General features: G+C 29.8%; 6 protein-coding genes and 3 long non-coding RNA genes across 13 annotated transcripts in view; 3 read left to right on the forward strand and 6 right to left on the reverse strand.

The window, feature by feature from the left end:
- The window catches only part of LOC119662774, a 7,678-nt gene extending 3,667 nt beyond the window's left edge, over positions 1–4,011 (forward strand). For 2 of the 3 annotated variants that reach the window (XM_038072522.1, XM_038072524.1), the window contains 5 exons: positions 2,466–2,544; positions 2,605–2,929; positions 2,997–3,146; positions 3,209–3,358; positions 3,421–4,011. In XM_038072522.1, the coding sequence (XP_037928450.1) occupies positions 2,467–2,544; positions 2,605–2,929; positions 2,997–3,146; positions 3,209–3,358; positions 3,421–3,749 (1,032 nt within the window). In that variant the 5' untranslated portion in view covers position 2,466 and the 3' untranslated portion in view covers positions 3,750–4,011. Of the gene's footprint in view, positions 1–2,004; positions 2,191–2,465; positions 2,545–2,604; positions 2,930–2,996; positions 3,147–3,208; positions 3,359–3,420 lie in introns of those variants that run through there. The other variant, XM_038072523.1, reaches the window with a different exon arrangement.
- A 17,168-nt stretch (positions 4,012–21,179) lies between these two features.
- On the reverse strand, positions 21,180–21,835 carry LOC119662252. The gene is made up of 2 exons (XM_038071838.1): positions 21,634–21,835; positions 21,180–21,575 (listed from the first exon to the last, which is right to left on the reverse strand). Exons 1-2 carry the CDS (start codon positions 21,723–21,725, stop codon positions 21,299–21,301), a joined length of 369 nt encoding a protein of 122 aa, XP_037927766.1. The 5' UTR covers positions 21,726–21,835; the 3' UTR covers positions 21,180–21,298.
- Positions 21,836–27,716: 5,881 nt separating this feature from the next.
- Positions 27,717–32,715, reverse strand: LOC119662685. Its single transcript, XM_038072374.1, has 5 exons — positions 32,099–32,715; positions 31,807–32,033; positions 30,310–30,433; positions 30,162–30,237; positions 27,717–29,029 (listed from the first exon to the last, which is right to left on the reverse strand). The coding sequence occupies exons 1-5, from the start codon at positions 32,696–32,698 to the stop codon at positions 27,756–27,758; spliced, it is 2,301 nt and encodes a 766-aa protein (XP_037928302.1). The 5' UTR covers positions 32,699–32,715; the 3' UTR covers positions 27,717–27,755.
- A 5,415-nt stretch (positions 32,716–38,130) lies between these two features.
- Positions 38,131–58,329, reverse strand: LOC119687768 (nascent polypeptide-associated complex subunit alpha, muscle-specific form). Of its 3 annotated transcripts, none has more exons than XM_038102235.1 (3): positions 58,261–58,329; positions 39,519–40,702; positions 38,131–39,450 (listed from the first exon to the last, which is right to left on the reverse strand). In XM_038102235.1, the coding sequence occupies exons 2-3, from the start codon at positions 40,693–40,695 to the stop codon at positions 38,390–38,392; spliced, it is 2,238 nt and encodes a 745-aa protein (XP_037958163.1). In that variant the 5' UTR covers positions 40,696–40,702; positions 58,261–58,329; the 3' UTR covers positions 38,131–38,389. The 3 variants fall into 3 exon arrangements, with proteins under 3 accessions (XP_037958163.1, XP_037958161.1, XP_037958162.1); XM_038102233.1 differs by lacking the exon at positions 58,261–58,329 and adding an exon at positions 57,974–58,013; XM_038102234.1 differs by lacking the exon at positions 58,261–58,329 and adding an exon at positions 40,851–40,869.
- Positions 58,330–64,390: 6,061 nt separating this feature from the next.
- On the reverse strand, positions 64,391–67,158 carry LOC119688048. The gene is made up of 3 exons (XM_038102673.1): positions 66,504–67,158; positions 65,035–65,838; positions 64,391–64,476 (listed from the first exon to the last, which is right to left on the reverse strand). Exons 1-2 carry the CDS (start codon positions 66,976–66,978, stop codon positions 65,069–65,071), a joined length of 1,245 nt encoding a protein of 414 aa, XP_037958601.1. The 5' UTR covers positions 66,979–67,158; the 3' UTR covers positions 64,391–64,476; positions 65,035–65,068.
- A 14,867-nt stretch (positions 67,159–82,025) lies between these two features.
- Positions 82,026–84,152, reverse strand: LOC119688049. The gene is made up of 4 exons (XR_005253301.1): positions 83,083–84,152; positions 82,706–83,025; positions 82,432–82,567; positions 82,026–82,372 (listed from the first exon to the last, which is right to left on the reverse strand). It is a non-coding gene; the product is annotated as an uncharacterized LOC119688049 (long non-coding RNA).
- A 14,191-nt stretch (positions 84,153–98,343) lies between these two features.
- LOC119688050 lies at positions 98,344–99,477 on the forward strand. The gene is made up of 4 exons (XR_005253302.1): positions 98,344–98,757; positions 98,830–98,887; positions 98,954–99,098; positions 99,157–99,477. It is a non-coding gene; the product is annotated as an uncharacterized LOC119688050 (long non-coding RNA).
- A 10,214-nt stretch (positions 99,478–109,691) lies between these two features.
- Positions 109,692–110,837, forward strand: LOC119689760. The gene is made up of 4 exons (XR_005253477.1): positions 109,692–110,106; positions 110,179–110,236; positions 110,303–110,447; positions 110,510–110,837. It is a non-coding gene; the product is annotated as an uncharacterized LOC119689760 (long non-coding RNA).
- Positions 110,838–141,084: 30,247 nt separating this feature from the next.
- On the reverse strand, positions 141,085–141,728 carry LOC119689742. The gene is made up of 3 exons (XM_038104639.1): positions 141,600–141,728; positions 141,351–141,471; positions 141,085–141,290 (listed from the first exon to the last, which is right to left on the reverse strand). The coding sequence occupies exons 1-3, from the start codon at positions 141,676–141,678 to the stop codon at positions 141,134–141,136; spliced, it is 357 nt and encodes a 118-aa protein (XP_037960567.1). The 5' UTR covers positions 141,679–141,728; the 3' UTR covers positions 141,085–141,133.
- Between the last annotated feature and the right edge of the window lie 2,451 nt (positions 141,729–144,179).

A 144,179-nucleotide genomic window follows, 5' to 3' on the forward strand; every position in this document is an offset into this window, starting at 1 on the left:
CATTTGAATTACAACAAAAGTGTTGGACGATCCTGTAGATATAAGCACGAAAACAATGTCCATTTACATGATTCATTGCATGGCGTAAAGGAATACCATATAAAGCTTACTCTTTCATTCTTCATCATCTTTGTACACATACAATACAGAAAAATTTAGTGAAAAGGTACTACACTACTATTTTAAGTAGATATTAACAAACTTATTAAGACCTAAGGACGACAAAAGTTATATTGAAAAAATGAAACTGGAGTAGCGCACACAAAAGATGCTCGGAGGCGTATAAAGAAGGAAGTTGCGGCCCATACTGGACTATAATGCTTTGAGTCAAAAATTCACTTATATTTTGGCTATGAAGCTTCCATTATGTGCTTATGAAGTTTCTGTTTCTGAAAGAAGAAACTTTAATGAACATTAAATTTTTATGTTAATTTTTAGTTAGAAATTTTAAACAAATTTCATGTGCATTAAAATAGTCTGCCTTTTAGTTTGTACTCAGTCAAAAGTTACTCTATTGCACAAGGCGGACAGTACTTTAAGCTTTCAGATTGTCTTGAAACTTAACATATATGCATTCATACTCAATTGACTACATATACTATATATGAAGAAGCGTCAGCATCAGCATCATCATCAGCATCAGTATCAGTATCAGCATCCTCTTATACTTCATGCTAGCATAAAAGTACATAAAACATATGTGAAAAATATACGAGTATATTGAAGTATGTAATTCATAGCAACTTGTTTTAAAATATACACAATGCAGAGTATATGTTTACACGCACTTATAAAAACATTAAATGAATTTTTACTGACATCGCTAAATGCAATAAAATACTTAAATGACTTTTTAATGGCTAAAATGTAATTATTGACATGCACTTAATTATCCTTAATTGAAATTGTGGCAGCTTTTCGCTTGTTGAGTTTGACTGTTGATAATGATTTTTCGCAAACACAATGTCCTGTGCCTCCACATAACATTTTGTAATGTAATTTGCGACCGTAAAGTAATTAAAGACCAAAGTCTGTATTTATATGAATAGACACAATATATTGCAGGGAGTGACTTTCCTTAAAATATTAGTTATAATTAGTTTATGCTTCATTCAATTACAAGAGGATACAATTTTTTTAAATAATTTTGTAAGCATTTCTATCCAAAAATATACATATATACAAGTGTACACACATAGTGGGAAAAGACTAATGAAACCATGGAGAATTAGAGCATCCATAAAAAAATATGCATATTTACATCTCGATTTAAAAGAACCAACATCACCGTGTCCAGATTTTAACCGAAATTTCTCTCATTCTAAATCTTTTAAAAATAACAAGAAATTTACACTTGACGTGACCATAACTGTCTGCATAACATGGTCCTAATTTCAATAATTTATTATTATTATTATTATTAGATAAGATAAGAAAGAACAGGGTACTAGCTCCCATTTGCGCAGAGCACCGCGACCATGATTGATCTTTTGCGCTACAACAGACCCTAACTGAACAAAAGACATTTCGCCTTTCGGATGAAGGTCAAAATGTCGGTTGTTGAGGACCTCCTAATGTCCGGAAGGTGCTAGCAATTCCCGACCTAGTGATCTCCTCCTGGCCCAGATCAAAGCTGGGCAGTCACATAGAATGTGGCTGGTTGTCTCCTCTGCCTCCAAGCAGAGTCTACAATCCATCTCTTCCGATAGGCCCATTTTGTTGAGGTGGTAACATAGCCCATGGTGATCCGTTAGATATCCCACTAGCAATTATTATTAGATAGCACATCTAAATCTATTAGTTAATTGAATGAAGATAAGATATAGATAATAATTTTTATTCCTCCATAGAAAAGATTTCAATTTATACTCGCATGTTGTTTATGTATATGAAATCTATTTAAATCAAGTACTCCGATAAAATCAGACTGATAAAAATTTTTCAAAAATATTTTTATAAATCAATCTAGTAGAAAATTGTTTTTTTTTTTTGTGACAAAACGAGTATCGAATGTCATATAAAGGATTTATTTTTCGTTGAGAATGTAAAACAGATTGTTCTGTTTCAGCTAATTTAAAACTTTTTTATAACACATTTTTAGAACGGCTTCTAGATTTTAAAAATTCTCGTTGTAATCGCAGACTTTTTCTCTCTATAACTTTGAAGAAGTTCGGAACTTACAACTTAAATGTAAGTAAATACAAAAATTTGGACTATATTTAGACGACGATTGCACGTGATTTTTCCTGAGTAATATTAGAATTTCCAAAACTAATTAGTTTTCTTCTTTATATCAGATAGTTCCTACATAGTTCATCAATATATACTTGTGAGATTATTTCAAATAATGAGTCATTATTTTTTATACTTTAAATACATATACTTTATTATATTTTCATATATTTTAAATATATTGTATTTAACCGATTTCTGATTATATTTTACTCTACATTTACTGAATTTAGAATGGAAGAATTTAGAATTCTTAATATCTTAAGAAAACGCTTATACGACTATTTTTCCTATGGGGTAAACGGAAAGGAAGTAAGTTTGAAAAATAATTGAAAAAATATCGCATTGTGTCTTAATAAGATATTTATTTAGACCCAAGATTTCATCAACGGTACAATAAATAATATTATATTTCGTTTGAGAGGGTATGAAAAACTGAAACTAATTAAGTTCGCAGCATATTTGAAGACCATCACACGTTCAGTCAAACAACGACTCCGAAATAATAGGAGGTTCAAGAGTAGATTAAGTTCGGCAAGCAGAAATCACATGTCACGTGATCGCATTGATCTACTGACCGAGGAAACAATTATTTCGGAAGAAGAATTAATTACACAATTGAACGTGTTTTTTATTCAAGAACTGAATACAACAATCTCAAATCCACGTCATTGCAACTCCAAGCGTTTAAATGGTGGTGAGTAGAAAATTATTATAAAATAATTAATAACATATATTCTAGCAATATATTTCATAAAAAAAAGCTTCAGTTACACGCCTCTCCAAATCCTCACCTAATATTAACAGTAGCTGTGAAAACGAAGCGATACTAAAACGAAGTAGTAGCGCTCCTTCCATAATGGAAGAAGTGGGACTCAATACCGTTGATGAAAGTCTTGGTGTGAAAGTGGAAAGTAAGTGGAAAAATTATAATAGTTTTTAGGTTCCGCATAGTTATTTTCTTTAAAAAAAACAGTTGCTACCATCGAATCCAGAACTTTATTACCAAATGTAAATGATAGCATTCCTGAAGGCGAAAAGCGTATACAATGCAGTAGTGCACAAATAGCGTGCAATATAGTTGATGAAGGTGCTGATATAGTAGCTGTTACAGATGCTAAAGAAAGTAAGTGGATAAATGATAATAGTTTTTTGCCTTACAGATCCTTACAGTTATTTTTTAAAAAGAAACAATGGCTACCATCGAATCAACGACTTCATTACCAAATCTAAGTGATAGCATTTCTGAAGACGAACAACGCATACGATGCAGTAGCGCACCCGCTTTGCTTTCACAGGCAAGCTTCAGTTCACAGCATACCATTCCCATGAACCCATCGAGTTCGGAAGAGCGTATACCACCCGTTCCGGACAACGAAGAAGTAGTAACTCCCTCTCATAGTAATTTAATTCCATCACCTGCACACAATTCGTCATTTAATCAGGTTTTAAGTACTTTGAGAAGAAAAATTCTTCACATTTTTGATTTGATACAAAGATTGTTTTACCTGCAATAACAATCTTTGCCATGTTGAGATAAGGACATTTTTGATGAAAGCCGAAAGCGCATAATTTGGCATTTATGTATGAATAGATTTATCCATATGTAAATGTCCGTATAAACTGTCTCCAATATGAGAAAAATTTGAAATCTAATTTTTCTAAAAACTAATCAGTTTTCTGCTTTATGTCAGATACTTTCATCATATATCAATATATCCAAGTGCACATACATTATAACAACCTTTGCCATATTAAGATGCGGACATTAGTATTTACGACGAAAATTTGCTGTTATTTGTTTTGATATAAAATTATAAGTTTTTTTTTTGATTTTCGAAATATAAAATAAGAAAAAAATTAATAGTAAAATAACCCTATCTTGTTTTAATATTTAATTAATATTAAATTGTCATTTAACGTCAGCTATGACGGTAGTGACTATTTTACTTAGTAGTAACTATTGTATTTGCTAGAGATGTTTCTCGAAAGGCAATGAACTACAACACAAAAAAATTTTTTTTTATTATCAAATTAATTGAATCTTTTTAAGTTTCTTTTGATTAAATTTAATTAATATTAAGTAAATAATATCAATCTTAACCAAGTTGACTTGTCTGGTTGGTTAATTGGCTGTTATTTTCAACATTGTCTATATGCTATCCGTTTTGGTCTATTTTGATGACCTTGGTCTGGCGTATAAACAGCGTTTTTATCTGTATTATCATAACTAGCATTATTGGTCTTGAAGTGCTTTAGTTTGCAAGGCTGTCTATCCAAACTCCCACAACCTTTAAACGAAAATAAGTATAAAGCATTTGCTGTGCTATCGCATTATCCTTAGCTATATATAAAACAATTAACTTTTATGATTATTGTTGTCAGTCTAAGGCGCATTCTAGCGAAAAGAGGTTTTACTGCTTATATACTTGGAGTTTACTATATAGCTCATTTTTTGTGAGCCTATCAGAGGGTTTCACAGGTGCTGCCCATTTTTAATTAAATTTTAAAAGTAATATAATTCGTACCTAAAAACAAATAATTTATATTAAATCAAAACACAATATAGTGTGTTTTATATAAATCGTTGCTGATATAAGTTTCTCTAAAAAAAACTTTATGAGTTAATCCTTTTTTGTTCAAAAAATGCAATTTTTGCCATCATCTGGAATCCAAGCACAAAGCGTGTCATAAAAATTAAATATCTGTTTGCACTTAGTCGTAAACCGATAAGAAAATCGCTTAAAAGTTGCAAACATCCTAAATGACTACAAACTTCATCCTCTTTACAAGACACAGAAGTGAAGTGGACTAACAACAATGCCGCCTACTAAAAAAATATTATTTCCGAATTCATTTGTCATAGACCACAACAAATTAAGAAAAACTACAGTATGCGGATATATCGTCGCACAGATGCACAGATGCACAGATACGGCGGCAGTCCATATATCAAATCAGAGATCCAACTAACCGCCAGTTAGGTTGCGTACTCGAGAAATCTCAAAGATACATTTTACAAACAATAAATCGAAATTTATTACAAAAGTGCGGTATTTGTCTGGTTTGTTAATGTTGCAGTTGTTGTTCATGTTGTTCATGTTGTGGGTGCCTATTGTGCTGAGCCTGGTGCTGAAGCTGAAGCAGAAGCTGAAGAAGAGGCTGAATCTGAAACTGAAACTGAAGTTGCTTGCTTGAAAGGTAGTGTGGCTGAATTGTTCAAATATTGTATACGAATTTATAGATTGTTTAGTGTGCAGGAGTGGCAACATGCTATAGGAATATATACGTAAACGGAGCTTATGTCATGAAAAAAATTAAACTCACTTTCACATACTTTGCCTTCATTTTGCTCTACTAAGTAAAATATTCATTTCTGAGTAAAATATTTGCTTTTGGGGTTTCTGCTCCGCTTGCTCCGCAAAACAATGAATTGCTTAAGGTATTCAAATAAATTTCACTTCTCACAAAATAGCTGACAAATTTATGCACTCTGCCGACTGCTGACTGCTGACTGCTGAAAGTAGACCCATCGAAATGAGTTCTTCGAACCACGTTGATCCTGTGTTTGCATTCATGAATTTATGAGTGCATTTCGAAAATTGTACTAGTTTAATGATGCTTCAAATTGAGATATGTCTTTATTTGTGGGTTCAAAGTGGGTGAAAGTGGGGAGGAATGAGTTGTTGCCAAAGCAATTAAAGTTTGAATTTTGCACTTTAGTTTGCAGTTGTTTTGCATACTTGTACTTTCTATTAGAAAGTTAATTGTTTACATGAAGTAAACTAGGACTAAATATTTATACTTTTTTCTTTTACTTTAAACCATGCTGTATATTTTTCAAGGGCTAACAAAGCATTTAACTAATTATTTACAATCTATTTAATATTTAAATATAAAGCTTTAAGTGAATACTTCTTTTAAAAATAGTGAACTTCATGATACTGAAGGGTTTTCGAAATCCTGTTTTGGAGAGAAATTTTTGAAAACACTTATTCAAATTATTGTTAGTCAAAAAGTATTAAAAACATGGTCAGTAAATGTATTTATATTAATTTTCAGATACTGAAAACATTAAACGATTAAAAAATATATCCAATGTTATTACAAAGTAATATAGGTGATATATAAAAAAAATATAAAATACCTCACAACTTTCCTGAGAGAAATTACAGAATGCAGTACAGAAAAGTACAACAAAAAGGACAATTGGATAACCTGAAGGGCCGAGTTAAAGACAGCTTCAAGAACCGGATGGCTGCAAAAGGGTCAAAAGGATGGTTTTAAAAAATCAAGTTAATGATAACTTTACTAAACGGGTTCATAATAACTGCAAGATTCGATTTAGTGATAACTATGAAGGGGTCAATCGGACAGCTTCAAGAACTAAGTTGAAGAAGCTTCAAAAATCGAATCAGAGGTGTCTGCAGAAAAAGCAATCATATAGGCTTAAGAATCGTGTTAAGAATAGTTTCTATTGCAGTACTTTTATTGTTTCATAAACTGGGTCGTGGATAGCTTCTAAAATCAGATTAAAAATAGCTTCAAAAAACGGGTTGAAGGTAACTACATGAATACAAGATACTAGAAAAAACTGTAAATTAGTTAATCAAGCTTGAGAAACCGAGTTGAGATAGCGCAAAGAACCGAATTCAGCTCAACTCAAAAACCGGTTTGGCTTTAGTTTTAAAATCCGAGTTAAGGATTGCTTCTAGGACCAAGTTTGGAAAACCTTTAAGAACTGCTTAGAGGATAGTTGTAAGAACTGTGTTGAAATAAGCTTCAAAAACCGTGGTGAGCGAGAGGTTTGAATAGATTGGGAATAGTTTTAGGAACAGAGCTATGGTTTAGTTATAGAACAGTGTTAACGATAGCTTCAAGAACCGGGTTAGGGATAGATTCAAGAATCGTGTTTAGGATAATTGTAAAAAGAACTGAACTAAGAGAAGCTTCAATAACTGAGTTAATGATAGCTTCAAGAATCGTATAGAGGTAAGCTTTAAGAACCGTATTTAGTTAACCAGGTTGATGAAAGTTTTTACAAATGGTGTTGAGGTTAGGTTCAAAATATGAGTTGAATATAATGTAAACAAGTGGGTTGAGAATAACGTCAAGAACCACTGTTGGAGCTTTTATAATGGCTTATTTTTTTGAGACAACTCCAACTATTAATCAATACGTTAATTAATCTGTGAAAATAATTGTTACTACTCTATAATGTTGTGTGAATTAATGAAAAACATCTGCTTAATTTCTGCAAGGTGTTCAGGATAGTAAATAATTTCATATGATATTGAAGTAAGAGCTTATGGTTTTCTTAAATGCACATATTATGACCATATTTTATGTAATACCTATATGCAGGTATTCAGAGCAATGAAATCAATTTAAACAATATTGAAATGAAAATTAATTATTGAAATACATCAATACTTTACTTGTGATCCTTAAGTAATACTAAGTCGTATACATTGGCATTTAATATGCACTTTCCAAAATTAATCGCTTACATTGTTTTTCCATAAACTCTCATTAAAATAAAGTACAAAGTGCAACAAGTGCATTGGAAGAATTATTTATTTTAATTTTGTTGATAATTTTGTGCGCTCTGACACTTCAACTCGCTTTTCATACAGAAATAACCATATGGTTCCTGTTATTAAGTAAAGCCGTACTTCGCTGAAAAGGGACTTAAAATCGAATCGGAATTTTATCCGGTGGTAAAAGTTTTTCATGTCACTTAACTCAATTACTTTTACACCAATTTTACATTTTAATTTAACAGGAAATATTCAATAAACACTAACTCAACTCCAATACGTTCGCTCACTCGCATGCAGTACGATTAAGTCCCAAGCAGTGATGATATTTTTCAATACTCGAAAAAAGGAACTTGCAGTATTAAAGCCACAAATTTCAATAAAGTGAAATTGGTAACCAGAAACCATGATAGCATGATATCAACTCTAAAAGCTGTTCCCGCAGCTGACATTATTAACACTGTTTTCGCAACATCGGTCCTGGCTGCTGTGTCGGTTAATGCTGATGACGCCAGTGATAATGATTCTGATGGTTTGATTGTATATCAAGTAATTGAAACGACCGACTACCGACAATATAAACTCATTTGTGTACGCATTCACATAAAACACCAAAAGTATATATTGTGCTTTTATGTTCTTTGTAATATCCACTGCTCTACTGTGCTGTGACAGCACAAAAGATATATCCGTATATCTGTATATCTGTATATCGCACGCGCCACCACACAAATGCAGAGCTAAGAGTATTTACGGATATGCAAATGAGTGATACTGTCAAAGAAATGAGTTACATCGAAATATTGTATGTGCTCTTGTTCAGTTTGCACATAGTATTTTGTAAACTAAAACTAAAATTAATGAAATTTTTGTTCTCTTCTAGATACATTTTATATATTCGCGATTTTCACGTCATTCACGTCATGTCGAATTGTTATCACAGAATGCAGTTGGATATTGTTTGTTAGCTTATGTGTCACATCATTGTCACATTATTGTCACATCATTCTCACTACATTGTCACATCAATGTCGCGTTAATTGAGAAAACACTGAATTTCATTAAAGTTAAATGCAGTAAATGATTTCTAATCTGTCTATTATTAATAAATATTAATTGCCTAATAATTGTGAATATTCAATCAATGTAATTAATTATCGTATTTATCGCACCATAGAAAATCCAGAGAATGTTATACGATATTGCAATAGTAGTTAGGCTATACTCATCTTTTCACATAGAATTTAGAAGATTCAAACAATTCAATCAAACAAAGAAAAAACATCGTCGTACTGTATGTGGGAAGTACTCGTGTATAATATTTTCTTCCCCTTTTTAACTTTCGGTTGGTTAACTAACTAACTTTGTGGCTTAAGAGGTAACTGTTTCTTTTATCCGTTGCCAGAGCTATTACAATCAAAATCGTCTAGAGAAACTTTCAACCCAAGGCGGTTTAAGATTCATTTCAGAAATGCTGAAAGGGCACTATAGGTTGAACTTCATCTTATAAACGCTGGGAACTTACTTTAATGAAACTTGTCGTTTTTGTAGGGAAGATAATAAGAACTCAAATTACGTGGTAGGAGTTTGCATGAACGTAAATTGCACATCTTATATTGGGTGAAGAAATAATACTCTAAAATGTGGGTTGAATACTAGAATAGAGGAAGATAGAGGAAGTTTTCTAAGTTGGACTTGGAAAAATACTTCAAGTACATTGTAACATAAAATTTACACTAACTAAATTTTACTACACAAATAATACCAAACAACACAAATATAATAAAAACAAAATAAACAACAAGAAAACAGACAACAATAGAAAGAAACTTGTAAACAACGAACCGTTGAAATCACAAGAACAAAGATACTGCTTGCTTCGCACATCACAAGTATAAAAGGCGAAGCAAACGCAGTAGACTGGCATTCAGCAAGACAGCGAGCTAAGAACAGGTCGTTCTATATTACATGTGCTGAAACACCAAGAATCGAAATTTACATCTCGATTTCTATTTTGTTTTATTTTTTTTATTTTTAATAGAAATACACATTTCTATTAAAAATCATAATTAATAACGAAATTAACATTTCGTTAATAGTAATAGAAATATAAATTTCTATTACTCTATTGTTCATAACGAAATCAAATTTTCGTTAGTAAATTACTCGGTAAGGTGATAATACCACATGAGTATTAGCACCCATACCAAATCCATTGTATGAAGAAGAAATTCACATGTCTTCAAACCTTTTGTCAGGGGCGTCGAAATTAACATTTCTACGCCAAAATCCATTGTATAGAGAAGAAATTCACATTTCTTCAAACCTTTTGTCAGGGGCGCTGAGATTAACATTTCTACGCCAAATCCATTGTATAAAGAAGAAATTCACATTTCTTCAAACCATATCACCGTACCAACGTCACCATCCACCGTATTCCACTGTTCCTATCAAATAAATTTATTGTAGGACTGAACCTTGAATCCGGCGAGTAAAACCCCGGCCAGAAAGGTTCGTTACAACATGAAGGGCACACAATAGATCTCTGGGTCACAATTTAAATTTCCCAAACATTCCAATTTATTTTAAGAAGTAAATACAATGTATTGTTACAGAAATGTTTACAGATTGCTTAACTTTTCATTTATTCTCAGCACAGACAGACTTATCTTGTGCTTAAGTCCGATTACATATAATCGCCATAATAGATTGTATGAAATTTCATATTCTGTAAAAGCTTCCGTGTTTATTTTATCAAAATCGCATAATAAGCATTATTTGAATATTAAACTAGATTGTTGCAATATTCAGAACCATATATGCAAATATGCTTTTTGTACTTGCCACAAACATCAATTTCAATTCTTCATGGCTCAATCACAGCCGTGGCCTGTCAGCAATAATTGACACTTGGCATATAAATAAAGTGAATTCGATACCATTTTATATTAAAGAAATGTATGTAATGTGCTGGCTTATATAAATATATCTACAAGCATATGCCTGCGAATCCAACAGATTAATATTTATTCATACAACCGGCGCGCCGTTCACATGTGAACGATTTCAGGGCATTCGTTAGCAAATTGGAGTACTGTGTTCGATTGTAAGAAAATATTTATCCTGGAAGGAAAGTTAAAAAGTTGGGTGTATTGTTTAATACATTTTTATTAAATTTTTGATTTTATTGATTGATTGCCTGATTGGTTGATTGGATGATCGATCATATTTCATATGACGCTAAGGGCAGCAAAAAAGTATTCGCATTTCATGCAGTCATTCTACATTCTACATATGTTGTTGCAATGATTTATCTTGTAGACTGTTTAAATAAAATTTATGAATGAATTGTTTGAACGTAAATACTGCGAAATTACTTTGACCTTAAATTGCGAAATTTTAAGAAGTGAAAATGATTTTTATTACATTTTGTGTGAATGTGAAAGCTGTGATTCCTGCCTGCAACGTCCTCGAAGGTTCGCGTACTTCTGATGTGAATTCTGAAACAAATTGCATCGAGAAGCTGTTCAACATAATTACGTGTTCATGTCGAATTTGTTGTGCTTATGGATTGCATAAAGGAAACGTGAGTTCGTGTTTCCAGCACGGGTTGAGCACATCAAATCACGCGCTTGAAATCCGACGTAGTCATTGTGTTACACAATCGCAATTCGTAATCACTTTGAATGAATGCGATAAAATATCTATACATTTGTTAGATAATTTTGGCTGTATTATTGTGGAAAAATCCGTTCTCAGAATTGGAAGCAATTTAACAAGAAATTTAAAGGCTTAAAGGATGTGTTCGAGTTAATCTATTTAATAACTGAAATGTTGAAAATATTGGAAAAAAAATTGAATAAAAATATAGCTAACGTTGAGAAAAATTATAGAGAGAGGGTAAAATGAGAGAGATGAGCGCTTGCAGACAGACTAAACTTATGATGCGAAAACCGTTGGCCAGTGAAGCGATAGAAGTGAAGCAGTGATAGCAGTGAAGCTAACCGCGGAACAACTTTAGTTGGCTGACCTCATTGATTACTGGACATCACCTCAAAAAGATAACTCTTGCTGAAGAAGAGACTTGCAGACTCTGCCAATGTCTGGCACTGGCAAGCAGGAGGATGACTGTCTTGGAACACCATTGGATTGGTGATGACTTGGCAGCTAAGTTTAAGCTAAATGAGCTGCTTACAATAACAAGAGATATAGTTATGCGAACGAAAGCAACTTTAGCCTTAACTCAATAATGGCATGCAAGAATTGAAGAAGGAAACACGACCTAAGTCGTTTTGTGGTCTACTATGGCTAATCTTTCACTTCAGTAGGGTCCCTTGATGGACGGTGCACTGTCCTAATATTCCACAATCGACTTCTTTGTAATAACTTTAAAAATCCACACAATTTTAGAATGCAAGGACTCTTTACGTGAGCATTTTGAGTAATTCTAGAGTATCACCAATTATAGGGTCTCGCTTCGAATGTATTTTAATATGAAATGATTACGAAGAGTCACAATCCTTTAAACATATTTTAATCCAAAAGCTGAGCAATCATTTTTTTTTTTTGCTGGAAGTGTAAAACTAATTTTCTTATTCATTACATTTCGCCTCCTGTTAATGTTGCAGGCCATTAATTATTTTTATTAGCAGTGCACAGGAGCAGTTGACTTAAGCCAATATTTTCCCTTTGTGTACACACACTCTTACGATATGCATATGTATGCGAATATGTAATGAGTGCTGATATTTATCGTTTGCACTGTTAACTTACACGCAGCTGCCTTTATGCTTATTGATTGCTTAGTGGAAAATTATATGCTGTGCTGCTGTTGCTGTTGCTGTTGCTGTAAATACAATGCAACGAGCCAGCATAGAAAGTGCTGAGCATATTGCTTCAATGCTCAATTAGGACAGCAAAAGCGAAAGCACAAAAACAACATCACAATTTTACAGAAGCATAGCAGCAGCAGCAGCAGCACGGAAGCACGGAAGCAAAGACGTCAACACAAGAAGAGGCAATGGCCACAACCACCACAGCAGCCACCACCACCACATTTTAACTTGCCTTTCTGTAAATTGTTATGTTTTATTTGTTCTTTTTCTCATATATTTTTCTTTTTTTTTTGTTGCTTTTCATTATATCCGATTTCATTGCCATTGCAATTTTACATAACATAAGCATAAGCAGCACTTTTTGTTTTTGGTTCTGATCGCATCTCTTCCTTTTTTGTTTATCGCAGTTTTTTACTCCATTTACGAGTAGTTTAATCGCAAAGGAACGAGCGGCTGAGTTTGTGAGTTTGGGGTCAACTTCAGTTTCATTGTTTCTGCACTTCCAGCAACGGAGAATGCCGGGACACATGAAAAACAAAAGGCATTCAATCAATTCGATTGTTTTATTGAATATGCAATGCCAACAAGGAAGGTATATAAATAAATACATGTACATACTCGCTGTTTGTGTTTATGTTTGCTTCAGTACATGCGTGAATGTGTGTGAATGTGTGTGTGAGTGTGTGTACAGTCGTAAGTAATCGCGTGTAATTTGTAGGGCATGTTAGGACACATACGACGGCGGACGCATTTACTTCGGTGAAATACTCACACTGCGGAAGGCTGTGAGTTTGGTGACGTTAGTGCTTTCCTTTGATGGACATGAATGCTTTGTTTAGAATTTAATTAAAAGCGAATATTGTGCGTCCATCAAAAGAAACACGAAAAAAACAAAACAAAACAACAAATATTCTTCATTTTCATTTTCACTTGTGAGTTCATTCGGATCACATTTCAATGCGGGCGCAATTGTTCAAATTATTCATGACTAAGTTGGCCACATATTGGCCAATAAAAGTAAATAGTTTTGATCCAGAGGCTTCCATGTTGATATTGTGTTTGACTTCCATGCACGGCTGTTTTTAAATGAAAGTATTTTTTTATTTACATTAATTTAAGTTTAATTTAAATATGAAAATTAACAGTTTAAACTCAACGCTACATTAAGATATTTATTCCACTTACCGCAAACGAAAAATTCGTCAACTGTTTTTCGTTTGTAAAACTTGTTTCATCACCACTTAATGTTCAGTGATCGCAATTAAAGAAATGTGATCACATCGTCCCTTAATCAGTCTCTCCTGTGACTGATTTACATTTGTAAATCGTTAAGTCGTTTATGAGAAATGAATTAGGAGAATAAATTAGTTACATCCATCTATTCCAAGTTCGATTCCTGGTACTTGCAGTCTCAAAAAATTATTTACGAATAATTAAATACAAAAAAATTTTCCAAGACCACTGATGATGGGTATTTGGTAATATTCGAAACAGCTGCATGATCAGCCATACTCATACTCAATTAATTAAAATAATATAAAGAGAGTTTTTGTTAATTACTGTTCGAAAAACCTCTTCATTTAATTTTTTTAAATTTAATTTTTTTACACTCTGTCTAAAGATTTCACATATAACTTTTTGGAGAATTTACTATTAAAGTTCAGCTTTATTTTTTTTCAATATGTTAAGATAAAAAAGACTCGACTTACTCTTCGCATTTTTAAGGAAGATTACATATATCTATTACAGATTTACAAATATGTTACAGGTCATTTTTTTAATTAGTTTCATTAAACGATCTTTGAAATGGATCTGTGAACCACAATAGGTATAAAAATTCTTTTTTTCAACCACATCACATTGATTAGATACAAACTTTTAGAAATGATATCTTTTGTTCTTTATTGAGTGAAAGAGTTTAAAAGCCACCATTTTAATATTTAATCCATTAAAACCACTTTTATAGAATACTTTTAAGAAAGATTATGTTATATACCTAGACTGTCGAAGCTCACTATACAGTGAGTTTGCTTGCATTATGTATAAATGTGAACATTTTTTCAAGAATCTGAAAGATAAGAAGTTGTTATCATGATTTTTATCACTTACTCCATTAACAAAGTAATTCAATAAAAAGTTGGAAGATTTAACGATATGCAGGCGCCTATATATGGTACAAGTTGACCGCGTTCAATTAAGAACAAATCTTAAGTCTTGATTTAGGTTTATTGATAGATCACTGCCGTGTGCGGAACCTTGCTAGAGGATTCAAATCCATCAATCATTGCTGTCGTGAATGTGAAAAGGATGATAAAAGTTTTTAATTGGTATGTTACTGTCAAGGACATACATGGCGACTGTTGACATAGGGACTTACTTCTTTTGGAATTCCGACCAGTATCTTCGTACTCATGAGAATAATTATTTTCAATTATTTAAAATTTTATACTTTCTGATTGAAAGGCTTCAATTGGACATTCTTCTGTCACTCATATGGGAATTGTGTTAGCAGTAATTGTAAATTCGGAAAATTGTGAAGGGTGCAGAATACTGATTGGTCATGGATTACCTATGTTCTTCACGTTAGTTTTGTTTGCTTAATATAAGACACGAACTTGTTGTAAGTCGCTGACAATTTTTTATCATCATTAATTTTAAAATGTTTTTTATAGAGATCTGGAAATTTCATTAACAAATAGAATTGTAAATTGATCTAGATATTAATGGAATTGCAAATGTGATGGTAACATTAGTATTACAGTCGTTTCAAAATGCATTAATTTGAGTTAGAAAAATTTTTGGCAAATGTTTCGTATTTGCATTGAACTGTTAGTTATGGTTAACATATGGATTTGAATTTGGTTTTAAATTGTTATAAAACGAATACTAATCTCTGTACTTCATTAAATTTATAATGCCAGTTATTAAAAAAGTATATATTTCTTCTTACGGATACTGTATTAACACTGTGTATCCCCAGAAACATTAGGGTTTCTTTACTTTAATATTACTTATAAGTTTTTTTATAAAAATTTAAATATGTTCAGTTTATTCTATTAATTTTTTACTAAATTTGATTTGACCGTAAATATTTAATGGAGATATTTCGACTTTAATACAAGTCGATTACGGCTTTGGGTCAGTTAGTTAATGAACACTGACTCTGAGCTTCCTGAGAACTTATTACTCTGCCCAGGGTGGGTTACTTGCAGTCTCAAAAAATTATTTACTAAAAACTAAATATAAGATATAATTCTAAGACCACTGATAATGGGTATTTGGCAATACTCGAAACGGCTACTTGTTCAGTCAAAAATTTAATTAATTAAAATAATAAAAATTTTGTTGTTGTAGTTCACTACTGTTCGAAAATAATTTAATAATAATTTATTACAGTAGTGATTATAATTAATTATTGTTTATGAAATTTTTTATATACTTTTTTATCGTATGATACTCGAATATTTTACCATTGAAATGTTTGGAAATGTATTCAATAACAATATCATGTAAATATAGAACTTATTTTAGAAGTTAATACGACTTGAATCTCTCGAAAGAAAATTAAATAAAATTATTTCAATACGTCTTCATGTACGGACAAAGTAAATATGTTAATAAAATGCAATACTGAGAAATATTGTATTGCATTTGTCATTTTCCTATGACCAATTTTAATTTTTAATCATGTCCTTTTATATAAGAAAAAATAATAAAACCATTTCTTCTTTTCCTGCATAGCACAACACACCCACTATTAAGCTAAAGGTTTTCCTGATAGCTTCAACTTAATATAGTTTCGATGTGCACGCTGCTCCACATATGAAATGGTTATCTCGAACTTTTGGCGTCTATAGTTGCTCACGTTATCCCTGCATATGTAAAGTCCTATCAGTTTTTAGTGATGTTAAATTACTCCACACTGTGGTCTGATGAAAGTTAGTAGGTGCCCGCTTGTGTGAGTGTGTGCAAGTATGCCGTAGAGTCTTGGATGCGGGGGTGCTGAGCTCACTTTGACAACAATTTAATATAACTCCAACTGACCGTCGTAAATATTCCCATTGGTAGCGATTTTTTTTGTTGGAATTATTTTTGACTGAATAAAAACTGAATGGGAAAGTGAAAAAGTCCTTGCTAAAATACCAGAAAAATGCTAACAACAAAAAATGTGTATAATAAGAAGAGGGAAAAAAGAAATTTTGCTGGAAAGCCGCAAATAAAGCGTAAGGCACATTGTCCTGTTGCCATACAAGCTCAGACTGACGATGAGCGGTAATATTGTTGATAGGAGAATTGTAAAGCATTTGCTTCAAAACGCAAATGAAGCGTTCCTGCTGCAGGCAAAATGCCGATGGGTGCAATTTACTAGAAAATATTGGTTTCTTTATGTTATCGTATACTTTTTAAGTTTCTATTATTCCTTTTATTATATGCATTCCATATACTACATATATATATGCGAGTACATATATATATATTTTTTTATAATAGTTATGATTCTGCTGCTTCTGCTGCTTCTGCTGCCTGTCCAGCTCTGACAGTTTAATGGTTTTAAAGCCGCAGAAAATGTGAGCTGTGGAAATGCACATTTTTTGCTGTAATAGCTGCTTTCTATCTACTCGTGGTATCTAGTAGATATAACGTCGAGTAATGTAAAGAAAAAAGCACTGAATTGCATTACTTAACAAAACCATTTTACCGAATCGCATGGAAACTGACAGCAAATCGCCAAACTCTTACTGCAACATTGAATTTGATTATATGGAAACGTTTTTTCCGCCTTGAAAAAGAGTTAACAATTTTTCAAATAAAATTGGAACAGTTGTAGTTCTTAGCTTTACGAGGGAAGCGTTTAGGAAATTGACGTAGGGATAGAAGAAGCGATACGGAAGAAAACATGAGTGCTAATCTCAAAACCCTCCGTAGTAATTTGGAGTTTTTTTTACCAACATGAGAAAAAAATTCTCCTAAAGAGAATGAACAAAAAAATAAGAAAAATGTGAACATTTATAAAACACATTTTTTATAATTCGCGTAAAGCCATTCTAACTTTCATCATAAATTAAAAATTTACATTACTTGATCCGCCCTACAACATTTTCCCAACTATCAGTCTTCTATGCGAAGATATAATCTATCTATCTTCTATCTTCATCTATGGCATAGAATGATAGATTTAGAATCTATCATATGCCATAATCCACCAATAAGTCACCCCTCCAATACCTAAACTCATTTTTCTCAGTAGTAAGTATATTGTAATCCATGATTTCCATTGATACTCGAATGAGACTCGCAGTACTTTCACTCAACCATACCTTCTTCATTGCCAAGCGGTAATTGCTGTGGCCTTCATTGCTTTATGTAGAAGTTGAGGAAGAAAGCAAATACATAATCTAACTAAGACCGTTTGAAGACCGTTTTACAAGTTTCCAACTTAAAGCTACTTTTATACATTCAGCTACTACTAACATAAGATTAAAACGAAGGACTTAAGTAAGAAGTATTATAAGAGAAGATATTGCAGTTAACGCGTGGTCTAGGCATCCTTATACGTTCATTAATGATAAAAACGTAAAGTAATTAAACAGATTGATCTTATCAATCAAAAAGTAATTATGAATGATGCTGCTGAAGAAGTAGCAATTTCCTTCTGCCCATAAGAAGTGATTTGGGTTATACAACATTTCATCTAACCAAAATGGGTGTCTTTATTGAACAAAAGCATAAAAAGCTATCATATAATGCTAAAACAATATTGGGAGTGTTCTATTTTATATCTTTGATCCTCTCTTAATTGATTTTTGATCTTCTATAAATTGATCTCTCATCCTCTTTGAACTTTGAGGTGGTGATGACTATCAAATTCGAATGGATCAAGCAGTGCGAGCTTTATCAAAAGTCAATGATAGCTGAGTCATAAATTAGCATCCAGCAGTTTCACTAGCTTGCTCATGGTATGAAGTTGGAAGACGATATTTCAGCTAAAAAGGCATGCGGAGAAGAAAACATAAGAGAGGTCCGTGTCGCCGCCGGAGTGTTAAAGTTTATGGAGTGTTCTGGAGAGAAATGATTCATTAGATTGAAACTCGCAAACGAGTTGTTATGGCCAATTAAGTAAGTTATTAAGAAGCAGTTTTCATTCTTTGATTAACAAGGCTTGGAACACTTTTATCAGTAATCTTCACTAAGAAATGTGTATGATAATATGTAAAAAATCTATTTATAACCATAAAATTAGAGATCTAAAATATAGTATTTACTTATTGTGGAATTCATATTATGACAGCTTTTTTCGCCGGAAATATATAAATCATATAAATCAGAATTTACAATAAAATTATTTCTTTCTATCAGTGGAAGATTGTGCAGTTTTCATAGGTCATTAAGATAGTAAGATCATCCAAAGACTATCTGGGTTACGATTTAACTAACATATAACTAAGGTATAACTTATTTTGATTCCATAATCATCAATACATTATCCGACATTTGTTACCCTTTTCTACTTTCCCTTTCTAGTAAGCGTCTGTGACTTCTAAAAATTAGTTTCTCGAGAGACTCTAGTTCATAAGTAAACTCTATGAAATTATAAACAATTTTTTATGATATTTTTACCACTATTAATGGTTTAATTATCTATACCTGGCAGTAGTTCGACTACAACATCTTACATTAGTACACATGATTCATTTTGAGGATTTTCGCTTCACGACTAGCTTTTCTAGAAAGTATCTAAGCTATATAAAGACTCGTTGTTATAATAAAATATAAAAATATAAAAATATATAAATCAGTTTACACATCATATAAATGTTTAATCTCATTATACAATATTATAGATTATTGAACAAAAAATTTTCGTTTCAGTTTGATGTCAAATTAAAAGCTAACAAAGAAAAACTCTCATAGAGCTTTCACAGAACTTTCAAACACATAAAAAAACTTTCATATACATAAATTAACTTATGCCAATGAAAACGACCAAATGTTGATTTGATTAACATAAATTGCTTTAGCTGCAGTGGGAACATGGTGTAAGATCTTTAGAAATATGATGTTGTTTTAAATCAGAAAATGCCGACAATTAATGAAAATTTTGTGAAATTAAGAAAAGTTTAAATATAATTAAATAAATTTATTACTTCTCGCACTTACCTCGTAAGCAAGTCACATCAATTGTACCTTCTCTCGCAAAACATTCGTCCGCTTCATTTTATTTTGTAAAAGACAACTACTTGCAGGCAATGTCGAAACACAAAAAAAAATTCTATTATGTTGCTGATGTATGCCTGCAACAGCAACAGCAACAGCAAGAGCAACTGCAACAGTACCGCCAGCAACAAAATGTGCAACGACATCGTGGGATTGTGCGATTGTGCGATTGTCAAGTTGTTGTTGATGTCTGACAATTTATCCTTGTTGCTAAACTCATCGACTGACAATTTTTTTATCCTTTTTCCCGCAATTGTTATTGTTATTGTTGTAGTTGTAGTTGTTGTTGCAGTTGTAGCTGTAGTTGTAGTTGATGGTGCGTGGCAATCCACTGAAACGTGGTCAGAGTCATTCAAGTGAATTCAATGGTTGAATAAGCTTTCGTAAATAAATGCAATAATAAAAATTAAAAAAAGATTCCAGCAAACAACAGAAAAAACTGCAAACGTCACCATGTCTAGCGCGAATTGTTTTTGTTTATTGTTTCGACAACGCCAACGCCAAAGTGCTGCCTAAAGTGACGAGGTTTGACTGTTAAAAACAAATTACAACGAAACAAAGGCCCCAAAATACATTAACAATGAAAAAATAAATAAAACAATATTGAATAAAATAATCTAGATCAAACAACGCCAAATTAATGGTGAACCGAAGGAATACTGTATATAGAAACGGAAGCTTCCATTATTGCAATACGAGACAGGGTAATCAAGACCTCGAGGATACTTTCATAGATTTCATAGAATTTATAAGGAAAATGTTTCCACTATTGCAATATGAGACAGGATAATTAAAACCTCAGAGTAATCAAGGCCTTAAGGATACTTTCATAGATCAATTGATAAGGAAAATGCTTCCACTATTGCAATACGAGACTAAACAGTTAAGAACTCGAGGATACTTGCATAGATTTCATAGAATTTATAAGGAATATGCTTTCACTATTGCAATACGAGACAGAATAATTGAGACCTCGAGGATACTTTCATAGATTTCATAGACCAATTGCTTCTACTATTGCAATACGAGACAGAATAATTGAGACCTCGAGGATACTTTCATAGATTTCATGGATCAATTGATAAGGAAAATGCTTCCACTATTGCAATACGAGACAGGGTAATTAAGGCCTCAAGGATACTTTCATAGATCAATTGATAAGAAAAATGTTAAGGATAGATTACTTGTATGTAGAGTGTAGATAAGAACAACTGAGAGTGGTACAGAAAGCAACTATTCAGCAACTATCAAACTATTCTTCTATTAGTCAACTTTGATGTTCTCCTTATAAACGCTAACATATTGCAATGCTTGTAAAAGTAGTTAAATATATCATTCAAAACAAAACAATAACAAATTAACTTTTTGACTTTCACAATTTATGTAATGCAATGCAAATTCTTTACATACTTACAGAATAAGATTTAAATGTATAAAATGCAGATTATAGGGTGCAAAAAAACATTTCTCTACATTTTAATTACTTGGCGAATTTGTGTCTTGGGAAGTCGGAGTAGAGATTTTACTGGATGGCTCGGTTTCTGTTACTTGACTCGATATTTCAAAACGTCCACCCAAGTTATTGACATTGTCCAACCACTTCTGAATTCTCTTCAACTTATTTTCCGGAATACGACTGCGAGCGCATGTGGGCTTTTCAACAGGAGCTTCTTGGTTTTTAGTTGGAGTTGGAGTTTGTGCACATGGAACGGATGTTGCTTTAGCGCCTTGGTCGTCATTTTCAATACCGTTGCTGTTAATAGAATATGTGTAACTACTACATATATTTTTTTAAATTGAAGCATACATACTTCTCCAACTCTAGTTCTGGTTCTACTCCTTCTTTAGTATTGTGCGAAGGACATTGTTCGGGTTCCTTAAATTCTTGATCGCCAGTTGCCATGTCGGATATTTAACAAGATTTAAGCGCTATAAATATAAATTGTGTTCAAGAACGAGGTTTTATCACACTCTTTTTCTTGATCCAAATTTTATGTGATTTTTTTATTGATTTGAATTTTTTTCTCTAAAGTAAATTTTGGTTAAAAATTAATTTCTTTTTTTTGTGAGTATTTTAAAATGACAACAAAATCAAAAAATACTATTTACTTTGTTTTTTTAAATTACTTCAAATAAAATTAAAGGCAATTATTAATATTTAATGTGTTTCCATGAAGATTCAGAAAGAGACGAAAATTCAAAGAGGTTTGAAGGATTAGAGACTGAAAATCAAGACGCTTTGATATTACATCCCTTAATGTGTAATGAACTTTGTATAAATTTTATTTTAGTATTATTATTCTTTATTATTATTTTTTATTATTATTAGTTATTATTATTTTTTATTGTTGTATAAGCTCTCTGACTGCAGCTATTGATGTTGACATTAGGGAGTAGTAGTGGCTTCACAAATGTATTGAAGAATATATTTAATGGGAATTTAATGAACTATCCATATATATTTTAAAAAAAAAAATTTATTTAATAATAAAAAATATTTAGTTCTTAAAATCATTTCATGGGCACTTGAAAGACTTAAGCCCGTTGACTATGAGTCTGGGGTTGGGTTAAGCACTGGTCAAGTTAATTGCACTTGGTGAGGACCTGCTTTGAAGATGACAAAATATATTTGAATGTAAATGTAAATTATCTTAAATAATTGAAACAAAGAGTATTTATTTAAACAAAATTATTCTATATTATATTATTAAAAAAACATTGGAGTTGCGTTCATGAAAATTAATTAGTTAATTATATGTTTAAGAAATTAAATAAAAAATAATATAAATTAATAATGTATCAAATATTATTAAAAATTAATTATAATTATTTTTAAAATATGAATTGAATGAAAATCATAAAGGAAACAAACTTAATTAAAATTGCACTTCATTTCTGCACAAAGGCGTGAAAACCATAATTAATTGCAATTGATTGAAATTGAATTTTTTAATTAGAGAATCACTCGAAGCACTTGTAAAAGATATCTAAAATCAGAATCCTTCTAGCACAATTAGCGCTTTTCGACTGTTTGAGTATTCATTGCCTGAATTTGCTTTCTTCCACGCGGAAGTGTCGGGAAATTGTGAGAAGCAGCGCTAGGCCAAAGAAAAATGTCCTTCAAGAAAGGAAGAAAAACAGTTAAAAAATTTTACGCTAATTGAAATAAAATTAAAAAGTTGGCACGATTAGGCGAGAATGAATTTGACTGGCAGGCATTCAAGACCAGTAATTACACAAGCAAATTTTACACTCATTTTGCTTTGTAAGTTACAATTTGCATATTTAATTGGATACCAGAAATCAGCCCATTAGAGAGTACATCCTGCTTGAATTAAAGAAATAGACACAAAAATTGTTTGCTACAAAAAAAAAAAGTGAATAACTTTAAATAATTATTTATATATTATTTAAATAATTATTCAAGTTTGATTTTGATGTTAGTGACTATCTATTTGGTAGGGCATGAGCTTGACCCTTGGTACTTACAGTCTCAAAAAATTATTCACGAATAATAAAATATAAGAATTAATTCCAAGACCATTGATGATGGGTATCTATCTGACAATACTCGAAACAACTCTAAAATAACAATAAAATAATAAAATAATAAAAATTTTGTTAATGTAATTCACTACTATTAGATGAAAACCTCTCTAATAAATATTTAAGTTAATTTTAAAATTATTTTTTCATATATTTTTCTAAAATAAATATTAAATATTTATATAAATATTTTTTTTGAAATTAATTTTGCATATTTTTTTAAATTATTTCATAACCCTTTTTAATATAAAACATTATTTACAAATTAAAAAATTAAATAGTAGTGGTGACATAGATCGATGGAGACATCGGCAATCAATGTTATGTTGGTACAGCCTCTCTTGACATATGATACAAATTTGAGTGCCATCTGTCAATTAGTTTCTTTGCAGCAGCTGTTAATGTGAGACTATCTCAAGTGCATTTATCGATTTTTACTATGGAAAATTCTTGTTGCACTCAATTTTTGGTCCAAATATGGCACCACTGTCATCGCACTGTCAGGCAACATATTCGCCAGATCTAGTGCCGTGCGCTTGCCCCTTCGTGGTAAGCGTTTTGAGTCGAATGAATCGGTAAAAGAGAATTCGCCGAAGGAACTAAAAGCCATACCTGACAACCATACGGGCCTACGAAAAGTGTATGGAAGATTGGGTTTAGCTTTGGCATATGTATATCGCTTCAGAAGGAGCATATTTTGAAGGAGATAAAATAAATTTGGAATAAAATTTAAATTTGTGTGTTTTATTTACAAAATCCGGGTACTTTTTGAGCTAGAGGTATTATTATTTATTTAGATTTATTATCAATTATTTATTTAGATTTAGCTTTAAATAGCACTACTGAAGCACAAAAAAAAGTGAAATGAAGATACTTTCATTTGGTTTCTGCTCGCAGAGCTATTTCTTTTTATCTGTGTAGATTTTATATATTTATTTGCACGGTCCCGTCTACCACGTTTCTTAGAAATAACTGCAACAGAAGTAGAGCTCGGTGGGGTGAAAATTAAATTAATCACTAAACATGGTTTGTAGTTAAATATATGGAATAATGTTGAAGTACCCACAAAATCTTATGAATCCCATTACGGTTGTCATGTTTTCAAATTTTCAATGCATGTTTTGAATAGATTTTGATATATCTCTTTAAGATCGTAAAGAAATCTACGACATTAAGACATTTATTCTATGATTGTAACAAAATCTATGACTTTAAGACATTTGCAGAGTTGCATAGAGAAATAATCATCATTTTGAAGGAGATTTAAAACTAAAGGAGATTAACTTTTATGTTGGAAATCTGAGATTAACAACGAGGTTAGTACTTTTAATCACACAATGTAAACGCCATATAGTACGGTCTGTGTCATTACAACGTCTTGGCGCCGTTCGCAGAAGCTTGAACGGAGTTTCCAAAGATATTTGTGAATTTTGTTTGATAACAAATGCTTTCATCATTGCGCTATCTATGTCTCAACTATTTAACACAAGTAAAGACAATTTCCCACTATTTCTAAAGTTTCTTTACTTAAAGCTTTTTCATGTCTTTATTCGTATAAATGAACATTCGGATAAATATTTTTCTCATACAATTAAAGACCGTAATATTAATATTAATTACGGTCTTTATCAAAAATTTTTATTAAAGCTTTTCAAATATCGTCAGTGATGATCGTAATAAAAACCTCTATTCACAAAAATCGTAGAATAAAAGTTGTTTCTGATTTGGGTCTGCGCTTTGAGTATTTATACGTACAACCATCACTTCAGAACTGTTTTTTGTTAGATGGCGCAGTAAAAATGTTTGATTATTACTTAATACAAAAATTATATATATATTTTTTTCTTTTTATTATAGTTTTTATTTTATAGTTTTGGACGTACTGGTTTGCTACTTGAAAATTAATCAGTGTTAGTTGAGTTTTTACTACCATTTACTCAAAAAGAATTATATATAATAATCTTTATAATTGACTTTAAGGAATCCTTCTGACTTCAAGAAATTCACTTATTACTAGTGAACTATAACTATTAATAGAAAATTTTGCTTATTACTAGTTCTTTGCATTATGAACGAAAGAATTCCATATATCATTGAATCTAAGATGGTATTTGATAAATATTTTCCGTGCTTGAATTTGGTGGTTTGTGTCTACACTAGAGTACAAAACATTGCTGACAATGGCGTCATCAAGTATAAACGCCAGTATACAATCTTCGGTACTCATTCAATGATGTATTAACATGTAATTTGTAAATATTTAACATATAAAAAGTAAAATTAACCCATAAAATGAAATATAAGAATCATTAATATATACAGTGTCCGCATTGTAGCAATGGGTAAATATATTGCAGCGCCACCTGTCGACGCATTTTAGCTACCATGGGTTTGAACTTTTGGCGTATGGAGCACAACTTAACGAATTATTCAATAGTTGGCAGGGTCCGTAGCCATTTCACGTTCGCGCTATTTCACGTTCGTGTATTTACTTGTTAAGGGAATTCTTAGATAATAACATGGGTTGTTTTTGGACTAATCAGTAAGAGCCAATTTCGTAACTTAAGTCGTAGCTAAAGTCGTAGCTAAAGGCGTAGCACTGACATAAGTCATGCTTAAGTTATGCTTAACCCGAAATAACCCGCAATTACCATATGGTAATACAAAATAAAACGTTGCATACATATGCATAAGATATATAGTACACCTTCACCTACAGACATACCATATAGCAACGCAAGTGTTTCACATTTTCCAAAAAATGTCAACACGAATCAAGAGATTGACCTCATATTCCTGCTCAGGAAGTCAAAATATTCTAATATAACATATGTCTTATTAATAAAATCTGCGACAAAAAAATTCTGGGCATTATCGGAATTATGTCATGCTAAAGGTATCGGTTTTGCTCACATAATTCATACTTCAGTTAGTACTTCACTTATGATTGTTAAATCGGTTCTAAATAAACGTTGCACAAGTAATAATTCTCCTCGACTCTTAGGGTCAATTGCACCCTAATTGCATCGTAACTGTATGCTTAAAAATAACTTAAGTATGAAAATTTTATGACTAAACTTGCCGTATAAATCTACGTATTAAATATCTGGATCATTATCATTTTTTAGTTTACTTTGAAATTAGAGAGAATTACTTTGGTTAGTATATTAAAGCGCGGTAAGAAGATTATAATTTGTGAGGACTAGAAGTATAAACCATTTAAAGCCATTAGAGATTGGTTGGTTGTTTGTTTGGTTGCAGTAACAGGTGTGCAAATAATCTTCCAAAGCCTATTATAAGCAACTATTCACCATTTTGCTACCACATTCCTCACCAATAAAGATAGTAGTAGGTATTGTACGTCTTGATGATGGTAATTTAAATCCCAATTCTGTAAAAACTACTTATATTAATTAGTTATCGACTGATTTCAATTATTAATTTAGATTTATAGCATTTATTTTGATTTTAACACAATTGTAGTGCTTTAAATAGCACTACTGAAGCACAAAAAAAAGTGAAATAAAGATACTTTCATTTGGTTTCTGCTCGTAGAGCTATTTCTTTTTATCTGTGTAGATTTTATATATTTATTAGTACAGTCCCGTCTACCGCGTTTTTTTAGAAATAACTGCAACAGAAGTAGAGCTTGGTGGGGTGAAAATTAAATTAATCACTAAACATGGTTTATAGTTAAATATATAGAATAGTAACGCGGAATGTACTGCTTGCATTCAACATTCGAGCTTTCCACCACGACATTTATAAAAGGTAATGAAGCCTTAAATTCAATCCAGATTCCAAATCTTCTCTTTAGAAATATATGCATGCTTGGGATAACATACTACACAGATGAAAGTCATGTGGATCTTTTAGTTTGATTGTACTCGAAAGAGTTAGAAATATGAATTAAAATGAGAGTTTTGGAATGCAGATTGCAAAATTAAAGAATTAAAGCATTTTAAAAGTTTGAAGCTCGTTCCACTTTGCTAAAGTACTACACTTGGAATATTAATTAAGTGGAAGTTTTAGTTAGTTTAGTTAGTAAGTGGTGCGAACCGAATCTATTATAAGTTATAGCTCCTTGCACTGTGCTAAAGAGTACACTTAAAACATTTATTAGGAGAGAGGAAAAAACGTAGTAAGCACCCATACTAAGTTTTTAAAATATGTTTTTGTTGGAACCTTGGATGAACAAAGTCCTTAACAGATATATATCATTTACGAAATATCTACCAAAAGATAAAAAACAATTTTCAAAATAAATTTAATATTTTGGAGAATTATTTATTAAGAATATAGGTATGGCATATTATATATATAATTTAATTATTATTTAAATGTTATTTAATACTTCATATCAATTTGTATAAAAGTTGTATGTAAATTACTTTCCATAAGAAATAAGTTTTTTGATAATTCGCTTTTCGACATCATTGTTTTGATTTTTGCCCAATTTAATAATGGATTTCGACCGTGTCTTTTCGAGTTCACTTTTTTCTTCGAAAATATATGCGAACACCTCAGATAGCTCCATATAGTAGTTTCTGAAAAAAGTTGTCATGATGATCTTAGCAACATATTTAACATTTTTACTTCGATGGCTCAACAAAGGAGTAACACCCTCTGCCACTCTATGTTCCTGAAGATAAGAATCCAATTCTGATTTCTTTTTATACTTGCACATCATACCGTAAATACAGAGAAGTACCTTAACGAGAAAACGCGGTTGCTTATTGATTTTAAGTATATTCATAAAAGTGCTGATAACTTCGACTTTCAGTAGAAAGTCAATATGGCTTTGTATACCACATTTGATGACGTCGTAAATAATGCAGGTGGCCTCATAGCCAACGTCTTTTTTCTTATAGAACTTATGGTAATCCACATGCTGTACTACATTATTATATACTCCAGCCTTGAGAATATCTCTTATGTAGAAGCAACCCAATTCAGTGAAATTTCTAAGCAACTGAAGGCAGTACAACGAAACCACGTAGTTATCGATTTCGAGAAAGTTCTTGATATATTTCAGCAATTCTTTATTGAATATTTTCTTTGCCAGGCTTGTGGATAGCGATGATAGTGCAATATATATGAGCAAAACAACACAACAGAAGTTGTGTGTAGTTTCAGTTTCCGCACGAAGCAAGTTGAGCAGTTTTTCTATTGTTCCAGATTTGATAATCGCGCGTTCCATAAGTTCATGATCATTAGAAGCGCATTGAAAGAATAAAGAGAAGGCGTGAGCGATTATTTTCGCAGTTCTTTGCTTGAACATCAATTTTAAAGAAACTTTAATTAAAATATCTTTCACGGCAGCCTTATTGTTTAAATCATACAAGGCGTAAAGCAGGAAGAGTATGACATCTTCCAACAAGTTGTCCGGAATATGTGCGGTTATGAAATCAAAATTCAAAAACTGTGCAATTGTTAATATGCCTCTTCTTATTCCATCTTCAGTTTGAGCTGAAGAAGTAGCATCCATCATTTCCACCAACATATATGGATAGGGATTCTCCATGCATGATTGTGGTGGAATGGCCATAACCGATGAATTCGACGAATCAAATTCTGCTAATATTTGAGAGGTTAGCTTGGCTGATGTGTCTGGTTCTGTTGAACAAGAGTCTGTTTCGCTTGATATTTCCCATTCATCTTCTATAAAACAAAAAACAAAAAAAATATATCTATTAAATTGGCAATTGGCAATAATAAAAATATAGAATTTAAAAATTCTTACGTCTCATTTCTTTGGTTTGTTTATTTTTTGTTTACTTACATTTTGTCATATCTGAAAAATATATATTAAATTTCGATTATTTCCCTGATGGGAATAATATTTTGAAATGTTGCATTCGACATTTTTGTTGTAAGTTCTCTTGATTTATTCTTAACTAAGTAAAAAGGCACGAAAGCTCTTTGTATGTTTAATCGACTTTCATTGACAACCTTAATGATATAAACTGCTTTGAAAAAGTCAGTGGAAACGTCGCAGTAACAAAGAGGTTTATTACTCCACAAGAGAAATCTGTGATATTTAAGCGAGGGAAGAGGCTAAAGGAAGTAAGATCGCATTGCCCGATGAGATTAAGTCCTCTATTATGGAACGTTGTAAAAATACAATATAATTTTTTAGATATATTGTTGTAATATATCTTAATTAACGTAATAAAATCATATTTATCCCAATCTATCAGTGCGGCTTTCAATAAAAATATAATACTGTGTGACTAATTTCACAGACGAATGAGATATGTACATAGATCGTCGTAATAATAAATATATTGCACTAGCACATCTATAGATATTTCAGCAGCATTTGACCGAGCACGATGCCCTTTAAACTATATAGCAAGTGACTACTTAATTACAAAATATGTTTATAATCTATTCCCTGCTCAATACACTTCTTTATTAAGTATGGAAAGAAATGTACACAATTCCTTGAAGTGCAAGATAGAATGCTTCAAGGTAGTATTATGAGACCAATTAATGTTCTCTAATACAGTAAAATTTCCACTCAATGTTGGAAGGGGAATAAAAACATTTAAGAACTTTACAGAAGTCTTATTCATTGACAGTAATCGACGTAGATTATTTGCAAAACTGCAAATATATTTGAGAAATATGTGTTTTCTTGTGAATGTAAGACAAGCACATCAAATCAAATATAATTAAATGTTAGGACCCTGAAAACTTAGGGTCCCAAATAATATTCATTACATAAAGTTCAAAAACATATTTCAATTCCAATCTACATATATTGTCATTAACAAAATAGAATTCTTACCAGAGGACGCAGGAGTGATCACTTCAGGAGCCACGAACAAGTCCATCTCTTCATCAAGTTTAGCGTCTCTAACAATCTGCGGAATTAAATTGTTTTCATTAATAAAAAAATATATTTTTAAGGTTTTTTGTTAACAAATTAATTTTACCGTTGGTTTATTCATTATAGGTCGAATTTTCTTAGATGCCAAACGCTTGGTCTCTTTAAGTAGGACCATCTTAGCACTCTCCAGTTTAACATCCAGCTCTTTCAAGTACGATTTAGTGCATAGTCTAAAAAATTAATACATAAATTTTTGTGTTCTAATTGAAATTATTATCGACATCAAAATTAAATAAATATAAATCAATTCAAATAATAATATGAAAAAATTGTTAATTAGTTTATAAATAAAATTAACTGCTGTACCGTTCATATGGATATTTTTATTATAAAGCAATTATAAATAAACATTTCCAGTAGATATTTTGTGTTAGTGCTCTTACACTCATTTCATTCATTCATAGTCTTTATTTAACAGGAGTTCAATTTAACAGGAGTTTCCTGTAAAAAATTTAAAGGGATTAAACATTAAATCTTAAAAATTTACGGAGTAGTGCGTAAATTAACAGTCATGTCCACAGATAGCAGAATAGACATAAAGATAGTTGAGCAAAACACATTCGATACATTTTGCTGATATAAAATATTTGTCTAATACCATGTTTCCACTGTCTTATTTAAGCAGTTCTCTTCACTAAGGCAGCTAAAGAGAATAATTTACCATATAAAGAGTTTTCATATAAATGAGTTCATCATAAATAAAGCAACTGGTTTAAAGCGACAAGTGTCGAAAGCAACCCTTAAAAATTAAATTCCCACTAGGGAAATTATCAAAATGTGAAATAGTTGTCATAGATTTTTTTTTGTGAAATGTAAACAAACACTATTTTCAATGCATAAATCGGTTTATACTAATGGAAACGATCAAATTTTAAGTTCATTAATATAGATATACTAAGCTGCAGTGGAAACACTGCAGTGTAAATGTTAATGTTATTAATAACATGATATGTTAATAATTAACAATATATATCACAAAACATATGTTATCTATACACAAGAGTTACTTTTCTCTTTTACAGTTGTGTTTACTTAGAACCCAACACCAGAAAGAGAAAACGGACTTTTCAAAAATATTAAGTGTTAAATAAACTATGTTTAGGTACAGTTTAACTAAGATAAGGCGTCCCTCCTTTGTTAGACAGAGCAGAAGACAATACTGCGACATGAGCTCCTATCTCTGTCCAAATCTCACGAAATCTTCGTTCGAAGAGCTGTGAGCCTTCTGTTTGGTTCGAATGGGTTGCTACAACAAGGGATGTGTCGCGGTCATATTACTACAGTCCTTTTAAAGTTAAAATCCTGTTAATTTCTATTATTATTCTGTCTATTTGTTTTTTTATGTAATTATTTATAAAATACTATATCGCTAATCGCTATTACTAATTTAAATATAAAAGTGTATGTGGAAGTTATATATAAACTTTCATAAAATTGATTTTATTTATAGTAATTAAATAATAATATAAATCGATCTGTATATTAATACAATAAATAAATTAATTAAAATAACATGAAGCCCAATATAAAGAATTTAACTCACTTTTTGTACTCTTCTATACGCTGCTGAATAAGACCAAAAAGAAGATCAAAATTTTGACCTGTGATTGATGATACAGAAGCAACCTTTGATTTTTTAATAACAAATTTAAGAGCATCATATGTTGAATTTGGAGACCTGGCATAATCTTGATCAGCTTCAAAGTCCTTGCGAAAAGTACAATAGTTTCGAACCCAACGTGATATACGATCATCTTTTCTTAAGTCAATCTATAAAAAATAAAATCGCTTTATTATCTGATTGAATATATTCGATAAGAAAAAGCAAGACTTACCTTATTTAATACCATTATGAATGGCAGATCTATTTTGGTGATCATCAAACTAATATTTGAAATATTCATTAAGAATTCTTTCGGATAGGTGTTTTCCGAAGAATCTATTAAGACTACCACTGCGGTAGGATAGAAATGTGACAGTAAGTAAAAAATCATTGCGCTTGAAGAATACATATTAAATACATCAAAAAAACCTGACCATTCTATGAGGCACCATTGATATCCACTCTTTCCAAGACGTTTTATGGACTGCATAACACTTGGAAATTCAGTTATAATTTTCAATATAGCGAAATTATTTGCATCCAAGTCAGAGATCTTATATATCATTTGTATATCTTCAAAGCAAACAAATTTTCGTGTATCAATTTCACAATTTTTCGGTATAGTCACGGCAGCTGGGTTCATATTTATTGTGAAGCATTTGGAGTCTTTAAGCACCGATTCCATCAAAGTATTTATGAATTTAGTTTTACCACTTTTTGGTTCACCAAAAATGGAGACGCAAAATGGTACCTTCTTTAGGTTACTGACTTGTTTACTTGATGAACTTAATTTGTTCGATATCGAAGTAATAGTTTTCGTTATATCATCCATTTTTAAAATTAATTTTTTTTATTAAATTTCTAGAAAATTTAAATACAACACAAGCTTATTAAATTAGTTGCAAATTTGAGGCATAGAAATAAAGGATGTTTAATCAGCTTCCTACTTTAAGGAACTATATACATATATTGTTAAAGACAGAAGAGGTCTTATTCTTAAAACTAATCGAAATGTGTGAATACAATAGTTCGTTCATGGAAGCAGTGTCACGAACAGCTAATGTTAGAGCATTCCAAATAATATTCTTATGGTGCTAAAGTAAATACTCCTAAAACTTACAGTCCAAAAACTAGATATGGACAATTTATCCAATAAATGTTTCCAAAAAACTATTGAAGATAGATTTTTGGCGATATCCCACACAATTGCTCGATCAGTCAAAGAATAATTCTTTACTCATTGGGATATATTTCAAATTAAGAAAAATATTAATATTTCTTAATAATAGAGAACGAATATTGTATCGTCAGTTGCATTTAAGAATTTAATCACTATTACTAGCCTATTCTAATTTAAATAGATTTTTTGCCATGGGACACACAACTCTATATTGAAAATACTTTCCTACATTAATCTTAGCATCCTCAATATCACAAACTTGACAGATCTGGATAGTTTATATATAATTTAAAATAATTTAAAATTCATATGAAAATCGTGTGTATGTATAATAGTACATATAGTACATAGTACATATTTAAATTAGTCCAAACTAGTCCAAACTATTTCAAAAATATATTTTTTTCTAACTTAGAACTCAACATAAACTTCAAAATACTACTTGAGATCGCTAGTTGTCATAACCTACTGATTTATTAGTATATTTATTTGGTAGCCTCATTAGTCTACTGATGAATTGCAACTGTAATCATTGCCACATAGGTCTGGCTTCGAATCCCGATAAGAGCAAATTAATTTTGGTTCAACTAATTTACTTGTTATATACAATAGATTCATCTAAGATCATCTTGATAGAGCAATGGACTTTTTTCGCCACTATGTGCTTTATTTGTTAATGTCCGTAATTACATAAATCTATTGTATGCATTCATTATGTTCGAATAAAATATAAGAATTTTGACAGATTTGTTAGTCTAAAATGAGCTAGACTAGAAGTTAGAATAATTAGTGGTTTTTAAAATGCATATTTTCATATTAGCTTTTACCTTTTAAAGATGAAATTAAAGGAGACTGCATATTCTATAAAACGCTGTGTCAAAGGTTTATCTTACTTATCTACCGAAATAGGTTTGCATCTCAATATAGTAAAAGAAGTCTGGGATCTTGAACTAAAAATTATTATGTGGTTTATTCATAACATGGGTTTGTTCAAGTTTTTCTCAGTAGACTATATCCAGTCTCAGTAAACTAGATCTAATACAAAGCGGTATATTATAGCTTATTATAATGGTAATGGTAATGGTGATTTTCTAATATTATTAGTTTGTGATTTTGAGATATTACTTCCACGAGACCCAGAATAATAAGCGTATTGGTTATGAAAAACTGGATGAGCATAAATTCTGTTATGAGATTTGATTTGATTAAAAATAATCAAACAATAGGATTCTGTCTTCAACTATTCAACACAGTGATTGACGATCAATCCTTATTAGGACATAAATTATTTGCAAAATTGAGTAGAAGGCATCCAAGTTCAATGAGTGAAAGCAGAGTATACAATTATGAAATATGAAATCACAACAGGTATAGGTTTATCAGCAATTAAAATTGAATAAAGACCAACTGGTGGTTGCTAAGTATATAATATTTGAATATGAGTAATGCCATCGATATGAGCTATACATGAATTGTTAGCAAAAGAAGTAATCGTTGGTAATAATTTGAACACAATTTTATTAAGTTATTTGTATAAAAAAATCAGTTAATATTAAGTATGAAGATATGCTTATATATATATTAACTGATCTCATTAAAATAGAAATCAATAAATAAATTCAGTGCTATAATCATAGCATACACCTGTTGCACTTTACACTGAGCTTTTAGGTGAGGATCATTGAGTTTTTCGCGCTTAGTATTTTCTAATACAGATGAAAAATAATTAGTGAAAAAATTAGTGATAATTAGTGATAATTTTTAAATTTTCAGAGTTAATTAAATTCACAAAAAAATTGAGATACCATTGCTCTGATTTGCCGTACATACTTACCTTTAAACAACTTCTTTCCAAAAGTTTATGTTAGATTTCGTAAAGATATATACTTCACTCCATTGACTATGCTTTAATGTATATTTCCACGTTAAAATAAACAAAAACTAATTGTAAACAAAATCTTTAAATTGAATTAGGCACTAATTTTTTTTTTTAGGTTGCTCCTTCACAACTCTTCTATTCTACGCTTAAAAAAGTACTGAGTATAGAAAGAGCTGTGCATAAAGCAATGTCTTACCAAGCTCCACTATTTTATATGCTCACTCCTCTAATACGTTCTTAAAAACATTCCTATTGTGTTAGTTGGAATCAGTTTACTGCATCGTCAGTACATTTTCATTGCCTGTGTTACGAATACAGATGTATTTGTCTGGAACTTGGGTTGGTTGATTGTCATATCATATCTATATGCAATAATATAAACAAAAACACAAGTGTCAATTGTTTTCTTTATATAAATTCTATAAACTAAGTGGACAGTTTCGCTTTATATGTACTTGTATATATATACATAAAACGATTGTCCCGTCTATGTAATAACGAAATCACTTCAATTGCTGACTAAGAACATTTCGCCACACATATTATTTATTGTCTTCAATCAGTTGTCAGTATTATGGAGCATTGCTGAAAATCGATGAGTCAACGTTTTTATAGTCAAAGTTGATAAAAACCCACCCCTAAACTTTTTTAAGTATTTTAATCTCATAATTTACTAATTAACTATCCTTAATTAGTTTATTTTTTTATTTCTGCATATGGTTATTTCTTTCATCAATTGTATAGTTTTTGAACTTATCAACTCCGATTTAGATGAAATTTTTTTAGTAAACCTTTCCAATGAAACAAGTAACTGTATTTCAGAAAAAAATTTTTAAAAATTTGTATCATATATATATAAAATATGGGCCTAATAGTACATTCACACTGCCTCATTTAGGCATTTACACATTTTAATTAAAGAGAAAACGTTCACATTATAATGAGCTAATTTAAGCAGCTGATAGAACTTTTATAAACTTTAATATAATAATATATCACACAAAAAAAAGAAATATATAATTGATATATTAAATTATTTATTTACATTTTATATATCAATTACATATTTAATTAATAAAAACAAAGATTTTGCGTTCGACAATTTCCGGCTTAAATGAGCTGATTTATTGATAATGAGCTCCTTTACCTATATAAAGGATGTTTGTATGGTAAATCATCCTCATTAGTGGTTATAATGTACAAAACCACCTAAATGAGACAGTGTGAATGTGCTAAAAGCTATGATAATTAAAAAATACGCACCCTTCAATTTTATAAAAGAAACTCATAAAAAAATGTCAGCTAAATCAGAGTAGATGAAGTCAATTTTTTACCAAAAACGTTCCTGTTTGCAAACGAAAGACCCACCCATATATTTTATTACATCTTTTACATAAATATTATATATTTCCTATTGTATATGTAAAGCATAACAATATATATAACAGTCCCCTTATTCGAATTATTCCATAACTCGAACTCTTATGTACGAACTTTGAATTTTCAGCAATTCTTCCTTGTATTTTTTTCTCCATAAGTTGAATTCGAATAATACCGGAACTCAAAGTAAAAATTCACATAGTCTTTTACCACTTCCTTTTAAATCTATCTTCACAGTTCGAATTTTTGGTTTTGCCTTTATATTTTCAAAAAATTTTGTGAGTTACTTTTCTGACTTGCACGACATTATTGGATTCTAACTTTCGGCGACATTTCGATGGCTAGCAACTGCTATTATTATCGCAAATTTCCTCAATGAGATGATAGAGATGTGCTTATTGCCTATGAAGAAGTAGCCGTTTAAGCACTAACATGGGTAAAACAAATTTAAAACGTTTTGACAATCATGGAAAAAATTGATTTAATTATTGAAGTAGATAAAGGTGTTAAAAAGACAGAAAGATATAGCAGAAAAATATGGAACTCCTTGTACCACCTCATCTATGATTTTAAAAAATAAGGACAACTTCGAAGGAAAGTTCTCTAATAATAAACGTAAACGGGTTACAATATGTAAATATGATGACGTGGACGAAGCTATGTTATAGTGAATAATTACTGCAAGTATAAAAAAATCTATATCTGTCGGGTAGTACTATTAGAGATACTACCCAAATAAAGATATAGTATACTATATTGTAATATATTGAATAATGTCATGACTCATTGTCTTAAAGCTATTCTTTGATATAGATTATGTTGTATCGGCGATCCAAAGGGTTCCACTTAGACCTATTATCACCACATTAAACTTTTGGCAAAACTTAAGTTGCTATCTAATGTGAGGTCTTGCTATTCATCAAGATCCACATAAAAAGTTTTCAATGTTTGATTTAGACTACTTATAGACTACTTATTTCAATAAAACTCATGTCACCATTACGCCTTGTCAAGTCATTTGATATATGGTTCCAAAAACCGGCCGGGTCTACGTCCCGAGGCCACTTGTCAATTTCATCGACCAAGTGCCGTTCACCAGCCTTAAAGGGACATTTTGCAAGCACATCTCTGCGAGCTACCACAACAAGAACATACAGTATATATCCATATCCATTTCGCAAAAGATAGAAGATAAGATATAAATAAATAATCTTAATAATAAATTTCAGTTATAAAAGAAAAATTATAAAATAGATAGGTATTTAGGATCTTTGGTAACAAGCATGGGAATAGAGTAATATAGTGACACTGCAAAGCAAGAAAAAAGAAATCCATTTAGCACGGTTCCGATTCGCCAAACACACCCATTTGATAGTCGATTTTAATAAAGACTAAACATTAAAGATTTACAAAAGATTGTAATAGAGAGATATAGAACAGTTGTGAATGACAACAACAAAGTCTTTTATCTATGTTTAATTAATTGAATTCTTGACTGCCCATATAGTTGATTCCAGTTTTTTCAAATACCTCTAACCTTTGCTAAAAAGTAATAACTATCGAGTAGCCTTGATAACTCGACAAGTACGCTTAAACGGCACATAGCGCAGCTCAAAATAGCTGGCTCTCCTAGATTGCTTGATCTAGGAGAGCTTCATAATAATTATATTGAATATATATATGGTATATTTTGTTAATACAAATTTATATAAATTAAAAAAAAAAATAATAATAATAGTAGTAGAATTGCACTGATAGAAGGCCAAATATTTGAATAGAAAGAATAAATCTATTATTTCAAAAAACAAAATTCAATTTTTTTTTAAATTAAAAACAATTATATTACATTAGTTTATATATATTCATATATATTGCGTGTGCATATATTTTTCTAACAATAATTACTCGTAAAATGCATAGTACATTTGTGGCACATTAAACAACTACACTAAATATTTGAATTACAAAAATATTACATGATCAAATATAGTCTTTTAGTATTATAATAGTAAGTATAAATATTATTTTAAAAATCATTTAACATTACTTCAGTACGCTGAAGTACTCCACTTCACTTCAATTAATTACAACAAAAATGCGACCACTAATGTTATCAAAGAAGTCAGCATGGCATAATTTCCAACACTGGCACTGCCACCGGTCGACTGATAAAGCTGAGAAGAGAGCATTGATTGTGTGCTACGTTTTGTGACAAAATATTCACCAGGCAATTTCATGATATCTGGTACTTGCGATGGATACAAAGGAGCCAACGGCACAGAGCCCTCTGGTACATTTATCGGGGTTAGTGGGTTCCATGGTGCTAGTGGTGCTGAACCTTCAACATTGGGCGAAATAGCTGCTTGTGTAGCTGCGACCATAGGTTGCAGTGCAACTGGAGCTGCAGTAACTGGCGCAGTTGTTGTTGTCAAGTTGGTAGTTGTTGTTGTGTCCGTAGTTGCATTCGTAGCGGCTGCTGTTGCAGTTTCTGGTGGTGGTGCTGGATAGCAAGCGATTTGTTCTACTTCAATTGTTTTCGTGCTATCTTTAGGATCTGGTTGAGGTACAAGTACAGGTACACAAATTATGCCACCAGCTGGAGGTTGTTCGGGTGCTGCTGCCGCTGCTGCTGGATCAACTGCAGGTGCTACTGCCGCTGCTGCTGGACCAACTGCAGGAGCTGCAGGTGCATTAGCAGCAGGTGGAGCTGCAGCTGCATTAGTATTAGCGGTCATTAAAACAGGTGCAATGGCTGCTTCCATATTGCCGTTATTTGGTAAAGGTTCTAATGGTGCTAAGGGTGCAGCTGGTTGACTTGGAGCTGCGCCAGCTACAGGTGCTACTGCTGCTGGTGCAGCGGCAGGGGCAGGAGCATATTGTACAGGTGGTTGTTGTTGTGCAAAAACTGGAGTTTGAGGAGCGGCAGCTGGTGCTGCGCCACCGGTATTAATGATTGTTGTACCTGAACCAGCATCAGTAACAGTAGGCTGACCTGGCCCATTATTAATTATAATAATTTTGTCGTCATTGTTAGTAGAACCACTACTTGGTGCGGATTGTACGTGCTCAACAACACGAGTATGCGTTGGCGTCAATGCATGACCAAGTAACGCGCCACCGAGCGCACCAGCTGCTAAACCTGAACCTAAAAGTGTAATATAAATAAAATTTAATTATAAATGGAGAAAAATTGGTTTCTATTTGAAAACCTACCGAAACCAAGGCCGGATGATGACGATCTTGGCGGTTGTGGATAGTATGTTGCACCCGGTGGTAAAGCTGAACCCGCTGCCAAAAATGTGGCACCAGCTGGCATTGCTTGCACTGGATATGAAGGAGCATGTCCAGCTGGATAATATGTAGCGCCGGCTGGTATACCGCCTGCAGGATGATATGTAGCACCAGCGGGGAATGAACCTGCTGGATGATAAGTAGCGCCAGCTGGTAACGCACCGGCGGGATGATAAGTAGCACCGGCTGGATATGCACCAGCGGGGTGATAAGTAGCACCGGCTGGTAGGGCGCCTGCTGGATGATAAGTAGCACCGGCTGGTAGGGCGCCTGCTGGATGATAAGAAGCTCCGGCTGGTAATGAACCTGCTGGATGATATGTAGCACCAGCTGGTAGTGAACCAGATGGGTGATATGTAGCACCGGGATAACTAGATTGTACAGTTTGTTGATTTACTGGTCTGATGGGTGTATGAGAAACAGCACCAAATCCACCGGTTGTATTTGTGCGTGGTTGATAAGTTTGAGCGGGTTTATAGCCACCAGTGGAGTTGGTGCGAGGACGATAAGCGGTACCACTACTACTATGGCTACCAGTATAATGGCTACCAGAGGCGGCACCTACACCGGCTCCATAAGCTGTTCCTGTATTAGTACGCGATGGCGGTGCTTGATTTAGTGGTGGCGCACTGGCTTTGTATTGTGGTGGTGGCTCATGTATATTAGTTTTGGCACCACCGACTGGATTCGTTGCTGAGTAAGCAGGTGGTGGACCTACTGGTTTATTAGCTTGCGGTACATTCCAACCAATTGGTGGAGCACTTTGTGCTGGTCTGGATTGAGAAGTTTGATGGTTTACACCGCTGCTTGGCCGGGAGTTGTAATTGTTTCCATAACTTAATTTGATCAAATCCGAATGACTATAAGATGGTTTCGAAGCTTGACCAAAAGAGCTGCCTGATGAATGAGATGATGAAGAATGAGATGGTGCAGAATAAGATGGAGAAGAATGAGATGTACGGCGTATACTGCTGCTGGAACCAGATGATTTGCGACTACCGCTGCTGCCAAAACGACGAGCTTCAACAGAACATACTGCCAACAGCAGTAAAACCCACACAGCGGTGAAATTCAGAACACTTAACTTTTTTGCGTTCATTTGTAAACTGAAATGATAAAAAAGCAAAATATGTACAGCTCAATTAGTATTGATTATATAAATAAATATAATATTTTATATGAATATTTTTCATTATTTATCGAATTGTCTGTAATGGCCATTCGAAGTACAATTAGGCTGCGAATAAATTTTACCGTGGATGCAAAACGTGTATACTTTAATGAAATAAATTTTACTACTAAAACAATAAACGAAATCGTAGCTCAGTGGTGTACGTCTCAGATTTTATATGACTCGTTTCCTGTAAACAAATCATTTCAATTGAAAACCAGCTAGAATTGTTAATTATATGAATTGCATTATAGTTTAAGCCGAATTTGCTGATTCACAAACTCAACTGAGGGCAACTGAACAAGTTTTAGTCTTATATATACTTTTAGTGTAAATTATAGAACAAATGGTATGTATTTTATATACAACTATAGGGAATTATATAAATCAGTATCTCTTTATATTTCTTTAAAAACAAATTCAAACACATGACATTATAAACGAAATAGCTCTAGATTTTATTATTTATCAAATTACGTTCTTTTGAATAACGATTTGCTTTAACCGGTTAGGATTGTCAGTATCGTCGGGGTCCGATGACAAGAGCTATCAATATGCAGAAGAAAGCAACTGTTTTGAAACTTTTCTGTATAAAAATTTATAACATTCACGAGCTGCAAATTTATTCAAAATAATTTTGTATAATTTAATCAGACTCACGATCAGTCTCAGTCTCACTGTATTTATAGATAATTACAATCAATTGAATTAAAATGAAACAATATCTTAACCAAGTTAAATCTTTTGTTAATTTATTTCTAAATTAACTAGCGATTTGGGATTTAATAACATAACATGTGATAATTGTACGTTGACACAATATAAGTACAAGACTAACCCAGCGTGTAACATAAACCTATTTTGATTAATCTATATTCACTGCAACATTGACACTCTGTAATTAATAAATTTTTTAGTTTAGTTAGCACAGTTAAATAAATAAATAAATAAATAAACATCGAGTTTAGACATGCAAACTGAAATCAATAGCTTCTCATTACCGCCATTAAGCTAACACTCTACAATCCGGCAGCGTTAATCGACTCAATAATCGACAATAATGGAGAAAGAATTACCACAGATGTGGTGAGCGAAACATCCAAGTTATTGTAAAATATACTTAAAGTGAAAACCTCAATATCTCGAGAATAAATTATATCGGCATATAACATAATGGTAAAAATTACTCGAAATAACTAAAACCGGAATCGCTTTGTTGGGTATACTCAAGCAGTGTGTGGCAATAAATTCTTTTTTTGAATTTTACAATGGTGTTGCGTTAAGCTCAAATCTGCAATCCATTTTAGTTATCTGGTCTCTGACAACAATGAGTTACAGTTCAAAAATTTGAGTTTTTATAGGATTTATATAAAAAGTTTATTTTAAGAGATACGAATTTTGTGCTACGTATAAATAGACAGACTTTTTCGCTTTAATGATTCTTTTCCGAATACATTCCCATCCTTTTCTGGCCCCAGGCACGTTATTTTTAACTATAGTTATTCAAACGTAGGTGATAATACAATATATTCGTGAAAGCGAATATAGCAAGAACGATAGAAAAAAAAAACAATATCTATCGAATTTATGTCTAATTTACGATCTTTTTCAAAGACTTCAGAGTAACCATCGTACTTACGATAGTTTGGATGGATGGAATTGTGGCGCATATACAAAATATTTGTAAAAAAAAAAAAAACGAAAAATATTTCCTTATGAAAATTCCATGAAGAAAAAGATATGTTATTTCTTCCAGGTTAAGAGACTTCAACTGTTTTAATACCGGGTACTATAGCTACATCTGTTAGAAAGCTTCTTTTTATATTAGTAATAAATTTAATTAGTTTTTTGTAACTCAAAAATTTAAAACAAATATTTTCGTATTTTTATTTTTAAATAATTTAAATAAAGTTAAAAAATAAAATAGATATAATCAACTATACTTATTGATGAAATAATTAACAATCAATCGATTAATTAATTAATTGTTAATTAACAAACAACAATTAATCATTGTTGAAATGTTGAAATGTTGCAATCTTAAAAGTATCTTTAATCTGTAAGATATTTTATGCATAGAAATTTATACACAAAGTATCTGAGCTTTGATGATTGCTGTGTGTAGTGTGTAGAGTGGTGTATTATATAGGTAGGTACTATATCATTTACAAAAAGCAAACCGGTAGTTATATACATTTATTCATAAATAAATATATAAACTGTTTTATGAGGAATAACTTTATTTAAGTAATGCATCAAAGGTTTAATGTATTTTTGATTAAGTGTTTATCTATTTTTAGCTGTGAAAGATATAAGAAATATAGTTGATTTTGTGTACGCACATGTAAATATATCTATGTAAAATATACTACATATATTAATAGATACAGACATTTTGAAAAATTTTAACTTTATTGTAGTTTATTCAGATTTAAATCTTAATTGTGAGCAGTTTCAGCTTCGGTTTTATAGTTGACTGCATTTATTATAAAAAATTATATGTAAATTGCAGATAAAATGTGTATTAATGGATTTGATTATTTGAATAAAAATTAAATTATATATAATAATTTTTGTTTAATTAATTAAATTCACAGTCTCAAATATCAATATGTAGAATTTAAATATAAAAAAATGGAAAGACTTTCAAAAATTCAAAAGTTCAGGGTTATCACAATTTCTAAAAATGTTGCAAAAATTAAGTAAAATATTTAAGAGGGAATTTTAAATGGCATATACAAGTTTGTTATTATTAATAAATATTTATTTATTTAAATAAAAATTTCTTTCTTTTTCAAAAATGCAACGGCGTTGTACAAAATATCTAATATCTTGAAAAATTTTGTGTTTATAAAAAATATCTGTTTTCCACATGTTTTTCATTTTAATTTTCATTTTCATTTTAACATAAACAATATATTGTATCATGACTAATAAGTATATCTATATATATAGACATATATATATATTTATATATATATGTATTGTTTGGTATTAAAAGAAAAAAAAATTGACTTGATATATAGAGACTTCAATATGTTTATATACGCATTTATATTTAGAAAATTCAAATCTATTGTTTTTATTCTGAAAATGCATATACATTTTATTGAAATTTTGAATATATTGTTTGCTAATTTTTTGTTCTTCTATATATAAGTATTTATATGCTTTAATTGTATGGAGAAATTCGGTTGCAAATAACAAGTCAAACAATTTTTTTCTAAATAATTTTCTAATGCGCATTTTTTATTTTTAATTTCTGGATACTTAAAACAATAAAACAACATTAATACTTATTCATTAAACTTTATTTTAGTGCAATTTCGTAAAAGTATTTAGCACCTATAATCTAGAACAACTAATATAAAAATTTAGCAGATATTAGTTAAAAATTCTTTCACGTCTTTTGCTAGAATCATCGCCAGATCAGTGCAATTTTTTCAATGGTTCACTTTACTATGGTTAGGGAAGAGGAAGAGAGTGTTTCTAGTCTTATAAAGGAAAAACTGTTAGAATTGGTTTTATCGCAAATAAAACCAATTCTAGTAGTTGCCTTGTAATTGAAATTTTATCAATTTCTATTGATCGCCAATTGAATCAAATAGAATCATTTAGACCAACATAACATAGGTCTTTTTGCTAACAGTCAGAAAAGTCCATGAAGAACTAAAGATCTCAGCGAACATATACAATGATCTTATCAACAAACACGGGAAGCAATGACAATGCCATGTACTAAAAATTGAGCTGGTCTTGGTTCTATGAATGTTTGTGAAAAATAAAAATGGAACGTAATGAATGACATAACTTAACATAATTAAACCTGGTCACAATGTGGGGTTCATTTCCCAGTAAAAAATGGAACGTAATTAACAAAATTGAGTTGGTGGAGTGGGATGCAGTTGATTCTATGTGAAATACTTAGACAAAGTAAATGAATAATGCAATTAATGAAATTAAGTTGGATCGGGAATAGTGTGGTATGTATATATAAAATAAATATGGAACGTATTTAACTAAAAAAGTCATATAAAAAAATACCTTATAAAAACTACAAAAAGGCGAATAGTAAGTTCTTATTTTAGGAAATGAAAAAAAAATCATGTCGGTTACCTACTCTTTATGTTAACCTATTTAACATAGAATTCAGGTATCTTTTATTGAAATATCAATCTTAAAAGTTTTATTTCAAATGATAAATTTTTTTGGTATACAAATTAATTATGCATATCAATGCCAATAGATACAGCACATGCCTCGGCAGATTATCGTACAAAATTGTATATTTTTATTCAAGTAGTTCCAATCAAGAATCTGGCAGAAATAAAAATATAACTAGAGAAAAGATATAATAAAATAAAAATACAAAATTTTAGCCAAAATGCATAAATAATTAAAAATACTAAAAATAATAAAAATAAAAGAGAATCGTAATGAAATAAAATACTATTGATTGCTTAGTTTTTTACGAGTTGATAGTTGAATAAACTCTGTCTCTTTGGTGTAAAGTTTAGTTATTTACATATTTTCAAAAAAAAATAAAAAAAAAAAATGAAATAAGAAAAAAAAAATGAAATAAAAAAAAAAAATGAAATAACATAAAATAAAAAACAGAGAATAAAAACAAATATAATGCCAAACTCTAGCGTTTAACATCTGAACAGATATTTTGGCATCATATGGGGTTAGACAGTAAGATTACCTGTGGTCTCTGGTAATAAATATATATTCTACTATTTTCTTTTTTTCATTTTGGACAGAATTAAATTGTCTTAGAGAGGTACATATGATAAATATACTAGATTGGGCAGCGCTCAGTAACGACATTTTCGTATAGTCGTTTACCACTCGCTCTTCTTGTAATAATGACCATTATAAATAATTATAAATAGTTCTACTATAATCATATGTGATGATTCTTGAGACTTAAAATGTCCGACATATGTTATCTTAACAGAAAATACATCACCATCACACCATAGAGAATGAAATGGAAGAGAACAGAATCAATACCACCAACAAAAACATCGTCTAGTGCAAAGATGGCTGTAAAATTGAACATGTGAACCCAGACAGCCTACAACTCATAGAACCGAATATACGTCAGTTTCGAAACGAAGCTTCAATAGCACAAACTGAAATATAGTAGACAACTACTAGTAGAAAACTTAAGATAGCATTACCTAAGGGTAATTCTAATGTCGTACAAAACCTCGCTATTAGAAATCAAGTGATTTTACTTTGAATACCTGCACACAGTATGTTACTTTCGAAACTTTCTTAAGACAATCATATGGGTCGGAACCAATTTCACATGTAAGCAAAAATTACTTTAACAGCCTAACTAAACTGGATTGTGCTAGTAAAGTGGAATAAAGTCGTTGCTTCAAGTACTTCCTCCTGAAATACTCTGAGAAGACAAGCAAATATCTACTAAGTCTGAACAAATCTGATTTAAAAACAATGATAACAATGACAACTAATCACTGTCTTTTGAACAAGTATAAAATACGGTTCAAACTTTCAGAAATCGACGAATGAGAACTATGTATGAAAAAGCCAGAAACATAACTATACATTGTAATGGGAATATCCTTGTAGAGCCGATAGGAGAAGAATTGTTCACAAAGAATGGATCCACAAATTAGCGTGGTGAAACATCGGTTTAGAAAATATTATTTTTCTGGATAAAATTAAAGTAAAAGAAATTCTTCATAATTACAGAAAGGGCAAGGGATACTATAGACCAACAATAGACAAAGTGTCACAGGCAGTTAATATGTGGCAATGTACTCATGATACGATGATAAGGTTTGACGAAAGCAGCAGATTGTGGTAAGATAAAAGAAATTCCTTTGTCAAATGATAATACCTAATTGTTTTATTTTACGAGGAGTAGAGTTATAATTAAGGTGTCATTCTATGGTAATCAATCAAACTGAACTGTTGCAGAACTGAGAAATTGTGTTTGGAAGTTAGTCCTTTATATGTACTGAGTATTGTTGCAAATCTTTTCGTGCTAAGATATGTTTATATATATGGTATACGGTAAGGGAACATAGTATATAATATAGTATGCAATAATGATATAACTTCAACTGCGGTTTATTTTTTTTCATCTAAGCTTATAATAAAAAAAATGTATCAACTACTGCAACATATAATAACTTTTTATTTTTTATTTTAATAAAATTATAACATATATTGAATAACGAAATTTTTATCTATTTATTGACTATGAGGATGTAGGCTAAAATATTAAAACTACTCTGCCGACTGATTGACTATTATAACATAAATATTTTTAATCGAACAATAGTTGCTGAGCCTCACAAACTTGTGGGTTAAATTAATTTCTTTTTTTTACATAACAAATAATTTTATTATTTTTTTTTGTTTGAAAATAAATAAATTGTTTTGCTTTTGTTTATTTTTTTATACAAAAAAAAAAATAAATAAAAAATAAAAAAATCAATTTACATATAAATTATCAATCAAATTGGTAATTTGTTTCTGAATGAGCTGTGAAAATTATGTTTATTCACAACAAAAACAAAAAGAGATAAGTGAAATTTATATCTTTCTTTAACAGTAATTAAAAAAATATATATTTATTAAATAATTATATAAATAAAATTTAAAATTAAAATTTTCAATAATGAAACTGCTTTCAATTGTTTGATTAATAATACTTTTCATTATGAATTTTTTGTATAAAATTTTTTTTTAATTTTTTTTCCATTTAAAAACAATTCATAAACAATTTATAAACAAAAAAATGCTGTTTTATGAAATAATTTGATAATATTTATGCATGAATGTGAGCTTAAAATGGTGTCAATAGCCATAAAAATAGTAAGATTCATATGATTTTGTTTCTTTTATTGTTTGCAATAAATAAAATATTTGTGTATATAAAAATAACTGAACAAATTCATTAAACAAAAACAATCAGTAAATATATTAATTTGTATATAAACTATATATATATATATCCAACACATTTGGAAATCAATACTGAGGTTTGCTGGAAAGTTTGCTCAGAATTGTGTTCCATTCGCCTACAGATTTCAATTTCAATTGAAATATAAACACTAACACTTTCCGATGTATTCAATCCCAAAAGTTTTACCAACTGTGGTTTTTTATCCGTAATATTGTTTTTTTAATTATAAAAGTTTTAAGTAAATTAATTACTTATAAAATTCACAAGTTTCACAAGTTTGTTGAAAAACTGACGTGTGATTTTTATCTCTGTCAGAAATGTCAAAGCTGAATCAGTTGCGAATAAATTAATTTATACTACTTTACAAAAATAGTATTATATATAAACATATATCTTTATTATATATAAAATTTGTAGTATAAAATATTATTATGTTGAGCCAGTGCACTTGAGCACTTTTACTCTCTATAAACTGCGAGATTTCTTCATAACCCCTCTCTACGCCTTGACTGGATTATTGTTTATCACTTCATCAGACGAAGCAATAATTGAACTCAGATCTGCAAACATTCCGAGGAGACTGTAACCGTTCTGAGATGCGATAACGCGGTGTTGGTAAGTCTAACAGTTTTCGCAAATAATATAAGGGTTCTATCCTTTATGTATAGTATATGTGTATATTTCACTTAATTATTTATAAATAAATTCTATTAAATTCCAACTAAGTCTTCCAATACTTGATAACACAGATAATAATATTATTTATCATTTAAACATGTTTACTGACACGCAAAATAAATATATAGAAATGATCAATATTATTTTTTCATCATTTCATTTCGTTATCGCTCTGTTCGGTTAAAACAAGTGAAAAGTATAAAGTGAATACGGCCAGAAACCAATAAAACACGCAAGTGACCCAATTTACTTAACTCAGATTCAAACCCAGTAAATAGAATTATAGACTTTAAAGCCAAAACTGTAAGAACGACTCTACCGACGTGCTGCCGGACTCTGGTGTATATCATCCTTATCATCCTTCCACAAAAATAGTGACAAGCCTTTAGCTACAGTATTCCCAACTACACCCAGCAGCTAAGGTTGTAGCCAGTAGCCGATCATGAGAGCTAAATTTAAAAAATGTCCTCCTTAAAAAATGTTCTCCATAAAAAATAATGAACACAAAAAAAGCAGTATTTCATTATTTATTCGTGAAATAAATAATGAAGTACTGCTTAATATCCGTACTATTGTACACATATAAAAGGTCAACCAAACCGGATTCACGTTTATAATCGTGAACATGACTATATGCCTATAGAGGTGCTTACACTCACGCCATCAATCCCTTACACCTATTTAATAATAGCAATAATAGCAATCATAATGAAAAAATTACTTCGGACATCCTTTTGGCGAGAAGGTAAGCAGCTAAGGGAAACCCACTCATGCTTGGTTCAGCAAAAGAGAGTTTTGAAATGTGGTCATGACAGAAGTATTCTCATGTAAGAATTCAAGCTACAAGAGAATTTCTAATATATAAAAATTTGATCATCAATGATAATCAATAGTTACGGTTTTTGTCTATTTTTGTAGATTTTTAGTCTGGGATAATAATATTTATCAGGTATAACTCTTTCTCTTTCTCAAGAACAAATTTTTGATATGAAAATTCTATTCGCATTAGTTTCTATAGCGTAGAAATTTTAGTGATAATCAAATCGAGAGAGATTTTCTTACAACATTCAAAAGATTTACTTTTCGAAGAATATACGAGTTACATATATTCCAATTTATAAGGTTAGCTGGAGTACTAGGTACAAACATGGGTTGTATCAACTAAATGTGGGAAATAATATTGTTTTTCAAAAAGAAATATAATGACTCTTATGGGATGACTATAAAGAAATAAAATATAAAAGAAGAACGCTGCATAAAAAGCTGAATGAAAAATTAACAAGGAAATGTAAAGATGGCTAACAAATAATTAGCTGGATAACCGGCGTTAGTGAAGATACGTTCAAAATAGATGCTCAAGCTTGTTGGCGCTGGAGAAAAATTCCATAAAAGTTAAAGGTAAATACTTGAAATGATTTATGCCACACTTCGACTATGACAGATATTGATAACACAAAACGTCATATCAATTTATTTTCAGTACTACATATACATATATGTAAAGATAGATTATATGTTGGAAAATGATGTCAGCCACTAAGATTTATTTTAATACTTGTAAGTTAATAAAGATATCTCAGGAAGAAATTAAAATTTATATAAATATTAGACTACATAAAGACTATACACAAGAAACGTATAGCATATATCTACATACTATATATGAAACTTAATGTCTAAAATCGAGTTTATAATTTTTTTATAATTTATTTTTTTTTTATAATAGAAATCGTGCGAAATTACCAAAACTCTAATGAAAGTTTAAAGCCAAATAGATTTTGAAATATTTATCTGCGTATGTAACGATTTTATTGGAACTCGTAGGAGTGAAAGCCTTCGGGTATGTAAAAATATGCAAAAACCGAGAAAAAAAATACATGAAATTCGTGTTATTGGAATATTTTTAAATTATCATGAACATGAGATACAAAGTTTGTGCTGAAACGGATAATTCCGGGTATTGCCGTAACTATGTGATTACAAAATTTAGTGCATATTTACGATTTGTGTCACTAAGCTTCAGCAAAATCACAAACGAAACAGTAAACAAAAATCTCAGTTAATACTTAAATAGTAGTAGAAATAGCGACTAAATATAGGTTTTAGAGTTATTGATATTGAATTCCACAAATTTTAATATTGCAGTAATATTGCAAAATATTTTTAATTGCAACTGATATAAAAAATATTTCTTTTCGAGATTTAATTTTAAAAAATATAGAATGATATTTGTTTAAATAAAAATAAAAGTGAATTTAAAAAAAAAAATGAATTTTAAATTTAATTCCGATTTTGCATAAATTTTCTAACTATAATCATAAAGCACATCTGCATAGCAGCTCATCATCCTTATGAAAAGATACAATAGAGCATAGAATGAATTAAATTTTGGAATAAAATCCGATAAATACAATTAAAAACAAAAATTTAAATGAAAGTCTCAAATATTTAAAATTGAAACAATACAATTAATACAATAATATTATTCCTAATATCATAACATATTTTAATTCCTTAATTTGAATATTTTTATTTAGAAAGTACAATAGCTGTAGGGGTAACCCCACAAAGTTGCATTAAAAACACAATAAACCTAAGCAAAAAAAAAAAATAAGAAAAATATGGATAATATCACAGGAAGAAGAAGTGGAATAAATAGAATTTACTAAAAGAAGTATATTCTCCATTAAAGGGAAAGGGAAGAAAATTTGCGAAGAGATAACTAATTTGATGAAATTGAATCATTAGCATGAAATAGTCAATTTTTAATATTAACTGTAATAAGGATATAATATTTCGATCACAACGCCACGTTCTCTGAATCTTTAGTAATGCTAGTTATAGTTATATTAATATACTCGTCGCTATAGTAAAATTTCATTAACATCTACTAGTTCCCCTGGCTCAATGTTCCCCTGGGAACTTAATAGAATGAATAGAAGAGAAGATCTTAATAGAAGAAAAATACTAAATATAAATAAAATCAATTATTAATATTAGCCCAAATATGTGTATAGTATTTCGATATCACATATGCTGAATAAAATAATCCATTAATATGTTAGCTTTGCTTTAAACTTTCGCTAGATCTTTAGTACCATCAGTTATAAACATGGTTAATATACTCGCAATAGTCAAATTTCATCAAGATAATGAAATTGCATTAACCATTTGAGAGAGTTGAATCTTAAATGTAAAAGTGGTTGACTGTCCTAACAACTGTCACAACGAATCTGAGTACAGTGATAATATGTTTCACCTATGATATTTCTGGGTTATGATATTGAATCACATTAAAACATTTTAGTCGTATTTTCGACACACATCATGTGCTTGAACTTCCAGTTATCATCCTTGACCAAGTTCAGCTTAAAAACAGTAGATAATGTCTTTTCAATACTTTAGTTATTATTATGTATATTTGTATATTGATTTGTTAATAAAGTTATGTTTATAATTATAATAATACAAATAATTAGATTATCATTCTTAGCCAAATTGTTCTTAGAGTTTTCTGTCTCTTTCTGTTTTTTCTTAAGGCCGCAAAATAATTGCATATGACTATACCATTTTTCGGTTATATGGTATTTACCATAGTTCCCATTCTTATAAAACTATTTTGTAGAGAGCGGGTAATATTTTGTCAACACTTGAATAATTATTCTCTAATCCTTGAGTGAGAGAAAGAAAGAGACATTAATAGTTTTTTATTGAATATGTTGTTGGTACTTTTAATTAGCAGATAATTTATTATTAATCAATATTAATTATAAATCAAACTATTATTAGATTTCACTTTAGGACAAAATAATAGAATCAGCGACGAAGCCAGGCTTATGTATACGGAGCATATACCAGCGGTGTTTAATCTATAGATTATATTGTCAAGAAGGTAATAATCCTCCTAAATGCACCAAGATTTCGGCATGCAATATTTTTAATAATTTATTAATAAATAATTAATTACTAATGTTATTATCTCTGCAGCACATTTTTTAAAATTATAGTATGAATTATAATATGAAGCGATCGTCTATCTGTGTTTGTGAAAATCACATTGATAATCTTTAAATATTGTTTATTATTGACTAAAATAAGAATTTATATTATTAAAATCAAACTATTCTAAGTATTATTTTACAGATTGTTTTGTAATGTTGAGTACTGTGAAATAATTTTTATTAAAAATAAAATGACTGGAAAGAACTGCTGGAAAATTGAAATACATATTATATACATATATATAAAATTTATATATATTTATGTATATATAATATTTATATATATATAAAATTTATATCTATATATTTTATATTATATTTTGCCCCTTATAAAAAAAGTATAAATATTAAAAAGAATAATATTATGGGAGTGGTTGCAAAATCTAGCGTACAGTCTTGCAGAAAAAATTGCAGTTAACTTAACAAGATTAGAGAAGACTACGACAGATTATACAATTTTTAAGTTAAGATCGGATATGTTGGAGACAGGACAACAAATGATATATTACATATAGATTTTGATTGTAAAATTGCATTTAAATTTAATTGTAAGCTGATTTCTACGGTTCGGTCTTCAGATTTTTCCGCACTTTGACATATTATATATATTATATTAAGTTTAATAATAAACTTAAGTGCTGAAAGATATTATTGAATTACCGTACTGTAAATTATAAGATATTTATTAGAATTGAAAATTTTTAAAAATTGGTAAAAAAAAAAAATAAATTATTAATAAATTTTTTTCTATCTCAAATAGACATGGAAATATTTTTAATGCGAAAGTAGGATGGAATTATTTCAATATAATAAATTTTTAACGATCTATTTAATTGCAAAATAAACATTTATTGATAATAAGCTGAATCCAGAAATAAATATATTATTTATCTATGCTAAGTCTATATATAATATATATTAACTGGTAACATATATACGTAAAGAAAATGTAGCCTAAATTTGAATTTTGATGTGAAAATATACATTAAAATCGTTTGTTGGGCAAAAATTATATTACTTTCCGAAAAATTCAATAAATTTATATCAATTTATATACAAATATATGTGAATACAATTATATTACAATAAGTGCAATATATACATTTTGTTAGATCTTTATTGCCTCGTAAAAAAAACAAAAATTAAATAAGTAATTTCACTCTTTAAATACAACTTTCTTTATTTTTTAAAGATTATTATGATTTTTTATTTGCAGATGTAACTATTGTTTGTTGATTTCTATAATACTATATTTTTATTTTTTAATTAAATTATTAAAATTATATAAGCAAAGTAAACATACAGTATTAACTGCAACAAATAATTTCAATAGCACAACTGAAATGAACTCAAGAAAATTATGTAAAAATTAATATAATAAAAAATTAAATGTAAAAGATTGGGTCTTTTGTAACTTGAGAATTACAATTCAATATAATTACATTATTTTATTTAAATACTTCAGTACAAAATCCGTATTTTGTTCATCTTACTTATTGCATATATCAAGACACTTGAAACGATCAATCGAATTGATTTGTTCAGATCACAAAATTATTAAATAAAAATAAATAATTGGTTCCAATTACCTCTAGTCATATAAAAAATATTTAAAGTAAAAAAATATATATAATAATTACACATTTATGTTTAATTAAAATCTACTGTACTTTTTTGCGTATTTAAATTTTTCATTGAGGGGTTTGAAAATAGTAATCGTAGCGTCAGCATGGGGATTTGTGAGCCACATGCCCAATAAATTAGATTCTTCTTTTAAAATGCGTGCAGAAAAAAAGTAATGTACTTTATATACAATATCTATCTGTTAATTAAGAATATTTACACACAAAATGTATTCTTAGAATATTTAATATTATATATGGAGATGAGTTTATAGAAAAAAAAAACGTTTTTCTGTGACTTCTTCTCTTCTCTCTGAAATGAAAATACGCAATAACAACCAAAATGAACTACATATTGATATAGAAACCGAAAAAAAATGGTATTAATATATATTAAAACACATTACTTCTGTAATTCGAACTTTTATTATTTGAAATTTCTCTAATTCGTCACTATTCTTCGTGTCATTCATCTTAAAGGCTCAACCCAGCCCCAGTTTGGAAAGCTAAAGTATACAAATCGTAAGTTTCGTACTTACTTCTATAGTAAACATGATAGTAGTCTCTCACTAAAATTAATCCGTTACGACTCTCCAAAAGCCGCTTCTAATTGACAGCGCAAAGAATCCAAGAATTTATACGTGGTAGTCAGTGACGGTCAGTCTAATCTAACCAAATCTAAATTGGTTAATTAAATAAAAATTTTCCAATGATTTCTACAGTGTGATATGATATATTTTTTCCATATTTGACCTGCTGAAGTCATCACAAATGGGACATACTTTCTATAATGTGAAATTATCAGTCAATAATAGTAATAGTTGTTAAAGTATTGTGTGCAATTATAATATAAGATATACCAGCACGAAAGGAGGAGTTTACATGTACCTCGGTCCAATGATGAAATAACACTGCACTAAGTGTTAAATATTTTAAAATCAGGAGGTCTTAGAACATTAAAAAATGATCACAATTTATAATTTCGAAGGAGTATGTAAAAGTCATTGTGTACAAGATCCTACTACATCGAATAATTTGCAAGAGATGCGAACAATACTACAAACATCACAATTGCACTTTAGGAGTATTTCAATAAACAGAATCAAAAATTAAATTATATCCAAAATTATTTAAATAAGCATTTATTTCGATTAGAAAGCTTTGTGGAATACGTATACAGAAAAACATCAAAATAGATTAACAGCGCTGATAGTCCAAAAAACAAATGAAGGAAATGAACCATTGAATATTCGATAAAAAGTTGTGAGTTATGACAACCAGGTGACGATAGCGAAAAGCATGGAGGAGTCTAAAACACTAAAATAGTACCAAAAACGAAGAAACTTTTTACTGTGTGCCATAGAAATATATTGTAATAAAAACTGAGGGTTATTTTAAGCATAAGCAGGAGCTAATCACAATACATATATGCATATACATATATACATACATATATATATATAAACTGTAAAATTGTTGTGTAAAGTTCTATATCAAATGCATTATGAGTTTATATGTGTGTCCTAAATATATTTGTATTTTTGATTAGGGAAGAAATTTTTGAAGATGTTTTGTTGTTTGACAGATAAAATAGATTGATTATTTGTGATTAATTGTTTAGGAGCATTTTTCTATGTGAAAATCTGTTGTATAGAAAAGTTCAGTTTAATTCTGGACTTTTTTGAAAGTTTGTACTAAAAAGGTTCAAAAAGTTTTCAGATCTATCACCTAAAAAATTGATAAAATGATCGATATAATTCAGAAAGATCAATTATAGGCACTCTAGTACTAAAGAACTAAAGACATTACAATACTATCTTCGATTTTTAACTGTTTCATAAAGCCTAAAAAACAAATATTATTAGTATTATTAAATACCACATATGTGTACTTCTATTAAAGTACACATGTCAATAAATTGTGAGACCTAAAACAATCAAAATCGTGCCTAACGCTTGTTCAAAATATTGAACACACTTTCATTCCAGAATATATAACTGGAAAATTTTTTGGTTTATCTACTCTACAATCAACGACATTATACTGTAAGATTTTGTGTTGTTGCGATCTTAGTAGTAGTTTATTGATGAATATTAATTAATTATTAATTCTCAAGGAGAACTGTGAAAAGCAATGTTATGCATTTTTCAAAACATAACCCCCGCTGATTTCCAGAACAAATGATAGTAATTATAATTAAAATTTGGCGAAAGGTTGTCAAAGCAAAAGGAAAATATTTGAAATATTTCTTTTATAATTTAATTAAATATTTGCTTAAAATATATTGAATAGCGTTTTCAGTATAATATGAAAACACAAAGAAAATACGCTCATCCTTATCCACCCATTATTTATTCAAGAGGGATGTCCAGTCAATAGGTGTTGGTTCATATTATGAAAAAAAGGTGGTTTTACAAAAATTCCATAGCTAAGAAGGGGGTACAGTTAGCAGAGGTGTCTATTAGGAGTACTTTTAGTGTTCATAGATAAACTAGTATATATTTGTGTATATATGTACAACTGTTTATAGTGCAAATAAAATATGATTGCATTAATCGTTATTTACTCATCGAGTCTTCGGTATTTTGTATGTGATAATCGCGTGTCAAAGTTTAATAAATAAACGACTGAAAAACATGATAACAAATGAAAGGAATGTGCTATGTATTTATAGTTTAGTTTTTCAAATTTTAAAATTTTGCTAAAGTCAACAACGACTGCTAAGGGCTAATATATACACATGTATATATTTTACAATTATTTGTTATAAAAAAAAAGAGTTATTTATATTTATATTCAAAACTATTGAATCGCTTTTAGTTTTCATTGGAAATCTTATAAACCATTTATGTTAATGCTTTTAAGCTGAGCTGAGGTTTGGGGTTTGGGATTTGAGGCTGACATTTTAATGGGTTTTTTTTCGCAGGAAATAACTCAAGTGGTTTTATTGTATATGCTATATACATTACGTACATATCACGATTTTTCTGTTCATACCATACTTAGTCATTAAAAACAATTATTGTCACTTTATTTATAATTTGTATAAATATATTGTTAAATATAAATTTCAAATTTCAAGGAAAATGAAAACAGAAGTTGAAACTGAAACTTGTGCTTAGTAATTATTTAGTTAGAAAAATTACTTTGAAATGCTAGTCATGTTATTAGCATACGATAGTTAGCAGCAGCAGCAGAATTCTTTTAAACAAATAGGAGTGAGTGAGTGTAACATATGTTAAAGCAGCAAAATGACCCTGAATAGCGAATTAAGCAAAATAATTTATTCAGATTATGTCTGTTTGCTAAGCAATTGAATATAAAATTCAATTTAAACTCAATTTAAAATTTAATTGATTTTAGTATATTATTTCACAGTACACCTCAGTTGAAAAATGGTATTTTAAATCGGCATTTGTTGTTGTTCTTTTAAATGCATTCAAAAAACGCTGTTAAAGGCACAGATGTACATAACATATTTATGCGCTGTTACTTTTGTATCATAACATAAGCCTCTGCTTTGTCTGTCCCGTTGTCTCCACACAATAGTCACAAATTAAGCAGCACAAATGCTTTGTGTGTTTGTTGTACAAAAACAACGCAGCACACTTAACAACAACTACGCTGGGCAGTTTAGTGCATCACACATAATCACAACAGCTTCCTCATGCGTATGTATGTGCATATTGTGTAATTTTATTTTATTACTTTGTTTTTTTTCTTTTTTTTTTTTGAAATATTTTATAATTAAAGTTAACATTTTAAATGTGATTTAAGCTTCATTTTGTTACAAGATTCCCATATAGAGAGTATAGTAAACACATAATTATGCTCTGTTAGTTAAGGCGTGTAGCGCATTTATATGTCACCCTTGACTGAGCAAGCATTTGAATTGTTTTTTTTCTTTCTTTGTGTTTTCTTTACATTATTATTATTATTTGAAAAAAAATACATACTTAGTATTTATTTAATTTACACCAGAAATTTCTTATTTTTATTGTTTAATCTCTCGTTTCTTTGCAATTTAATTATTTCAATAAAAACCGGTATTCCAATAATAAAACAATTTTTTTTTTTTAATTTTTTGGCCTGAATTTTTTTTGTGTATTATAACGTGCGTAAAACTCTCCACACGCGACCTTAACTCTACCGACGGAACGCTTCGCAATGTTCAGCGTATCGGCATCGACTGAATTCAAAAATCATCCAAATCAACAGCTAAAGTGTTTTTGTGTTTACTTACGTTTTGTTGGCGGAATTAGTTTTTTGTAGCGCGGTAAGATGTGTGCTGTTGTGCTGTTTGATGGGCAGCGGAAAGTACCGCCAAATGTCAAAACAACAAAGCATCACAAACACACACACACACACACACATACACAACCGAACACAAAAATGCAGAGTTGTTTGCGAAAAAACAAAAGCAATTAAAAACATTTAGTAATTGAAAAGAATAAAATTCAAATTATTAAGATATACAATATATATAAAAAAAAAACTATTTATTTAATTAATTATTCTTAGTGTATTTTTATTATTATTATTTTTTAATTAGACACACATTTATGACATGAAAAGAAAGATTTTGTGTATTGCAAGAACATTTAGTAGACTGGGGGATTTGTCATATACACATGTGTACATGAATATTATCATGAAAAAGGATCCTCACCACTATGCTCCATAAATATTAGAGAAAATTATAACACTTATACGTAATAGCACTCTTACATGTGCAATGAAACGAATTAAAATATGATTCAGAGCCTATTCAGCCATAAAAGGCTGAATTAGTTGTGCCATAAACAATCAGCTGATCCGTCAACATTGTGAAATATAATACAATCGATTTGTCATGTCGCAGTATATATAAAAGACAACATAAATACCAATAGTATTTTAGTTTTTGACATAAACAGAGGAGAAATCTTATAACAGCTGATGTAATCCAAAATTTTTATGTCCTAATGCAAATATGTATTATTTTCGAATTCTATTTGTCAATAAAAACTTGTATGTGTTTGTGAAAAAGTGAGAGAATATTAAAAGGTCTTACCAAAAATTAACTAGTGTAAATGCTGTTCAAGTCATGAAATGAATATTCAAGATAATTCTAAAAAGAACATGATCTGTTGAGCTGTTTCTTTGAGTAAAAATATATTTTACCATTTACCATAAATTTTATTTTAACACTAATTTTTGCTGAAATTTTCAAAATATTTTTAAAAAATATTATTATTATTAATAATTATATTTATAATTATTATAAATATATTATGTTAATAAAACACTATTTAAATATTTAAGTATGAAAGATTATAAGTGCAACTTATTAACAATATAATAAATAACCCATTTTAAGCCCAGTTAGAAGAAAATTTATAGATTTATAGGTCTAAATAACAATTATTTATAAAAATATATTTAATTAAATTATACGCTGGCTTATCAAATAGCCCCCGTAAGGTATTTAGGATGTTTGTTATGCAATTGAATAGCTGTCGGTCATATAAAATATACACAAGCTTGTAACGACTCTGTTGTCGGTGATTAGTGTGTGCTCACTCCTTCAACAAGTAGTTTTCAATAAATTTTTGAAAGAAAACGGCACGAAAAAAATTCTACGCAATATAATGTTTCTATTTATTCTCCACTTTATACTATATTCAGGGGTTCGGTAGAGGAGGGACGCTCCTAAATATGAGTTAATCGCTTTGAGTGACGCACCTTTGAAAAGACTTTCTCACTAAATTAAAGAAAATATAATATTTAGCTAAAATTAACGTTCGCATGATAAGGGTAAGTCACTTAACAAAAAAAAATGTGTACCATAGTTTGAAAATATATCTGGGGAAAGGATAACCTTTCCCTAGATAATTATTAGTCACTATAAAAATATAATAAAAAAGAAATTGAGAAAGAAATTGAAAGTAGTATAAAAATGAGTGACGCTGTCGCTTGATAATGTTCTGAAACCTGATGAGGTTTATATATTAGCAATAGCACAAGTCATTTAACTAAAAAAATAGATATCACTTTTTTTTTATGTATACAAAATAATGGATATTCTAAGAAAAAAATGGATATATATATATATAAAATTAGTTATGAGTATTAATGTGAATAGTATTTAACCTTTGTGTTAGAAGTGTAATAATACTTTATGAAACGGAAGATGTAAGCGTCCCTGTCTTAACTTCGGTATGTATATGGATGTATGTCAAAATAATATAGCCCGATCATTACTGGACAATTTATAGTGATTTTTGTGAGAAACCCTTTGTAGATTCTCAAAATTAAGAAATAAGAAAAGAGTTTCATAAAGCTTATTTTCTATGATGATTAAATCTAAATCTCTGGCCGCCAAAGTGAAAATACTGATATATAAAATATATATAAAATTATTTAAAATGAGTTTATTTGCTGCTATGATACAACAAAAAAATATATGTGTAGGATTTTAATTAATTATTTTACTTATGACAAAGCTGTTTACAAATTAACGACTGATTTCAGTTACAGTTATTCTAAAAGATTTAGTTGCTATATTATAACCATAGATGATATGTAACTATAGATAAGACGTGCCACTCATGCCATAACAAGTCAGACAAATATTATCATATTAAGAAGTCATTATATTGCAAAAACAAATATACCAATAAATTTATAAATATATTTTCTCGATTTATTTTTTCAGTTCATCGACCCGTCACTATATTCTGTAGCCAGAGGTATGCATGATCGAAAGTCAATGAAATGAGAAAGTATTTGTTGAAATATAGGTTTATGGTTTATTCCTTTAGTACAACAAGTGCCACCCTGGACACGTGCAATCTAAAAAAAATTGTTTAAAAAAAATAGAAATATTTAAAAATTAGTATATTTGAGTTAAAAAAATATATATTAATAAATCAAACCAAATTTTATGCAAATAATTTTATTTATATTCCAAATCAAAAATTTTATTGCACACCTGTTATTAATGCCAATGTCACATTTCTATATAATATATTTATACATATAAATGTTATATTAAATTAAAAATAATAAAAAATTAAAAGAATATTTTTATAAGAAATCTTTTAAATATTTTATTATAGTTCTTTTTCATTAAAATAAATTTTTTTATATAAATCAGATAAAAATAAATCAAATAAAAATTATTGTTTTTATTTATTTTTTTCTTATTCTTATTGAATTAAAGAAATACAGTACTTATAAAAATTATAGAATTTTACTTAAAACGTAAATTAACGATATAAAAATATATTGTTGTGTATTTAAATATAGAAAGTTAATATTATTTACATTGAAATTTTAATAAAGTCGTATAGCTGTGACGTATTACGAGACCATATGGTACTATTTACAAAAAAAATTGCTGACTCAGTGGTAGGTTACACGTCAGAGAGCATTCATGACATCACATTTATGTCTCATCAGTGTAAATATTATATTAAAAAAATTTTTTAAAAACAATAACAAAATATTTTTTAAATATGTTTTTTTTTTGTGGACTTATATTCTTAGTAAAATTGGGTTTTTCGCAACAGCATCAGTAAACACGGACAGACGATATTCAATTTAGTTTGAAAAATTATTTTTCGCCTTAATTTTAAATTGTTTATTTCGGCATTATTTTGAAAAAAATTCCTCTCACAGAGATAATCGAATTTTTTCATGTCACTAGAATTATTCGCATCCGTCAAATTGGGAGAAGATTAGGAATTACGAGTTATTGGTCTGCGTATCAGTTTGTTTGTTTGTTTGTTTGTTTACTGGTCCGTTTGGATGCTGAGTACAACCTTACAGTGCACATTATACTGTATTTGATAGCTAAAAGCAATATTATTGTTACGATACTCTGGCGGCACATCGCACATGTTCAGATTAGATGCTCGTATCTCATTGAATGTGTACGAATATATTGGAATTGAAAATAATTCTTTGACAGTTATTCATTAAGTTGATTTTTATTCTCCCATTTTTAAGTTGAAATTTATGTGTCATAAATTTTTGGAATCAATTTTAACAAAAAGCTTTCGAACGTGTTTTACTTTCTTGTTGTTATTTTTATTTATTGAAAGCGCCATAATAATTTAAGTTCAAATCTTTCAAGGTTATCTATAGATAGTCTACAAAAATTTGACCCACTCGGTTCAATGAGATTTCAATGTGCACTGCGAATGCATGACTACATCTCCATTGGGCTTTGACTCTAATAAAGTTATTTACATACGCATTTGTGGAATTAGATTAGGTGATTACTTGATATAATGGAATGATGATTTAAGCAATAATATCGGAATATTATATATAATAGAATGATGATTTAAATAATAATATTGCAATATTATAGTTAGAAAATAATTTAAAATTTTAAAAATAATTAATATTAATTACTTAATTAAAAAAAAATAGTTATTACAAATAAAAAATAAATAAGTATTCGCCTTACAGAATTATAGTTACTTTTGCCAATATTAGTGAATTAGTCATGTCATGTTTCGATCTAATCAATATTAGGATATTTAGTCCTTTTAAGTAGCTTTGTGGAATGCTGACATTATAAAGAGAAGATGCCAATAACTCTTATAATTATTGCGACATAATCTTGTTATTTATTATATTATAGAATCGTAGCCAATAAGATGATACGTGGAAAATAATTTGGACTTTACTAGCATCATGTTCAAAGTAATAAATTATGAACATTTCTATCTTTGGAGTGTCATATTAGTGAGATGAAAAATATCATCTAAAATCTTACCAACTATTGCTCGATCTCCAAACAATTTGAAGTAATCTTCGGTTACACTTATTATCATCACTGTTATTCATTCTTGTTGTGGATGAAGTATTCCAGTCATATCTATGCGATATCTAGTGGAATCAACTCAAGCTGCTAGAGCTCTTAAGTAATGTCGTAGTCAGGATTGTGTCAAGAGAGGTACTGTGAAAGAAGTGCCAGAAGGTACTGGAAAATATTTTTGGTCAAAGTTTTTTACAATGCAATAAATTAATTACAACAAGAATTAGGAGATTATGTCAAAAGGGTGAAGAATACACTAGAAAATATTTTTTGTTGACATTTTTTAAACTTGAAATTGCTTTTGACTTGCTGCATAATAGTTGGCACACCCACTAAACTTCCACTTGGGAAAGGATTGGCATTTTATGCAAAATATATGTGATAAAATATATGATTATACAAAGAATGTTATGGTAGCACAACAGAATTAATAAGACCAATTTGGGGGACATCTTATATCGGGGAGTATGACATCAAACATTAAACTAACCACAATCTTTGAAGGTCTGAAGGAATAATCATGTTTTAAGTATTTAGGCACATTTCAAGAGAAAGGCAGCAACAGTTAGAGCAGAATGAAGAACAATTGATGAAGAATTAGAATGAGCAAATTATTTTTGGAAGAGTATTAGCCAAAAAGAAAAAAAAAAATAGTTGAATGTATTCTTCAAGTAACTTACTCTGCACTCTACCTATGTACTAATATATTTATATTTTAAGTATGTAAATTTAAAATAAAGTTTTTTAAATTTGAATCTCAATTGGTTTATCTTCATTACCGAGTACTTTCGCATCATGTGATATTACATATATCACGAATCACAATTGTAAAGCAAATTATTTTAGTTTGCTGAGGTAATTGAATACTCAAGTAGGCTTATAAAGCAATTAAAACATTGCAGAACGTTTTAATTAAAACGTTGTAAATGTTTTGCTTTACTGCATTTTATAAAAATTTTAATTAATTTTTTTTTTTGGTTTTTCTTTTATTTAAATAAAATTGTAAAGACTTTTTTAATTTTTCAATAATTGTAAAAATGCATGCAAAATTATTACTCTTTGTCGTTTTTATTTCACAATTAATGATTTGATTATTGAAGCTTTGAAGTAATTACAGACCATAGATGACTGAATAGCCATAGATGAAGTCCAATCCAACGTAAGTACACAAGTATAGTATAGTATATTTGGAAAGGGGTTTCTCTCGGATATGTCAGCTAAGCATATGTCAAATCTGAATTTGATTGCAACAATACAGTTCTCTTTAGAAAGCTGTAAAGCTGTTTCAAGATTAAACAACTTCACCTATAAAATATACAAAAAGTTTTTCCAATAATTTCGTTCATTCGAATATCCATGTCTTTCAGTTGTCTCTGTATATGCTTTTATATTAAGAGATAAGAGATGAGTTTGTCAAGAAATACCTAAGACGTGAGGAGAAAAGACTACATTATGAATGTTAAAGCCATAGTACTAGAAGAGACTATTTGGACCAAACTATACTGATTCAAATATATGTACATAATACAATATATTACAAAATAGATAAAAATACTTTTTATAAATTTTATTAATTTTATTTTATTTTTTTTACTTTAACTTTTAAAAATGTTGATTTTAAAGAACATTTTACACATGAATGTTGTATACATTAAGACTGAAAAGTTTTCGGAAATTCTCATTTAAAATTCGCGCGCTGTATATTTTTCGATATTTTAAGTTTATGTAGTTTGGCAGCACTGTCCTTAATTACTATGCCAAAAATGAGCGCGATCTGTCAGACAGTTCGTTTACGGCAGCTGTTGAAACCAGTTCACCTCAGTAGTGCGTTGCGAAATGTCTTCGACGGTCTTACGACCGTCCTGAAAGGCTTTGTACCACTCATAAACTTGAGTTTTCGATAAAACTGATTCCCCATAAGCCTTTTGTAGCATTCGCAACGATTCTGCACACGAAATTCGTTCGAAACACAAAATTTGATGCAAACTCTTTGTTCAATATTTTTTTCCATTGTTTTTTTCGCAACGCACTACTGAGGTGAACTGGTTTCAACAGCTGCCGAAAACGAACTGTCTGACAGATCGCGCTCATTTTTGGCATAGTAATTAAGGACAGTGCTGCCAAACTACATAAACTTAAAATATCGAAAAATATACAGCGCGCGAATTTTAAATGAGAATTTCCGAAAACTTTTCGGTCTTAATGTATAAAGTACACTATATATAGTCATTGGCTTGAATTATACTCTAAGCATAGGTAGCGTGGTTTCTGATGTTGGTGTTGTTGTTGTGTTTCCATTTTCGACGATATCGCCGGCAACTTCTGGAGATTGCGTGGTTACTTTTCTTCTTCTTACTACACAAACTTCCTTTTGCACTTCAATTGTTTTTGTGGCATCTTCCGGATCGGTTTCTGTTACTGTACGCATGACACAATGACGATGTCGTTGACCATGATGTTCTTCTGTCGGTACTGATGGTGCTGGGAAGCAAGCAGTTTTTAAAACATTAATAGTTTTCGTTGGATCGTTTGGATCAGCTTCTGGAACTTGCATTGGCACACAAATTATACCACCGGGTGGTATTTCACCTTCATGTGGTACATGTTCGTTTTGAGTAGGTATTTGTTCAGCTGGTGCAGCAAATTCTTGTGTTGGCGGTTGTGCGGGTAATTGTCCCATTGTTGGCATTGAAGGGGAAAATATGTTTGGTTGCTGTGATTCTGGTTTATGCTCGAAAACTGAGTCGATATTACTTTTAACATCTAATAACACTGAGTTATTAAACGGTGCTAAAGGCACTTCACCGTCTGTCGGCCATAAATGTTGGTCGGTTGTACTTGGTGCACTACTTTCGTTGTTAATTATTATAATTCTATTGTTGCTCTCTGTTGCGCCTTCATTATTTTGTGGATAGCGATGATGATGGTAGTGATGATGGTGGTATCCATGGTTTCCGACTACGGCACGTGTGATTGCATGCGCAGCCATAGCATCGAATATGAGGTCGCCTAAATAAATAATTTTTGATTACATTTATTAAATAGAATATATGTAAGTATTTAAGTAATAAGTACAAGAAATATGTATTAAATAAAAAATACTAAGCTTTATAGCAATATGAGCAACCAATATTATGCACACATACATATAAGAAATATTTTAGTAGCTTGATTTTAAGAAGCCTGTACTTAAATAGTTTGTATCTGAAATATTTTATATATGCCAAATATTTAAAAAATAACTTTATCATAAAATCGAATTAAAAGAAAGCACTTTGGTAGAGAAAAAAGAAATGTAACTGAATAATATCAGATAGTTGTGACAGTCGTAGGTTACTACTTCAATTTATTTAATGTGTGTTAAGTAGGTTAAGTAGGATATTCTTCCTAAATCTGCCAGAATTAGTTTAGCAATGAATATAGTTACTACTCAGTTATTCGCAATTCATTATTGATTCAAAAATGTATCTTTCCTATACACATTTCTTGTTATAGAGAAATTGCAAATGCTTAAGCATGAAAAAGTCTCATTAAAATAACGCTAGACTAAAAGTAATACCATTTGCCATATTTACAAAGACTTAATTTTAATTAATAAGTATTTAAACAATCCCATCAAAATATATTTTTCATTTAAGCATTTTATATGATATCACTTGTTTGTGAAAACTCACCTGTTGATGAATGCCTTGGCGGCTGTGCATAATAGACGGCACCAACCGGAAGTGCAGCTTGATTTGTATGATAACTGCTACCTGCTGGTAAATGATAATCCGTTCTACCATTGGGTGTATGGAATTGAAGATTGCCACTATTGTGATGATAAATTACACCTTCTTGACGTGGATAGCTTGCATGTATTTTTTTTTGGCCACTGTGGTGATTCCGGTGACTATTGTGACTACCAACATTTTGGTTCATCATTTTTGTAACAGATGTATGTACTGGTGAACCACTTATTACGCGGCGCGAGCTACCACCTCCTGACGATGGTTTTTTGTATTTCCTCCAACTGCCAAATATACCTCCAAAGGAACCGCCACGACGTCCACCGCGCGCCTCATTTACCGTAACCGATAGTGCCAATAAAATTATTAGCATCAGAAATAAATTCTTGAATTGTGACCGCTTCATTTTGTTTCTGAACATCAATTGAGTTCTCAATGCAATTTATTTGATGATTTAATTGCTGATTTTGTTTACGTGAAATATTTGAGACAGAGTTTTTTTGACTTTATTATTTCTGATTAAATTCTCTTCTCATAATTATTTTTTTAGAAATTTATTGATATATCTTATCACCACTGTGTGTATTATTTGACTGGATGTGAAGCAATGTTGAGACTTGCTAAAGTTTTAAAAGCGCTTGTCTTAATAATCATGAAGACATTCGTTAACTTGCGAAGCATTTGTACCCTATCATCATTTCGAAATAATTTAAATTCTCAAGAACTAATGCTTATCTTAAATTTTCTTATAAACAAATATACAAGTTTATATTCTACTCAAATTAATTGATGGTTTCCGCAGAAAAAATGCAATAAGTAAATCCATATTATTGATTTAATTGTTATAATAAGTACATAATTCATAATAATCATATAATCCCCAACACTGTTTTTCTATCAATTTGATTTCATACGTATCAATAATGTCAATGAATGCCATTAAAGTAAAAAAAGTTAAACTCAAAGTGATATTTTACAGCACTAAAACCGGGCAAACCAAGTAGTAAAGACGAACAGATGAAAAATTTCACAAAATCAAAGGAAATTCTATCAGCAAAAAATCAATGAAGAAAACTCAAATGCAATATATGGAATAAAATAAATTAAATTCGCCAACATTTATGAATTGACTTTTTATCTGGGCATAATGATGTTCCAACATATGGAATGGAAGCTGTGTTAACCAATCTTTCCATTAACTTACACTCAAAGTACGTTTAAATAGTTCGCTTAACTGAACAAAAGTACTGATCACATTAGTACTATCTTAAGCAAGCTTTCGGTGTATTTATTATGAGGGAATATTGCACCCCAATCTTAAGATCCGTTGCATCCTAGAATGTTTATGCATGATTTGTGTATGATTTATATGAAAAGAAAAATATTATATATATACAAATGTATGGACCATTGCAACGACTAGATTATTTTGTATTGAACTAAAGTAGGTATGCTTCTAGAAGTTAACATCAAGGCGGCTTAATAATCTTAGTAATCAAACAAAAAGTTCAATTTATTAAATAGTCATGATGCATTAATGACGAATACATATACATACATAAATATAGATTTCTGCATTATTTAGGAAACGCATAAGGACTGATAGGTCCCCTTCTTGCCACATGTCTAACTACAACTGTCCCTAACTAAATAAACAGTTATTGCGTTATAAATACAGTACACAATATTCCTAGTTAAGGAGTTTTGGATGTCAGAAAGAGATAGATTTTTTCGCTATAGTTCTTATGTCCCCGTTTTGTTTAAATGCTCGACTTTAACTATACCTAACATAACAAAGCATTTTATCGTATAAATACAGGACAGTACGTTTTGGTTATAAAGTTCTGGGTTTCAGACAAAGATAGTAGTTTCCATTGTAAAATTCTTCTTCTAGTCTAGAGCAAAGTCGAACAGTTGCATTTAACAGTTTATAGATGATTCATCTTCTTCCAAGCAAAGCTAACATACTATCATCTTGAATAGAGTCGTCTTGCTGAGATGGCAGGGAAGACTTTGATATTCTGCTTGATAACCTTGAGTCATTAGAAACCTTAACTTTGCGCTACTGAGATGAGATGTCTCTTTGTAATCAATCGACTCGAATCAACTCTTTCGTAACCTGCAACGGTTGAAAGTTTGCATTATAGATCTCACCAAAATCCTTCTAGTCTACTACTATTAGTCGTTACATCATCAACTGCGAATTAATTGATTATCAAAATCTATATATGCAGAGTGTAGGTGCGCTGGCACTGTCAATAATCTGTACGTTCTCATTTATATCAGTCGAATATGGATTTTTTTGTATTTGTTATTTTTGCAATGCTATGTCAGTCATAATTTATAGAAGTGTATGGGCATCATTGGACGTGAAAGTGTCACGTTGGCATGCAATAATTTAATTGATCAATTTAATCAGAGCATGAGTAAATACGCCATAACCTCTGCACCGAACTGCGTAACCGCAGTTTTGGATTTACGTAGATCACACATATTTGGTTACTCGTAGTTTGTGGTATGGTCAGTGATTACTATATAGATCACAACTATTGTTTAGTCGCAGTTTGTGAAATTCTGAAAAAATGTGTAAGTTTTAATTGAATAATTCGTCGTTTATTGCATTAAGTGCCAGTATGTAAACACTAACCTTAAATACGAGTATTTCAAAAGAATTGTTGGAGGTATTTCTCACAAATCATGATATATATAATTTTTGAAAAAAGATATTGTATACTATATGTTTGTATACGTATACATATAAATTTGAATAACAAATATATACACTTTCCAAATGCATCTATGACTACTTATGCGAATACCGTTCACTGTAGCTTAAAAATGAGAAGAAACTTATATATTTCGACTACTTGCTTGTGAACTAGGATAGACAGTTCATGAGCTTTTTGTTTATAGTATTATATATATGTATATATATATTATATATATGTATATATATATATTAAAACATTTTGCAACAAAAAAAATTTGATGTATTAAACATATATAACGTTCGTCGGCTCAAGGAGAAATCCCTCTATTAGCGTAGCTGTGAAGTGCGATTTTGAATTTTTTTTTCAAAATATAATATATTTTTGAAAAAAAAATTTAATACTATAAATATTCTATGCTAATCTTTAATTTTTATTTTATTATACGCAATTAAAAACTCATTTCATGAGTTCTTAGAAAGTTTTTAAGTACGAACACTAAATACAGGTATATGATGTACTTATAATCTACAAAGTATTTCAATGTTCTATCGAATACTTTTCTAAATATGCAATATAAATCAAACTGCAAATAGAAAATATATAAAATATATTACTTTTAGTTTTTTTAGACAATTGCATCAATTTGGATTTGCATTGCTCTTGACTTGCTTGTTTATATGGAGTGATTCCATATTCTGTAGTTAATCTAAATCATATACAATCTTATTTAGTGATATTTGTGCTTTGATATTTTTTGTTAAAAAAGTTTAGTATATATCATCTAAATCTAAACACATACTAAAATAAGTTAAATATACCTTAAGAATAGTTTTTTATTATTTAAAGTGTTTTTACTTAGTGTCTTAGTAATCTTAAGATTACGATTAATATAGTTTATTTCAAATCGGTTATTTATAAGCAATCTAAGCAGCAATTTTGTTTTGACGGTTTTTGAAGGTTATATATATATTGTGGAATGTTGGGACAGCGCACCGACCTATTGAAGTGAAGGATTAGCCGAATTAAACCAAGAAACGACTTAAGTCGTTTTTCGACCCTTCATTTTTGTATGTCATTATTGAGTTAAAGCTATAGAGGCTTCCACTCGCATACCTTCATCTCTTGTTATTGCAAGCAGCTCATTTGGCTGAAAGTTGCTTGCCAAGTCATCACCAACTTAATGGTGTCCCAAAACAGACATCCTTCTGCTTGTTAGTGCTGGAAAATAGCACAATATATGCACCGCTGTTGACTTTTTTTCTGGACAGAGTCAGAGTTTTTGGGTTGATACTTGAAGTATCCATGTCCAGTAATCAATGGGGTCAGCCAGTTTTGGAGTTTAACTGCTTGTGACGTTCTCGATTGGTAAATATGAAGTAAATTTTTTAATCGAGCTGCACTTTTAATACAATTTAGTGAAAGAATTTTTATTTATCAAAATTTTAAAAGCATAAAGTTATTATAGGAGAACTTTTTTTAGATTATAAATCAAATCCAAATTTTAAGATCATCATCAAAACAAATTTTATAGAATATTAAATATTATGCAGGCCTTTAAAACTTGAAAATTTTGTTTATTTATGCATTCCTAATAAGTATGTGTATGAGATTTCAAATTTCTTTCGTTATTTGAATGGACTTATATCGATACAATGATTTTGAACTGCCACTAGTTATTGCTTAAAATTAAATTTAAAATTAATTTTAAAATTAAATTTAGAATTAAATTGCGTTTGAATTAATATAAAACGATTAAGTTAAATCGATTCTAATACATGGGGACGATTGAAATGAGTATTCAATTTTTTTAATTTTAAAAAGACCAGAATACACAGTTTATTGTATTCATTTCTTACTGGACTACATACCTTAAAGCCTGTTTTCCCACTTCCAAAGGTAATAAAGGTGCTAAAAATCAAGTTAATACTGTAATCAAATCATGTGATCAAATGGGAATGTTGCAGACTGTGAACATATAATACAAACCTCATAAAAGAATTAAAATTTATTTTAAATACCTAATAAAAAGCTCAAATTTTGTATACAAAATAAATTGAGCATTCAAAATAAATAACAAATCAATATTCGGGATATGCACCTCAAATCAATGAAACCAAATCGTTTTAATTATTGAATGATGAATGATAATTTGCAATTTTAATATATAATTTAATGCGGCAAAAATTACACTAGAATTAAGTAAAATAAATTAAATATTATTGAAAATTATTTCCAATTTCTATAAAATCATCCTTTAGCACAGCACGCATTTTAGGATTAGAGTTTATCAATGTTGCATTCAAATCTCAATGAGACAAACGAGACAATGAGACAGTTTGCATGGAATACGGTATTTGAGCTGCACTATGAATGAAGAAGATTGTCTAGTCGATAATTGAGACACCCATGGTACTATTAAAGATTATAATACTCTCCATCCCATTTCACATCAGGTACAAAATAATCGCAGTAATACTTTCCATCCAATTTCACATCAGGCACAAAATAATCGCAGTCGCTGAGTACACTTAGCAATTAGAATGCACCTCCTTTTTAGAACTTTTTCGATCGTTTTTATAAAAAAATGTGAATTTTCTCATAACTTTTGTTAAATTTTTTTTTTGCTTACTTTTCGTATGCTAATACTTTACTGGGTATTAACATTTTCCTTTTCGCAAAGTAATTTTTCGTCTAATATGCACCATTCATGTGCAATTGTGTTTGATAGACTGAAGTCCGAACACTGAAACATATCAAGAATAAATATAAGTTTATCATTTTCTTGCAGATCTTAACAACAATTAAAGCATTACTACCTTTCACTATTAAATCCAAATGAAGTCAGTTGCCTAATTAACACTGACTGACTTTGAATATGGACGGGCACGAGTTCAATCCTTGATACTTGTAGCATTCCAAGACCATAATTATATGTTCACCCAAAAATTCAATTAATTAAAAAGAATAAAAAAAATTTTGTTGTTGCATTTCAGTATTGTTCGAAACCTCCCAATTTCATAATTGAAATATGTAGGTATCAAAACATTTTAATTATTCTAAAAACTATTTCGGAATTACTAACTGCGAATGTTAAGACCCTATGCTCCACTTAGGTGAGAAGGACAGCGGTGAGTGAGTAAGTAAACTGCGGAAGTAACTACTCGTATATCTTATACGAGGTGTATATAACACACTATTTAAGCTCCCAGTTTCTCGCCTAATGCTTCGTCATCGTAATTTCTTTACTCTATTATTTAATCTAACGTCGTTTAGAAGAGTCTCAATCAAAGTGCTGATCTTGGTCACTTGGTCATTTAGGTGGTTAATCGTCATGGCAAATCTTGTTCGCAAATTGTATTTGGTAAATTAAATTGAATTTAACGAAATGTAGTTCATGTCCAGCACCAATCGTAACTTGCGAGTGTAAATGAAATACATAATTTCGGTGTAATTTAGAAATAAATGTCGTAATTTATTCATTCATAGTACTTGGCACAAAAGCTATTGTAAGCAATAACATAATTTATGGCATCCATATGAGTGTCTAAAGTATGAAAATGGACCAATAAAAATATTAAGAATGGCAGTACAACAACGACAACAACGACAACAACGACAACAACATGAGCCATAGCAAAAAGTATAAATGAAAGAGGATACAATATTTTATGTGATTTAAGTGAAAAGTTTTTGTAATAATGTCCAGCGGTAGCTGCGAAGGGACAGCGCGAACTTTATTACCGCATAAAAGTGTCGATGTGCGTGAAGTTGTAATAAAAAAGTTTCCAGCTGACATTTTATGTCAAGTACCTTTTTCATTATCACACTCCCGCAAGTAGGTACGCGCACGCCAGCGTCGGCGGCAGCTCCAACCTGCCAAGCGGAGTGGCCATATATCTGGTATCTGCGAGCCAGCAAGTTGTATCTCATATTGCGTGCTGATTGTTTACCAGCTTGAGTTATTGTTATTGTTGTTGTTGTTGTTATTGTTGTTTCGCAACTTCCGCCAATGTTGCGGCAATTGTTAATGTTCCTCCGACAGGGCCGTTATTGTTGCCTAGGTGGGCGAAATACTTTGTTTTTGTACTGGGTCCCTTTTTTTTGCTCTATTATTCGCTTGCATGCTACGCTTCCTGCTTGAGTGGTGACAAATTACATTTGTCAGATTTATGACCAATTATGACCGTGTTATATTTCACAGCCACCTCAACGCTGCCACTACATTGTAAGTACGAATACGAGTTGAAGAGTGAACTGAGTACTTGCATAGCACAAAAATTTAAAATAAAAAGAAATGTATATCAAAGAAAACAAAAACAAAAAAAATTAAATAAATAAATAAAAACCAAAAATCTAGATATAATATACCCATTGAAGGTTGTGATTAAAAATCAGGAACCGGACATTTATAGGCAGTTATTTGACCCAAACGCAGGGTTATGAATGTCACATTATTACCATGAATTTAATATAAATATTTCATTTAATATTCATAAGTGTTAAGTATGTACTTGATCCCGATGATCTTATGCTGTAAATTACTATCAATAGTAAAAAATAATGCACTCTATGAAAGTCTACTGAACAATTAGTCGCCTGGAGTCAACTGTATACTGTAAGCTGCTAAGCTGCTGCTGAATGAAGATTGGTGAAAATATTGGTAAATATAACATAAAATATGGAGTATGCTAAACTAAAATTTTAGTTGTGTATCCACGTACAGATATGCGATGTGGGAAAGGGTCTAGTGATGACGCGTGCACTATACGAAAGGGTGTGCGGCCCTTCTGCAATATTGTTTTTACATGTACCGCTTGAATAAATACTCTCATATATATCTCACTATATAAATATTGATTTCTCATATTTTATTGGAGAGCACAGGCACATTATTTTGTTTACACACTTGTTTTGTTTTTGTCACAAATTTAATGACAGAAATTTGTGAATGCAATTCCTTAAAGGGGAAAGACGAAATATAATAGAAATGTTCTGCGATTTTAGCCGAAAACTTGGGAGCACACCTAGCAAGTAAGAGTAGTTAAGAGAAGAAAATTAACTGAGTTTTCATATATATATATATATATATATAATAATTTTCATTCTCACTCTCTCTGTCTATCTCTTTGTCTATTAATCTGCCTATCACTTAAATATGTAGTTATTATCTAAAAAAAATATTTGTTTATATTTGTTTACATTTAAGTGTATACGATTTAAGATCAAAAAATGTAATTTACCATATAAGTAAAGCTTAATATAGTGCGTGATCAATTTTGTAATATTACTGTTTCTTTGAATATAACATTTGATTTTAGTATTTCAATTATTGATTTAAATAGTTTTGTGAAATTTCTCCGACTGCTGCTGCTCCGGACAGACAGACGGAGATCAATACACCGGCACGCACGTATTATGTTTATGCAGTTCTGCAATCTTCAATTGATTAGAAAGATTTGGTTTCAGGTGTTTTAAATTCTATCAGAATTAACAATTTACGTAAATTAAAAAATTTAGCTTAACCGAGAAAATACGATTACCGGTTCTTTAACGATGTTTAGTGTGTCGTTGTACTAAAGTTGAAGGCATCTTCCGTCAGTTCAGCAATTCCAAAAACGCTGTTGTGAATACAGAAAACGCGGTCTCTGTGCAAATGCAAATGAAATACCTCGTAAATAAAATGCGAAAAGTGTGTGCTCACATTTTGTGGAAGTGCATATATGCAGTCACCGGCATCGCACTTTACACAAAAAACAACACGGCACACGGCACACTACACACTACACACTCTACATTACACATCACACAGTATACAGTACAGTTTTTCGCTGATTTATAAATACGAGTACATATTTTGGTGAATGGTTTGGGTAAAGTCAGCAGGCGTAGGAGTAGGAGTAGGAGTAGGCGAAGCACAAACGCTCAAAGGTTCCTTTTTTATTTATGGTGTTAATGCTGTGAAAATAGCTGAAATTGCTTTTATTACATGAGCCGTTACACTTCAATTACTGTCCCCGCGATTCTATTTCTTTGTGTCGCCTAAAAGTATGCTATGAGTTATTTTTCATCATTAAAATTATTTTTGCCAGTTTTTTTTTCATATTTTATATAGGATTACATGTCTTTATGGCATATACGTGACATAAAACTCATAACTTTAAAATTACTCCAGTTTTTTTCTTCCTTATGGCTCGGTATATGGATGTCCTGCCAATGGTAATATATTTTGAGTAGAACTTCGTTAAACCGAAAGTGTAACGATGCATAAAGTTGAAACGCTTTTTAAATGGTCGGTCCCTGATGCCTGGTCCCTCGTAATACCAGGGATGAACACCTCGTTCATTGATGTTCACTACGTCAATATGCCACAATAATGCGTAAAATTATTTTGCCAACTTATTTAAAATATACTCAACAAACTTAAGGCCGTTCAGTTCAACAGTGATGTTGACGCTGCAGTTGTTTATCTGTAGCAACCTACAGTTCAATTAATTAAAGTTTACCTGTTTCTGATATCTTTTTTCATAACGCAGTAATAACAGCAACAGCAAAAAAAATATACTTAAAGAACATAGATATTCGGGTATAAATATAGCGAAATAAAAAATTCGGAAATGAATTGAAATTTGTTAAGTAAACATTGAAGTCTTTGTTAAAATCTTGCGATTTTTAAAGCAAGTGATACCAAATAAATGAGCTGAAAAATGTTGTTTTTAATGTCAATATTTTTTAAATATATACCACAAGATTTAAGGGAAAAATGACTGGCATTTGCTTTCCATTAAACATCCTTGACAATCACAACCGCAACTGTGATAGTATCGCATCGCATCGTATCGCCTGCCACATACACATTTCATGTTTCATTAAGCATTTCAATCAAATTTAATTTCCACCTGTCGAATGGCATACCATTTTATCATCTTAAAATTTCCAATTTAGCTTATAAGGAATGAAGAGAACTCAGAAAACAATTATATCATTTCACCGAAGAAGCACGCGTATTTGGGCACGAGCATTATAAGGATAACTTCTCCTGCCGCCTATTCATCAAATTTAATTAAAATTGAAACAAGACAGATCTCTTATTCAGTACACCGCACCCAAAATGTGAACTACTCGTACAAGCAGGAAAGCAAGACAATAGGAAATTGATTGCCAATGTTATTGCTCCTGTGATCGGAATCGGTGTTACAGTTTAAATTAAAACCGAATGGCTCAATTGTAATTAACTTTTGGGGCAAATTAAAAATTTAATGTTTGAAAAGGGCGAGCGCTGCAAGTCGAATAAAAATTCAATTGAATAAAGGAACATCTACCATACCATACCATACCATACCATACCATACCATACCATGTCATACCATGTCACGTAGGTGAGCGTGGTGATTTGTTTAAATTTCCAAGAATGTACAAGTACGATTCTAATGTTTTCAAAATTGATTTATTGTCTCTTCAATTTTTCTTTCGAATATACATTATTGTTTCTGTAAAGATAAACAATTTAATTTGACGTCTAACGACTTGTTGGTAATAATTCCCTTTGTGGAAACTTTAAGTTATTTCCTGTTAAGTTTTAAGCTATTAAGTTTACGGAAATCACTCAACACTTAAGGTAACCAAAGCAATTCTCTAAAATTATGGAAAACTAGAAATAATCCTTGGGGAAAAACTGTATTTATACATAATAAATACACGTTGTCAGTAAATTAAGAATCTTGACTGCGCTTATAAGAATGCAATAAGATAGTGTTAATAACAAAAAAATTTATTTTTGTCGTTTGAACTCATAAGGACTTCCGAAAACGATTTATTAATTTTTATACAATTTATTTCACATAATTGTTCTGACAGCGCTTCGAAGTTACAGAACTGGCAGTGACCTCTTTTTCATAAGGTCCTATAAACCTGGAGCCTAAGTTCAACGACTTAAAGAAAATCTTAAAGTACCAATGTTATCGGCAGTCCAATATAGTTTGCATATTATACTATATTCCAATGTCCCGAAACACTGTATTCCGTGAGAACTTGCATGACTTCTTGCATGACAGTTTGTTTTCTAGTTAGTTAACCGATTTTTTTATTTCACTTTATTTCCCGAGAGTACCACTGGCTGTTTGTGATTTGGTTCCCCAATATACTTACTAGTATATCTTGTTGCCTGCTCGATTATTACCAGTAAGGCAATCTTCTCTTACGTTTATTCATGTAACATAACTAACCATACATAATATTATACCTTCTGCTCAAAAGTATCCGGATTTTGTTGTTTGATAACTACTCCTTAAGTAATAGCCCTTTTTCAACATTTTTTGTTATGTTGGTACACTAGGGTGGCTCAGAAAAACTAAAATGCGATTTTTAATGAGCGCACCCTCTAGGAATATGCCATTGACCAAAAAAATGATATTCCCAAAGTTTTGGAGCAATAGGATTAAAAATGACGTTGCGCCACTCGAGCAAAGTTGGGTTTTCAGGACAAAAAACAGTAATTTTTCAATTCAAGGTCATTTCTTATCTTTGTTACTTGTTTCAACACTTATTAATATATACTCATTTGATAGATAATTAAAATATCTTTTTAATAAGATACAGATGAGCAAAATCGGTTAAAAATTATGCGCAAAACACAATAATTAGTTCAGCGACTGTGCTCTGTTTTCTATTTCATACCTTTTAGCTGGCATGCACAATTACGTAATAGGTATATGCTACGATTTAGTTAATTATTTATAAAAAATTATAATTTCAATAAAACTTTTTTTTTTCAGTAATTAATATATTGTGTTTATTATGTTTTATGACATAAATCTGACTATGTGAAGGATAATTTTTATGATAATGTTCGACTACTTGCAGAATATATTGTTTTTCCTCTTCATATTTTGTCAAAATCGAATTATAATCCATCATAAGCCTAATTCCTCTTTCAATCATTTATCATATAAAGTCTGGCACAGAATTCAAGTGCATCTCTATAATCTTGCGTCTCCATCCATGGCGATGGATCGAAACTGATAAAACTATTAGATAGGCAAAAACGATCAAAAAAATTTGTTATCTCTTCGGTCACGAAATCAATAAGGTTCCTTGAAAAAAATTACTTCATTAGTGGGTTCCCACTCTTTATCAAACCAGAGATAGATAGCTGGAAGCTTGGATCTGTGACCGGTAACTCTACAGTTACTATCTACGCAGATGGCTCAAAGATGGAAGGCGGTACGGGAGCAGGTATCTTCTCGAAAGATATGCAGATAAGACAGTGCTACCGAATCCCTGCTACTCACAGCGTCTTTCACGGCGAGATATATGCTATCGAAAAAGATGTCAACATTAAACAACAAAGTACAATTCGTCCTTCGAAAATCACGATTTTTGTAGATAGGCCGCACTGAAGACAATTGAATCTAAATTCCAAGATACTCGCATCACTGATGAGCATCCAACATCATAAGGTCTCTCTTTGTTGGACATAGTACATTTCGAATACTTGGACATAGCAATATTGAAGGGAATGAACTAGCAGATAAGATGGCCTAGCAGATGAGATGGCCAGAAGAGGTTCTGAATTGCATACAGGAGATGCCGACCTCTCAATACATACACCGATATGTAAACTGTTTAGGATAATAGAGGGAATCAATAAGGTGACTAACTATTTATAAACTAACCGCGAAGACTGTAAGGTCCCTAGAATCTTAAGGCCTAAGTTGGACAAAAATAAAACGAAAAGCCTTCAAGGTTTGAGCAAACCTGCAGTTCGTGTGCAGGGGCACTGTGCCATTGCGCCTATGCTCCAACGGTGGCGAGTTCCAACAAGTGGATTATACAGGAGTTGCCAAGATGAAGAGGAGGTAAAATCTATCAACCATTTCCTGTGTCTCTGTTCAGGACTTCAAACAAGCCTACTTTAATGTCTTGGGGATCCTTATTTTACTGGCTTGGAAGAGATAACGAAAGCAAACTTATCGAATCTCCTCAACTTCATCTGGAAAACCAAATGGTTTAACAAGGATAACAAAGATTAGCTCGCATCTCCTGGTAAAATTTTTTGAGGGCATCCCAATGGGCAATATAAGTCTCTGAGTACAAGTGCTGACAACTGTCAGCACGTGCCTTCCGAACATAATCTAACCTAGTGTGGTTTAAAATTTTCGCACATATGCTCACCATAAAAATGTATATATCTCGTACAAATCATCCGAGTTATATGTAAATTGATCTCTTAAAATATACATTTTTAGTACATGATTTTCGCCATCCATCGAGAATCTTAGATGGCACCTGGGCGCCACAGGTAACCATACCTACTACTACAAAATATGTATAGCGTAGCGATCCGAAACCTGGCATTTGTCAAGGGCGGAACGTAAACTAGGAGTGATAAATTGAATCGTTCTGTCTGCGTTATCCCAATATTGTTGAACTGTGACTAAAGATTCAGCTTCCATTTTGAGACAATTTCTTCATCGAATTCATTCCAATTACAATCAATGAAATTTTTAGCCGCTCTTGCTTCGTTTGCTAAAAGGATATTAACTTCAGTCATAGTCCCTGTACGACCATTTTCTCTTTGCTTACGGAAAAATTCTTGTTTTGACTACTTTTTCAATTCTACTTAAATATCTATATAAATTATTAAGTAGAAATGTATTATTTTTATTTTTTATTTATGTTTCTTCCGTTTCTTGTAAACATTTGCGATAGCATTGTGCATGCCAGCTAAAAGGTATCAAATAGAAAACAGAGCACAGTCGCTGAACTAATTATTGTGTTTTGCGCATAGTTTTTAACCGATTTTACTCATCAGTATCTTATTAAAAAGATATTTTAATTATCTATCAAATTAGTATATATTAATAAGTGTTGAGGACAAGAATCAAGGACAAGAAAAATTTTTTGTGGCTGGTGTACTGGAAAGATTTCTCAGGACTTAGACAAAACAAAGCACTGATCTACGGTTTGATCCTACATAAACACTCTTAAATTCTTAAAAGGTAATTTAAGTTTGATAACGAGTTCAATTTCTGGTCATTATATACGGGTCATCAAATGTTTCATCATGATAATATCACGTAAGTCATATCCTTGACGACTTCGAACATATTGACGGAATTTGGTTGAGAAGTTGTAATGCATCTAATGTAATGCTAAAAGGTATGAAATAGAAAACAGAGCACAGTCGCTGAACTAATTATTGTGTTTTGCGCATAATTTTTAACCGATTTTGCTCATCTGTATCTTATTAAAAAGATATTTTAATTATCTATCAAATGAGTATATATTAATAAGTGTTGAAACAAGTAACAAAGATAAGAAATGACCTTGAATTGAAAAATTACTGTTTTTTGTCCTGAAAACCCAACTTTGCTCGAGTGGCGCAACGTCATTTTTAATCCTATTGCTCCAAAACTTTGGGAATATCATTTTTTTGGTCAATGGCATATTCCTAGGGGGTGCGCTCATTCAAAACTTCATTTTTAATTTTCCCCCTTATAACGTGAGCCACCCTATTGGTACACCCTCTCTTGACATATGGTACAAATTTGAGCGCCATCTGTCAATTAGTTTCTTTACAGCAGCTGTTAATATGAGACTACCTCAAGTGCATTTAGAGATATTTACTATGGAAAATTGTTGTTATACGCGATTTCTTGACCAAACACGGCACCACTGTCATCGCTCAGTCATCATATTCGCCAGATCTGGATCCGTTCGACTTTTTCCTGTTAACGAAACTCAAATTGCCCCTTCGTGGTAAGCGTTTTGAGTCGATTGAATCGGTAAAAGAGAATTCGCTGAAGGAACTAAAAGTCAATCGCCGAAGGAATGCACGGGCCTACGAAAAGTATATGGAAGATTGGGTTACGCATTGGCATATGTGTATCGCTTCAGAAGGAGCATATTTTGAAGGAGATAAAATAAATTTGGAATAAAATTTAAATTTGTGTGTTTTCTTTACAAAATCCGAGTACTTTTTGAGCAGAAGGTATTATTTTGCCAATATTGATTTATTTTAAAAAATCCAAGATTAACAAAAAATTGTTTGATGGAAAAATTCGGCCACAGTACAAAATAAATACTTCTAATATCAATTACACCAAATCCTTTTATATAGCAATTTTAATTACTTTTAATTTTTTAATAGTTAAACATAACACGTAAATAAATAAAATAAAAATGCAAAAGTTAAATATTGTTGACCTCACAACTTAAAACATTTTTTATTCATATTTTTGTATTATTAAAGAGTTAAAATCAAGCATATCCTTCACCAAAATATTAATAAAAATATATTTGTATATTTATTATTTATTACTGTAGTTACTTTGCAATAAATTTTCATTTTCCATTTATGTTGGGCACATAATTCTGAGATACACACAACCACATTGAGATACAGAATGTGTAATTTACACTGCAATACTCATATTTGCTGAAATTATTTTTAACAAATTATGTTTGCAAATAAAAAAAACATTAAGTACATAAAACAAAAACAAAAAAAAAAATTTTTAAATATATTTATTAAAATAAAATAATAAATATTATTAATGCCATTTACATTTTGATGTGGTTAACTCATTAAATTTAATTTAATTTACCACAATTGAACCCTGCTCGCATTTGGTCAATTTGGTCTCATGATTTCGTCATATTTTGTTTCCAACATTAAAAAACGTTTAAAATTGACCAAAAATAAATTAAATATTATGAATTAAATAATGCTGGAATTTTTAAATTGAATTCAAATTCTCTTTTGAAAAATAAATTTAACATTCAATTTAATTCAAATATTAATGGGGAAAAATGGTCGGATTTTAACAACCTTGACAAAATATTTGCGAAATACAATTGTTAAGGTATCAAATCGCAATGCGTTGTGAGGACCTACCAAAAAAGCCACCTATACTTTATCTATTGTTAATTTAATTAATGATATTGGTACATTAATTAGATTACATATAAATCACACTCTTCCAAAGAAGGCGATTGTTCTTGCTAACCCTCTCCATTGTCCATTATTGGCAGCTTGGACTTCATCAGTAACGCCGGCTATTTAACTGCAATGGCAACAATCCAATTGGACTGAGGTTTGGTCCACTTCAAAAATACAATACTTATAAAGAATTTAAGTACGAATAATTGCATTTACCACTCACTAGCTTGATTTTGGGTTTATCCGCGCCGGCGTTCACGATTGAGTTCAGTCATTAAATGTCCTAATGTTTAACTCCAACCAACCCAGTGATTTGAACGGAATGAATTTTGATTCTTCATACCATTCATTCCGGATATCTAGAATAAGAAAGTATTTTTGTAACAACATTTTCTTAGTAGCTGTTATTTATTATAATTCTGCTTACAACTATACATTTATATATTTATGAATCTATAAGCATCTACTTTTTACCCACTTTTTATTCCATAACTCACCTTTTGATTACTTATTAAAAAACCGATTTAAAAAATCTTACTCCCCAAAAGCAAAATATGTCGTTCGAAGCGAGAAGTTTTTGACGTTTCAATAGAAGAAAATATTTTAATGAAAACATTTTGAGGTAATATTAACTGGCTTGCTGGCACACAGTCACAATAAATCGGTCATAACTTGCCGGATAATTCTTTTCAGAGCTTACAATGTTTGAGGATTCGAGGTACAGTATCCGCATATGCTCGATACTTTGTAATGTTATAGTGTCACAAAATACAGCAGGTATATAAATACAGGAATATAGGCGGTAAACGATACGTACCTATAAATAGAAAGCAAAAATTATCCTTTGATATATGGTATATGAACCAAATCTTACAATTCCATTTTCCAAATGTAAAAGACGAAATAATTACTTAAACTTTCGTAAACTCGTTGAAGACGTAGGTTTAAAATTATCGAAGAAGTTAATAAAATACTGTTATATTTCTTAAAGACCCTCTAATGATAGCCACTACACGATGTTTCTCGCAATGGATTTTCATTGTCGTTTGTTGTCCACAAGTATCTCTTCTTCTTTGTTCCGTTAACTCCCAGTGGAGCATAGGACCTCAGCAAGTATCTCTAGGTATTGTGTTTTGTTGTATTTTTAATGTTAGAATGATATTCACTTTTATTCATTGAAATTATGAACTGCATCTTCCAACAACTTACTGAGTGCCCTGATACTTCTTCTTCTAATATTAACCCTTGTGCTCTGATCTCGTTTAATATTTTGAGTGAAATGCTTTTAGTGTCAAAAAGTGAATTTTCTGTATATTATTTGTTATAAGAGCGTTGAAGTAAACGAGAAAGTCGTTCACTCCATAGTTACTTCTGAATAGGGCTTGTTATAGGGCTTGTGGGTACATTCAGTGATAATAATTAGTGATTTTTTTCGTCATTTGTCTGCACAATACATTGTTACTTATATATGTTAAGTACTAAACAAAAAAACAAAACCACATTGAAGCCATTATTTAGCCTACTAAAACGAGCAGTTAGCCGCAGGAAAAAGCGTTTCCTTTTTCAAAATTTTTCAGGATTTGATTTCATCGGTTCGCAAAACGCTTTCACTTTGCAAAGTAGGACAAAGGCAAATATTGGCTGTTTAGATAATCATCAAGATAAGCAATTGCCGGCAATATTTTTTAAACGAAAAAATTAAGGATATTATTAAGCGAACCCAGCAAGAAAAAAAAAACCACAAGGAAAAAATAAATAAATAAAGGAGAAAGAAAAATATTCATTAAAAAGCAAATTGTACCAGCAAATTAGTTTGACCAAGGAATTTTTACCCTATCCTATCCGAGTATTTTGAGGAGTTGACTTCTTGTATTTCATTTTACTCTAATTCGTTAGAATGTTTTACATTTCTTCTAATGAGGTTTAGGATACTTTCCTGGCAATTTTTTATATTCTATTTTAATTTTATATTACTACAGGTTTATATATACATATGTAAATATTTTAATATACAAACGAAATCATACCGCCCAACAAGCTTTGTAGGAATCCACACCAAAAATAGTTTAAACGAGCCGATTAGATAAGTTTGCTTTTTAAGAGATATATATACCGCTGTGTCTATAAATATCTGTGAAAATACATGAACATTTTAATTAGAGTTTAAAATGATATATACATGTCATTTTTAAACTAAATAATATAGTTCAATAAGGACAGTAAGTATCTGTGAAAATAGAGAAAACATTAGTTGTATGACTCGTAAAATTCAAGACTGCATAAATCTGTATTAGACAAATATCTTCTACATATGGACAGTACGTACATCACGAAATGAAATTCATGATTTATGGTAACTGTGGCGATACTTGAAGTGTTAGTTCCATAGCAACAGCAAAGTACACTTTCAACAATACAGGATTTTCATTTTTCTTGCCAGAATCACTTCTGTATCATATAGCCCGCTTAATATACAAAAATCACGCTTTCAGCTCTATCCATGATATTGCTGAGTAGCGAACGTGATGAATCCGATACTAATAGAAACATGTCGTTCATTTTCACTTTGCGATCAAATGTCAAAAGCAATATTTTTTTAAAAACTAGTACCTCTATGAATAACCTTCTTGATATATAAATCACTTGCATTGCATTAAAAAATGATTCACGTTCATTTCCAAATGTCAAAATATGACGTTGAATTATTGTAAAGTTAACAATTTTTCCCTTGGCGGTATAGTAAAATAGTTTCGCTCTCCAGATATCGCACATTAAAACTGAACATTTTTACGAATTTGTTGCGAATTTATAGGAATAGTAATAACAATTAGTCGCACCATCTAGCGACAACTAGTGTATGGAATGTCTTATTCTGGCGCGTGTAGTCACTGTTTGCTATTACTTGTGTATATAAAAATATTTTAATATTAATTATTTTACCTATTGTTTTTGAATGCCATCATTCATTGCGTATAATGAATCTACTTCATAGACCAATGCAATCGGGTGTTAGTTAAACCTTTCCCGCGACCTCTTTCTCTAATTTAATAATAAACAGATAAACTTTTATTTCTGCAAAAAATACAAAAAATAAACATTGAAAATTAGTATTATTATTTATGTATTGTTTTAATTTTTGATTCTATCACACAAATTACAATTTAGGTTTGATTAGAAACCACTGAAACAACCTATTAGTTGATTACAAATGGAACCTTCTCGAATTTCAAAATATAGAGAAGAATTTCTGTCTCTTCTTTCTTTCTTTAAGACGAAAGAAGATTCTGTCTCCTCTTCAGATTGTCGGGTTGATAGTAAAGTAGGCAATGAGGGACATCCTTCCCATGAGTTGATTCCAGTGACTTTGTGGGAATACACGAAATGATTGTTATGGTCTCTTACTAACATTTGTTTTCTTTTTCAAGTCTTTCAAAATGATTTTAAAGCAATCTTAAAGCAATCAGTACTTAATTCAGACGAATATTTCTTTCTATGCTTGACCGCATTCTCAGGAGTTGCGACAATTTTGTGTTTATTACTAATTCCATTCGCGACAAGAAATAATAGGTCTGTTCCACGAGCTACTCGTAGTAAAACTCAAGTAAAACGCAAGTAAAACTTACACGAAAATTGGCTAGTGGAAGGAACTTGTGTATACACAGTTTTACTCAAAGTTACTACGAGTAGCTCGTGGAACTTACCAGCCTCATGTTGCAGTAGTTCAAGTTCACAAATTTTTATTAAACAAATATATCTAATTACTTTTTCAGTTGATAAATTTTTTTTATACAAAAATAAAAGAAAATAATACTACTATAAAACTAGGATGACGTAGATATAGTTTTAGTAATATTAATTAATGTTAGATTGTTCCTGATGATAAGTTTTAAGGAGAGTCGAATAATATATAGAATAATATAAAAAATATTTAACGTTGAATTATTTAATAAAAAGTTAGCTATAGCCGATTTCAAAAATATATAAAAACCATTATAAGAACACAGGTCGATAAATATTTTCAAAAAATTTTATAAAATAAAATAATGTGGAGACGTAGAAAGCAAAGAATGAAGAGATGCAAGTTACCATATAGTATTTTTGAAATATCGTTATTAAAAGTTTGCAAAAGTAAATACATAAGTAATGAATAAAAGCAAATAAAAGTTATCCTATTAATATATTATATATTTATTAGAATAACGAAGTGATAATATATCAGCTGTTTAAATGTCATTCAAAATGAAAATGAGATTTATTGACAAAATGAGATTTATTGATATTTTATATATCACAAAAAATATCAGTAAGCTATATGCCTTATAATATTATATAATATAAACCATACACACGATAATATTTTTTTTTTTTAAATTCACAATTCGCCAAAGAGAAATGCGTTCAGCTTGTGCATTTCATTTTCCTAACAAATCTCGTACAGCGGATTTGAAAGAGCTTGTAGCCGCTGTATTTGCGAAAATTTACACCTTTATATATTTACATAAAATATAAAAAAGCATGTATTTATGTATACATGTATATATATATATATATATATAAATATATATAAATACATATGAATATAGATTTAGGTAGTAGTTAGCTCATAATTTTGTATATATCTTACAAACGTGGGAGAGGTGCGTATTTATATAAAGACGCAAATTTCACGGGAGCGCAAATCCGCTGTACGAAATTTATTTTTGAAATGAAACACACAAGCTGAGCGAAAATTGCATCTTTATTATATATAAATATATACCTCTTCCATGTTCGTTAGATGTTTCCAAAACTATGATGCGTAATTGGCACTACTGCAATGTTGTAATTGCAGTCAAGTCATGCAATTGCAGTTGGTTTTCAATGCAAAAAGTAAATTTCACACTGACAGCTCACCTCATTTTGCATTGAAAATAACAAGAATTGTTGTAAAGATGCATACCTCTTAGAATAAGAAAGTATTGCATTTATTTTTTGTGAAAAAATAAAATTTAATCCATGAAATACTGCCAACATTATTACAATATAATTTTCTTCAACGTATTCCAGCATTAATAAATTGTTATTTATTGCTATTTATTCAAATATATAAATTCATCTTTTGCAGTCACAAATAAACAGTTGATACTTGTGTATATTTCAAAAGATATATGTATCAAAGGACGTTCATGTAATCACTTGCGCATGTTTTGCTATTTGTGCGGTTTCCCATATTAGGTCTGTTCCACGAGCTACTCGTAGTAAAACTCAAGTAAAACAGTGTAGCACAAATAAAGTGCCAAATTACGCTCCTTACACAGATTTTTATAGAACAGCGTTGTGTAAAGTACAAAAACTTAAATTCAAACCAAAACAGCTGATTCACACATCACACAAATTTTACTTGAAATAAAATGTACGAGTAAAGTCTGTGTAGCATTTTGAAATTTCGACAGGGATGTTACGCTCTCTCAGATGCGCTCATTAACTCGAAAATGTTGCTGGTGGAAAGCACTTGTGTATACACAATGTTACTCGAAGTTATTATGAGTAGCTTGTGGAATAGACCTATTATCACTTCGCTTAAATCTGCTTAATAATTTAAAGTTGAATTAGTGGTACAAAATCAGCTGACACATTTCACCTTTGTTGACATGAAACTTTATTTGAAAAATATCTCACTTGAAATTAGGATATTTGTGACAGATTTTTTTCCAAAATAGAAGTTAGTACTAGACTTTATAGAAAACAATGGATTCAATTTGACTTTTTTGTGTTTAAATGTTGTTTTATACTCTATGTATACTCTATTTTCTACATTTGCTACGTCTATGGCAACAAAGAAGAAGAATAGTTCTCCATTTACAAATATCGTAACTCATTAGCGTTAAACGTACTATGATATACGAAAAACTTTTTTATTTGAATGTAAAGTACACCCGCTCTCGTGGTTTCAAAAATCTTGTAATCTCCAAAAATAATTTATATTGGCAATATTGTTTTGTTAAGCAAAATTGATGCTAGTGATCATCAATCATCAAAAAAAGATAGTGAATATATTCAGGAGCAAATTTGTTGTGAAATAAATACTTTAAAATGGAAACGATTAAGTTTGTAATAGAAAATATCGACTTTGAACGAATTGAAAGACTGATGCTTATACTAAAATATCATAAGTGCATATATAGCGTCACATGTAATCCATGCTTAGAGCAAAACAGGTTTTTCTTTTTCCTGACGGCCAATGATATTGTTTTTGCGGAATGGATCTTTAAAAAAGCTTTTAAAGCTATCCTAGATCTTTACTAAATGAAAAGTTCTCAATAATTATATAATGTAAGTACATAAGTGTATATATATATATACATAAGTATTTAGTAATTATCAATTACCAAACTATCAAATATTTATATAAGTCAGCGAACAATTATTTACAATTGGATTGAACTGGGTTGAACTGGGTTGGAATTGTTGACGCAGTTTATTCCCAAAATCCACATTTCTCACCATTTAGACCAAATAATGGATTAATGTATTTATATGCATTGCTTGGTGTTAATGTAGATATATTTTAAGTATGTTATAGATAAGGAAGTTTATAAAACGGGAACGTAGTGAAATTGGTTCGTGCGAGCAATAATGACATGCAAGTTGTCATTATTTTCAATTAAATAATTTGTCAAAAACACACAGTTTGGATTTAAATAGAAAAATAGTTAATTACACGCAACCGACGACAAATGTGCAGCAGTTTCTTCACATGTCATCCATGTAAACATTCCTATTATTTTTTACGATGCTGTAGGTGGCGCATGGGTGCAAATTCTTGCTTGGCACCTTTTGGTGAGTGACTTAAGTCAGTCTTTGTTTGTTGTCTTTATCTAGAATGTACGATCTGATGTGACGGGAATGCGTGTGTAGTCATGATTTTTTACTGCTGAAATACGTGCTTTGAATCAAGTTATTTTTGTAGCTCAACTTAATACATAATAATGCTAATAAAGCACTATATAAGCCGTTATTAATAATTACTATTAATTATGTTTAATGAAAATGAGCCTCATACAATCATTTATATATACGTGGATGTACGTAAACTTTATTTTCTTTGTTTTTTGTTATAATTGTTTTAAAAAATTATAAATAAATAAAGAAGACACCATAATGATATTTTACTTTATTTGAAAAATTGTCTATATCATCTTTATTTTCTGTAGATATAGATTTATCTTCTGGAAATATATTTTCTATAGATATATGGAAAAAACTACACTTAAAAGGATATATTAAAGTTACATTGCAAATATAACATAAATATTATAAAAATTTATAAAAATTATAATATAATATATCTGAAAAGTTTTAATTATCAATATAACTTTCCAATCTATAATATCGAGACAATTTTTACAATATTTTCAATGTGAATTCAATTTAAAAAATAAGTTATACTAAAAAACATACTACAAATTGGTAAAGATCTATTAATAATTATATTAATTATATTTAGTTGCAAACTGGGTTTTAATAAAACATTAGGTTCAAATATTTATATAATGTTCTATAAATATAAAATACATAAAATACATATATACACAGTAGTTAGTATATATCTATGTATTTTTAACAAATTTAATCAAATTTATTTTTCATCATATTTTTATTAAAAACAGGAAATAAGTACTAATTCCAAAACATCTTCCGCGTATATATATTTGTTAGGTCTGTAAGAAAGGCTTATATTCTAATCACACTTAGAGAAAGTGAAAATATATTTATATTTATATATTTTTATATTTATATATTTATATGTTTACATATTTATTTATTTATTTATACATTTATATTTATTTTTCAGCTGGGAAAGTATAATCTCGTAGTCAATATTATATCAATAGATGAAGCTAAAATATTTCGTCAGCAGTTGATATTAGAAAAAAATTTCTCCGTTATAAAATCTGTCAATAAATACAATGCATGCAGTTGAGGATCAATTGGTTTAAGAAATAAAAAAAAAAGTAATAGATTCCATATACGAACCTAAGGTTCGTGTGGATTGAAGTATCTACTTATAAATACAGCATTTGCATCTTAATCAATATGTTCATAACATATATAGAGATAATGTTCAGCTATAATTCGTGTTTGTTATTTTGCTGTAAGATATCAGTTTAAGCTTCCAGATTCCAAATTTTAATTCCGACACTTCCACAAAAATGATCGAACATAGGTATAATGTCATACAAAAATTAATTAATAATATATCGAAAAATAGCACTCAAGAGAGTGTTTCTGCTCCCATTGCATGCACTACCGTTTCGAGCGTCGAGCCTCGAGCTCCTTTCTTCTTTCCTTTGGTTTTATAATAGCCTTTATATTTTCAATGAGAGGATTGTAGATTCTATACATATGCAAAGTAATGTATAGACTTCAAAGTTAACGTCTTCAGTTAACGTTTTCAATAATAATTAATAAAAATTGAATAATGTAGATTAAATGAGTTTTAAATTTTTTTTGTCTTTGTTGTTCTGTACGGAAAATTGTTTGGAAATTTCTCTGTATTTCATTCCCAAATGCCAATCCCTTACACAATCTCTTACTTTTTTTAATGTTAAGTAGAAAAAATTCGTGACGGCGACAATGACTTTTGTGCATTTCAAATGACAAAGAAGGAACAAACAGCTACCAGGATGACATTGTCAAGGAAATAATGATGAAAATGTTGTGTGTTGTGTGTTGTGTGTTCTGTGTTGTGTCGTGTTGGGAATTTAATTATTCGCACGTGAATATCCTATCCTGTACATGTAAAACGTCGTTGGCGTGTGTTCGGTTAGATACAATAATTTTTTTGCTACTTCTTCCTATCCGAGCAATGCTTTCTGTTTTTGTAAAAAATCTATTTAAATCCATGTTGAAGTAAGTGAGTGTATCACATATGTACGTAGTAAAATTCAAATAAACTTCCGAAGTATCTTCCACAACACAACACAACACAACACAACACAACACAGCTAAAGGCTTGATAAGGACATAAGTGCGCAAACAGAAAAGTTACTTTTGCTGTACTTCATGTAAAAGTATTAAAAGAAATCTCCACAGCACTCCGTCATATGTATGTAACATATATATATAAATATATATAATAATTTGTGAAAAGTTACAACTTTTCACATAAAAATATTTGTATTTTACTTAAAACCAAAATGCATATACGTTTCTCTCATTAAGTAGTTGGCAAAAAAAAAAACTTAATAATTTTGTATTTTCTTGTAACTTTTTCAATGCAAATTTTTGCTATCTAGTGTTAAGCTACTTAATAAATTAAGTAATTATATATATATATATATATATATGTTTAAAATAAAGTTACTTTTTTGTTAAATTTACAATTTTAATTAAAAACTAAGTGGCAGTGAAAATATATGTATATATGTAATTATAACAAAACTTGGTTTTACTATACACACCTGAGAAAAATATTTAATATACTTCCTTTTAATTATCATATATAATAAAAATTTTATTATTATTAATATTATAGTTTCCTGAGGATAAAGAGATAAAGTGTATTAAGGACGCGCTTCTCTTTTGAGTATTTTTTTTTTATTTTTAATAGTTTTAACGAAATTATTAAATGGAATTTGAAATATATTATAACAACTAAAATTAAGTATATAATGCTGCGGAAGCTCTCGTGAATTATTATCTTACTTCTTATTAATTTCACTACCAGACTGGTCACTCATTCAGCATTGAGTAGCTGAAATAAACAGCAGGAAGAAGTCAACTGGCGTCAGGGTTGTTTCTGTCTTCGTTGGACTACACAGTTTAATGCGATTGTTTTAATTAAACCATTGAATAATGTCGTTGTTGCGCCCCTTATAGGTTTGAACCTAAATAACTATTTTCCTCAGAGCCACGGTGATGATAGATTGACCCTAGTATCTTAGTGCTAATTTTCATGAAATGACGGTGCTATAAGAATCATTTTTTTCATCAATACCAAGGCATGTCTGTGGAATTGCTGTTTGACTTTGACTTGTATTGGTCGTTTTGTCTGCTGTTTATTCATTATCAAATCCAGTATGAATTTGTTTTTTAAAATATCATTTAGTTGAAAACTGAATAGCAGTAATTGGGTTACTTTTCCAGTTGACTGATTTTTTGCTTTATTAATAGTCCATTTGTATCTCCAGAATTGTATGTCCTACAGTTTATCAATGAATGTCAGTAGTAGTAGCATCATTCTTTAGATCAGGGCTGTTCAAAGCACGGCCCGAGATGTTTTTAATCTACCACAATTATGCAAATTTTGTATTTTGCTGTACTGTTAACTATATTATATTATTTTTATGGTGTATCAAATGTGAAGTGTGAATTTAAATAAATAAAACTTAATTTAACATTATAATCGTATATTAAATTAAGTCGAAAACAACTATGAGTGTATGTATATGTTTCGTCAGCGCTGCAATCTGTACAGTGATTTATGTTGGTCCGCTATCGTATCTGGTCTGAACAGCCCTGCTCTAGATAATGGCTGTCCAAAGCACGGACTACGGGCCACATGGGGATGGCGCCCAATATTAATGCGCCCCGCGATCTATCAGTATTCCTTTCGTTGTAATATGATTTTACTTAGTTAAGAACCAATCCTGGTCAGCTGAGAGATGTGACATAATATTACTGTTAATATTTTTTTGAACTAAATTTCTTTTTCTAACAGATGTTTCGAGAAATATAGAAAATGACTCATTTCTCATTCTCATTTTTTGTTCTTCTGACTAACGAATTGCCTCCTAATCTTTTTTTAGGAACCACTTCGTATATAAATAATATTAATAAAAAAAAAAACTGAATCAATTACTTAATATATAATTTTTAAGTTAATTTTATTTAATAATTTCGTTTTAAAATTAAGAATTTTAATAAAATAATAATAATTAAATAATAATTGATATTTAAATTAAAAAATTTTCTTTGTTAAATTGAATTATGTTTGCATTAATTATATTAATAATAATGATATATGTAATATTTAAAAAAAATTTATTAATTCTTGTAATTATAATTTTTTTAATTTCATTGTTTTTAGCCATCTTTAGCCTTGCAGTTTAACAAATAATTTCGGTTTAATAATAATTGCTACATTATATGAAGTATTGATTTTATCAATAACAATTTTGCTGAACAATCTACCATCGCTAGTATTACCTGAAAGTATTCGTGGGATCATATAGTAACTGAGAAATCACAAAAATTTTTGGAATTGATATGTTGATAGATATGTTCTTTACATATTACATATATAATAACACATAAGTATATAGCTGGTATATTTATTCCAGTTTTCATTCTATAAACGAAAAACAAGAACCGAATTTTGCTGATTCTACTTAGTTGCCGAATTTTTGGATATAAACGATTGATCTAAACAACTGCTACAGAATGCTTTAACCGATAACTGCACTATAATTAAAATTAACTTAATATAAGTTAAATAAAATTCAACTATATAAGTGCATCAACATCGAATCGGTACTAGTTAAGTTCCTGAATTAATTTCAACAGTACAATTATTAATATAATAATAAGAAATAAATAAATATTGTAAAAAATTGTGTTAATTTTTAAAGCCATTTTATTTCAATACTTTTCATTATTTTTAAAAAATTTAACAGATATTTTTCATAAAATATTAATTTTTTTTCACTTTTATTTATTATTTGTATCTTCTACAATAACTAAAATGAAATTTCTCTTTAAGGTTTCTTTTAACCTATTAAGAAGTTGTATTTAAAATGGTTTTATTTAAATTAAAACAATTTTAATTATTATTTATACGAGTATAATACTTTTAAAACAAAATTTATAATATTCAATTATTTTTAATATTTAATTTTTTATAATATTTAATTTTTTATAATATTTAATTATTTATAATATTTCATTTTTTATAATATTTAATCATTTGTAATATTTAATTTTTTATAATACTTAATTTTTTATAATATTTAATTTTTTATAATATTTATTTATTTATAATATTTAATTTTTTATAATATTTAATCATTTATAATATTTAATCAATTATAATATTTAATTATTTATAATATTTAGTTTTTTATAATATTTAATTTTTTATAATTTTTAATTCTTTATAATATTTAATTTTTTATAATATATAATTATTTATAATATTTAATTTTTTATAATATTTAATTTTTTATATTTGATTTTTTTATAATATTTGATTTTTTATAATATTTTATCATTTATAATATTTAATTATTTATAATATTTAATTTTATATTATATTTAATTTTTTATAATATTTAATCATTTATAATATTAATTATTTAAAATATTCAATTTTTATAATATTTAATTTTTTATATATTAATTATTTATAATATTTAATTTTTTATAATATTTAATCATTTATAATATTTAATCAATTAATAATATTTATCATTTATAATATTTTAATTATTTATAATATTTAATTTTATAATTATATTAATTTTTAATGATATTTAATATTTTATAAAATATTTAATTCTTTATAATATTTAATTTTTTTTATATATTTAATTATTATAATATTAATCTTTATAAATATTTAATTTTTATAATATTTAATTATTTCATAATATTTATTTTTTATAATATTTTAATCATTTATAATATTTAATTTTTTTATAATATTTAATTTTTACAATATGTATTTATTTATAATATTTAATTATTTATAACATTTAATTTTTTATAATATTTTAATTTTTTATAATACTTAATATTTTATAAATATAATTTTTTTATAACATTTAATCATTTATAAAATTTATTTATTTATAATATTTAATTTTTATAATATTTAATTATTTATTATATATAATTATTTATTATATATAATTATGTATAATATATAATTATTTATGAAATTTTATCTTTCATTATATTTAATTATTTATAATATTTAATTATTTTTAATATTTAATTACTTATTATATTTAATTAATTACAATATTTAATTATTTGTAATATTTAATTTTTTTTAATATTTAATTATTTATTATATTTAATTATATATAATATTTTATTATTTATAATACTTAATTATTTATGATACTTATAAGATGGAAACTGATTGTAATTTGCAAAGCAAAAATATTAATCCTATATAGTATAAAATCCTCGAATAAGAACTTATATATGAGATATTCAAGTAATAGTAAATGGCGTAGAGCAATAGAAAAAAATTTTTTTTTAAAAAATAAGTTTTAAAAATGTAATTATAATGCAATGTAGAGAAACTATTAATAAGAATATTAAACAATATAGTTTTATTTTCAGTATTTCGTAATTATAAAAGTCAAAAATAATAAATCAAATAATAATAATGAAGTTGCAGTAAACTTTTAAGTAACATTGAAGGTTCTTAAAAATACATAACATATTTTTTGAATTAAAATGCTTACAAAGATTAATAACAAAATGTTTCGGTAGACAGAAGAACCTTTTCGAGTTGAAATGATATAACTATACCATTTTATACCATATACCATTTTGAACTACTAATTCAAAATATTAAAAAAAAAAATCTTTTTGATATATTTAGTGGTGTATACAAGAAAGGAGGAGGACGGTAAATTGCTGAAACCAAAAATATTTTGGTAATGTCTTTTTAGAGCATTTTTCTCTAGATATATTGGTTTTCTTTTCATATGAAATTTTAATTAATTTTCAAATACCCCTCTTAAATGAGTCTTAGTATATCCCGCAGAATGGAAATGCTAAAATACATACTTGAGTAATAATTTTGTGGAACTAAATCTTAAAGTCTAAATAAGACCGCAGTTTAATTTAAAAAATATGAAATAAAGTTCTTGAAGTTTATAAATTATTTTTAAAGTAAAGTAATTTTAAAAATTAAAAATCTAAATTATTTAAAGAACCTTCAGTTTTATATAAAAATGACGAAAATTATTTGATTAAATAATAAAATTTTTTAAACAGTAATTTTATAAAAAATTCTAAATTATTTTAAGATTATAATTTTAAATTAAATTATTTTAAAAGTTGTTAACTTGCATAGGCTAAAAAATGGATTATTGTAATCGCAAATAAATTAGTTTTAAAGAAAAAGAGCAAAAAAAATAAGATTTAAGATTTTTTTAATATCGATTAAAATCAATTACAATTTAAGTAGAAAAGTAGGAGTTTACACTTAACTCTGTGCATATGCATGAGTTCCATTTGCGCCTCCGTAATGTTCGTTCGCAGTACTGACAACTTTAGACCCTGTGCCCAATGCCTACTTAAAAGCTATTATAGAGTTTTTATTGCCATCTATAAATTTTATTTACAATGTTTAAAATGTAAGAAATACGCAAGTAAACCGAGAATGAAAATAAACGTTCCAAATTCAATGTTGCCCTTAACTATTTGTAAGCGTTTATATCCTTTAGCCACACAGCGGCAAATACCCTCTCCAGCTTATTCACTGCAACGTGTGGGTGGGTGAGCTCGTCTGGGTGGATGAGAATGGAGCATACTGCTCTGGCGAATGGGTGGTAATGTGTTTTATTAGCGTATTGACCAGAAATGCGTTCATCTTTGACATTAATGTTGCGTACTGGTTGCTCTTAGCAAAATGTTATTTTGCAGTATTTGAAATTTAATTCATTGTCATTGTTATTATTATTGTTGTTGCCGCTGGTGTTGTTGTTGTGTGGTGTTTATATTTGTAATATTATTTACGCTCCATCTTCTTTACTGTGCTTTCGCAGTGTAAGTTACGGGTATATATATCTATGTATCGTCATGGTCAGCAACTACCACAATGTGTCCAAGACGATACAATGGAATCATAAAGCACTTCGCATGCACACACAAACATACAAAATTATATACCATTGACTTCATTTTTCTAAACCATTTATTTTGCTCTACAAAAGGACTACTTGCTATACCCTCGTTTTTGCCAAGCTCGTAATTCTTAGCAAATCATAAGTTTTAATTTTAAAAATGTATTCGTGCAGTTAACTATAATGTATTGATATATTATGTATAAGGATTAAATACGTTTAATAAAGGGTTCAATATTCACTAAAAGTAGGTGGGTGTAAGATATTTATAATAAATATTACAAAATATAATTATTAACAAGATTTAGTTGCCACTAGTAATTAGTCAAACACTAGCAGTATAAGCCACATTTCACAACACCAAAATTAGTTTACAGAGAGTTAGACGATGTTGTTGTGGAAGTTATACTTTCAAAGAAACATCTTTTCATAAATTTGTATCTCAATTATTTGTCTCAAAAATGTACAAAATTTTTAGATGGTGCATCTTACATACGAGATACAATGTTTCAAATGCTTCGTCTACCTGGAAAAAAATTGAGCTAAACAATTCAGAATATCTCAAAAACTGTTCATTTAAATAGTTTCCCTGTTAACTATAGTTTGCTTATATTCAGTTTTCATGATTTAATATATAAATATTACGAATAAGTATAAAACAATGGCACTATTGCTGTAAAGTATTTATTTTTAATGTACACACAATTAGTTACTATCTCTTTGTGATAACCCTTCCTCTATCCCTACAATGTCACAAGCGCATTTTTAATTGTCCTGAAATAAACCGCCAGTCCTCTTCACTGAGCTTCTGTCTGATTTCCGTTACACAGAATGAAATCTTGTAAATATAATCTTCAGGAACATATAAAAGTCAATAAATAAGGTGGATGGCTTAATACTAGGTTGCTATTATTTGCAAGAAACGTCTTGCCATACAAAGCAGAACAAGGCACAGCGCTATGTCAATGCAAAACTCATGATTTGTTTTTTAAAAATGTATTTTACATAGGTTGTTATGGCCAATTAAGTAATTAGTAGTACATTTCTCATACGTCAAGTACATAGTTTAGTTCCACTATAGTAATGGCTAGATAATTTTATGTATTTTAGGTTGTTTTTCAGTTTCAGATAATTAAATTTTTTCATGACTGTGTTAATGGAGTACAAGTATGCAAACAATGGCTACTAATTTTCTACTTAGCTTTTCATGATTTTTAAAGAGAAATCACAATATCATATGGATTTCAAAAATTTATTTGTTATTTTAAGATTTGATATTATCATTTCATATTTATTTCATACGGAGTTGGTTTCAAAGTTTGGCTTCTCTAAAAATTCATAGTATTTTTTAATAATCGGAGTTTTATTGGGTTATTATACGGTTATTAACATAAAAATGAGTGCTTTCTTCAACTTCCTAAAAAAGTTTACCGACGGCAATCCGCAGCTAACAGCGGTTCAAGCTGCTAGGATCGGAGGCGCAGCTTGGGCTTCGTTTACGGACGAAGAAAAATCGATTTACGAGGAGGAACCGGTAAACGAAGAGAGATTTGGGGATGCAGTTGCGGGTTGCAGTCCGTGCGTGAAGAAGAATAAGAATAAGAATATGAAGAAGAAGAAGAAAGGATGTGTTAAGCCAAAGCGCAAGGCCTGTAAGAAACGCAAGAAGTGATAAATTGAGTGATTGCAGACTGGAATAATTCGTAAATATGATTTTAAATAAATTAGTTATTTTGACAGCTACGCTTACTAAGTTTTATTTACAATTTATACAGGAAGTGGTTGAAATTTAGATCTAATGCTTCCAGTCTGCGCAACCACTAAAAGTCATAGGTATGCTTTATTTTTATTATATTACATATTCTAATAAATTTATTTCATATCAAAAACTATTTACAGCACTCACTTCGAACTCACGCCCAACTCTTAAGGTGATAATTCGGATTATTAAGAGAGGAAAAAATTTGATATCCGATAATTATTTCGCTGATAATTATAACCTGAAGAGAAATGTGTTTACGTCTTTTTACGAGTATGAGAAATGGTATGTATTTCAGATAAGTTAAAAACGAAAAAATTACTTTTAGTCCATTTTTTTTCAGACATATCGAACCATTTCTTCTCATTTGGGTGCGATATAGCCAAATTATTCAACTCCAAATTAGATAAAAGAATCTAAATTATAGGTTAGAAATCCTAAGTTTTGCATTAGATTGAGGAAATTGTATGAAGCCAGCTAATTAGACCAAAAAGTGAACCAAGTTTGTATTTATGAAGACACCAAACAAAAAGTGGAATCTTCAAAATATATTTTTTTGAACAAATCGAATTATTAAGTCATAATTGACAGTGTGTTATTAAACATATTAGTTTTAGGTTAGTAATGTAAGAATTTCGTGGTATAAAGTAATAAAATGTTCGCCCAACAAACCTTTGGATTTTATTTTGGATTTCAGCAAAGTGAATTTTGAGCTAAGATACTGTATCTCAATTCATATAAGTTTGATAAGGATATATAGTTAAAATTTGGAAATCATAGTGCCAATCCAGAAAATAACTGCGAGTGTCTCTGGTATGCGTTACCTGAGTATGGACGTATGAATTTTTATTTCGGAATTTTTGTATTTAAGTTTTGTGTAGTGCGAAATGAAAAGAATATGTTTCCAAAAATGTTCATTAAAGACTGCGTCTTGGGAACTATTGGAAATATTGTAGAAGGTCTGTGGTGACCAGGCTACATCACAAAAAAATGTTTGCGAAAGGTATAAACAACTCACAGGAGGCAGATGAAGGCAGATAAACCAAATGGTTTGACTCTTACTATCAGCTGTTGAAGAACACGTCAAAGAAATCAAAAATTTTATACTCAAAAGTAGATCGATTGATAAGCTTTGTTGATACTAATAATATTTAATTTGGATCTGTTCAGACCACTTATAATTTATTTATGGTATTTTTAGCATAAAATATATAAGTATATTTTTAGCATTATTTTCTTGTTGATATCATTGAAATAAATAGGTACAGCGCTATAAAGTATTTGTATGCTCAATAATTTAATAAAAATGAATGTAGATGAAACGATTAAAAACCTTATTCCCTAACATATATTTATTATAAATAGGAATACCTGTAAAGGAAATTTTCAAGGTATTTTTTGATAAATAGTTAAGCTACATACTCTGATTTGTCCACAAATATTAAATGAATCACAGATAACGACATCTTATTTTAACTTAAATGTGTATAAAGTATATGCTGTCGATATATATAATATGACTATAGATATTTTTATTTTTATGAATTATTAAATAAGAATCCTGCCAAATTATTTCATCGTTTACATTTTTAAGTAATATATATTAATTATTAAATATAAGAGCACTATTTTATTGTCATATTGGGTTATTATTTTCATATTGAAATATTTTTTTTAAATTGTGTATTAAAATTATTTTCAGTCAGTATTACTTTGTAGATTTCTTTATCACATATTTTTTAATATATAAACATTTACTTTACGTATGGTTTGTACTTTATCCCTTCATTGTCACAAATTAATGTTTAATTATATGAAAATTTTCAAGTACATACCATAAATCTCATAAAGAGTTCTAGATTCTTGTGACATACATATTTTATTATCATCCAACATATATTTTCCTTACATTTATGGTTTCACATATGAATGTATGGCACATTGTACAAGTATAAGTATCTGTATCTATTGATATAATGCGCACATAATTTTCATATTTTGATCAGTTATATTTAGGTTTGATGATAATTTAACCATTTACACCATTTACACTACTTGATAGCATTAAATAAATTAATATTAATCAAAATGTCAACATATGTCCTTTAGCCGAATTGTGGCTAAAATCATAAACAAAGATGTTGATGTACTGCCTAATATAACTACAGACAAGCAAACGTTATAGGCACTGACATAATTATGCTGTGACATATACATTTATTGCACTGTTACCTAAAACCTATTTTGATATATTTCAACTGCAGCAACCCATCGTAAATCGTGAAGAAAACCCATAAATACATTTACTTATATGGAGTATATGCGTGGCTTTTGAATTTATGTTGGTAGTCGAGCAGCAGAAATGCATTTTGTGAATGAAGCCTTGACCAAAATGTCTAGCAATTGAAAAATATAGGTACAGGGTAAAAACTGTGGATGGATACACGAATAGCTTGATAATCTTGTAAGTAGAGAACCGTTGAAAAGCTGTCTTTGTAGTAATGAATTTTAATTTACATAATAGGTATATCTATGGATTGTGATATATGAATTACTGTCCTCAAAGTCTTTTGACAATGAATATTAATGATTAAAGCATAATTAGAATTGCAAAATTGATGAAAGTCGATGGTACAAAGACTATTGGAGTTATTCGAAGTAATATATATTAAAATTATTTTTTTGATTACTTGACTGAAATTAAACCATACTGTAAATCGTATTAAATGACATTAAATGAACCGAATTAAATCAATTAAAATTTATAAATTATGCGTTGATGATTATTATTTACTAAAATGGTCAAATATGTTATATTGATTGCCTTTGTTTTTAATTCCACTATTTAGATTAACTGTATTTATTTGTTAATTTTGTCACCATTGAGTTAAAATCCATTTAAAAAGGACCACCTGAATTCTATTGTATTGTTAAAGTTATAAATCAATTCTTTAGAAACTCCAATTTTTTTATATATTTTAATAAAATGATGTAAAATAAAATGGAATATCTATTTTAAAGATATAAGTCCTACAGCATTATTCATTCACTAGACAGAATTTCAAGCCTAGATTTTAAGAGAAGTTACATCGGAAGCAGTTTTTAAGGAGTATACAGGCTAGAGTACATTTCAAATATGTTGAATACAATTAGAGAAAAAGGTTATAATATCATAAACTATAAGGTATAGCTTTCCAGATAAAAACTATGACATGTTAAGTAACTTATATATAATAAGTTATAATAAGTTATTATATATAACAATATGGAATAACAATTTATTATTAATAAGTTTAGCAATAAAAATTTAGAGGCTTCAATATTATAATCAAAACTATGAGATACACACAATTCATCAATATTATTTATTTACACTTGTTCTCTATATAACAACATTATCGAAAACTTATCCCTTAGATTTTCTGAATCGCCTAGACCAGATTTTATTGGTGCTAGAATTGATGTCAAACGATTATCGTTTGCATTTTGACTGCTAATTCATAATTTGGCACAAAATTTTCTTCAGCGTTGAGATTCTCTTCTGTTTTAGTATCTTTGTCAATTTAGTAACATTTGATACCAGAAAACTTCAGTGGTTATCAGCTCCCGTTGCAGTCAAAAACATAGTGTCTAATGTTATCGATAAACGATAATACTTTAAAAAAGAGAAGTATAAAAAAACGCCCCATATTGATTCATATTAAACAATTACTTGCTTTTAGAATTAGAGGGTCAGAAAGTCTTTGCATTTCGTCATAATAATCACATACTCAATATTTTTTTGTTTTTTATTAAAAATTTTCTATTTTTACGCATCAACACCTCAAACTCCACTGAGAAACAGATTAATCAACATAGTTTGTAGATACTATGTTCGCCTATGTAAGCAAAATTCTTAATCTTCCCTCCACAAGGCTTCCTCGAATACTAGCTGAACTTACATTTATCAAAGGCATATATTAGGTCAAAGATTGGGAAAATATCTGTTTAGAACTGGGTCTTTTAATAACCAGTATTCGGAGTATAGATTTTAAACGGAGTGAACACGATTCCTTATTCTAGAATGCTAGGTCGGGTTCTAATGACATGTACCCACAGCTGCAATATGACATTATACATGGTTTTTAATACGAAAACACTCAGCACGTATCGAGCGTACTTTTAAAATGCAGAAGCGGTCTTTTTAGAGAATTTAGTATATCTGAATGTGATTGTTCTTTGTGTAATCGTTATGGAATAGAAAATATATATCATATTATTGGAGTACACCCGTTATCACTTCTAAAGTTCTATAATTTTTGTAAGCGATGTACGAATTCCCTTGAATCAGTAATAGACAACAATATGAATAGTAATACTCAATATTTTCAGGGGAATGTTTTAATTTATTGAAAGAAAAGTTTACTGATAAAGTAAGCGTAAAATCTAAATTCATGGCTTGCGGTTTTAGGCTGTGGAAGGCTGTAGTAGTATTTAAGGATAAAAAAATCTCTAATACCGGACGTATTACTTCCGCACTGAAAGCATACAATTTGATACCGGTGAAATTCTTTCCATTGCTGTACTTGAAATCGTTGGTCTATGAGACAACGCAGCATCGAGCTCACTATTTATCAGATCAGTTCCTCTCGTGGAACAACATCTGAAATTAATTTGTAATGCTATAAAATTATAAAATTATAAAATTTCTATTAAAATATTTATTTCTTTTTATTTAAAATGCTAGACCAGCTAGAAAAATATCCTTTTCTTGAGGCGGATGTAATAATTTTTATTTTTGCCTTATAAAAAAGCATTTGTAAATTCTGAAATTAAATATTTTTAGTGCAATTATAAACAGAATTATTAATTCCAAAACATGAATTTTACCAGGATTTGACAAGTTAATTTTAACAGGTCTGTAGATCCAGTTAAGAATATTCATCCGAATAGCACAAATGCATAATATAGACAAATTGTTGACATATTTAAATAATTTAGTCGTCCTTCTTTGTGTTTGATGCAGTTCATAACGATAATACGATAATGTTTATGCACCCTGTAACTGATACATTCGTAGCAAATAGGTGAAACCTACGTTACAAGTTAAAGGTTAATTTCGTTAACACATAACCTGTACCACATAAACACAGACTTGAGTGGCTGTCAGAGTTGTGCTCCAAATGCCACTCAACCCATTCTCCGGTTACAGTAGGCTTATTACCGTACACAATCGTGTATCTGTAGCAGTGATTTAATTGAACAATACTTAGTTTATTTTAATTTACATTACATGATGTACTTGCTATACATTTGGTACTGTAGTTGCTCTGATAAAATTTATGCTTCACAATTTTAATTATGAACATTGCATATATTATCAATTGCTTATATTTGAATTGTTATATTTTGCCTATTAGGTATTAGTTTTATTGAATTACTTACTAATTAGTCATTTTATTGCACCGTTGGATAAATACTTCCAATAGTTTCAACAAAAGCTTCAAGTTATGTCTTTGTTATATTATTTTGCTATACCTGAAAGATATAGTAATGCACTTGTGACTTAAATAAATTTTATTAGAACAAAGCCAGTTGGACACCTACGACTATAATTTTGTAAAATACAAGATACGAATTTCAAAAATAGAATTATATATATTCTTTATCTTTGTACATATTTATAAAGATAATTGTACATTTACGTTCGATGTTGTTGCAATACTAATTGCAGCTTTAAATAATAGATATGTGTTAATATTTTAATGAACATAAAATAATACATATTAATTCAGCAATATTTATGTGCTATATTACAGCACATCTTAACAGAAGAGAAGAAAACCTCATTGTATAGTAAAAGCTATACATATTTTATATATAAGTTTATAGCCGTGACCCAAATTTAAGTAGGGTGGTTATATTGAATCTCACTGAAGCTACCATCCCCTTCAGCAGAGCGACAACTTTCTATGGAAGCGGATGATAAGAAAATATTTTACATTATATTTGCTCATTTTTACAGATATACAGACAGATATAAATATCTACACGATATCATTCCAATGTTTCTCAGTAATATCAAGAAAATATTCTTTTACGATCAAGTACTTTTTTTTTTTTTTTTTTTTCAAAAGAAGGGTTGGGAAGTAGTCTCCGCGTCACTGCATTCTCGAGGATTATTGTGACATACCCACTTCAGTTCCATAGACGAGTAGCAGTTAAGAATGCCAGTATGTCCTTTGGAGAGATGTTGCTTAATTCCGTTATAAGCGGATAGGCAATGGATAAGTAGCGAAGTCTGAGTCTTGCAAGACTATCACAGTGACACAATATGTGTTCTGCTGTTTCCTCTTCTTCGTAATGATCAAGTACTGCTTACAACTGTTATTAGAGTTTCAGATAACATATTAGAATGCTGACGAATATGAGTAAGTTCCCTTTATTACTACTATCTACTGTTGGCGTATCAGGCAACGTATCAAATATATAATGCAGCTTAATGGCAAAGCTTATCGTGTGTAATTGTCAGCTAATATTTATTACTTTTACACAGATTCTATATACTTGACATATATTAGTTCCCGTAGATCCTATGAGGAGCAAAGAGCCACAATTTATATTTGATGGTATAACTAAAAATTGCTTGCCATATCGCTTTAGTATGTTTACCGATAATAAATGCTTGGGAGGCGGATATAATACAAATATGTTTCTTTACCTTGTTCTGTGACCATATATATTAAATAACACTAATATTAATGTAATGGAGTAGCTAGATATTTTTTAAATTGAACAACAAAATCTTGAATATGTATCAATAAGATATTTTCTAAGTTGTAATTGCATTAGTCGATGGTTGTTTAGTATCTTGTTAAAAGTTAATAATATATAATTTTAAGCAATACTAATGCTTAGATTTATTTAATGTTGAAAGTAACTTCCGGTATTGGAGTTCAACATCTTTTGTCTTGTATTTATCTGAGCATAAAATAAATACTCCTGCAGATGTTGTTTTAATATATCTGTTCTATAATAATTAAAAACCTTCACAAACGTCTAATAAACTTAATCAACAATGAATCTACAATAAAGATGATGATGATGATGATGATGATGATGATGATGATGATGATGATAATGACAATCATACTAATAATCATAATAATACTAATATCTATTGTTTATGTTTTCATGTTAAGACTGTTTGTGGCTATGGCACGTTGCCGTGACTGTTATTAATTTACCTTAAACCCGCGTCTATGGTAAATGCATGGAGGATGATTTCCGCTGGTTGTCATACTTGCAGCACGCAATCCTGTACGTAACACCTAAAATCACGAAACTCAAATTTTTATATCATCACAAAAAGTTTTCTAATTATTTCGCATTTTATGTGCAAAAACCGTAAAAAACATTCAAGTCTGTTTACCAGAATTTAACAGTTTTTCATATAAAACAATAATAATAAAATTTATTTTTTATTTTGTTTTTAACTTTATATTTTATATAATTTTTGTAGGTTTTTTCATGTAATTAAAAAATAAAACTCATTCTACTGTTTTTTTTTTTAGTTTAATTTTTTTGTATTTTTTTTTGATAGTCCTGATGAGCTTTTAGAAAAATGCATTACCGGAATGAGAACTATAGAATAATGTTAACTTTGAAATTTGATTTGAAAAGAATTATTAGGCAAGTAACTAGTGGAAGGTAAAACCGAAGGATATACTTACAGACATATGTATCTGTTAAATACAATTTATTGGTAATAAAATTATTTTAATCATGATAAGCAAACCACAATCTCTCCATCTGATTTAAGTTTCTAGCTACGGGTCTGATATATTGTGTACGTAATTTTTTTACACGCCCTAATCCATTTTACATTTATTTGAATTAAAAAACTGTTTCTATAAATAAAATATAAAAAAAATATTTGAATATTTCCTAAGACCACTAATGATGAGTATTGGGCAATACTCGAAACAGCGTTGTATGGTCAGTCAAATTACAATAAATTAACTAAAATTTTTGTTGTTGTCTTTTCATTTTCTATTCGAACCCTTCTAGACTTTTTTAATTTAGTTTTATTTTATTATATTAAAGTGAACTTTATTTGTTTTATATGCACAAAAATGCAATTTTGAATACGGTTGCAACAATGTTTTTCAATAGAAGATAAGTCTGTGTTGAAGTGGCACGTTGGCACGTATTATGTTCATATTCAGGCCTTCAGAATGTTTTTATATAGATTAGAATTTCAGAAAAAAAACACTTATTTAATAATAAGAGTCTGAAGTGCATTACGAGGTTATATTATATATATCGTATATATATTAACAGATATGGTTCCAATTCGAAACCTTCAATGCGATCCTTAAAATACTATAATTGTACTCATTGGTTGGATCTTAGGGACAGCAACTGAAAGATTCATTTGTCGATCACTGGCTTGGAATAATGATCTGCTCAGTAGAATCGAATGTGAATCTGTAGAAATCAATATTAGGTGAAGAAAATGAAAACAAATTCATAATGAAGATTGTGCCCACCTTTGAACTTCCTAGTTTTGATCTATTCACGTAGAACGTTGTCTGTTTGAATTTGATATGAGCATAGATTCGACATAAATTCAAAAGCGATGACAGTACTTAAACATATCACAATTAATTAGGGACTGTGATAAGATTTGGAAATTTGTTCTGGTGTACATATATTAGATTTTTTTTGCTGAAAAATAGTGTAATTTTTTAGAATGAGAACATCGTCCTGAAAATTTTTAAATCTTATGTAGAGTTTTTTTACTAAAAATAATGTATAAGAATTTTTGTAGTATATTCGTGAAAAATTCACTCATTGCAGATATAGTACGCATATGCTTGTTGTGTCTTGCGAGATAAAAAAAAAATTTGAAAAGTTTCAAATAATAACGTCATCTTCAAAATTTTCATTTTTCAATAAAATCTAAAAGCAAATTTAAATTAAATATAAAAAATGAAATTTCTTCCTGTACATTTGAATAACTCATTTTTTTTTTAAATTTAACGGTTAATATTAGTATTTAAATACAAATAATATTAATTGTTTAAACAATTTCTTAAAAATTCCATCAATTATCTTGAAAACGCAATAAATTTCAAGTCTCTATCATTTATAGATCCTGAAATATGTCCGTTTAAAAATATGTCTACAATGCCAATTCTCAAAATCCCATGGGTCTATATCTCCTAGGAAAAAAATTTTAAAAATTTTTTTCTGTGATACGGATCTTCTTATTTAATGAAAGGAATCCGTAAAATAAATTTCAGTCAAATTGGAAGTGGTAAAATACGGACTTTTTCTCAAAATCCGTCCGATTTGTAAAAGAATGATATGCATCTGAGAAAGAATAGATATATGTAAATATTTAAAATTAATTTTGAATTAAATTGAAATAAACTAAATTAATTTTTCTACTAAATTAAATTTATTATTCCCTTCACTTGGATGAAACATTAATTAACATTGCATGTACAAAATATGTTCTTGTGTTCTATGCGTTCTAAGGTTATTGTGTTTTCTTCCTCTTTACTGTATTAATAAAACTTATTGAACAGTTTTATGCAATTAATTTTCAATATACCCAGCAAGCCGTGTGCACCGCATTCCGCATGATCAGGACTAATCTTTTAATCCACCTTAAAGAAACTTTTTCAATTAATTTTGCCACAATTGTTGTGGCAAATCAATTTGTGCGAACCTGCGTATAAATACAACACCTTTTTAGCTTTATGCGTAAATATGTATGGAATTTGTATGGAATATTTGTATATAATTTGTCAGAACTTTCAACACTGAAAACAAAGCGAAGAAAACATAAAGAAAAGAAAATAATGAAACGAAGTGAGCAATGAAAAATATTGCCCAGATGATTTAACAAATTGCAGCGTTTAGACTTGATTTCCTTTTGGACGAGATTGAGTTCTGAGTATCTGGAAATGATATAAACACTTTAATCAAATGCAATTGTTTAAGATAAATGACATATATCGGCGGCAGCATTTAAAAGCACTGACAAAGGTTGATTGGAACGAAATGCCTTACTGCAATCATACAAATAAGATTATTAAATATTTATAGTTAATAAAAGTTGCGTTTGTTCATAGAAACTGTTATGGTAGTTTTTTTTTTTTGACCGTCGGTCGGTCGAAACCCCCTTTAAATACCCATTCAAGAAGGGTCTTTTTATGTTAGCATTTTAAACCACGCTCTTTTGATTTTAGATCTGTTTCCAGACCTCTACTTCTTCACCATATTTTCTTTGTGTCTGCACTATTTATTATTCCAGTTCCTGGTTCTTATTTCTAGGTCTGATTCTTCGTTTTAAGTACTTGAATCACATATGACTCTATCGTTTTTCAACTCTCTGGTTTCGCTCTTATATTTTCCACTATATTTTCAATCTATGCTATTATCTCTACTCTACATGTGAGCCACCTATTACAGTTAAAGAAGGTGTGCTCTGCGTCGTAACTGTTTCCATCGCCATAAGTCGCCGTTTGAGCCATGTGAATATATTTGGTATTAGTCTAGCTTTCCATCTTGAATCTTTTTTGAAATTAAACTTTTGATATTAGTACTAAAATATAAAAAATCTTAAGGAGTGAAAGGTCTTCAACTTAATTTAGTGGTTGAGAAAGCGACATATGAACCTTATATAATTAGTAGAATCGCCATTTAAATTTAATTTATGTCAATACGTTTAGCAAATTCCAGTTATACTAACAACACAATAATAATAATATGAAGCACCACTTCTTTACTTCTACTTTGCTCTTCAAGATTTTTATAGAGAAATCACAATATCATATAGATTTCAAAAACTTATTTGTTATTTAAAGATTTGATATTATCATTTCATATTTATTTGATACGGAGTTAGTTTCAAAGTTTGGCTTCTCTAAAAATTCATAGTATTTTTTAATAATCGGAGTATTATTGGGTTATTATACGGTTATTAACATAAAAATGAGTGCTTTCTTTAACTTCCTAAAAAAGTTTACCGACGGCAATCCGCAACTAACAGCGGTTCAGGCTGCTAGGATCGGAGGCGCAGCTTGGGCTTCGTTTACGGCCGAAGAAAAATCGATTTACGAGGAGGAACCGGTAAGCGAAGAGAGATTTGGGGATGCAGTTGCGGGTTGCAGTCCGTGCGTGAAGAAGAATAAGAATAAGAATATGAAGAAGAAGAAGAAAGGATGTGTTAAGCCAAAGCGCAAGGCCTGTAAGAAACGCAAGAAGTGATAAATTGAGTGATTGCAGACTGGAATAATTCGTAAATATGATTTTAAATAAATTAGTTATTTTGACAGCTACGCTTACTAAGTTTTATTTACAATTTATACAGGAAGTGGTTGAAATTTAGATCTAATGCTTCCAGTCTGCGCAACCACTAAAAGTCATAGGTATGCTTTATTTTTATTATATTACATATTCTAATAAATTTATTTCATATCAAAAACTATTTACAGCACTCACTTCGAACTCACGCCCAACTCTTAAGGTGATAATTCGGATTATTAAGAGAGGAAAAAATTTGATATCCGATAATTATTTCGCTGATAATTATAACCTGAAGAGAAATGTGTTTACGTCTTTTTACGAGTATGAGAAATGGTATGTATTTCAGATACCATAAGTTAAAAACGAAAAAATTACTTTTAGTCCATTTTTTTCAGACATATCGAACCATTTCTTCTCATTTGGGTGCGATATAGCCAAATTATTAAACTCCAAATTAGATAAAAGAATCTAAACTATAGGTTAAAAATCGTAAGTTTTGCATTAGATTGAGGTAATTGTATGAAGCCAGCTAATTAGACCAAAAAGTGAACCAAGTTTGTATTTATGAAGACACCAAACAAAAAGTGGAATCTTCAAAATATATTTTTTTGAACAAATCGAATTATTAAGTCATAATTGACAGTTTGTTATTAAACATATTAGTTTTAGGTTAGTAATGTAAGAATTTCTTGATATAAAGTAATAAAATGTTCGCCCAACAAACCTTTGGATTTTATTTTGGATTTCAGCAAAGTGAATTTTGAGCTAAGATACTGTATCTCAATTCATATAAGTTTGATAAGGATATATAGTTAAAATTTGGAAATCATAGTGCCAATCCAGAAAATAACTGCGAGTGTCTCTGGTATGCGTTACCTGAGTATGGACGTATGAATTTTTATTTCGGAATTTTTGTATTTAAGTTTTGTGTAGTGCGAAATGAAAAGAATATGTTTCCAAAAATGTTCATTAAAGACTGCGTCTTGGGAACTATTGGGAATATTGTAGAAGGTCTGTGGTGACCAGGCTACATCCCAAAAAAATGTTTGCGAAAGGTATAAACAACTCACAGGAGGCAGATGAAGGCAGATAAACCAAATGGTTTGACTCTTACTATCAGCTGTTGAAGAACACGTCAAAGAAATCAAAAATTTTATACTCAAAAGTAGATCGATTGATAAGCTTTGTTGATACTAATAATATTTAATTTGGATCTGTTCAGACCACTTATAATTTATTTATGGTATTTTAAGCATTTACTTATACGAGTATATTTCTAACATTATTTTCTTCCCTACATCTTCCATGACATTCTTTTGATGTATTTGTAGTTTAATAAGTTTAATAGATTGAAGTTAGATTTATATATGTTTTATTACGCATATTGAAGAGATCTGAAAATATATTTGAGTGTACTTAAAGTACTAAACAGGACAAAATTAAGTTGTTCATACGATAGTTGAACAATAAAAACTATTGAATTAATCTTTCATTTCTTTACCAATCCAATTCATTTAATTAGTCTGTCATATAATCTTGTATGAACTGAGCTGAGAAATCCTTTCAATGTATTTAAAATGCAAGATTTTATCCTGAAATATCATTCAATCTTTGTTTTCTTTCAAGTCTGTTTTTTTTCGCTCTGCTTTTTTCTTTTTATGTTTTTAATGATATTATTCTGACATAATGCATTCTTGCCGGAGCTCCTTAAATCTTTTTTATAAATTCTCGTCAGAGTAAATGTGTGCGCCCTATTCTTTTGTAGTGTCCTAATACTCAATTTCTGTAAGTTGCTACTTTTCATTTGTGTTGATGTATATTTTCCAGATACATTCTCCAGGGTATATTTTAGAGGCTCATGTGACAAATTGCTTAAGCACGTGCATCGCATTACTATGCTGTTTGTATGTTTTTATTTTTAAATTTTCTAGTTTAGTTTTAGGATAATCCATTTCAACTTCTGTTTCTTACGTGCGTTTCAAAAATAATTTGCGGGGTGCGAATGTAAGTTTTACAGCATCCTAATATAAGATTGAATATGATTATTTCATTTTCTTAAGAGTATTATTTAAAAACGAAATAAAAACAACTGAAAGCATGCGATTTTAAGTACGATATATGGTCTGTGGAATACGTTATTTGCTATAAGCTTCACTAAATTACACCACATGAAATTCTTGTTAAAAGTATAAGAAATAATTTCACAAGTTTATATGTTAAGTAAATAATCTTAGCAAGTAGAGAAGCCTCAATGCTAAGAACAGGAAGCTGATATATAACCAAACAATTTGACCATCACTTCTATAGGGGTGTGTAGTGTTCAGCAAGGCCTCTAACACAACTATTTGCTAGCTAGAAACTGCACAAAGCCAATCTCTGAAAAGACTTTTCAAGGTGCCATGGTACATTAAGATGAATGATATCCTCAGGGACAGGCTTACCAACACCGCGTTATCGAATCTCAGAATGGTTACGCACTATTCGGGGAGGCATGCAGATCTGAGATCAGTTATTGCGTAGTCTGATGAAGTGATAAACAATAATCCAGTTAATCCAGTTAAGAAACCTCGAAGTGAGTAGAGAGTAAAAATGCTCGAGTGCACTGATTCAACTAGCCTCAACATAATAATAATTGAGAATAAATCGTGAAAATAAAAAGTTAACCTAAGACTTAATAGGAAATTTGTGTGATTCTACATAGACCATAGATAGATATATTAAATAACTGTGGAGTTTTTATAAAAAAATAGGAATTTAGCTAGCACCATCAAATTTTTTTAAAGAAATATATTATTTAAATATATATGTTCTTAGGTTAGGTTAGGTGAAGTGGAAAAAGGAACGAGTCCTCACCAATTAGCTAAGAAAGCTTAAATGAATATTTGGTTTATAATCGAATTCTAATATAACTTCAGTTATCCTCATATTCCAGGGAAGCAAAGGGCCTCAAATAATAATATATATATTATAAAAATAATATAATAATAATAATTAAATAATATAATAATATTATAATAACATAATAATAATAAAACACAGTAACTAAACTTTTTAATGAACTTTCTTAGCAAATTAATAAAACTCTAAATTAGAAATTGCAAGTCAAATGCTTCTTTGGGTTATTTGGCTAATGATAATTGACTCTGAACTTCTAATTTGGCAAGGTACCCGACCCTTGGCACTTGCCAAGTAACCCTTGGCACTGGCAGTTTCAAAAAATTATTTACGAATAATTAAATATAAGAAATCAGTCCAAGACCACTGACAATGGGTATTTGAAGTACTCAAAACATTTTTTGCAGTCGTCTGACGTTAAAGTGAAATTTAATATATATATATATATTTACATCGTAATAATTCTTCAAGTTCAGAAAATATCGTATCTGGTACGCTGTGTATTGTCACCAGTGATCAGATATAAATATCCAATCTATTTTATATGTAAATGACACAATTCTTCGAAAAGTATTCCGATTCATCAAATTATTCAATTTATTTAAAATTTTACGACTTTTTGTTTATTTTAAAAATTTATTTGCTCTTTCCTGCAACAATGAACTTAACACCAGAACTTAAGTAACTTGCCTCGTACAGAAAAGAGGGCATTACTCACACACTGCCGTCACGATAACGTTACCTTTTGGCTCAAGTAGCTTTATATGACGCGGCAATAAAGCACACTAGGTTGACTGTTGTTTCTATGCACGCGTCTTCATAGTTGTAAATCGGAATTTTGAGTTCTAAAAAATGGCAGTCAAAATAGAGTTTTGATAACTATAATTTTTTTTTGGCTTAAGTGTGACTTTATATGTAATGATAGAACTACGTTCCTCTCATAATTTTCATAAATTATATAACTTAAGGTTTTAAGAAATGTGTCATTCAAAATTTTAAGCCAAGTATAAACTTTCCGGAATTGGGTTTGGCCAATGTCACTGTATAAACCTATGCAGTATATTTACCATAACAGTAAGAGAAAAAAAATATATCTATTCAAATTTTATTTTGGCATCATAGGCTAGAAAGCCTTTTGGTTACTTATTAATAACGTTAGTTAATTTCAATTCCAAAATTATCAAGGATAGAGCCATAAAATTCTTCACAAAAGTCGATAGGTTGGGTTTCTCCAAATTACTTTCAGCCCTTTCTATTTCTAGTTTATAGTCTATCAGTTAGTTTTTATCTGATGAGTTGCTCTCTAAATCGCTGCATCTAGTACCCTGCGGGTTTTAGGTAAATGTAACGTCATAATCCCCTACAATTCTTTAATAAAGATTTTTAATAGTCTTCAAGTTTTTAAGTTTTTTGGAAGGTTTGATTTTAATTGCGATTTTACTATGTAAAACCGGATCCGATATTCGCAATGAAATTTCGAAGTGAACATTTTTGTAATGTGAGATTATTTGCTGGCCAGATAGTGTATATAGTGCAAAAGGTATCCTGAAAGAATGCCCACTATTACGAGGTTTTTGTGGATTCAAAACGGCTTTTTGGCTAATTGAGGAGGATTCGTCCTCCCTACACCTCAACTAACTAACTAACTAACTAACTAACTAACTAACTTATGAAAAAAATTTGCATCTAAAATAACAAATATTAAATGCTTACCAATAATTGACTATAGCATTTGGCTTCAATACAAAATAAATTAAACATACTATATAAATATTAGTTAATATTATTTTTATAAAGCAAGGCGGCACATTGCGAGCTTAGAGATCAATGCTATTACTAGAAACAGTCAATAGTGTCATAAAAGTAATCATAAAAGTAAATCTTCTAAGTATATCTATTAATATTCATTTCGTTCAATATAAGTCTTACTTGTCCCCTCGCTACTGGAGAACATATGAAGATATGACAGATCGCTGTTGTACTTTCTATTTTATAGTGTCTGTAGTTGTCAGCATCGTTTAATACTATCTTTCAGAGTTATGAGTTCTGTTAAGAATCCATTTAGTAATCTAAGTTTTGATCTCCTTCTAAAAAAAATTTGTCAATACTTTTATTGTACTTCTTCGAGGGTGTTTCACTCTAAGAATTGTTCTTGGATTTCTTGAAGCTTTTTCAATTATTCTGAACCGTAATAATCCATTTACTTTTCTTGATTTCATGCACTTTCATTCACAGATAAGCGAATTTTTCATAGATTGCTTTGAGTTCTATCAATAGAGTTTGAGTTTCTTGCTTCGCAAGCTTGTTAATAATGATACTTCGTTACCTTTTCATAGATATTTATCAAGACGAGTGTTAGTCCTTACAGCTTTGGACAGATTACGGATTAAATGATGTGACATTTATACAGAAGTTACGGCAAAATTAGTAAATAACTTAGTATTGATAATCTAACGGAGTAAAAATTAATTTTTGTAGTATTTTTTAAGACCTGAAAAATATTCTGTATTTCATTTCAATATGCAACATTCATTTCAATACACACATTCAATAACAGAGAAAAAAAATAAAGAAGAAGTGTATAAGGTAAAATACTTCAATATTTTCTTACTTCAGCTATTGAAAATGATAGATGTTATCAGAAGAATAGGCTTAGAATAATATTGTGAGCAATGTCTAAAAGTCTTATTTAAAGTGTACAATATTTCTAGTTAATTAAGAATGTAGTAAATTACTAAGCTCATTATCACATAATGTACTTAAATTAACTTCACTTCAAAGAAAAACCACTACAATATTAATTAAATTTGATTTATAGTAATTTATATGTGTAAGTCAATAATTTTCATTATTCGGGAATCGGCATCGGGAATCAAGTCTAAGTCTCTTTAATTAAAATTTTGCAATATTAAAATGAACATCATTTCTTCGTTCAGTTGTTTTAATAATAAAGCATCCTCAATATGTAGTAATCAGAAGGATATAAATCAGTATTTCATCCATAATATCGACTCATGTTTTCTCATAGATAGATTTGAATTATTTCGTATTGTTTGCAATTATATTTTGCTTTCATTTCCAGCTTTCGTATCTGGAGTGTTTGAATGTTGCATTTCAAATGTGAAATGTAAACAGATTAAATATTATTGAGTCGACCACTGAAACTTGTCAAAAATAAGAGCATGAAAAACCAAATTTAAGTACTGCAAAGTAAAACGATTCACTTGATGACAATTAAGTGAAATTGAAAACTCATTGCATTCTTTCCACAACACTTCAATGAAATTTGAAGATTAAAATTATTTTTTACTTGACAGTATTGCAGGACAATACGACATCTTGCACTGTAACTCTCCATGTATATTTCGATTTTCCCTTCAATCTGTACATGCAATCTGTACATGCATGTCTACGTACATATATCGTGGATGCACGTACATATATCGTGGATACATCGTGGATGTTTCTGTATCGTGATATAGAAACATCAGTGCTGGATACATGAGCTGGCAGCATAAAATAGATTTAAAAATGAAAATTGAAATGAAAAACTCATATAAAACGACGAACACAAAGACAAAGTGCAAAAGCATGAAAAAAACATTGCAAGTGCAACAAAGAAATGAATGTTGCAACATTGTAAAATACTCATACGCACCGAGTTTATTACTCGAAAGTGTCATCAGACGTGCAACGATAACGATGTTGTCTACGCAAGCATCAATGACTGAAATGCTAACATGCAAAATAACAACCGAAACAATAACGGACACAAAGTGTCCTTTTGATGTATGTTTCGCTAAAGCATTTTAGCAGCTCACAACTTGAGCTGCTCGGGAGTATCTGAATTAAATTTTTTTCTCCCGTCTGTGCTCGCATAACATATATGTCCTCACACGGACTCCCTTATTCACTGCAACGGTTGCAGTTGCGTGCATGGGCAATGTCTTCTATGGCGACTTATTATTTTGTTTCAGGTCTCGTTGCACCAGTTAACGACATGCATATTGGATCCTGCTGGTAAATAGCCACCAACATATAGCATATGTTGACTATAAATTTTTCACACGTTTCAACATATAACAAGAAGCACGGAAAGGAAGTGACGTTTTATGTTGTTCTCCCATCTTTCGCTGTTTTACACTTCTAATTGGCAACAATGCACGCAATCAAGGAATTTTGTTCCGTTTTGCAGTCCATCGTTAGAAAGGATACTGAAATTACACTGAAATTTATGTATATCGCCTCTAAGACATATTCTTCAAAATGATTACTTATTAATCACAGGTCTAAAAAATAGGTTTATGGTAAAATAGTTATTATAATGTTAAGGGTTCAGTAGTATTTTACTGAATAACAATACTTATGTGAGCTATTATTACGGAAGAAAATCGAAAAAATCGAAAAAATCGAAGAAATGGAAGCATCTTCATATATCTTCATGATCTTCATATATGTTCTGCAGTGATTGATTGAAGCCGTAGACCAAACAGTAGACATTTCACTCATAAATGTGATAAGAAAAGTTCAATTCAGTTTAGAAATCTTTCTTGTATTTTGTGATCTTTTATAAGGCATTTAGCGTATGTCCAAGTGTTCCATTAGAAAAAAGTCGCCTTTTAGTAATCAAAAGAATGCTTCAGATTCTTAGCCTCACAACCATGTAAAATGTGCTGCCAACAGTGATGTTTATAAACTGTTATCTTGCGTTTCTTACGGCTAAAAGCCCATATTCATATTATATTAGAAATTATATGAGTAAAGTATAGATTCATCACGATCTCGATATTATAACAGTTATCAATCAACCGAAAGAATCTGTGTATATACAGAAGCGTATATGGCATTTATTTAACTGAATAAAATTGCTTGTTAGTATGTATAACGTTGTCTTATATATGGAGTAGCTGTTATTTCAAGAATTTTTTTTAAGTTCTTTTAAGAATCTTTGAAAAATAAATAACCATTAAAAACCATTAATCTGAGATTTCACTGTACACCAACTCACATAAAAAGAGAATGTTATGTGTAAATTATGTGTCTAAGCCAGTCTTTGCGAGATTGCCTGTAGTTTTATTCACTCTAGCACTCTAGTATATAACTTATGTGAAATTAGCTTGTTTTAGAGGAAGCTATAGTCTATCAAGAGCCTTTAGGGGAACCTTCTGAATGACAATAATTCAATTACTGTTATCTGTTAAGAAAAATGCGATGAATGACATTGATTCTTTTAAGGCGAAATGTACTCTAAAGTATACTGAAGATTGCAATATCAATGGAGGTGTTAATGCATAATTTATTAGACTCAATACCAGAATTTCGTTTCCATTGGTTGTTTAGTCCATTTTCTTTAAAGGAACCATTTTCTGTTCTAGATTTGTTTCGCGTCATTAAACATTACTTCTTTAGAATAGAAAAGTGCACCGAAAAAAATACTACTTTTTGATGATGTTAATTATTTACTAAAATTATGCGGTTTGTTACCATTAAAGTTATTTGTGGAGTTACACAAAGTATTGATATTTAAGTGCAAAAAAGTTTGCGACTTCAAAGACAAATTTCTATCATGGTCTTGTTGATCTATTGCTGATTCATGTACTGACAAGTCATTGAAATTTGATTCGTAAAAAGTCGTTATAGTAAGATGAACAATCTATGATTCTATGATTCGTCACCTCTTACAATCTTATATCAGTATACGTCTTTTGAAGTACCGCCATTATACTTCTTCAGCATTAAATTGTACCCATCGATCGATGGGTTGATCGATGCTTGATTCATTTCTCGCGTTAATTCCATTTTTTCGAGAACACTCTATTTACACTCTATTCACTGTAAATAACACAATTAACGCATTTTTGACAAAAAGCTGAAGATAGGTTATGTTTAATATGGTGTAATTTTCGTAGAGATGACACCTGACAACAATCAGTGTTGTGGAGTTTCAAAACATAAATAGTGGCGCTCATAAGTATTGGATTAAAGTTCATATAAAAATTTGTTTCATTTAAGTTAACTTTTGGAACCACATAATTGACGACTCTATACTTAAGTCACTTGAACTCTGACACTTTTTTCTATTTATAGGTAAATAGAATTGTCCAAACAAATGGGCATTTGAAGCCATCACAAATTTTTCAACTTTTTGCCCCTTTAAATTCTTGAATGTTATTAAATAGATAATTTAATTCATAAATCTTTGATTGGATGTATTTCAATAGTATAATAATAGTAAGTTAATATTCTAACGAGATAATAAATATAAAATACTTGACAACAAATGTTTTTTATAACAACTTACCCAAGCTTAAGTATATGAGTAATAATCAGAAATCTACTAGTACTTTTGTATGTGAGTCTTCCTCTTAATAATTTTTTAATAATTTTATTTTTATAAAATGAAAAAAAATTTATTCATTAAACACATTAAAGGCGAAAAAAAAGGTCGGAAAAAATATAATATGTACGGGTAATAATAAAAATTGTAACCGCACACAAATGCAAAAAAAAATAATTTAAGGTTGGTAATTATCAAAGTGAGCACTGGCGACTGTTGGCTTTGGGCAGCAGTCACTCAGCAACAGCAACAGCAACAGCATCAGCATCAGCAACAGCAACAGTGAACCCAACAACATCGCAAGCAGTCACAAAACATTGCCAACGAAAGGCAACACACATAAAACTTGCAGTTCCTGCGCGCCATACAAACGTGAACTTTTGATCCTTTTGATTTAACAAATTTTCACGGTTTTTTGTCCTGTGTTGTTCTCTGTGAAGAAATGTAATGATGACTACTTTTTTGATGCGCTACGCTTGCACTTCACGGTACGATCGACATTCTTCACTTTTTTATTTAAAACATAATATAACACACAAAACCTTTGGACTTCAACAACTTTGATATATTATAAATATAGAAAATATCTCTCCCTTTTTATTTGTCACTAGGTGGTGTTTGGGACCTATACATATATATATATATAATATATTGGTATATATATATAGGTATACATTATAATTTTCTAACAAAATCGTTATTGTTTTTTTTCTTTCTTTTTCTTGTTATAATGATATATTTTTTGTTATAATGATATATCATCCAGTATTTACTACTATATTACTACTATATACTATATTTAACCCCCATGCAGACTATAATGTCAATTATGCTTGTACTTGACGGGGTGTTTTTATTGGCGGTAGAGAGTGATCAGCAGATATTCTTCCGCTTCAGATGATAAGCTTTCATTCACTATTTCAATACTAAGTTTCTGGCAAACATTTCCTATGCAATTTAACAGATCTTTCCTTTTTATTGTTAAGCAGTCCAACAGATTAATAAAAAATTTTAAATCTAAAAACCTAATTATTCTGTTAGGCATATTTATGCAATCGCATAGAAAATGTACAGTTATTTATTCTTTATCTAAGCACTTCGACAAGTTCTTGAGAAAGTTTGAATCCAAGAGCCTTTGTTTTATGATAGCTTAATATGTTATAGGCAATCGAAGAGCAAAGCTTCGATATGTTTCCATATCGTCAAAGTTCCATAACACTTGCAATTAGTGTTGAACGGAATACGCAGCATAAGTATATATCTTTTTATATCAATAGGCTGAAAGAACTGGATCAAAATTTTTTTGGTCTGCCAGCATAATCTAATCTAATCTAGCTGGGATGCTAAAAAGCTGTATTTTCTTGTTAAATGCATATTAAACGAAATTATTTTTTTAATTTTAAATAAATTAAAATGGCTACATATGATTGTTGAGGACGACTTTAAATTAATTAGACTTCAAATCAATGATGTTTTAATATAAAATTTAAAATTAAAATTTTTAAATTAAATGAAATATATTAATGATTATTAATGTATTAAATTTATAATAAAATTAAATTAATTGTTAAAATTAAAAAAAATTCTATTCAGTGTTTACACTGACTAGACTTTAGAAAGGTTTTTATGTTCGAATGCAAATCTGAAGAAATAAGATATTGTGTGTTAATGAAACAATAAGCATTTATGTAAAAAATTTTCGTAAGATTAGTCAGTGTGAACGCAGGGTTGAGATACTATTTTATTTACAAGTCCGTACAGGTTTGATGAGTTAAAGCAACAACTATTTTTTATAGAGTTGTATGGGTGGGATGGTTAAGAGCAAATAAGTCGGAAGGAGAAAATATCAATTATATCTATAAAAATTGGTTAAAGCAACAACTATTTTTTATAGAGTGGAATGAGTGGGATGGTGAAGAGTAAATAAGTCGGAAGGATAAGAATATCAATTATTACGATAGATATTAGTTATTGGTATGTTGCGTATAGCAAAGCTGCCGACTCTACTATACTAAGGCTACAAGTTGCTCAAAGACAGGTTCTCCGAAGACTCTTTAAAGTGCCTTGGTACATCCGCACAAACAACATGCTAAGAGACCTTAGAATAGACACGCTCAAAAAGCACATAAGGGACAGAGCCTTGAAGTTATATGCGAAAACGGACAGGCTATCCTACTTAGCACTATCTAATCTTAGAGTAATCACTCTCCGCACGGGGAGGTACACAGATCTTAGATCAATCACTGAATAATCGTGAAACTTATAAGGAATACATAAATTAGTCAATGAGATAGGTGGGACCCTGTAGTACCGCTGACTCGAAAAAAGGATCAACATACATACATACATATATATGTTCTTGTATTTATTTATATTATATATAACATAGATGTATGTACATAGAACTGCATGATAATCTTAAATTTATATATATTTTGAAATTTTTTTATAAAAGAAATGCCGAGGTTGAAGTTTATTCTCGCTAAAGCCACCGACTAAAACTTTAGCTCCGTCCATGATTTTTCTTAAAAGTTTTCCACATTTGCTGTGCGTCTTTCCCTAGTGCTTTTCAGAGTGAACTCTTCGATATTTTCCAGTTATATTTGCTTTTCTTTTTTGTATTCAACGTTCGTTTTTGTTCTTGGTAGGGTTTTTTGCGGATGAGTGGTAATGAAAATTTGTGTTGGAAACGCAATTCATTATTTGACTTATGTCCCGTCACTCGTGATATTCGCTTGCGTGAGTTGAAAAAACGGTGTACGTGAAAAACGGTCGATGGGGTGAGAGTGGAGCGAGTGACCGCAGTTGAACTCACAGTATTATCCGATGTTATTGCCGCGAAACGTACCATTTTATAAGTAAAATTAAAAGCACTTTTTATTCAATTTATTTTTTTATTTTAATTTTTAATTTAAAGACAATTTATGTTGATTTTATTGCACTGTTGTACACTGTTTCGTTCGCCATTGCGAAATGTTTGCTGATGTTTCGTGTGAGATTATGTCTGAGCCTGTGATTTTCTTTTTGCCATGGAGGTAAACAAAAATTGCTCCAGGAAAGTGACGAAGACCATTAACTTATAAAATTTTGTAGTCAATTTTAATATTTTTTTTTCGTAATTTTTATTAATTTAAAAGGATTCAACATCTAAATTTATTTTAATTAATTATACCATAGTGTAATTTGTTATGCCTTTGCTTAATTTTGTTAAACTATGTTATTGCCTGTGTGTGTGAAATCGGAAAATCGCACTTACTTTGATAAATTCATGCATGACGTACTCAATCAAGGATGTTTGCAATATTATGCAAGGTATTACAACCGTTGCCAAACTTATTAAGCGGCATTAATTTCACAAATCCGTAGCAGCGTAAATGAGCTTGCCAAGAAAATTCAATTATGTGTTAGTGAACATGGCTAACTCTCGGGTAAGCCACATCTATGTGCTAGGCAAGGATGCATGTACATTTAATTTACACGATTAGACGTGATGATAAGTCATATTAAAATTGAAATCTCAAAGGTGTTGAATTTAACTAATTGTGCCTATATATGCAACACTTATCCTTGTATGTACACTTAATGTGTGTTGCATACACCCGATTTCACACACACATCTAATAAAGTCAACTGTTCCACTGAAGCGGTGCATGGGTTACACCGACTCAAAGAGTTATACCAAAGCCAAATATTTGCGGTGGTAAATATTTGATACACTCCTCTTACACTGCATTATTTAATGAGCTGACAGAAGTGCGGGTTTGGGGTTTCCTTAATTAATATTTAAATTACAAACACTTTGCTTGCTTGACATCAAGTCAGAAGAACTGAAATTAATTGGCAATAAATATGCCGAAATTCTGTAACGCACAATGTCAGCAATAGTTTTTTCAGATAAAAAATTTGTTAGAACGTTTCAAATGTGAAAAATTATAATATGTAAGAGAATGAAATTTCACATAGAATATAGACCACGACTCTAGACACATTCTATAATGATTGAGTTAGATATTTGAAAGCTTCAAATATATGCATACAAACATTATAACTATACAGGCGGTTCAAATTGAATCACAACCGATTTCGAAATACAATAGATCCCTTTTACGTATCAATACATATATAGCAGATTTTATTATTTAAAAGTGTGCAAGTACATATGTACTAGTGGCTAAACTGCGAGTTCCCAAATATATCAATATGAATAAATACAAGCTCTGATTAGAAAACAATAAGAATTTTGAATTAAGGCGTATTGTGTCTTGTTTATCCCTCTCCAAGATAGATGTTACAATATTCCTGAGGTATGGCATGCACATTGTAAAAGGTGACTAAAACCTATTAGGCAGCATTCTGTATTATTTTGGAATTTAACTGGTAGTAAGTGCGCACCTGATTACAGTTATATATCTTATATAACGACATCCAGGTGCTGACAGCTTCAGTTGTCCTGAACGATGTCTTGGGTTCATGCTGGAGTGTTGTAGTGGGTGTACTTAAAACCTGAAACTACGCTGGAGGATTGTTGGCATTTGTGCCAACAATCAGTTAATGTGGAGTTGCATTCGCTCAATCGAATCTTCTGATCTAAAAAACGTCAGTGGCTTAGATTGGCCTAGCTCCTTAATAAATTAAAATGAAGTTATATTGAATAGGGCATTTCTCACCGTATAATATTAATACTTGTGTTGAGAACAGCTTGGTGATAAGTCTTAACGGCAGATAACCATGTAAAACATCAAGTACTCATGTAGCCTGTTAACCGTTAAGACCGAGTCGAGTCATGTTATATATGGAGTGTACTGTCAATAAAGTGTATGTTTACTACCGAGCAGCTACGATGTTTAGTTTATGGCTTGTGAAATTTTCTGGTAAAAATAAAACAAAATGCAGCATAGCATTATAAATGCTAAAAATTCCACTAAACCTAACCATAACGTCACTCGCTCCATTTTTCGATTTGAAGCATTTCACAGGTTCAGGTCGGCAGCAAAAAATATTAGAATTTTGATAACTCAAGAAATCGTTCGTAAAAGCGAGTTTACATTCGTGTGATGTCTGATTCGTTTTTCGACTAGCTTTGTGGTATAGTCTACATTGAAGGTGGTCTTGTCGTATATCGGTCGAATGCTCGGGGAAGCTGGCGTTGAAGGTGGCCATACAGTAAATTGAAACTGAAAATGAAAAATTGTGGATTTCTGATATCTCAGTTAGGGTAATTTGATAATGAATTTTGCTTAATTTTAGTTTTTTCTCGAGATATCTTCCTTTGAAGCTAAATTGATATCTAAATACAATGTGAAGTGCATTGTATAATCAATTCTGTAGTTAGCTCTAACAAGTTAACTAAGTATGAAAATTTTAATACTATCTTTGCTACAAAATGATAAACCTTAACTGCACATAGGATGCCTTAAACGACAGTCAGAAATAAAAAATTTTTTTATTTCTACGAATATTTACCCAACAACGCTTAATAATATTATTTTGGTTCTATGATATAATACGTTTTTATTTTATTTTAAATTTGTTTAATTTATTTAATTTATTTCAAAAACTGAGAACCATTATAAACTTCGAATTCGATTATTCTATCTCTGAAAAGAGTCGTCTAGGGATATAAAAAACCCTTCAATATCAATTAGTTCAGGATCCCAGTTCTTAATCGATTCAATGCACACCATATCGAGGTATTGGACCTATTATCTAGTAATCGCAGTTCAAAGAGCAGACGAATTGGGCAAATCGTAAAGTATTACTATGCATTTCATAGAATTAACTGTTATCAAGGTTTTTTAATCAAGTCTTTAAAGTACTGTAGTCGGTTCGGTTGAAAAAGCAGTGATTAATCTAAGTGGAGTTTTATCTATTCTCTCCTTTTCTAAAAATATGTTATAAATTCGATTCTGTATCACTCAAATTACATATCTAAGCAAAAAGAATTGAAAGTGTTGACAATAAAGTATTTACAGTGTTATTGGCTACTACTCGTAAATAATAACGAATATTGTCATTTGTTGACCTAAAATTCAGTTCAAAATCCTCAAATCTCACCCCAATGAGCAAAAACTTTTCTCATTGTTACGGTAACATCTCTGTAGCCGATTTTCGTTATATATCTTGTATGAAATTTATTTTAATATAATTTTTTTTTTTATTATATTCTGATGTTTTTGTTGTTTTCTCTTTATTTTTGTGCATTTTAACTAATCCAGCTGCTATATTTTCCATAAAGTTATTTAATGCCCTGCTTCCTTTGAAGTGTTTACCCCATGCGAATGTTATTACGAGTATCTTATCTTTTTATGAATAAAAAGTGTTGGCACTTTTTCGTTCAGATTTAAGTCCGTTTGATTGATTGTTGTTTTTACTTAATTTAATGAATTATTTAAGTAAAAACTTGTATAATTTTTTTTTTAAATATATTCAGTATAGAGTTTTTCATACAAGTATCATTAATAAAATGTTCCTTGTTTTTATTTCATTATTTTGCTTTCATTTCCACATTTTGGTATGGGTTTTCGGGTTGAGCTCGAGATGTCCTTTTAGTCTCATTTATCTGAGCCTGTTTTCGCTAAATCCAAGCGTCCCACATTTGCGTTTAAAACATTTCGTCAGTGATTTAATTAATATATTCGGCCTAGTATGCGATATGTGAGGATATGTGAGGCCCTGGGATGGATGGTGAGGAAACGAACTCACGCACATAAATAATTAATATTTCAGCATTTTTATTATATTTGTATTAAGTGTTAATTAAGACTACACACTGGGGATGAAAGGATAGATTAGCTGAATTTAGTTGAGGTCATTTGAGACAAGTAACTATTTATTATGTTGTGTGTTTTCTTTAAGTGATTTATTAGTTTGTATCTTATTTAAATAAGCTTTTAAGATTCATTTATTGTAATTATTTTTCAATTAAATTTAAATAAAAATAATCAAACAGTTTATATTAATCAGGTTAATAGGTATTTAAAAATTAGTATAAGAAAATTAAATATTTTGCAAATATTTTGACGATTTGACTAAACTGTTTATAATATATATTTTTATATATAATATATATTGATCAATTGATTAAAAACATCTCGATAAGTTTTTTTAGAAAGTCGTTTAAGATAAAACACAGATAAGCATCACATGGTGACTGCGGATATTATCATGGATTCAACAATGTCAATCATGTCTCTGGGATGAGGATGACACAAAGCACTTCAAGTATAAATATAATATAAGTATAAATATTATTCATGTCTATTTTTTTTTCTAGTTGATCTTCATAGATTCTTTCAGGAAACTAAAATTTCAATTTACTCCTACTCTGTAAGAGCTTAGTCTATCTTAGGTATTTAGTTTTGTTTTTTGGGTCCTTTTGGTTCAAGTAGAGACATATTTTTATTTAAATCATTACTTTCACTCATTTTTTATTTAGAAGTTCTTTAAAATTTAAATAAATACAAGGAATAAGCAAAACACAACAAACTTCAAAATTAATCTCCAATGTAGGTATAGTGCAAACGGTGTAGTTTAAATGAGCAATTTTAAAAAATCGGTTTTTTTTGGATTTCCAGTTTTTGGTTCGGTTTCAGTACGAAGCCCTAAATTCGCTTCAGTTCCGGTTTTCGTTCAGACAAATATATCGGTTTTTTTTTTGGTTTTCGGTTCGGTTTCGGTTCGACACCCTGGTTTTGACACACCGCCTTTGGAATAGTCAATTATGTTTGAAATCTAATCCACTGATATTAATAAATGATAAAATGTATGTATGACCTTTGTTTGGTTGTCTGCTAAATATTTTTTAAATATTTATGCTAGTGTTATAACAGAATGTTTTCTTTGAAAGTTACATCGATTTCAATTTGTCATAGCAAGAGATAAAGCAACATGGAAATGGGGACTAATTGTTAATATTAACTGATTTGAAATGTGTTATAAAAAACTTAGAAGCAGTTTTATCATAAATTCCGCTTAATTCATTAACACATCTCCTTTCACATCTCCGTGATGAAAGTATTCCAACGTTGCTCTGGCTTCTTTTAGAACTTGTGTTTAGGAGTATATTGCTCTATTCAAAAATAATGTACTGTTTTGTTAATTATCAAGCTACGGTCACCAAAATCATTGTAAGCTGTAAGTTAATAATGAGAATGTAATGTAAAATTTTGATAAGTACGGCTTGGAGGTTGCTGCTTTCCACAAACTATATGAGTTTGTAAACAATGTGTCGATATGTGTCAATATAAACACTTATTGAGTGATGTGATATGGTATATCACATGCTTATGTAGAGAGAGAGAGAGAGAGAGAGAGACACGAAAGAGATTTAGTTTTTATTAGATAGTCAAATAAAAAAAAAATTTAGTTATTTAATAAATAAAATTTTTGTAAATATTTTTCTATACTGTTTATTTGACTTTAAATAAATTTAAATTAATTAAGAGTGCTAGTAGTAATTGATGTTTTCATAACTGTCTGTAGTCTTTTCGTAATGGGAAGACGAAATTTTCATATAATATAATTTAATTTGTTTAAAATATGTTATATCGTAACATGATATTTGTATTTATGTGTAAAAAATTGACAGAAGAGATTGTGAAACTTTTCATATCAGACGAAAAAAGCAACTAGAATATAAAATTCAGAAAGTTGTCAAAAAGTACTTCAGCTTTTAAGCCACAGATTTGGAGTGGAGTAGCACACTCCACGAGAGTATTAATCACTAAACGTAATGCCAATGTTATAATGTCAAAATTTTCAAAAAATAAATAATCACAGAACTATGTAATGTCCACATTTAAGTATGTGCAATAAATGTTCAAGTCCTGGTAGGGAATAGTTCAGTCGGTACGAGTATTTACTACTTTTCAAATATTGTGCAAAATTTAGTTAAAAATGCAAAAATATGCAACGCACAACTTTTTCGCATGATAAACAGAAGTCACATACGAAATGTATTCGTATTCATTTTTGGCTAACAAATGTATAGAATCAGATGGGGACGTATCCGTAGTTTAAGGACCAGCAGAAATCTTGTGAATAGCTACAATTCCAAATCATGCTGAACATACTTTTAAAGTAACTCACAAAATACATACCAAATATTTATATATGTTATATATAAAAAAGAGAAAACAAAAAATAAAATGAATGTATGTGTGTATGCGTAGGTATGCATGTATGTATATCCATCTAGTGGTATGTATTCGTGGCGGTAAAAAATCAAAATAAATACACTAAATACAGTAAGTTTTAGTGAAATAAATTGCAAATCTTTTGCAAAGAAATAAAATAATTTTATTCTTTTACTTGGTACGGGTATTTTTGCTCAGTGTTATATTCCATTTTTTCGTTTAACTGTAAATTGTATTAATTTACTATTCTGACCACATACACGTAACGGGGATTTATTAAATGTATACCGCACCGCTTCCACATAACCTTACGTATACGAAGTGAACGTACTTATACTACGTATTGAACGCATTCTACGTATTCTACGTATTGTACGTATTAGCAGTACGTAAGAATACGCAAGGGTATCAAGTAGTATCCAGCAGCTTAGAGGGTATTTACATTACTACTGGCACTTTGCACGTTCATCTATATACGTTTTTTTACATATCTGGACAAAGTGAATTTTTTTCGGTTGCCTTCGTTTCGTTTGGTATAAAAACTTTTACTTGATTTGATTGGAGTTTGTTTTTATTTTAGGTTTTTTTTCTAACTTTTTCTATTTTGATATTTTACTTGACTTCTGTTTACTTATATAAGCTTTACAGTGTGCAAAACGCTTTTTCTGCTGGCATATCCAGAACTTGAATGTTGCAGTTTTTACCAAAGCTTATGTTAAGAACAAATTAGATAGTTTTTTTTATAAATAAAATCAATTTAACAAAAAAGAAACTTGAAAAAAACAAATTATTTATACTTATTCTCAAGGATAATCATTCACATTTGCAAGAATAATATCTACAACATTTTGTGAGTTTAATGATGCCACTTGCATTTTACTAATAAACGATTGTTGTAGGGAATATTTCCGATTCGATCTTGTAAACTATAATGGTCAGTTTTCTGAAAAGAAATAGAAAGTATTTTTCTCTCCGGCATGACAATAGCTAATATATGCCTCCGAGTGGAAGTGTTCATAACTGTCAACACGCGCTCCCCCTGCGGGTAAGGGGTAAGAATATTCCCGAAGTAGGCTTGTCTGTCATAAAAGACAACTGAGATACCACGTTATGCCGACACTGTTCAGGAGTGTACATGGTAGTAAGTGACCGCCCCACTTGCGACACTCGACCAGAGGTGTAAATCTGATACTACGGGGGTCAGTGGCCCGCAGCTTCGGCTGTGCTGACCAGTTGAGGTTGAACTCGTAGTGGCTGTGATTAATTTTATTTCAATTTAATTGTATGGAAGTTATAATTAAATAGTAGATCGACAATATCGACAATTATTATTTTTTTTATATAGAACCGGATAATAATGTGTATTTAATTTTGTAATGAAACGAGCAGAACAAGTAAAATTAAAATTAAAGTCATATTTACATGTGCTGTGTGAATAGACTCTAAACTACTTACATTTCTAAAAGTTACAGAATTATTTAAACATGATCTGGAGACAGCTTGTTTTAGTTAAAATTTATTTTAACTAGTTTAATACGTTAGCGAGGATATGACTTAATGACGGACAAAGATGTTATTTGAAATATGTAACAAAAAATTGTATATATATTTTAATATATCTGTTCATTTGGAACTTATTTAAAAAGTAGAAAAATTTTATTTCCGAAAACGAGAACATATCAAATATCCAACAATAAAACAAACACGTTTCGGAACAATTTCCTTTACGACTTAGCGTGTTGATGTCAATATAGCCATAGGATGCATTTTGATTCTTCTCGTATAAAATGTACGTTTAACTATAAATTTAAAAGTTTTTAATTTTAACATAAAATTAAAATAAATTTTAAAAATATATGTGAAAACAACAGCTCATTTCTTCTGGATAGCTGCTAGTATATATACACAAAGGAGTATTTAACTAACTGTTAAATCAATATTTAACATCGGCGGTGACAAACTGCACTTTCTCGAATAATTTTTAAGTTTATATAACATAAACATAGAACGTACTTATATTCTATTAAAAAAAAAGTTGTTTTTTTTCTAACAAAAAGTGAAATAAAATCTCCATTCGGGCTGTCTACAACTTCTATTACCACTTTGATTACCGTACACAGTAGTTGCGGAACAGATCAACCTTGCCTCAGATCAACCTTAAGCAATACATTATGGAACATACTGCTAGTAGCAGTTCTCTAGCTCCTTTTTATAAAGTCTTTTGGTTTGACTGATACATCTGTTTTCTTCTGGCGCTCTCCATATGTACTCTGTCTTTATCACACAAAAGACTCTTGCTTAGTTCAAGAAATCTATAAATAATGGCAAATTTTAAGATTTTTCTCAAAGTATTAATATTAACAACGCACGATTTTGATGGTCGATATATAGCCTGATTTATGGCATTTAACGGATTGACGATTCTATTTGATATTATCTTTATAAACATTTTATTTACTACTACTCCAGTTATTATATTTTTAAAATTGTATATTTTTTATAAAATATATTTATTATTTGACACAAGTCCACTGAAAATCTAGAACACAGTTTAAACTATTTATACTTTTCAAATAATTATGAGTTATTATGAAAATCCTACTGGATATGTAAAGATTTCATTTGATTAAATATTTAATTATTCAAATTTATAAGGACCAAATGAACTTACTATCTTGATTTCTACAAACTGTGAACGACAAAGTGTATACCCCCTACATATCCCTCTTATAAACTCCCGTTGTTTCTCTTTTTTCCAATTTTAATCGTTATTGGATTGGCTCTTCTTTTGCGATAAACGGCCTTATTTTCTCTCTTCGTTCATAGTCATGCAACCCGTGTGCCTCATAATAGAATTTTTGAAAATTTTTGGACAGTTACCAGGCTTCTCTTAATGTGCTTCATTACACACATGGTAATTACCTCACCACATGGTGATCTGGTTATTCTCTTATTTAGCCATGGTAAACTAAGAGTTATTATGGGTTCTTTATTTCACTAAATATATAACAGATTACAGCAGTTGTGTTAAAAAAATATTACTCGTTTTATTATTATATATTAAATATTAGAGTCTTCTAGCTCTGGCTTTATTATACTATATATTTGATATTTGAAATAAATATAAGGATATATATAAACTTCTTGTGATGTTATTATTTTCTTTATGTCACTTGTGGTGTTGATGTTATGAAAGATTTTACCTGTGAATACTGATGGAATAAGTAATTCTGTCCAGTTAAGGAGAGTGTCTGTTTGAAGGAACATATATATTGTGTAAGCAAAATGAAAACACTGTACTATATAGTCATGATAAATAACCTTTCTGAAGAGCGTTCGCTTAAGAAACCTATCTTAGTAACTATTTATTAAATATTATTTTATGTTTATGTTTTGCAACAACATTTTGATTGGAAATTTTTTTATCGATTCCCAATAGATTTTATGACCACTGTATGTTATTTCTAAAGTTGTTGTGATGTTACAAGAGGACTCTTAGCTGAAATGTACCTTTTTGCTCGTCGTGAAAGACCCAAACCAACACATCTAAAATTGCTTCGTGCATCATTTCACATGATGAAGTTACCGAAAGGCAATGCCAGCAGCAGCAACATTTGTTGCTATTGCGTGTGGCAACTTCCCTCGTTTCATTTTTTATATACTATACCTTTTTGTTTTTGGTACAGATTTTTCCCCATATCGGTAACAAATTCTAATCTTATTGCAAAGCATCTGCACTAGTGTCTACAACAGTTTGAGTACTCGTACTTCAAACTTTAGTGATTCGATATCAATAAATAAATTTCAGCAATTTTCTTGCTACATTTTGTTCTACGAATAGCACTGGAGCAGTGATGTACCTCAGATAAGAGAACACTGAACCAAACTCGAATTTTCCTCAGTTTTTTGGCATTGCATCTCAAACTTGCAGTTACCAGTTTTGTACGCTATATCTTGATATTTGATATACATGATATATTCCGAATATAAGGGACTCCCTAACAGAGCACGCCTATGTGCTGCATATTCATATATTTTTTCCTGCTGATTTCTTCGATTGTCAATGTTGTTGGGTTTGTGCGTTGAAAAATTTTAAATTAAAGTGTCTGTCGAGTTTGCAAAAAGATATATTCGTATTTGTTGCATTTGTTGCGAATTTTATGTATTTTCGGTGTTATTTAATGTAGACTTTTTTATTCGTTATTTACTACTTATTTACATTAAATTTTGTTTTTAAATTTTGTTATAGTGTGAAGCTTTTGAACACGTCCCTTTTAAGATTTATTACTTTTAATATTGGATTTCAAGTTGAATTCAGTTATCGAAATGTCAGAGCATCTAAAAATTTTATAATGCAAGTAATTTCCTATAGTCGAACCCAATCGAAAAGAGTGATTAATTACTTAGATTACTTACAATATCACTACCTGCTTGTAAAGACTTTAGTGTTGACTTAGCGCAGCTTAAAAGAATTCAGAATTTAGCATTGCTTCTATGGTGTTAACTATTGCTTCTATAGTTGATCCTATATACTGATAACCGGCATTCATTGAACATAATAGACTTAGATCTTCAGAGCAAGGTCAGAATATTACGCATTCAAAATTTCAAGTTTCTCAGTTTCAAAGTCAAGCTAAGACAGAAGCGCTAGATTAGAACAGATTCATTATTTCATGTAAACAGCATCTTTAGCAAATCCCTGCTTAAATTAACTTCTAACTAAGAAAATCTATTATTTGGATTAAATTCAAATACCACCAATTTAGTATGGTTTATGGTTTAAAACTGTTAATAGATACTAAGAAGACAGTAGTAGGTTTTAACAGAGCGGGGCACTACAATCGTGGTGGATTTCCTGTGCTATTGGAGATGCACTTTTTGCAATATAATTTCAAAACCATATTCTTTTGAAACTAAAAATAGTATACCAGTAATGATTAATGGACAATGCTTTAAAAAAACTAATTAGCAATTTTTTTTGTTGCGAATTAGATGATTTCGACTCAGACGAAGTCATTCACATTGCTAAGTATATTGAGAAAAACAGTTCAACAACCATATAACTTTTAAATAGATTTGAACTTTCTACGAAGATTGTGCTATATAACTGCTTTAAAATTTTTTAGTTTGCATTATAGGTATTAAGGTATTGATGTACTGCAATGAGCCAAAACGGGAATGAGTCAACGATATTGTAGGAAATACTTTTCGGTTAATTGGAATTGATATTTTAATGAAACGATTCTTTAAAAACACGAGAGACTGTCACTTAAATTAGATCGAAAAAGAAATATTTATGAACTAATATATGCACTACAACTAGCCATAAGAAAACTATTATATATCTTAGAGATATTTAAAATTCCTAAGTTAATTTAAATGACAATTGAATTATGTGGCTTTTTTCTATGTTATCTTAAAATTTGGCCTTTGGTAATGAGAAGCCTGTTAGCTTCTTCGTTTACACGCTTCTGGAGAGGCGTGAAGAGTCTGAGAATGAGCTTCCGCTTCTTCTTTATTTGCTCAGCAATTGTTGCGATGTTAAGGTCATTGTGAATATTCACATTACGAATGTATCATAGGTCGTTAACAAAATTTCGCAATAGATTTTTCGAAAGCCCTTGAGTTATGTTGATGTTGCTTTGGATAGCACAATCCCAAATGGTTACTATTTGGTCTAGAGTTCCATTGTAGCAATTTCACTATTGGTCACACAAACCCCTTTAAAGCTTTGTGAACAAAGTCCAAAACTAAATCTAGAGAAGAGCGCTTAATCTGTTCTGGTGACAGAAAGTCCATATGAAATAAGTTTTTTCTGTGCTAAAGCTGGACAGTCACAAAGAATGTGTATAGTAGTTTCCTCATCTTCGAGGCATAGTCTGCATTCCTAATTAGCAGATAATTGTAGTTTATGAATGTGATATTTCAGACCATAATGTCATGTAATCAACCTTAAAATTAATTACCTTTTGAAAATAGTTCAGTAACTACTTTGCACAATTTTTAGATACCAAACAAATCACTTCTTCTCCTTCAACAAAGCATAAGTTTCACTCACTTTGCTTATTAGATTTCTTCTTTTATACTTTTATAGTTTAGAATCTCTGAATCAGTGCTTAACACCATTTTTTGAACTTCGAATTGTGAAAAAATTGCACTTCGAAGCATGCAGAATATCTCCGGTGTTATTCCTTCAATTGTGTTGCAGAAGCAACAAAAAGCATCTTAACATCAAAGTTATTGTTTTTTCCTCTTTTTTAGATACGAAAGTATTCATTTTCATCCAATTGAAATTTTTGTTCACATGTGCTCAAAGCTCAATTGTGCTGTGCGCCTTCCAATAAAATTTTCTATTGTTGGTCTTGAGTTTTGATAAGCTCCTGCTCTCCTTTATAAGACTTTTGTACCCTGTTTTCGTATTTTCTGGTCTTATTTTGAAATTTTAACCTTTTTTGAAATACAATGAAGTGCACTTTTTAACAAATGAAAAGTGGTATGTACTGCTTGTTGCTAGCAGTTGTTGGAATATCGGAACAATGTTACTGTTACTGTTTGTTCGATCCTTTGTATAGGACACGGCAACCGTGGTATCAGGCTGCAGGCAAACAAGTTCGTAATTTCTTATAAGATTCTAGTACAACTTCAGTCCTTAGCTTCAGTCGTCAGTCACTTGCCTTTAAGAAAATTGAATGATTTGTTTAGTCGATTGAGAAAATGCATGCTAATATAATTTCTTTCTCTTCTCATACCATACATGCTCTTCACATTTTATTATACAATTTTTTATTCCAATTACCAGCTGCACATACATATAAATATATATTTGTTTACACATATATTTATGTATATTTTTCATACATATGAATACTCATATATGAACTATATTAGTAAAATGAGCTTGTAAAATCATATACTCGTATGATAAGGACTTCAGCAACAATAGTTGTATAAATGTTGCCCTCAGGGAAAAGTAAAATTAAAAATGTTTTGCATGCTCCATAAAATCGGAATTGTTTGTTTTTATTCAATATTTTATTCTTCATTTTTCATTTCTATATACTTATATGCATGTATATACATATATATATAAATGTATATACTTCACTTTCTTGTATTGTGATTTCTATTCGGGACTTTCCTCCTAGAGAATCTAAGAAAAGGGCAACTGGCTTTAAATTATTTTATTGTAATGTAATTTAAATTGCATTTTTAATTAAATCAATACTTTTCGCCTGGAGGTGAACAGGACATTTTGCATGTTAATAAATTTATTTAAAATTTGAATTTTTCTACTTATGTTTATAAAGTTTGATTCAATAATTAAATTATTTGGCTTGTTAGCAACTTCAACTTTTTGGGAAGTGAATGTGTGATTTCAGTTAAAAGTTAGTTGTTTGAACATTGGTTATTGGGTTTGTGAACAAATTGGCTAAAAGCCATTTAAAATATTTTTAAAAAAAACTAATTGGAAGAATTAGTGACAATAAACTGACATAGGTATTTTTTTTAAATATTACTCTTAAAAAAATTAAGTAACAGAACCCTTAACATTAGTCTAATTTAGACAAGAGACGAACGAGTCAGCTACTTCAACTAAGGCGGAACCTACTCAGCACCACCGTATCTGTGCTAACGGGACACTGTGAAATAGGAAGCCATGCCATGAGACGGGGTGTACCCTATAAAGATTTTTGTCCAGGTTGTGGCTCTGAGAACCGTGCTCCATCTTATATGTCAGTGTCCTTCTTTAGCTAGAAAAATCTTCGGATCCCCCTTTCCCACCGATCTAACTGAGCTGTCATCCTGTAATGTTAGAGACCTGACCAAGTTTATAGAACTGTCAAGTTGGTTTTCCTTTGCCTAATGGGTGAGCGGTCATCTTTTTCGACGTTGGCTGTATACAATACTATTCTTGTGGAACTATAATGGGTAATCATTTGAGCTCAAGTGAGCTTTTTGGAAACAAGTGCGCCACTCCAACTTACCTACCTACAGATCTACCTTTAAAATATGTTAACAAATAAGGCATTTATGTAAACTCATATAGTAAAAACACTTTCAGGAAATTTAAATATATATTAAGATGGCGCTTGAGATCTGGGCGATTACGTTCATGGAAGCACATCGAAACTAATTTGCATCAAAAATCATATAGATGTCTGTTTACTGATATTTTAAAATAATCTGTGATCTGTGTCAATCAATTCTTAAGTAGACCATCAAATAGGTCAACTAAATTTAATACTTTAACAAAATTTGTTAAGAATCGGAGACGTTGTACAGATTCAGCAACTAGATAAAATCTTTAACCGTTTTGGATGATATGTATTATCACAAGCATATTAGTTCTTATAGATCTTTAGATCTGAAATTTTTTGATTATTATTTGCTCTAGTCTTCACAACATATTTTAGATGGCAAAATCTAACTTCAAATAAGTGCGTCATAACTGGATTGTATCTGTTTTTTTGCCTATAAAGATGTGTAGTTTTATATGTCTGGAATCATATTTCTGCCAGAAAAAAATCGAATGCTTTAGATCTTACATGAAGAACATATAATTCTCACCAATATTTATATACTTAGGTAAATTGTCTGTTATATTTCCTAATCAAGTGAAACTGGTTTTTGAAAACTTGATTATACAAACTGATGGGTGTCTACGGGTCTCTTCATATAATTTATTTAGTACTTTATAAGCGAATTCTTCACAGCATTCGCATTCATAATTCTCTATGAAATGCAGTAAACTATTTTCATTAAAGTTATTCAAACAAGTTTGTGCAAATGAGTGCATTGGATGGTAGGAATTAATTTGTTTGCAGTTATGAGCCGCTAAGTCCTTCAAGTAATAATGACGAGCGTCGGCTGTGTTTGGCTTTTGAACAATTAAATTAAATGTACTCCAAAGGTAAATAGACAGACGAAAATATTAAGTTGCCTTATCAATTTCGAGTAATTCAAAAAAATTATAGCAATTATGAGAAACAACAACTCTGGGGATTGCGAGTACAAAACGTTTTATTACACAATAATGGCAGACACAAAATTGTGTGTAAACTCATAAATGGGCGGACGGACGGACTTGTGCATAGTAGTTAATACAATTTATTTCTTTACCTTTGATTTAGAGAATACAATGAAATAAGTGTTCTTGAAATAGTTTTTTGTACCGCATACATTCAGTCTTTTGTTGTACATAAAAAAGATTGTTTATACATAGACCTACATTAAAAGTTCGCCATATTGCATTGACGAAGTACGATAATCAATAACCTGAGAATAAGAACCTGAGTTAAAAAGCTTTTTAACCCATTTTCAAGGAAATGCTCCAAAGTGAATATAATTTTTCGATCCAATGAATGATATAGTCTTGAAAATTGTAAACAGTTATTATTATTATTATTATCACTATTATTATTATCAAAAGTTAAAAGTATTATGTATATGTATATGTATATGTATATGTATATGTATATGTATATGTATATGTATATGTATATGTATATGTATATGTATATGTATATGTATGTGTATATGTATATGTATATGTATATGTATATGTATATGTATATGTATATGTATATGTATATGTATATGTATATGTATATGTATATGTATATTCATATGTATATTGTATATGTTATATGTATATGTATATGTATATGTATATGATATGTAGATGTATATGTATAGTATATGTAATTGTATATGTTATATGTTATTATATGGTATATGAATGATTTGTAATGTAATGTATATGTAATATGTATTGATATGTATATGTATATGTATATGTATATGTATATGTATATGTATATGTATATGTATATGTATATGTATATGTATGTGTATATGTATATGTATATGTATATGTATATGTATATGTATATGTATATGTATATGTATATGTATATGTATATGTATATGTATATGTATATTCATATGTGTTTATAATATACGTATAAAAGTTTTGTGCTTATACCTAATACCTGCATTAAAATGTAAAAGTTAAAGAGAGCTTTAATATTCATATTTTCTAATAATTTCATATGTAATATTTGAAAGATTCGTAAACACTTAAGTGGCCATGCATTATTTGTACATATAGTTTTATGGATTTATTATAAATTAATTTTTATTGCATTTAATATGGCTTTGAGTTATTTGAGTTAAGTGTTATTTTTTTTCTTTTCTATATATTTTTTTCGCAATTATTGTTAAAATTCTTCTTTCTTGTTATTAGATATTTTTCTTTAATTTAATTTGAAACAATTTACCAACAATAAAATTAAAATCGATATATCTATAAAATACGTACACAATCAATTAATAAATTATAGCATGCTCAGCACATACACAATATTTAAATAAGATTAACTATCTGCTCGAAGGAATATTTGAAAACTACTGAGTTCACAAATATAAGTGTACACATCAAAAGTACTATATTTGTTATAAATGTTTAAAAACCTATGCCACTTATTAACTTAAAAAATCAGTTTTTTAAGAGTAAAATAAAGCAAATCTCTGGCTTGCGAATGTTTTCTTCTAGAAATAAGAGTTTATAAATATCAAAGTCTTTATAATTTTATAACAAGTTATTGCGTGGGTCTTGACTAATTAAAAAATAAAAACACAAATGTTTAATCATTTCACGCTATTCTATATTTCAGTAACGAGGTTAATAAGAACACAATTATGCGAAGCATCGGGATTGACATTTATAGTCGGAATCGTCGCTATTTGACGATTCTTGTTGTTTTTATCTACTTCTGTCTTTATTTAAATTTATTTATTTTTATTGATAAGCTACTTTATCGCCTTCGGTCTGAATAACTTATATAAAAAAGTTTATTTTGTCTTGATTGTAAAAAAGGCCGAATGTCTTTTCAAATTCTTCATCAAAACAATTTCTCATGTAAACGAATATTAAAAATATTTATGAAATGTAATTCAAATGTCCATATTTGTTATCTAACGATGTATTTACAAAATTACGAGCATTGAAATAATTGAAGTATGTACGCAATGCTTATATATAAAAATAAAAACTTTAATATGCTTATTTAATAATTCTTAAAATATTTATTTGATTTATATAGTTTTTTTACAATTTGTATTTGATCGGAAAAATATAAAAACACCTGTTCTGCAATCCAATTTCGATTGAATTTGGTGTTCCTTATTTTTAACGGATTTGCAATAGTTTTATCCCGTTCCAAGTTAAATTCTGTATCGGCTGTTTTTTATGTTGAAGGTATTTGAGCCAGTGCACTTGAGCATTTTTACTCTATTTTCAAAACCCCTCTTTACGCATTGACTGGATTATTGTTTATCATTTCACCAGATTAAGCAATAATTGACCTCAGATCTGCATACCTACTCGAGGAGCCTGTAACCATTCTGAGATTTCATAACGCGGTATTGGTAAGTCAGTCAGTTTTCGCAAATAATTTCAGGGCTCTATCCTTTATGTATTTTTTGATTGGATCAATGTTGAGGTCCGTGAGGATGTCATTCGTCGTAATGTACCATGGTACTTTGAAAATTCTTCTCAGAGCCTGTCTTTGTGCAATTTCTAGCTGGCGAATAGTAGTGTTTGAGACTTTGCTAAACGCTACACATCCATATAGAAGTATATAAGAAATAAAAAATATATCAGTAAATAATATAAAAATATGATTGCTCTCGTTAGTTCTGATTTTATAAATCTAATTAGCTTTAGTCATTGTTTTAGTATTGTGCGTTCCGGCCCTCTAACATTGTAGAAAAATTGTTTAATCTTTGGACGAAACCATTCAGATGAGTACCAGTTGTCTATATTCGCCGATTTTATTAATTTGCGATGTTGGAAGCCATACCAAGCTCACACAATTCTAGCCGTAATTTCTCAATTTAGAGTTGATATAGGGTTTCAGTCAGTTTTTTTTTAGTAGGTTCTTTTAGATTAGTTTCTGCTTCGCTGTTTTAGTTTTCTCTGCATTTTAATAAATTCAATTTTAAATTACCTTTCAGAGAGAGTGTAATATACACTTACATTTTAATTTTAAGTTCTTATTTATTTTATTTATTAACTTCTTTATTATTATTTTACTCGTTCTTCTTTATCTACCCGCACGTGTTTAACTAATTTGTTCCATTTCTGCAATTTGTTTGCCTTACGACTGCTTGGATATAAATCGACAACAATTCCGATTGTTTGGAAGTCGGAGCCCCTTTAATCAGAATTAGTGCAAAACTTGGATTCGTAAATATTGGATTTCAAGCATTAAGGTTTGGATGGTTAGATTCGATTCCGATCTTAATTGGTTTGCAGAACAGATCTGAAAACATTTTTCTGAACTTTACAGATATTTAGCTTTTAAAATCAGTTTGCGTTGATCAGTTAGGATTATTACGTACAAACATAATTTATATTGTCAATATTAAGGATATGGTAAATGTAATTGTAAGATGTGATTGTTATTTTGGATGCAATATTAGATGTGTTGTGTACTCAAAATTCTGTGCATGAAATCGAAAAAAAACGGAACATGTCAGTTAAGCCGAAGTTATATTTTATTTTAAACGTGATTTCGACCAACATTTTAATTTAATTAAGTAGAATTAAAACAATATTTTATTTTTGATGATTCATATCAGAAACCAGTTCAATACAAATGGCGTTCTAGTGGAGAGACTTGTAGATTGACCACTTGTCCACTGGTCCCAGTGCACATAAAGTTCATTTTGCAACAATCTGGATATGGTTTGTGTAAATTGATAGGATCAACCACACGACAATCCGTCGTTTCAAAATGACCACAACTGAAAAAAACATTGAAAATGTATAACAATCGTTTTGTTCAATATTGAAAGTTTAGTTACCCTTGAACGAGAATTGAACCATCCTCGTTGCAGCGCATATTTTGGCAAGAAGAAGGTAAGGAATTATCGCCTCTTTGCAAAAATAAACCATTAAATATACAAATGCCAGGATGACTAATTTCTATTAATTAAATAATTTACATTAAACTTGATACTTTTATATGATCGATTTTATTTCCATATTTATCCATATTTATATTTATTTCTTTTTAGTGACACACAGTTCCACATGTGAATATATTTACTTACTTGCAGGAATCAAAAAACTGTAGCCACTGCAGGATGAGATGGCCAAAACTAGTAACATGGCGGATGTTAAATAATTCATTTTGCTGATGTGTAACGAAGCAGCTTCAAAGCACTCTACAAATTCTTTATAAGTAAATTGTTGCTTTTATACGTTTTATTCTCCCAAGTAAATCGCGGTATACATACCGTGTACATATTGTTTTACTCATGCTTTCCAATTTTATCATCGAATTGCAATTGCGTGAAGACAAGGCTGTTGTGTTCTGCAAGATAATGCCAGCATCAGTACCGGCGTTAGGGGTGGGTGAGATGGGGCGACGGCCCAGGGGCGCCAGATCGACGTAAAAAATAGTTTTCTATTAAGTCTTTTCATTTCCAATCGCACTTAAACTAAAGTTATTTAATACTTTGTGTTTATAAAAGGTACTATCTGTGATCGACAATGTCTCAACCCATGTTAACAAACTTGGCAACTTTGTCAATCGAAAACGAAATTGCACAAAACATAGGCTTTAATGCAGTAGAAAGAGAGTTTGCCGATAGAAAGGCCAGAAAAGTAATATTTTATTAGTATTTTCAAGAATATATATATCAAATATATATATGTACATTTGAAATTTTTAAGAAAGTATATCAGTATACATGAATATTATTTTTTATTGCATATAAAAATACATAATATGAGGTTCATTATGCCTTATTGTTTTAAATTTATTGTATTAGTTTTACGTAAAATAAAAAGTATTTTTATGACAAAGTATTATTTTTATAATTTCATTACTGTTCTCATTTCATACAATTAGTTTTTTTCGCTTTTTCACATGGTTTTAAATAGTAGGTAGGGGGCGCTGATAGCGCTAAAACCGGCACTGCCCAGCAGTAAAAATGCATTCTTTGCGATAAGAAATTTATTGTTCGAAAGTGATCAAAGATTAGTTCCGCGATCCATTAATAACACTCTTATATAGACTTTAGGGTATTTCATTCTTGCACTTTATTTTTGCAAGGGTTTTGAATAGAATATTTTACCGAAACAGGTGATATGTTATTATTGTATAAGATATAATTCTATAGTTCCATGGTTTGTTTTTGTAAAACTGACGCAGGTGTTTTTCATTGGCCTTGGAGGCAGTGAATTTGCATCGGCAAGAGAGAATAAATAGTGATTCTTATTCCAAATTTCACTCATCTTTGCCTTGCAATCACTTTTACAAGACGCTAGAAGCAATTCCTAATCTTCAATCTAACCTTTTTAAAATCAAGTGGACTAAAAAACCGTGTATACGTTATAAAGCGATGCAAAGCGATGGTTTTTTTTTGGGTAAAAAATGTTATTTGTTATAAATGAATAATATAAAAAATAACCGCTGATGACAGAAAATATTATGTATAAATAATTTATTTAAATATTTTATTTCGTGCAAAGAAAAAAAAAATAAAAATATGATAACTGCAGTTCATTGTACCTATAATTTGGTTACATAAATAGCCAGTGGCGCCGCCAAAATTGTCACAAGGGGTAACACATGCTAGAAATTATTTTTTTTATTAGTTTTCTTGGTTTTAACTAAATTAATTATTATTAATTTTTTTAAAGTTGTTTTTTAGAGTGGTTTTTTAAAGTTGACAACTTTAAAGTTGATCATATCATATCAACATATTTAGTAAATATTTGTTTTAAAACAAAAAAACAAAAATATATCAGCATAATAAAGTTTTTATAATCTTTTGATTACAATGTCAGAGGTTCTTGTCAGTTTCAGTTAATCTATAACTTTTGTATAATTTTTTTCCAACCCAATCAACAATTCATTTAAGAATTATTATCCTTTTTTAAAAAGAATAATATATTTGACTTAATTTGAATTATTCTAAAAATATTCTTCCCCACTTAGTCATTAAATTATAATTATAGTTAATAACTCAAAAAATAAAAAAGATTACTAATCTAGTGTTATAATATATATTATATATTAGATTATTTGCAATACATTTTTTAAATTGCCAAACCGAAGACTATACCTGGAAGTCACCAGTCGATACAGCACACAGGGTCATTCGTAACCAAATTAACTTTATAACAATAGCTGGAAGACATAAGAACTCAATAAAATTCGCAAAAACATTCTCCGGTGCAAATGTTCGATCTGATCACAACGTGCTAGCTGTTAAAAAGCAACATTAAATTCAAAGCGACGATCTCAGCTCAACTGAGGAGTAAACTCAATGTACAGAAATTAAGAAGCCCAGCTTTGAGGATGCGAGCTGCAAATGAAATTGAAATCAGGTTATCAAGTTTGCAACATGTGGACATGCTCATTGAGGAAATATCTATGACAATTAAAAACACAATAATCGAAGTAGCAAACAATGAAGTGGGCGTGTTCAGATCTAGAAGGAAATAAGTTTGGATGACAGATGAAAAAGGTCGAAAAAGGTCGGTATAAAAATAAAGATACTCGGAAATAGAAGGTTATACACAGATCTATACGTGTTTTTATTAGAAAAGCAAAAGAAGATTTTCGCAAAAATGAAAGTGAGGAGATAGAGGGGTATTAAAAAATTAGAAGTATGACGACA

This window comes from Teleopsis dalmanni, chromosome X (assembly GCF_002237135.1).
Source record: "Teleopsis dalmanni isolate 2A chromosome X, ASM223713v2, whole genome shotgun sequence".
NCBI lineage: Eukaryota > Metazoa > Arthropoda > Insecta > Diptera > Diopsidae > Teleopsis > Teleopsis dalmanni.

Coding starts and splice junctions, on each gene's coding strand:
- LOC119688048 (XM_038102673.1), bottom strand. CDS start 66,978: ATGTTCAGAAACAAAATGAAGCGGTCACAATTCAAGAATTTATTTCTG. Junction 65,839..66,503: donor GCCAAGGCATTCATCAACAG/GTGAGTTTTCAC, acceptor TTATTTATTTAG/GCGACCTCATATTCGATGCT.
- LOC119662685 (XM_038072374.1), bottom strand. CDS start 32,698: ATGGATGATATAACGAAAACTATTACTTCGATATCGAACAAATTAAGT. Junction 32,034..32,098: donor TCATAATGGTATTAAATAAG/GTAAGTCTTGCT, acceptor TATTTTTTATAG/ATTGACTTAAGAAAAGATGA. Junction 29,030..30,161: donor GATCACTCCTGCGTCCTCTG/GTAAGAATTCTA, acceptor TTTGTTTTATAG/AAGATGAATGGGAAATATCA.
- LOC119662252 (XM_038071838.1), bottom strand. CDS start 21,725: ATGGCAACTGGCGATCAAGAATTTAAGGAACCCGAACAATGTCCTTCG. Junction 21,576..21,633: donor CCAGAACTAGAGTTGGAGAA/GTATGTATGCTT, acceptor TTCTATTAACAG/CAACGGTATTGAAAATGACG.
- LOC119687768 (XM_038102235.1), bottom strand. CDS start 40,695: ATGAACGCAAAAAAGTTAAGTGTTCTGAATTTCACCGCTGTGTGGGTT. Junction 39,451..39,518: donor ATCATCCGGCCTTGGTTTCG/GTAGGTTTTCAA, acceptor TTACACTTTTAG/GTTCAGGTTTAGCAGCTGGT.
- LOC119689742 (XM_038104639.1), bottom strand. CDS start 141,678: ATGAATTATTTAACATCCGCCATGTTACTAGTTTTGGCCATCTCATCC. Junction 141,472..141,599: donor CAGTTTTTTGATTCCTGCAA/GTAAGTAAATAT, acceptor TTTAATTAATAG/AAATTAGTCATCCTGGCATT. Junction 141,291..141,350: donor GGTTCAATTCTCGTTCAAGG/GTAACTAAACTT, acceptor TGTTTTTTTCAG/TTGTGGTCATTTTGAAACGA.